Source organism: Myiozetetes cayanensis, unplaced genomic scaffold, assembly GCF_022539395.1.
Source record: "Myiozetetes cayanensis isolate MyiCay16 unplaced genomic scaffold, myiCay2020 scf20-37, whole genome shotgun sequence".
NCBI classification, from domain to species: Eukaryota; Metazoa; Chordata; class Aves; order Passeriformes; family Tyrannidae; genus Myiozetetes; species Myiozetetes cayanensis.
The window spans coordinates 11,108,314-11,218,600 of record NW_026087412.1 but is presented as its reverse complement, the minus strand read 5'-3'; the positions used below and the strand labels follow the sequence as shown (position 1 = coordinate 11,218,600).

The window sequence follows — 110,287 nt, the reverse complement described above, 5'->3', positions numbered from 1 at the left end:
GCAATCAGAAGCACTGCATGGCAGTGATCCTTCCTAGTGTACAAACCACAGACACTGAACACTGTGCCTCACTAGTACATAGCACTGAACTGGGAAACTACTTCTTGGAATATCAGACATAAAAACAAACATGTTACTATGGCCTTTATAAGGTTTCCAACTTTAAACTGGAACAAAGATCAAACTGAGTCATATTTTACTAGTTCTGACAGATGTCATGATGAAAAGATGGCAGCAGGTTAACCAGTCAGACTGGTAAGCCACTCTTTGACAAAAGTGCATGTATATCATGTGTTATCTGTAGTCATTTAAATACATTTGTTTTACCACACGCTGGATGATAATGTTCATAATTCACAATGATGAATTATGATGATAATGACCACATAATTCATAATGATGACATGCTGATAGCTAATTATAGCAAAAAAAAAAAAAAAAGGAAAGAAAATGGAAGTGATATCAAATGAACACATAGGAAAATCTTTATTGTGAAAAAGAGCCTGCGAAACAATCCTCACACACGTGGGCTGGGTTGTTGTTATGACCTGCCTCGAGAGATGGCAACTGCCTGGAGGAAAACCACCAACACTGAGTGTGTAACATCCCTTGAATGCTACAGCTGCAGCTGCCAGGAGCTGAATACAAAGGCAGGTAATTTTCATGGACAGTTTATGGTAAGATGTTTCTTCTTCCCTCACTGCTCATCTTCAGAGTATGCACCACTCTCCTCTTTTCCCAGTTTGTCTATTCTGTTTAGGTCCCAAACTGAACACAGAGATCATGTCTGAGCTTAAACTTTACGTCTTGCAAAGAGCTCTGTGCATTATCAGTTAATTCTTTGTCACAGCTGTGATTAAACTGGTACAAATGTCTTTTGATCCCTTTTGGTAGAAGACTGGCTCATACCAGCAGTGTGAATTGACTGGACAGCTAGATTCTCCCAAAACACTTGTAAATGCAACATCCTGCACAGCAAGGAAAAAAAAAAATCAACAGTTGGATTTTTTTTCCTTGAAAAAAGGATTAGTTAAAAATTCCCACGGTGCTAGAACTATTAGATGAATGAAAACAGAGATGGAAATGAACAGAATATGAAGAGAGATCAGTACAAGGCTCCAATGTCCTGGCATCTAGAGGATTCTGTGCACTCCTCTATCCAGAAGTTTGGAGCAGAAACTGCAGTCACAGTCCATGTAACAAGATGCTATTTCCTGTGTTTGTGATCAATGTGATATATGGGTTAAAATATTTGTGTTTGTTTCATTTTGGGCAATGATCCCATCAGCATATTCACTCCCACACCAGGGAGAGAGAAATGCATTCTCCCAGCTACATTTCTTGATGTACGATTACTTGTTTCAATCTACAAGACATAATTAAAGGCACACTCTCTGTCCTCTTTTCTCTTAAGAAACACTGGATATTAAATCTTACTTAGACATTACTTCAAATCTTCTGAAAACCAACAATGGGCAAGTTAGATGTGGCAAAACAAGGGTGTTTTCACAGGCTGGCAAACCTGCCACTCTTGAAAGCTTACCAGGTTTAAATATTTAATGATCAGACATGGTATTCATCCTCCTAATCAATTCTTTTTTTAGATACAAGTCTGAAGAGTCTCAGAAAGTGCAATCAGGCAGTGCTGGAAACCTGTAGAGGCCTCTCACACCAAGCAGTCAATAGCTACACTTGCTAGGAAATGAATAGGGGAGGCAGAATTCTCTGCCCTGTTCCATTAGAGGCACACTGAAGCCATAAAAAGGGCAGATTGCCTTGAGATAAATTGGCTTTTATAAAGTCTTTTCTTCATATCCTTCATGTTGGTGGAAGTTTTTACTTAGGATTAAATGAAGTGGAAACTTTTACGAAGTTGAAATAAGGAGAATTCATTCTGGGAAGGCAGTGGACAATGTAAGTCCCACACATGCTGAAGAACATCTAAGAGATGTCTGCTCACAGACCTGGCACAAACCATGAAAATAGGCCTGGAATTGGGCTGGGCCAGGCAGTTATATTTGTTTCAGAAACACATGGAATATGTGTGGGCTGATGGAATTTAAAAGTGACAGAAAGTCAGAAAAGAGTGTCTGAAGTCATCTTTTGAAAAGAACTTAGGTACTTTCAGCCAAATGCTCCTCCTTCTCTCACTGAGGTTCCTAGCCCTCCCTCCCTTCAGGAGCCAAATATTTATCCCATTCCTTTCTGCAAAACAATAGCCAGAGGAGGAATAGTGCTTTTCCCCTTATTTAGTAGCTGAAGGGTCAGGACACTCCAGCTGAATGTGGGAACTTCCAGCTAAGGCAGTTCCCAGGGGAGACAAGACTTCAGCATCTCTCAGCTGGTATCTTGGCCCAAATGTAAAAGTCATCTGAGGAGGGTCTTGAGTACTGGACTCTCCTCATCCAGAAGATTGCCCTCATCAGTAGATGACACTGTCATTCCTTCACAACTGGTTTAATAAAATTTGGACTGTTCTTAGCAAAAAGGGTTGCATTGACTAAGAGCTTCAAGGCTGAAGACCACATAGATCCACAAGAGACAGACATTCCAGGGGTGGACTCAAGTCAATTCAGCTGCAAGAAGGGACTACTACCACTTACCCCAGATCTTTGATGAAGTGTTGAGTTTTATGGCATCTTTCTTTGCAGGGAAAAATTTCTAGGCAATTGTTTTGCTCTAACTGAAGCCAGCAATAAAATGTCTGTTGTTTCCCAAGGAGGCCCAAGCAAGGTGAATAATGCATTCAGCACCTAGAGAAAAAAAATGTGTGAGGTTGACAAAATTAATAGATAATGGTTCTCTCTACCCTGGCATTTCTCTTACAACCCCATGGATAGAAGCTTAACTGTGAGAATTCATTAGCACAGCTTTCCTTGGGGCCCAGGGTTTTATTTGGTGCTTAGATGATGATGCATCATGAATACTCATGTCTAAACAGCAGAAATCCAAATTGGTTTGAAAGAGATTTAGTGATAATTCTAGTCTGCAGGAAGAGGGGAATGTTGTATACAAAGATAAAAAACTCTCCTTGCAGAGCAGCAGGATTGATCTGGCTTATTAAACCCACCCAATAAAAAGTGGTGCTGTTGTTTTTTTAAATGCAACTTGTCCTTATGAAAGAAGCTTGTTTATGCTTTCCACAATGTTCACAGGTTCTTTTTATGGCACTTCATATTTCTCTAGTGCACAACTGAATAGAGACTGGGAAAAATTGTAGCTGTGCTTTATTTTGAAGTGCTGCACAATAATGACTATTGTACAGTCCTTTGGGTTAAGTCCAGGAGAGTGACAACTGATGGCATCTTGCCAAGAGGTGAATAGGATGAGCTGATAAAGGCAAACATGTTTAAATATCATTGTACTCAGAGAGTACTTTTTTAGAAAGGAGGTATTAGTGTATTGGGATGGAAAAGGCATGGGGACGTTAGCAGTCATTTTCTTGTGTAACTGCTTAATTCCCCATTTAAACTGCTGCTGCCCCCACCTCGGAGGAAATCCTTCCAAACATGCAAAGGGGGTCCCAGTACAGCAAACCAGGTAAGCCTGTAAGTCAATATTTAGTTGAATGCACAGGTACTGCACTGTGTGGGTACAGATGGGCTCATCCTCCATTTTATATCTACAGAAACATTCACACAAGGTGCAGGAAAACATAAACAATCCTTGATGCAAAGAATTCAGTGTACTTTCTGCAAGTCTGTGTACAAGATAAGACCAAACGCTGACAAAGAACCTGACAATTAGAGAAATGAATAAAAAGTGTTCATGTAATTTTGAATCTTCAGTAGCAGCTCAAATATCAGAAAATATATCAGAAAAAAAAATGTGTGTGTGGAGGGAGCCAAGGACAAGTCAAAATCTCTGTACAAATTTGAAGGATAAAGGGAGTAAATGTTTTATTAAGTAAAAAAGCAAATAAGATTTAAAATTCTCAGGCAGTGCCATGCCCAACAGATGAATGTCTATTGAGGATCCCCATATCGTTCTGGGGGAAGGATCTGTAACAATTCTGAAGGTTCTGCAGCTCCTGCAGGAAATTAATCAGTGACTTGAACTGGTGTCTTCAAACTTACTAAACTTCACTGTGTTAGTGTGACCTTGTTTATGCAGACGCAGCACCAATGATCTACCGGAATATTTTGCAGCAGAGTGGGCTGGTTACGCTTATTCTGGGCTCTGATTAGCCAGGAAGGCCCTGTGATGATGTCAGACACACCACATTTCCCAACAATGACCCTGGTCTCATCACCAAGAGGAAATGCTCTCCAGCCCTTTTGTTTCAAACAGACAAAGCAAACAGGAAACTCTCAGCTGCCTTGCTCCCAGCCTTTCTGCCATCCATTTCACTGCTTCCTGCCTCTGTCTATTTTGGGAGAGAGTTGTTTAAGAAAATTGCTTCTTCAAAAGTTCAGGTTTCACTTATGCAAGCAGCTGGAGCCTCCAGTGCCTCGCTGGGTTCTCCCTCCCCCTGCCCTCATGGTGGGGAAAGGGCAGGAGCAAAAGGAGGGGTAAAACAGGAGTGCTCACGACATCTGCTTCTTTTAGTTTCAGCCTTTCCTTCCTTTTAACTAAGGGCTATTTCTCATAGCATAGAGAGGTTCATGAATATTCTCTCTGCAGTGACAGCCTGGGAGCCTTTGCCAGTGGGCACTGGGCATGCAGGAGCAGGAGTCACACTGTTGTTTTTACCTTTGGCACTGACAATTCCAAGTGTTTGATTCCATAAGTGGTTTGAGGAGAGTTAATCCTTGGCTCTATGTTTTTGGAAAAAAACCCAAACAAACAAACCAACAAACAACAAGGAACCTAATGCAGTCCAACAATTTCTTGTTATTTTCAGAAATTTGGAGGCATTAATGCAACCTTAAAAAATTAAGTCCTGTTCGTATGATAAATGTAAGGATAGAAGGATTTTGTATTTGTACAACACCAGTGTATGAAACAGGGAAAGAATGGGATCATAGCAAAGATCATTGCACAAAGATGGCAGGCTAAAAGTACTTGAGGTTTCTGCCTAAGATGAGCTTCAGGGAGCTGAAAACTGTGGTGCAGAAATGTCAGATCTTGGGAATATTGAAAATTGGTTTATGCCAACACCATGGCAGCTCACAAGGAGAAGGCCAAGATTAGGGTGCTCTGATCACAGAATATTCTATACTTACTCTCCTTCCATCAGCCATATTTCCTCAAGATAAAAAAAAAAAAAAAATCAGTGGAAAGTATAAAAAATTAGCTGATACATTGTTTGAATTAAATTATATTTTTTGAAATTAAATCATTATATTTTTTTAAAAGGAAATCAATTGAGCACTTCCTACTACTTCATCAGGTTGGTTTCCACCCCATCCACCTCTCCTCATTTGCAGCCACATAGTAGCTGCCACTGTGTGTTTAATTCCTTTCTGCCAATCTCTAATTATCTTTTGACTCAGGAAAAGATTTCACACTATGTCTAAGAAAGGCACTCCAGGACGATAATGTTCAAGAAAAATAACCCCAGTACACGCTCAGTTTTGTGTGCATTGATGACAGACAGCTTTGAGGAGTGTTTCACTCCCTTCAGCCTGTGGAAAACAGAGGAAGTACACACGAAGCAGGAGCACTTACCAGCTCTGATTTCTTTCAGAATGACTCTGTATTCGGTTCAGTTACAGATTAAGATGATCCCATGACTGACTCCTGTTTCTGCTGAAGTAAATAGGAATGTTCTCACCGGGAGGATCAGCATCACGCATCACAAGCACCAAGGCAAGAAGAGAGTTCCTGTTCTTTGGGGTTTCTCTAGGTATCAGAGGTTTATCTAGATGACAACAGTAATGCAGTACTGCTCTTTCTTCCTTTTTAAAATTTCCTCCTTTCAAGCACAGTAGCCTTGTGTTTTCCCATTAATCCTCCACCTGCAGCCTCAAATTCCAGACCGACAGGATAGACTTTGCTGTATGAAGGATACTTTTAATAATCATATAAATCTTTGTATGTGGTGCAATGCTTAGCCCAGACACATAATATTTCAGTGGATATGAGAGAAATAAAATCTTTGGGCTGACTCAGAAAGAAGTGTTCGCTGAACTCATTCAGTGAGCAATGAGGTGATTCCCCACTCTGATGTAAAATCTGCTGCAATTCCACCAATGCTATCATTCCACAGCCTCTGGCAATACCACCTCAGTAACAGGCTTAGACAGCTTAATTATTATTAGCTTGTGAATGTCTTAAATGCTGCATCATGGCAAAGCTGCTTTATGCCAAGTACGATGTTCCATTTAGTGCCATCTACATTTTTCAATCCATGTTTTGTTTTGGGCTGATTCATTGTGAAATTGCTTTCAATTTTTCATTTTGGCCATGCAATCAAAAAAGCAGCCCTTCAGCCTTACCACTCTGCTGCCACCAGGTACAGAAATGTTCACTGAAGACTTACAGGCCATTTATTTTTTTGAAGAAATTGGTCAGTCTCAGATCTCATTCTTGTTTGAAGATCTATCAATGTTTAAAAAACAAACAATCAAACAAACAAAACCAAAAAACCAAAGCCCAAACCAGACATTAATTACATTTTCAAGTTCATAATGATTTACCCAGGTGCTTTCATAACAAAAAGAAATGTACTGACAAAACAGACTTGCAAATGAAGACATTTAAACTTGACAGAGTTTAGATACTTTAGCAACACCTGATTTTTAAAACTAGGAAACAACAGAAACATTGCATGGTCATGGGTTGCAGCATTCACTTTCCTAATTTTCCTTAATTTGGTAAAGATATGCAATCTGCATCCCAGCTTTTCAGACCATCATGAGGGAGAAGTCAGAAGGAGTTTTGTTAAGCAGCAGCAGCAGGTTTGAATCGTTCAGCTCACAGCTCATTATCTGAGCAGCAGCCATGCTCAAAACACAAGACGACTCCTTTTCCTCATGTCCCAGACTGATGCAATTTTTTCCATGTTCTCAAGCTACACACATTTCTCTGCTCTCCAAATACTGGGCTGTCCCCTGAGCAGAAAATCTAGGGGTAGCCAGTTGTTTGGCACAGAGAGTAAAATAGTCAGTGTGTTTTCTGTGGAGCAAAAAGACAGAGAGCACAGGAGCAATGTCCCTTGGACAAGGCAGCCTCACAGCCTTGATGTTCCCTCTCTCTCCTTTTCTCTTTCTTATTAACTACATGGCTACATGTAGTTTTGGAGGCTCTCTTTCCATAGAGCCCCCAAAACACTCTTGTATTGGAGCAATCTTTGTATTAATCTTGAGCTTCTCATCTTCCTACGTATCTCTAGTCCATACCAGTGTTCTTCAGTCTGTGGTCTGCAGACATACCATGGACTATTTCTGAATTTGGGATGCTGGAATATGGAATATTTGGCATACTATGGAGTATTTCTTAAGGTAGCACAGAAAAGTAAGATATTATCAGTTAGTGCAAATTCATTGTCCCAGGGAAAAAAGCTCAACAGTTTCTCAGTCACAAGAACCAGGAAGCTGCCAGGCCAGGATGTCTCCTTTTCTGCCAATGCTGACAGTATTGTCAGGACTTTTGCAGTCAGAGTCACCATAACAGGTAAACATTTACTCTGAAACTATCACACACCATTTTCCCACCTTCTAAAAGATTTAAAAATCAGTAGCAGGTGGAGAATTTTATTTAAACAACACGCCTGTCCTTGCGGCTCCATTCTTGACTGAGAAACTGCTTGTATTGGTTTTCCCTCAAGGGCAGTAAACCCTCCACTTACAGTAAACACAATTAAGGATAAACACATTATCCACTGTATATCATCATTAGAAACTGCCTTTTGCTTTTAGCTTTGACTTTGGGTGTAGTCTGTTCCAGACACAAGCCATCCCTCAGTGATTAGGATGCTGCAGCTCCACGCCTTCAAACCCATCTTAACTTTAAGGGTGGACAGGATTAGGTGCTGCAGGCACTAAATCACAGTACAATGAAATTGCTCAAAAAATGCTCCTAAAGATTTTAAGTTCAGTTTCAATTTTTTGTTGGGAAGGCAGTTCTACCCCTGGCTGGCACACCGAGCTGGCTCAGAAGTGGGACAGGATGGTGGTACAGGATTCCCAGCAGTGATGAAACCCATCTTTGCATTTTCCTTCTGCATCAGCCTTTGTTTCATGGTCCTGATGAGTGCCTTTGTCAGGAGTACTCGTTAGAGTCTTAAATCCTGACTGTGCTCTGGAAGTGACTTTTGCTCTCAGAGGATGCCAGCTGGGCAGGGCACTGATAAACTGTCCCTCCAGATCAACGGGGAAGGATAGAATTATTTTACCACACTTTTTGTGTGTTTGAGTATGTGCTGCTTTAGTTCAGCTACTCCCTCTGCAAAAGGCACCTCACAGAGACACACAAGCCATGAACACACCTCCTTCCAACAGACCCCTTACAGTCCCTCCCTTAGGAGAGAATGACAGGGAGGATCCAAATCTGAACTCAAACTCTGCAATTGCTTGGGTCTCCTCCCTCACAGAGCTGTTGAAATACCCAGAAGTATTTCAGAGCAGAGCAGCAACGTGGTGGGCTCAGGCAGAATGTGACTGGTCAGCCCGTACAAAAGCATTGATGAGGCAACTCTGGGTCTTTCTCTGCTGTCAGTCACGTAATTTGTTTTTTGTCAATTCTGCTGATTAATGCATGCTGTTACAACAATCCAGAGACAGATTGCAAGGGCAGATGGGAAAGTGTCACAGCTGACAGACCAAAAAAAAAAAAAAAAAGGAATAAAATAAATTAGTATTTCTGAGCTTCTCAATGCACTGGACTGTCTGACTGCCCCAGGAAACTATTGGCTCTTTTTCCATAAGGAACTAAGAGCAGCACTCAACCAACAGCAGAGAAATACTTCCATTTGCTCTGCAGAAAAGCTCTGCATGTTCACAGCAATGCCACTGGCTGATCTAGTAATCACTCATTTGGCCATTTTCTGAGGAATAAAATGAATTGCATGCCGGGGGACAAGTGGGTCAGGGAAAAACATGAAAGGCTTTATCATCTTTTAATTTCTTTCATAAAGTCTTTGTTACCTTCCTAATTGATAGACGCGCCAAGAAGCAGATGTTAAATTTCTCTGACCAGTAATTTTGCAAGAGTTAATGAGAGACAGAGCAGTGCAAAACATTTCCAGAGGTACATAATCTAACTTGCTCCTGTTTAATTATTATTTTTTGAAAAGAAACATTTCCCCTGCAAGCAGGGCTGCTTGAGAGAAGCACGCTGTGTTCAAATTAATCTGCTCTCTGACCTGTCACTTGCATCAGTTCCTTATGCTCTGAAAGTGAAATCATTTGGTTTGAAGCACCAGTGTGTTTCTTGATCCTTCAGTACATAATCACCAGGCATCTTGTCTGCCCAGATATCTGAGAGGCAAATAAAGCACCTCATGTACCTCATGTACAGCAATGAAATCCTCCTAAAAACAGTGCCTAGCAAAATACAGCTGACTCATGTCAGACCTTCGTGCTGAAGGAGTTCTCTGTATCTTCTTTTTCAGACTAACATACTCCAAACCACTTAAAAAGGCATTACAGAGCTTCAGAGACTTCAAAACTAAGTTAAACTGCAGTACTGAAATACTGAGCTTGAGTTCAAGACACCCTGTGCTGGTACAGAGTCATCATCTTCTCTCCCATAGTGCCCTCTAACAACACTCATGCAAACCAATTATTTGGGTTGTGCTCTGCTGACATTATCTCCATCTGCTGAACTCAACATTTTAAGGACCTTCCACAAAAAAACAACAAACCAAGGAATTAAGGATATGATAACTTTTTCTTTGACTTATTCTTTTGTATTCTCTTTTTCTTTCTACACAAATGCACAGACTCACACAGCCAGCCAGGATGGTTCCTGCACTTATTGGACAAACCAGCCTGGTCAGTTCTTCACTCTATCTAATTTCTGGTCTTTGGGGGGTTGGTTTTCAATTATTTGACTATCACCAAATAAAGGGATGCTTCATTGCTCCCTCAGTAAGCCAGCACAGTTTACCATCCAAGTGAAGGACCAGTATGAGGATGTGTTCTCACAGCCTGACAGGAGAGCATTAAACAAGTTCTACAGTACAGTAAGTACCTTAACATCTTACAGCTGACTGCAGGATAACTCCCTTCTTGATCTCCTGTACTACTTTTGCACACCTTTAACTCTCTACAAGTCCCTCTTGACATAGTTTCAGACACAGGCTGATAAACATTTGAACACTGCTGGACACATTTCAGAGAATTGTTTCAGGGAGAGGACAAACTTCCTCTACAGTGACCTGTCATGTTCCATCAAGAAAAGCACAGCATATAAAGTAGAAAGGGATCATTTCAATTAGTCCAATTTAATTTAGTTCAATTTAATCATTTTAATTGATACCTTAGCTGCTGCTCAAGGCTCAACAATAGGGTCATTCAGATATGAAAGGTCACTGGAAGAAAGTCCAAAAATAACTTTAAAGGTGCCTAAATTATAAGAAACGGGATTACAGAGGACTATAGTTCAGGCCCCGACTTCAGCTACAGAACAGAACCCCCTCATCCTGTCCCCTCACAGATCTTTGAACTCAGTGATGGAAAGGGTTCATGGCTTTTAAACTGTAATCTTCACATAAGAGATGAAATACTGGATTAAAGACCTTGTAAGTGACAATTAATAGGCAATACTGTTTCTCCTTATATTATTGACAGAATGGATAATAAAAGACCTAAGTAGATGGCTCTCTGGTTTTGTGGGATGTTTTATTACCTTTGTTTGGGGTTTTAATTCTGTAATTTTATTAATTATTCCGTAAAATTACTTAGAAGCAAACATTTTGGGATATCAGATATGAATACATTTAAACCTGAGGCTTCTGAAAGTGAGAAGCAGACGTGACAAATCAGTTGTGTCAGTGCCTGAGCCCAGGAGCTCTGGGGCAGTGCAGACTGCAGGTGGCAGCAGCCTGTAACCCAGGCCAAAGTCAATGTGGGGTTTGTTGGGTTTGAACCCATGTCCTACACCCCCAGTGCTTTGGTATCTCTACAATTTCAGCCTGATTTTTTTCCATTTGAAATACAATGTTGGCTCTACTAATTAATGCAACACTAATCTGCATTTTAGTTTTTGACTCTATGACTTTGCTTTCTACATATTATGGTCACAATCCCATTCAGCTGTACTGTCATACTTTGCAAGTAATTGCATAAATTACTCTTTGACCATCACCATCTTCATCAGCACATCAGCCAAACAGAGAAGCTGTTTTGTCCTTCATGCCAAGTACTGGGAATGCTGCTCTGGAAGCTCAGTCAAGGGGAAGGGCTAAAAAAAGACATGATCGACTGTCTTGATCAAAAAGAAATACATGTTCTCTTATACAATGCAATTCTCTACTTACCCAGCAGTTGAAGTAATCTTCCATGAAAATCTCGGCATAAACATTTTGAGAATGCTTAGCATTTCCACAAGTTAGCTGGTTGGGATTTGTATCTTGGATTATGTCAGTAGATCAGCCAAAACCCTACCACAACTAATAGCACCTGTGCTGAGCTCTCTCCATCTTTTTCTCTTACAGATAGGATGCTCTAAAATACCACTTCTTTCAAGTGAAGAAATTGAAGGAAGATCCAGGAGTTCAAGATTTAAAGTTAATTCTAAACACCACCTTCCCCCCCTCCCCCCAAAATCCACTTACTCTCATAAGCTATAAATGCTCAAAATTACCAAAAGGGTGCATTTTCCAAGTGCAGGACCCCATGCTGGGATTAAGGTTAATTACTGTCACTGTAATTAGGGGACTTAAGTGCCTCTGGGAGCCTCCCCCAGGCAGGCACCTCCCTTACCCCTGGAATTCTCCTGGCTGCAGGGATCTGAAGCCCCTCTCATGAGAGGGATCAGGCAGTGGGAGTCTGTATTTGTGCTTTTCCCTTGTGGTACCAGACAGGTGTGCACCGACTGCTCTGTGTGTGATGGGATTCCCTGGGGGGAAGCAACCTCTAAAATATTTTGATTGCACCTGCAACTTGTTCTTGCAAAGCCTGTGCAGAGTCAGCACAGTCTTTGCAAAGAAACAGATATTTTTGGCCTCTTTAAACTATGTTCAATCTCCTTTCCACTTTGTCTACTTCTATAACTACAATAAAATAGCGTTCTGGGGACTCTGAAATACTGAGATACTTATTCTGCCTGCCCCAGAGTGTGTAATTAGACAATAATTCAGGCATCTGGCCACATACTCTTTCTTACATCAGAAACATCCCCAGTTTGCAAGCTAGCTCCAGTGATCAGCTCTTTCCAGCTTCTCAGCCCTCACCACTGAAGCTGATTATTTGTTGTGGATAACGAACTTCCCAAATGACCCTCAGGGCTGACGGTCCACTCCTCTTCCTTCCAAGATCAGTGTGATGATCTATAAGGTGGTATTGTCATGCATCCTGTAGATAGCAATCCTGCTGATTCCCATTGTCTGGAAAAGTCAGAAAGCCCTTTAATTCCAGCAGAAAATGTTACAACTCTTGGACATGCCAAGCCCAGCCCAAGCGTGTAATCACCGGTGTCAGCACCGCAGTCACGTCAGCAGAGCGGGCTTGTCCTCCCCGCGTGAAATCTCACAATTCTCTATTTTTTTCCAGGTCTGTGAGTCCAATCCCTCAAGGTTCTGGCTCTGGCAGTGGCTGAGGTGTGATAATAACCAGCAGATGCAATTTCATTCCTGTAGCAGGGTTTCTCTGGGCAGTGTTTCCCGCTGTGGTCCATCACTGCCAGGCAGGGAGAGCCCAGCGGTGACCTGGCAGCTCCAGCTGACTCCCTGGAGCCCTGCCTGCTCCAAGCCAGACTGGCCCAGGTTGAAAACACAGGTATTTCTGTCGGTAGCAGGGATAGATTTGCAGGAAAGTGGAATCTGTTGTGAATGTTCAGATTTTCTCGGGCAACAGGATAGAGTTTCCCACTGGAAACCATGAACAGCCAAGGCTGTCAGAACTGGCAGAAATTTAACTACATACTTGGAATACAAATATGCATAATTTTTGAAATGTTCTCATTGACTTTTTCCACGTGTTGTTTCTAAAATAGGATTATCAAACGCCAAGTTAGGATTGTGGACCTTTTCCAACATCCAAAATAAAAAAAGAAAACAATAAAATATGTTTAATTCCTTGAAAAAGAAGGCAAACATTCACTCATTTTCCTTCAATTTAATGATTAACTTTGATTTAAACTGTTAAACTTTTTCTGCCTTATATCATCAATGCATGAATACTACAACCATGTTCCTGACATCAGGCTCAGAGCTTTTAGAACTGTGATATTAAAAGGGAAAAAAAAAAAAAGAAAAAAAGAAAGTAAAACCCATGACTTTTTTCTGCTAACAAAACTAAGGAATGGTCCCCACTGTGGCTTGGCTCACAGTCCAGCTATAGCAGGCTGGGGTCTCAGATTAGATCAATTACAGTCATTTTTTTCAGATTCCTGCATGATATGCTGCTACATCTCATTTCAATAAGGAAATTACTAGAGAAAGCCTGTGCATAATTTGTCATATTGAAGGCAATTTTTCATGTGGAAACTGTTGCATAGAAGTGGTTTCTGCTTTGAGCTAAGTGCCACGTGTCACCCAAATATTTACTTTGCACATTAAAGCAACTCATCCCTAGACCTTATCTGAAAAGAATGATGTTTCATGTTTGAGTCACTCTTATCCTCCTTGTGTAATCAGTGTTCTAAGAAATATGTTGCATTCAGATACCAAACAGGAGAGGCGAGTTCCCAGTCAGTAGGAGCTGTGTTCAGCTATACTAAACTGACATTTTAATTGGGAAAATAACTTTTTCTACCTGCACTGTATTTATGATAGATAGTGTTTATGTCAGACAAGAGCAGGGATATTCACAGACACTGACATTTCTTGAATTACAAAACACTTCCAGCTCCAGGTACCACTGACTGAGGACAAATACCTGCTGGGGATTTGTTTAGGGGATAAATAGGGGAATTGTGTGCACAAGGTCTCTGCTTTTTATAACTGGAGAATGGTTCAGATTTTTCTCCAAGCTTTATTAAGTAAGGACCTTCATTCAACGTCAGTTTTCAAGTAGGAGAGAATCTGTATCAAAATATGAGTTATCTGTACTAAGATCTCAATTCAGCTTTATTTTTGTCATGCTTTAACGGAGGTTTCAGTCAGCTGGGCTAGACCTGAACACAAAGCAGCAAGAAAGAGACAATCACACTTCAAAGAACTTATGAACTATTTAAAAAGGAGCAAAGGGAAAAACACATCTAATTTCAGCATGAGCCAGTTGGATGAGGACCCCCCTAAAGTCAGTGGAGAGACACAAAAATCTCCTCTGTGCTCCATTCCACCCTCACATGTGGGTGAACACGGCTGGCCAGGGAGAAGACCTGCCCTGCCCTTGCAGGGGCTCTCTGTGTGCTCTGCCCTGTCCTGGGCCAGGCTCCAAACCCCCAGGATACATGGACACATGGGTCCAGGTAGGGCTCAACATCCAGCAGTGCTCTGGCTCCACCAACTGCTGTGCAGAAATCCCCAGGGAAGAATTTACACAATCACCCTCCTGATCTTAACTCCATGGTTACAACATCCACAGTCAGAACTAGGGCTGTCAACTACACGCAGAAAAAAAACATAAATAAAAATCCTGAATCCAGTTTTCCCATCATATGGGGGACTGTAAGCAAAACTAGGAGAGAAGCCACCAATAATTGTGAAAATCTCCTACATGCAACAAGAGGATATTTTTTGTGATGGTAGGAAAAGCAAGCAGCTTGATCTACTAACACATAATGATTATTGCATCCTTGCTTGCCTCTGATAGCATAGATGATATTCAGGGGATTGATATAATGATTCAAGGGGACTGATAAAATCTTTCTCTTTACTAAGGATCACACTGTTTTTCCTGGGGCAAACACTGTAATTAAGATTGCAAAAGAAAGCCAGTGATACGCAGGTAAACCCGAGTTTAGAATCACTCACTTCCCCCACAGGCTGAGGAGTCACAGTGAGGTTGGCAGGTGACCACAGCAGGGTATGGCAGGAGACAAGAGGATCTTTGCATCCCCTCATCTCACCTGCAATAAGGGCTGAGGATGCCAGAACATGTGCATGCCCAGTGCCACTTGGAGCAGGTGAAACAGAGCTCCTGGAAGGAGCCCTCGGAGCTTCAACAATGTCAGGTTCTTTCATAAGTGTCAACTTGTCAGCACATTAAGTATGTTCAATCTGTTCTAAATATTTAAGCACTTAAGCCACCCTACATCACAGGAAGAATTTCTTCTGCATGACTACTTTTGTATGCACTCATGGTTTCATCACTTCTTTTCCTCTGCTGTTTAAGGAAAAAAAAACAGACTCCCATCCCCAAAGAAATGGGCCCATTCTCCCACAGACTGATTTCCTGCTTAAGGGTTGTGTCTTTGATTGCAATGTCACAGTGACTGAAAAGCAAGGAGTGAAAGATTTCAGGGCTAGTGATGATTACCACCTCTATAACAAAAAACAATACATAATTACTAAATTAACATTTTATATGTCAACATCAAAGAGGGGAACTGTCTGAACTCTGTGCCCTCCTGAACACCTAGCAGATGTTCAGAAAAATAATATTTCAGGAGAAAAATATTCTAACACAAAGAAATATGAATTTGATATACAACCATAGCCATTAAAAAAATCCATATTTAACCTACCTTATCAAGGTTTTCAGTGAAAGAAAGAAAATCCAGCCTGTGCCGACCATCCACGTGGTTCCCCACAGAGCAGGGACGGAGCAGGAAGGGCAGGGAGGCAATCCCACACAGACACCCCTGTGGCACATGCCTTGGGAGCCATTCCTCCTCCCCAGTCTCACACACTATGGGCAGTTCACTTGAAAACTGGGAGAAACTCCTCCTTTTCTTGGTATCCATGGCTTTTCTCCTCACAGACATGCACGTGTCCACAAACCTGCTGCTGAGGGTCAGATCAGGGGGACTGTCTCACAAGCACCATTTAACAGATATTAGCTACCATGTATAAAAGCAAGTGCTAGAAATATAAAAGGACTATCCCTGACTCCACTTTTTTTTTTTTCCCTACAGATATTACTGTTTTGACACTTCTCTCTTTTCTTTCTTCGACAGAGTATTTTCACTAGACATTAAAGCACCTCTTCAAGGGATGGTATGTTACTATATGAACACGCTGTGACTCTCCTGAGAAACTGTTGTCAAAATAATGTCTCTCCACAAAGCATTTCAGCTTCAGTAAAGCAGCATTTTATCATCTCTATTAAAATTATTATGACCAGCCTATTATTTTTCTTTACATGGAGAGAACACAGAGGAGTGAATAACTTGCCCAATATCACACAGGAAACCTGTAAAAGAGCAATGATTTGAAAGGCAGAAATGGGATCAGCCACAGTTATGTCAGCCATCCTTCCATATTTTTAGCTTAGCCTGGAGATGTGACTCTTGTCAGAGGAGTGATGATGCATTTGTGCAGTGTACAAAATGCTGAGCCTCCACTCTTGGCAGTGAGGAAAATCTGAGCAAGTGCTCTGTGCCTGGTCCTTCAGGTCTGGATGAGAGGCAGGTGATGTGCTGTCACCACTAACAGCATCCAACAACACCAAAATTGATGATAAACTCATCCACTAACAACAAAAATCTCTATTTCAGGAGTTTCCAAGTTGTGGTGAAAAAGGGGCACGACAACTTGGAGTACACAACTGTTGCCTCTCTTCTTCCTTTACCCACTGGCAGTTTCTCAGCTGTACAACACTACTTTGCTACTTGTTGTGCAATCCTGACCTCTCAAGGTCAGGGGCTTCCTGCACTGCTGCAGCCCTTTCTTGACTAAGACTTGGTTTGCCCAGGAGCAAACTGCATATTTTGGACTGGTGATGAGTCTCCCAGGCAAACCCAGTGCATCAGGCTCTATCCTTGTTGGAAGCACTGTGGATGGGCTCCTGTTGTAGAGGAAGGTTTTAGTGTGAAACATTTCTGCAGTAGATTCAGATGAAGCAAGAATGATCCTTACTAAGAGGGCCACGTGCCCACCGTTATACTTGGAGATGCTGAATATGTGGCATCTGGGAAAGGTGCTTTTCTCTTTGTGTCTCACCACCCAAACATATTTTAATTGCCAAAAAATTAAATTAATTTCCCCAAACCTGGTTTGCCTGTGATGGTAACCGGTAAGCAATCTCCCTGTATTTATTTCATCCAAAGAAAATTCCCATATTATTTTCACCCTCCATCCTGTTGAAGAGGAGAGTAAGAGTGTCTGGGTGGGTGTCTGGCAGCTGGCCAAGGGCAACCCACCACAGAGGCAAAGCATCTGTTTAACAGAGAGTCCAATTCAGCCACAAACCTAGTTACCAAGAAGATCCCAGCTAAAATATCAATGGTTACCACCCTGCACAGATAATCTTTGCTGATCTAAGCACCCTTAATTCTTCAGAGAGTCCAAGTGATTATTGATCTCAGTAATAAAATAACAGAGCTCCAGATACAGCTGTCCCCATGGCTTTTCATCATTCTCTGTGGTGGTTTGCAGAGAAGCACAATGGGTGAGCACAGACACTTTTCTCTCCACTGCCCTCAAGTTATTCCTGCGCTTCTCTAATTGTCTTCATTGGCTTCCAGGCTGGCACAAAGGAAAATTTCTGGGATATTAGGGAAGAAAAAAAAGAAAAAAAACACCAACAAAAACAACCTCTGGTGCAAGCCTGTTGCACAGCATTCCTTTGGTGGCAGAGCAGGTGTGAGCAGTAGGCTGGGGCTGAGGCAGAACTGGGGTAATTATACAGTGTCTACCAACTGACTCCCATCTGCAGCTGGATACGCCACTGGGGCATGACAGCAGGTCATGTCACTGGTCAGGTGTGTGTTCCTTCCCCAGACACAGCCACGGTGCAAAGACATGGATGAAGGGATCAACTTTTGAAGCTTTTTTCCTCCCCAGATTCCCCAGAGCTACGTAAAGGTAAGAGCTTTCAGATCACCTGGGATCAATACTGCGTTTACTCCTTAGAAAGTAAAGAAAGGGAGGTGGCAAGGACTAGAACAGGCAGGGAGCTCGAGGAGTGTGACAGCTGTGGCTCTCTGTTGTAAATGTTAACTTGTTATGATTAAATTGTCAGGCTCTCAGAATCTGCAAGCCTCTCTCATGTTCCTAAAATCTGGAGGCAAAGATTTTTCTCTAGGGTATTTTATCTTTCTCCTGGAACAGTTCAGAGGTGGAAAAGAGGAAAAGGAGCTTTCTGATAAGGTGGAAACGAGAACAGTAATAAGGATGGAAAGTCACACTAATGTAACTGTTTTCGCTATAGGAAAGGGCTTAGCTCACACATAAAAGCAGGGCGCACACCTGCTCTCTTCAAATGGATGTTTATTCATAATAAATTTGTAAAAGTTGCTAAACCAGCTCCAGATGCTGTATGAGACGTTACTTGAGCTATTCCATGGGTTTTCAATTGAAGGACAAGTTATGGGCATTATTTTTTAAAGAGTATCAATGAAATGCTGGCTACCCATGATTCAACACTGTTGGTACAGGAATGTTAATCTATACAGGAATCAAAAGAAAAGATATCAAACATCAAATTTTAAGGTAATAATGAAGTGCTGGAAACAATTGGGTAAGGCTGCCCTCAATTCTGAAAGCTAAAAGGGAAAAATTGTGTCAATAGAGGAAAAAAGATGAATCTAAACTCATCATTTCCCACCTTCTGTGCTCAAGTTTTAAGGCACAACCAAATGTGGCCATGTCAGTGCAGAATGGACACGGAGCCTCCCTGACAGTGTCTCCATACACAACAAACCTGAGCAAACCCAAGACTAACTAATTTGCTCATCATCACTGTTGCAGAACAGGAAATGAGCCCACCTTTTTTTTCCCTTTAGTGGTTAGTACTCTATTTTTGGAATGGTAATTAGGGAGGGACAAGTTCTAATGCAATCCCAGGGCTCAGCTGTGCTCACCCCTCAGAATAAGTGCCCTTTAAATGCAAGTGAAGTTGGTCATCTGAAGGGAACATTTACCTCAAACAGTAAATTAAGGAACAAGATTTAAGAGATACACCTGGTTTGCATCAAAGGTTAGCACAGAAATCAGTAGTGGAACTTATTCGGTATTTTAATTAATAACCTTGACAGAAATATAGGAGTGAGTGGCTAATAAAATGTATGACTGAAGAAACAAATTATGGAAGTGGAAAATCTATTATTCAGAATGAGAAAAGTTAGAGACCTGCTGGGACAGTATTTGTATGTATTATAAAGTTACAAAGCAGTGCACTTCGAAAAGCATATCAGGAATTTCAGCTCCAAGCTGGGAGTTCATTAGTACAGAATGAGACTGGAGGAGAAAGACCCGCTGCTGGTTAATGACAGCATAAATACAAACCTGTGCAAAAGGAAGCAGTGCTACTGGATTATTCTACAGCCATTTCCACTAAATACAAGATGACACTCATACCACTCCACAGGCTGAGGACAGAGCTCATTGGCCACGCAGAGAAAAGGAGGATGAATTCACTGAACAGAAATGAGGAGGGCTCAAAACCTTGCTTAGCCCTGAGAAGGAAAGGCTGTGAAGGGACAGGAATGCTCTCTGGGTTCTCTCGAGAGGTAAAGGTTGATCTGTAAAAGCTTGATGCTGGCACAATAACACACAGGAATAAACTACCATTAATAATTTTAGACTAGCAGGCTTGTGAGAGTTTACAGTACTTTGAATTGCTTTCAGGTGAGAGCAACAGGAGCAGTAAATGTATTGAATTATAGACTGGAGCTCCCTTCATGAAGGATTAACCCAACATAAACGTCTGATGTGGGACAGGACTGGAAAATCCGGGGAGTCCCTGCCTGTCCAGCAGCCTTGTGAGCCCAGGGAGGCAGGGCCAGGCTGCTGATCTGCGTGAATGGTGGAGAGAAGGTTGTCTCCAAGAAGGAGAAAGCAAAGAGCTCTTTCTTTCTCAGTAGAGCTCAGTTCACTAATATTTCACTCTTCAGCATACCCTTCCTCGTGATTTTGTGAACAATAGCTGAACTCATTTTACTCTAAATTTCCATGTAAGCCATGAGGACTTGGATTATACATAACTATCTCCCTTTCCACACGAAAGCAGGAGCAGTGTCTACACAGTGACTTTATGTGCTCTGCCCTGCTCCCTGGCTCAATGACAAAAGCATTCTGACAACTTCAACACATCAGCAACCACCTTCTTTCACTCACCATTTGCAGCAGTGACCCTAAATATTGGGTAGTGAGCCCCATGCAGTCAACAGACAAGCCAAGGGAACCAGGTGAAGAGTTTGCAACCAGAAATACAGTGTATGTTCAGATGAATCCCACACAGCTACATCCTCTCCACTTGAAGAGGCTGGTAGCCTGATGCAGGTTTAAAAGTAGGAATAACTGTAGAATTGAAAATTAATTCAGGAGTAAAGAATGGGGAATTGGCAGAGCATCCTTCATATATATCCTTGAAAAGGTTGTCTACTTCAGGCACACTGAAACATTTTTAATGTCCAACTTCTAATTTGCTGCCAGCTGTCATCTCTTTTAGCTTTTATTTTAAAAACAAGAATAGACAAATACCTGAATGCTGCTCCCCAGCTATGTTTGTCTGTATTAAAGCTGGAGCTATTCCTTCTTGAACATCTGAAAAGCCTTGGCACATTGTGAATGTTACCTTAAATGACCAACTCAGGACTAAAGGGAAAAGATCTCTCCACTGAGGAATTCAGTGTTTCATTGCTAGCCAAAAACTAGAATTAACTGTTTCAATGAAGTAAAACAGGCATTTGATATTATTAAAGCCACAGACACATTTGCATGCCAGCAATGGCATTTTATGGTCAGTCTTTAAAACATCAGAAACCTAAATTGTCTTATAGACCCAGCTGGAAGGGCTAAATTCCCAGGAAAACATTAAACTAGTGAAGACAGGAGAACAAGAACACATTACAGCAAACTGAAAGCCTTTGGACCAGTATCCTACAAGCCAACAGGTCACTGCTGAAAACTGCTATACCTCCATAAAATGTAAAGATCCCTTACTATAATGTTTTTATGTTAATCTTCTAAAATACAAAACTTTTGAACATATTACCCTATCTTCTTCAAATACCTGAATCACTTAATGTTTCCTCTCATATTCCATGGTCCCCTTTTTCGTGTCTCTGAACCCACTCTTACTGAATGGCAAATCCCACACTGATCTCATCTGGAGCTGGAGTGGAGGTTAAACACTTTTCTTACAAAGTCACTGCTTGCAGTCCTGCCTGAAATCCTGGATGCCATCCTCGATAGCCAGATATGAACCTGAAAGGAGAAGAATTAGTACTACCAAGTGTTTCGATTTTCAGCTGAACCCCCCTTACAAGCAGAAATGGCAGTGCCTGTGCCTCTTTGCAGGCACTTGGAACTAATCCAGTCGGTGGGATCATTCAGCCATCAGGGACACTGAGGAGGTGTCAGTGAGGTGCTGGGGAGTGGGCTCTGCCATGGAATTTCGCAGCTCATCAGCTTTGCTTGCCTGCATGAGACTGCTCTTCACACCAGAACACAAGACTCTGGAGCAAATCCAGAGAAAGATGATGGAAACTGCTTGTCCATTCTTCCCTAGGATTTGTCCTTCCTGTAGCATAAAGGCTTTGTCATTTCCATCTTACTTTCCCTGAATTGGCTCTTTGTGTTTATGCCTCGGGGTGTGATTTGCTTCTTTTTTGTAAAATACTAATTTCCACAGGACTTAAAGTGAGTTTTATTTTCCAGTGCAAACCAGTTATACCCATGTGCAGAAGAGACTAAAACTTCAGAGGAGAGAAGGCAGGCACTGAATTGTTTTGGTGTTCCTGGCACTGCACATTTCTGCCTGCAAATCGAGCAGTTTGCAGTAGTTTGAGTCAATCAGCTTCAGATAAACCAAGGCCCCACTTCAGGAGAACACAAGGTCTGCCCTGCCCTTGCAGAGAGCTCTGTTTGCTCAGTGTGACTGCAGAGAAGACAACTCGTGTCACCTTCCCAGCTATTAAATGTGAGCCTCCTGGGTGTTACTGGTTTCTGTAGGGAAGTTTATAGGGCATTTTCCTCCTCTTCGGGAACTGCTGCCTGGTATTTCTCCCTATGACTTTTTCCTAAGGAGCTACCAACAGGGTTGTCTCCCATATCTTCCTCTCTAGAAGATGACCACACCTGAAAGAGAGAAAAGTCTCTATCTCTGATCTATGGCAACAACACTTACAGGTTTGGAGGTCACAGCCCCAAAAAGCTCTTGGGCATCACAGACATGGCTGCAACCAAGAACTGAGAGTAACCACTTACGTGCAAAATTAAAGGGTCTACTGAGTTGTATAACACACCCTAGAAAATGCTTTTCCTGGACCTCTGGACTTCCAGCAATCAGGCCCAGAGGGTGTCTAACCCCTGGTACTTTTCCCCAAGCACGTTGAAGAGGCTCCTGCAGAAGTTGAGGTCCAGCTGCCCATCCAGCTCTCCCAGCTCATGTGGTCTGGGGCGGGTCCTCTATCCCAACACACAGAGCTACTGGCAGCACAAGAAGCACTTAACAAGACACTGAAAGTGAGCAAATTCGGGGCACCAACTCTATCCACAGTCTATGGCCCAGAGCTTCTGTGCTTGGTGGCTCCAACAGATCGGACACAAACCTGGCACGCAGTGGGACTCCCACACTATTCCCGGCTCTGCTGATTCACTTCTGCATCTCTTGTCCTACACATTTAGCTGGTGATATTATCCTCATACCTCACTGGGTGGAGCCAGGATTAGTCAGTGTTTGCTTGCACTCAGCAGTTAACTTGACACGCTCTCACTGTGTTATTCCCTCCTACTCTGTGCCTCATGCAAGCCCTTCTGCCCGGCCTGGATGGAATTCAAAAGCCCCTTCCTCTTTTTGCTGTTTCACAGTGAGGGAGATGAATTCTGCAGAAGTGGCACCCAAATTGCCACCACCCAGTATTTAGTGTGTGGTGTTTCAGTACCAAGACAGCAATAAGACAAAAACTTGGAGACTCCCTGTAATTTTATCCTCTAATCCTTGTCCCAAGGGAACAGCTCTTGGTCAACACTGGCTAATGCAACATTCTCTATCATCACACTCCTGAATCCACAGTTACTATTGACACACTGTCTTTCTCCTCTGTATGTGATTAAACCCCCTTGGATCTCACAGCTTCATCCTACCCAAGTTCTCTTGACTCAGCTTTTCTTTTTTCTTCTCAGTGGGATCCTCATGAAGCTTCAACAAAGGCCTGTTAATACCTCTCACATTCCCAATCATCTGTTTCAGCTCTTTTATAAGAAACATAGTGAGATGCACCTTTCTCCATCCCTCCTCTCCAATCCATGTATTAGCAATTTTTCCAGCATCTTTGGCCTCAATATGGCAAATGCTGTATTTCTGATTTTTCCTCCACACCATCCTACCTATTCCCTTTCTTATCCATTCTGCTACCATTTTCCATTACCACCTCCCATTCATCCAGATTTGTGAAAATTACAGCACTTCTTCCCTAGTAACATTTTCAAATTCCTCATTTTCTACCTCCCTAAAGGACAGATGTTTTATCTCAGCACTGCTGATCCCTGGTCTTTTGTCCTTCCCATACGTATTTCCCCCCAAACTGCCCCTCCTTGCTGACCTGTGCAAGAGGCTGAAACTTTCTTCTGCAAAGGGCTCTTGCAGTTGATGTTAGAAGGAAATCAGCTGGTTCGGGGGTCAGCTAGGAATAATGAACACCTTTCCACTTACAGAGATACAGTAATACAAACACACATCTGCATCTTCTTCACTGTGAGGAGCAGCTCCTGCTACCACCTGCAGAACACACATCTTGTGGCCTGATCTTGTTCAGAGCCTCAGGCAGCGCAGTCATAGGTAACAATGCCATTTCCCAACAAAAGCCTGGCACCTACCGATGAGACAATAGTTTCACAGAACAAAACTGGGCACGATAACAATGGCGATAAGGTTGCACAATAACCCAAAGAGCAACTGATCTGAATTGCCACTGATTGCACTGACTTAATGACACGTGGAGGTTTTTCACAGGTGCTCCTAAGTGTGCTCTTCCCCTCCTTGATTATTTTGATAATCCACAGGGGGGAAAAAAAAAAAAAGAGGTTAACTTTTCTGCAAAGATAACACTTTCAGTCACAAGTTTACACATTGTGAATAGTGAGTTTTCTGGGGGAACATTTCTGGCTTTCCAGCACAAAGAAATATGTAAAGATGTGGTATTTTCTCCTCTTCTTTTCCATCTTCCTTGTCGTGAAGTGTACAGGAACTGACTGCATGTCAGCCTACAAAAAAGCCAGAATATGAGAACTGCTAATTTGCCTCCAAGTAAAACCTGAGTGTGAGAACTAGGAACTACAGAGGCAGGCGTTGGCAAACACAGGGCACTGAGAGTCACTCACTGTCGATTTTATTTCACGCTACTTTTGGCAGGTGAACTGCAGACATGTCTAGTGAGAAGGGACGTGTGGAAATTCCTATGATTATGTATGAACCTCACCAGGAATTCTACAGGCAAGAACCCTCTGCACCAGAGTTCAGCAGCCAGGAGGGTAAGGAGGCTTCACCAGGGGGTTGGAAAGAGCATCTGATGGGGGTTGTGTGGCAAACTGATGGTTGGTTTCCAGTGCTCACCGGAGTTGGATCATACAGGACCCAGCCGTGCCAGGACACGATGGGTTTAGAAAGCTTCTGTGCCAGAATATAAACCCCAGGGGTGGGGTAGGCAAGCTGGTGGGATCTCCTAATAGAAGCATCATTTAAAATGGCAACAAATATTTTTGTCCATTTAGTTAATAGTTTTTCAAACAACACCTGCCCTACTGGAAAAGGAATTGCAGTTGTGTCTTCTACAATAACTTCACCCTCTGAACCATCTCTGGACGTGGATGGGCTGTGTCTTACGTAAATTGTCACCTAGTTTTCCAGAGGACTGGCCTCTTCCCAAGCACTCCTGCTGACCAGAGCTGCTCCCTCTGGTTGAGTCAGTTCTGCACCAGGCTCTGCAGGGGCGAACAACCCCTCCCCATGACTGAAGTGCTGACAATTGAGCTCAAAGACTGCGAGTGGGTGCCGACAGTTGCTGCTCTGCTGGGTTGTCTTTTCTCTCTGAAACCAGGCAGCGCTTTCACACCTACACAAGTATCTCACAATGCTCCTTTGTCTTCTGCCTCATTGAAAGACACACAGATGTATCACTGACTGTACCTCTGTTACCTTCCTGCTGTTGAGGGAATTGCCATTTACCGGACAGGACTGGAGAAAAAAAAGAGTGGGAGGTCAGGGGGTGACTAATAAGGCTCGATATGTCAGTACTGGGCCTCTAAAGTGGTCTAATTTTCAGAGAATTTTACTCTGACCAGCTCTCTCTGTAAATATTTTTTACTTCAAAGACCTCTCTGGCCTCTTGCTAAACTCAGAAGAGATTAGAAGAAGTTGGGGAGAAAAAGTCTCACTTCATCATTGGAGTCCCTAAATTCAGACCGAGTATCATTCCAGTGTTACCCTGGAACAGATGCAGCCAGAAGCTGTTTGCACTTTCACATATTTCCCTGCTTTTCTTTGCACAGGGGGTTATGAGTATCCTTCTCCCCCACCTTACTCCTACCGAGAAACAACCACCATTGAGCAGCCAGGTAAGTGCCAGGGGACCGTGTTTCTGACAATGCCTGTGGTTCTCCATGCTAACAAAAGGGAAACAGTTCCAGTTTTAAAGTCAACAGGACTTTCAGAATAAATAATTTTAAGTCCAATGTTCCTGCTCTACTCACCTTTATGGAAGTGGAGAAGCTCAAAGGAGGTACTTAGGAAAGGCTTCAAAGAATAGTCAGTAACATCTCACACAGGAGGAAAGAGGACATAATACATTTTGAAAAATCCCTCAGATCAGAAGGCAATTAAACTCAGACATGCTATATCCTATCTATCCAACAGATGATACCTTCCCACTCCTCAAGTTTTGCCTCAGGCTACAGTGTGAAGTTGTACCCTAAACTTGTTTAGGATCATTAAAATGGTACTTTTTGACTGAAAACATTTCTGAAAAAATATCCTCCGTGTACCTACAAGTGCCATGCCCTTCAGGGAGTCTGACAGTCAAGTTCAAACTGAGAAAACACGAGCTGGAGACTTTACCAATTGGGGATGGCACCAGCACCTGACTGATGGCATTTGTATGTTAGAAGCTGCTTTGATGAATTTCTTATAATTACTGAAAGTTGATCTATAAAGTTCCTCTATATCCTTCAAATCTCTTCTTCAGAGAAAACATGCATTTTCATATTATTTTAAGTATCAGAAGATAAACTCTCAGTGTCAGAATACATCTGCCAGTGGGTGAGGGTGGAGACTGCCTGACTGTGGGAATTATCCATAGGCCATTCCCTGGATATGTCTTTATCCAAGTAAATTATGGCTGCTTTTAGAAGCCACACACTGGGGTACAGAGAACAAGCAGTGCAGTGGTTCTTATGAATATACCTGAAATTAACAGTAATGTGGGTGCTGCATTAACCCATGTTAAGAACCCACATTCTCCAACTGAGATTCTGTATCTTGGAAAGTATTTCTTGTGCTTCTAATTTTGCTGCTTCCCATTTCCTCTCGAACTCAAGTTTACTTGGTGTCTCAGCCCCCGATCATCGTAGCAGGGATCTTCTCAAGCAAACCAACATCCACAATATGTCCTTCCTGCCGCCAGCACATCACCACCCAGGTCACCTACAGACTGGGCAAGCTGTCCTACCTCCTGTGCACCAGCCTGTGCATGGTTGGGTAAGCTTTCATGTACATTTTGCAGATTTGGAGTAGCAGAAGGCTAAAAAAAGAGTAATTAAAAATAAAAGTTCTAGCTAGTGCTTATATAGACAGCAAAAGAAAAGCAAAAATTATTACAACGTTGCATACTTCCCTATTGCAATACAGAATCAGGGTCAGAATCAGATTAATGCAAAAGATGTCAGCGGCGAAGAAGATTAATTTTTTTGAAGATACTTTAAACATTAATAGACTTGGAAGAGAAGTGGATTTGTGCAGTGAAAAGACAGACAGAATAAGGCAGAGAAAAAGCACAGCTGTGGCCAGCAGAAGAAAAGCCAGTGAATCATCTCTGTCCATCTCCCCTTTGGCTGTAGGTGCTGTTTTGGATGCTGCTTCGTCCCTTTCTTTGTGAAGCTCTTCAAGGACGCAGACCATTACTGCCCATACTGCCAATTTCACATTTATAGATACAAAAGACTATAGAAAAAAAGTTGATGCAACCAGATGACGTAAAGTGTCCATTTCCTAATGGTATAAGATTCTACTCATAAAACTACTGCTAGAAAATGTACAGGGGAATGCTTAGGTTCTGCAGCTCCCCTGATGGTGAATCCACCTGGTAAACTCCAGTTTACCATCACATGGTTGGACTGACTTTAAAACAAACAGCCTTGAAGACTAATTTACAGTGTCACTTGAACTTATGCTCTATTTGATTTGCTGCCCTGAGCTGTGAAGTTACCAGTTAGTGAGTACTTCAGCACTACTGCTCCTCCTCTCAAATCTCCCACCCAGCTGGACACAGACTCCTCTGGACCTTCCAACCCACCAGTACCCGAGAGGTTTGGACATGCACCTTTTAGAGAAGCACTTACCTTCTGTGCACCTGGAACTGACCGCTCGGGATTTCATTTCTCTCTGCTCTTCTTTGCACGGGACCTACCCCTGCAGGGCTGTGGGTGGTACAGTGTAGCTGATTATTTATTAACAAAATGCTAAATTATGAGACTGTCTTTACTCTGTTATAGATGAGGTAAGAAAATAAACGTGTTATTGTTAACAATGCTGGCAAAACATCTCCTGTCTGCATTGCTTCCATGACCCGCTGCACCCCGAGCGGGGATGCAGGTCACACTGGGACACCCCTTTTACATTAACAAATCGAGATACAAAAGGCAAACACATAAAGAACAAAAATCAGCAAGCACAGCTTGAAAAGAATCACCACGACAACAATACAAGGCCCTCATTCTACCTCTCTGCGTTCCCACTGCAGTGCATCATCTCCCAAACCAGGACTTAATAGGCTTTAGACTTTACAGAGAACTTTTACAGTTCTCATCCAAAGCCACTTATCTTGTGAAATCAAATATCTCCAATTACACACGCAGGAGATGTCCAGACCCTGCTCAACACTGACAGCAGCAGCAGCTGCTGCTACTTATTGCTGGCTGGAAAAACAAACAGAAGAAGAGAAGAAACGCCGTGGTTTGGCTGTTTGGTCAGTTTCAGCCACAAACCAGCAGGTCCCTCAGCAGCTGTTCGGGATCACCGGCCCCTCAGCACGGGGGGCTGAGGCACCCCCGACACCAAGCCCTGGCCAGCAAGGGCAGCGGTCCCAGGTGTGGGTGGGGACAGGGGACACCAGGCAGGGTCAGGGACACTGGACAGGGTCAGGGGATACTGGGAAAGGTCAGGGACTGGGGCAGAGGCAGGGGATACCAGGCAGGGTCAGGGAACACCAGACAGGTGGCAACAGGGAGGGTCAGGGACATCAGGCAGGGACAGGGACAGTGGGGAGGGACAGGAGACACTGGGCAGGAACAGGGGACAGACAGGGACACCAGGAGGAGTCAGGGGCAAGGACAGAGACAGTGGCACTGGGACAGGGGTACCACTGCCTCCTCTCCTCCATCACCTGGCATTACTGCACAGTGAGGGCAGGTCTGAACAGGGCAGGTACCAGGTGTTGGATGCTGTGGGTGTGAAGGTGGCCATAGAAATGAACTCCTGGAATGGCACTGCCTACCAGCCCCGTCATCCTAAACCACCCAGCACCATCTGCATTGCAAACTGCCTGGTCCCACATCTCAGAATGGACAAACTGCCCCTACTGAGCTGGTCCCACATTTTAACTAAACTTGGGGGGTATGTGACTGTTTTTTGCTCCAACAAGTACAGAACTCCAGTCTTAACACTGTGAGACGTGAAAAAACCACACTTGTATCAATGTTAGTAAAAACTGTTAAACAACTACTTTCCCTGTCCTACATGACACCCAGATCCAGCACTCCCCAGCCTCCTCAACCCAGGCAATTCCCAGAGCCCTGGCCTTCATTCCATACCAAGGGTCAGTAGCTCCCCCTCCTCTGGTCACCCAACCTACACTCTGACCTGATGGAAAATACTAGCACAACCATCACCCCCACAGGCAGCCATGCAGATGTCAGCCCAAGAGGTTTTGTACCATTTCACACTTTTTTTTAGATGTTAGGATTCTTCTCCATTTTAAAATCTGGCTGCGAACAGCAAGCTTTGCTGTTAAGTAGTGGTAAATAACACATCAAGTCGGTAACATTTACCAGGAAGGATGCAAAACCCACACCCACATGAATATACAAAGAAATTATATATATATGATTTAAGACGTGTAGGAGATATTTAACAGCAGTTAGGACACTTTACATGACTTTTTACAGGTACAATAGTTTACACAACTATTTAATAAAAAATAAAGGCTTCCAGCCACAGCCTGAAGGTTAGCAAATTTAATTTGCTGCTGTGCTTGGTACACAGCAAACTTCAACATTACCTGGGATAGAATTACGTTGAACACAGATTTGAAGCCAGATTTGGACATATCACATGTGAACACTTCCCCCTTTTCTGACCCTAAAAACCAGGCAGGTTTAAAAGCCAACAGTAAATGACATCTCACTGCTCACACACCAAACATCAACAATCTCTATCTCAAAATCCAAATGTTTTCGTTCCTTTGAGAAGAAACAAGGGTTCAAAACTTGGAAACTGATGTGCAAGCCAGCATGTACCTTCTGGCCAGCTCTTCCTGCAGTCTGTCATTCCTGACACTCAATTAGTCTGAGTTTTGGTATAATTTATCTATCTGATCTAACCAAAAATCACCCTGACTTCCGAGCGACCCATCCACTACCACTCCCAACCCTCTTCCAAAATGAAGGCACGAGACACCAACGCAGTGTTTACCCCGGGCTATTTTATTTACAATATGTACAGGTTCCTACAGAAAACGATTTCTCACAGAGGATATTAAATAGCAAAACCACGGCGTAGCTTAGCTCTGGGCACGGCCGCCCGCAGCCAGCACGGCGCCTCGGGCTGCTCCGAGCTCCGGTGGATGCCGGGCGGGACGCTGGGGCGGGATGCTGGCACGTCAGCTCCGGAGGGGCAGCAGCTGAGGTAGATCCAGTATGCGGGAGGCACTCGCGCTCTGCTCATCGGCCGGGCCCTCCGACGCGTCCTGCGGCAGCACTGACTTGTCCCTTGTCGTACAAAGGGTGCTTGAGCTGGCTGTCACTCTCTAGTCAGCAACTATGTCACTGGTGTGATTTGCTCAGATTTCACAGAATGCTTTGGACTCCTTTAGGATAAAAGGCACTATGTAAATCTACAGGAACAACGCTCGCTATTGGCGCAGGGAGGATTCAGATGGGCCGTTAACATCGCCTTGCTCTGATGCTTTGTACCATGAAATTACATCCTTATTGCTTAACATTTATATTACCATTAGCTTAATTTAATGCATTCACTGTCTATTATCCAAATAGTTCCAAAATCTGAATAAGGAAATGAAAAGCATGGCAATTTTGAAGACTGCGTTTTTGTAAATTTTGTAGAATGAACTAAACAAACATACTGCACCTGAGAAAACCTCCTGTCTTCCTCTTCTCTTCATAGGTGTGTTTCCACATTTGAATAACAACTTTATTTGTGCTCCAAAAACATTTTTTTTCCCATAAAATCCTTCAGTTACTGAAAACTGCATATGGAATGCCTCAAAGTATCGACTTCTTCAAACTAGTGTGGGAATAGCACAAATACTGCAGCACATAAAATCTAGTCCTCTAGAAACCAAAAGGCACCCAAAATCTACTTTGTTAGTGGCATTTTCTTCTGAAATAGGAAGGATTGTGATTTCTTAAGATATTCCCTAAAAGCTGCCAACATCCCATAAATTAATGTGAAAACGTAGTGACATTCGTATACAAGCTCAATTTTATATCAGTCTACCATAACACTAAATTCACAAAATATAATTAGGGCTTACTACTGCTGACCAGAGCCTCTGATTTCACAGAAATAGTCTGAAAACAAATCCTGACATATACTGAAAGCCTGTAGAGACAATCCAAGTACCAGCAAAACCACCACTTGGACGGTGTAATTCTCACCAGCTTGATGGAAATACAAACCAAAGGAAAACTTTCTCCACTTAAGGCATGCCAGTCAAGCACTTCCCTCTATGGCTAACCTACACACTCAGAAACAAAAAAAAGTAAACAACTAGTTTGCTTTGACTGGAAATAAGAAACAGTTAAAAGCACTGCAAGATACAAACTAAAAAGAAAACCAAACGTAGCTAAAACTTGCACTTTCTGTTTTGGTTATGAATACAGGGAACACATTACGGAGGGAACCTATTACTCTATGAAGAGACCTTACCTTTAGAGACTCCAGATTTCACTTTACACCATTTATAATATTAGACTTGAGAATCTGGACCACAGAATTTTGTACAGGCAGGCAGAGTCCAGTCTACCACGAAGACTCTACTACAAGCTTTACAAACGAACTAGTAAAATAATTTTTCCATTTGTCTTATTTGTACATGGCTCCTTCCTGGAAAACCTTTTATTTGTTAAGCTCAAATGTGACTAGTTAGGAGGTAAAAAAACCAAAACCCAAAAAAACCTCCAAAACCCAAAACTATTAGACAGAAAACCCCACAAAGTTTCCCCCAAAACAACCAATGAGGATTATACAATTGTCAACACTTAAGGAAAAAAACCACACCTTTAGCAAAATCTCACGAATGAAAACGTTTCCCAAAACTCTATTTCCAAGGAGAGGAGAAATCTTCTTCAATGTCCATGTCATCACTCATCGAAAAAAATTTTATAGAAAATTTTATTCAACATACAACATTTTCCAGCAAAAAAAGGCAATATACAGGAAGAGGAGTTGTACACTGCGGCTACAGAAACAAAATAAAATACTGGAAAAGAATGTAAAATTAAGTGTGAATTGCTGATTCTATCTTTACTGCACTCAAAACTAGACACGCGGCTGGCATTAGCTCCAAAAGAAAAGGAAGCAGTCTGGGGACTGAAATAAAACTACACACAATGAATATCAACATCAGTGAAATTCACTTGCAGACTCACCCAATAAAATTAACCTCCAAGTGTTAAATTGTACATGTTCATTCATTAAATATACAATTTCTTTTTTCTTTTTTTTCTTCTTTTTTTCTGTTTTTTTTTTTCCTCCTTTTTTATACAAAGTCAACAGCTTACTAAACACTAGTGAGCATGCCCTCTGTGCTAAAAGGCTAGTTCTTGTGTTTTCCCCATCTCTTCCCATGGTAACTAAGTTAATGGTATTTATAATCTTTTTACTTGCTTTTGCCAACTTTTGAGTGTCATTCTATTTGCCAGAAGATGGCATAATAAATTGCAACGGTATTTATCAATGGTTGGAAAATTTCATCAAAAGACCCAAATATCTCTTTTTCAGGACTCAGGGCATCCACTTGGCAAAATGGGATGCAAAGTATTGACTAAATTAAATGAAAACTAGTTTATTAAAAAAGATTCTATGAAGCTGGAGGAGACAAAAATCCCGAATAAGTGCCAACAATGTACACAATGAAGTAGAGATTGCTATTTATTGATGATGTGAGTTTTTTTTTTTTTTTGCATTTACAAATGCACAAAAATGTCATTTAAAGTATAACTGAAGGAAATAAATCTGATGTGAGTCTAAACATAAGACTTACTAGCTGCAGTGATGGTGAACACCACACTGGGAAGGGCAGCCAGTCAGCTTATGCCATCTATAAACGTACTACAGACAAATAATTTTGCCAATGTCAACTGTTCTACTAAACTCTTCCCTCATTATGCTGACAATTGCCTTGCATTACGTTTACCATAAAATAACTCTCATTGGCATCCAAGCTTTTATAAAAACACCTTCATTTTGCTCAAAAAGGGCAGTCAATAGATACAGAGAAGCCAAACTGAACAGCCTCAACAAAATAAAATTAACATCAGCAGCAAATCCTCTTGCTGAAGACTTCAGATATAGTGCACGTGTACCAAAGTTCTACAGTTGTTAAAAAGGTGCACACACACACTTATTTTTGTCCCTTGCCTTGACAATCTGGTTAAGTAAGTCAGTTATGGATTTTAATAGCTTTTTCAAGGTAAGTGTAGCGACTTCTCTTTGGGGCCTTATTGAAATGGTCAAGCCCTAGCCATGGCCTTGGATGAGACATGTTGCCTAGAAAAGAAAAGAGAAAAAAGATATTGAAGTTTTAAGACTAAATTGGAACATTTCTGTTACACAAAATACTTCTGAGTGCCCTGTTCACAGTTTGGTGGGAACCACAGGGGAGGGAAGGAGGCTGCAGAACAGCCCTGCAGCCCACAGCCAACAGGGCACTTTCCTGACCACGCTTTCCTTCCAACAATACATTTTACAGCTGTTTCTGGATCAGGCAGCTGGTTTGTCCCTTCTTCAGTCACTTACAGGAGTTTACAGCAGTGAACTGTGTGCTAAAGCAAGAAAACTACTGTTAAAAACTTATGGCCACAGGCATATCAAGTACCGGCTTTCACCCAAGTGCTGAGCCTGTTCCAAACAGGGAGGTTTCCGTCATCAAAATGTGGCAACCTACAGCATTCACTCTACTGAAAGTTATCTCTGCTGTTTTAAGCTATTCCTCTCACCTGGTTGAAGGGGGAATATCTGTTAAACTCACGTAAAATGCAAATAATGTTTATGAACAAAATACGTAACTGACCCTCCTCTTTATTTTCTGAGAAAAAAATGTAGTCATATTTAGATTACAAAGAAAACATACAGACGGTTTCACTTGTTCAACCCAATATGATTTTTTCTACTGCTAATTTTCATGAAAAGCCACAGTCCACACCCTTCTTGAAAATGGGAGAAATATTTTTCTAAGATGTCCTCAATTCAGAGCATCACATGTTCTTCAGTGAAATGATAAAGGCTGAGACTAAAGAGCCTCCCAGCAAGAAAAGTACACTCTTACATTCAAAGTCATCAACTGCAACCACTAAAGCATAAAACCCTTGACCTTGTTGGTTGCCTGCATCTGTATTTTGGGATAGATTTTCTTCAGTCAAAATTATTTCTGTTTTTTTTGCTTAACATTAATGGTCAGCGTCAAATAAAAAGAGAATTGGCAATCTTATTGTACAATCTTACTGTTCAATCACTTGAATGTTTTTAGAGAAAGAAATGAAGTCCTACATGGTTAGTGCCAGCACAATCATTTCTGTAGTGTACCTTGGCAAAAGCAGAGGGACACCACTGACATCAGCTATGTCAGACTGAGAAATGCCAGAACTTTGGTTCCATCAGTCCAGTTCAGTGTTAGAATTTGGTATTTGTACAAATTAATTCTATCAAAGTGTATTATATCAAAGGGGCAACTTCCTGTGAACTCTAAAAGCTTTCACTCTTACATTCCCTACAATTCCTACAAATGGTTCAAGTTTTCCCTTTTCCCCTTTATGACATGTTCTGTACTTTTGACCTGGTTAGTTTTTCATGTTGTTTTGGCAATACTGGCTCTGCCTTTCTCACAGAGTCTGACAGTTCATTTCAGACTTTATTGCCTTTCCCTCCCAGACCCAAAAGAGATGACCCCCAAGAAACAACCAGGACTCTGCTTGCTCTGGGCACACCAGAGAGAGTTTATGTGTCCATGGAGAAATGTCCATCTCTAAGTTCATCTTGCAGAGACCCTTCACAACTAGTGCAGAGTGAGAGGCCCCTCTCACACTCCTGGGCTCACACAGCTTGTGCAGCTGGAGGCACTCACAGTTTTGGCAAATCCCCTCCCAGCCATAAACCTGGTTGTGCAATATAGACAACAAGAGGACTTTATGCTGGGTTCCTGCAAAGTACTCAATAATACCACAGGTTTAACCCTCTGCAGGTTTTGAAATAAATGGACAGTTACAGGATTTCTTTACAAATGCCACATAAATCCAGAGCACAGCTGGAAAAAATCAGAGGAAGCCTGACCCTACCAAAACCTACCAACAAAAACCAGAGTTCCTAATTGTCAGAAAAACAGAACTGCCAGAGAGCAAGTTGTCCTAAAACTTGTTCCTACTAGACAGAGCAGTTCACAAAGAGGAACACTCAGCTAAGCTAGGACAACCCCCCCAACATGAATTAAAGGCAATGAACAAACTGTTTCTGCATTCTGAGTTAAGGATAATCACATTTTAACAACTGACAGAGCAACTTCAGCAAGTCAAAAGAACAGTGAGGTTGTCTAAAAACTTACCAGGTTGGGACTCAAAATCTTTCAAGTTCACTTCATACTCATCTTCATTGAGATATTGGTGTCGGCCCATCATTACAATGGCAAATTTAAACTATGAAAAGAAAAGGAAAAAAAACAACTGGTAGGACACCACATTAAAATAAAGCTTCAAATCTAAGTTCACAGTATAACCTGCAGCTGGTTGTAAGTCCTATTCTTTAGGGGTTGTAAAAGGCCAACGTACAAGAAAAGAAAAAAGTCTTCACAATGCTGCTCTAAAATACAACATCCAGGACATGGCAGAATTCCCATCCTTGGGACTTTACAAAGTGCAGTGAGGTAAAACCCTGCACACAACCTGACTTTGAGCCAAGTTCTGCTCCGAGCAGGGATGTGAAGTGGGGGTGGCCTCTAGAGGTCCCACACCAGCTACACTTTTCTGGGTCACTTCAGTGTTTTGCAGAGTATTTCTCTTGATGCAGTACAGAAATACCCCTACACACCCTACCTACTTATTCTTAGAAAAAGCATAATTTCAGTCAAGCAACTGTTCTATCAATCAAAACCTACACTTATCCCAAGTCTGTGGTTTGCATACTTATTAAAAGAAACTCATTCAGGGTCTACAGTCAGCAGTTAAAACTCTCCTAACTTGGAATTACCTTTTCAAATTCTTTCTCTTGTATGTCCAGCATTGTCTGAATCCGCTTCATAACCTCTCTGAAGTGTTCACCCTAATAATTACAACAAGAATTTTAATGTCAAAAAAATCCAGGAAAAACAAGGGAAGCTGCTAATATTTCCTGCTTTGAGCTTCATTGAAATATTTTGCCTTAATCTCTCTGCTATTTACAAAATTACACAAATGTCAACATCATTCAGTACAATATGGAACAACAGCAGGCAACTTGCTATAAATTCAGTGACTTCCAAGTTAAAAACATTTAACTTTTTTAACTTTTAACTTAAGTTAAAAGTTAAAAGACTTTAACTTAAGTTAAAAGTCTTAGTGATTCACCATAATGCAAACTGTCCCATAAAGTGACCAGGTACTGCCAGTGATATGTGCAAGTCAGGGTAAAGTTAAGAATCAAAGCTAGAAAATTAGCAGCCAAACAGGAATTTGAGGAAAAACCCTTCACAACATAGTCTTGCTAAGCATATTACTACTTTTTGCAGCATGTTTCTGCTCACTGTCTGTGTAAATTGCCCAAAAAAGTGATGAATCAACTTAAAGATGAATAATATGTATCAACTGTCATACACAAAGAAATGCAGTGCAAATGGTTTCCACCAGAAATCACTACAGAAGTTTTACTCGACAGTGATCAAAAATATGGAAATTAGTAAAATACTATGAGGTAGAGAAATGTGGATGCATTTCTTCTTGCCAAATCTTTAAAGGTAGGTAATTTTCATACAAACTAATATAAATGAACCAGAAAAAGTTTAGAAGCAAATGGTCAACTGCCCCCAGAAATACACTTTGATATTAAAAGGATCAGTGTGACATTCAACTGGAGCAGCACCACAGAAAAACCTGAGAATTTAAATTAAGCTTTCAAAATTAGCTTTCACTCTTGTATTAACTTCCAGCCCTAGAAGATAAAGGACATCAAATTACATAAGTTATGAAATGCAAAGACATCTCAGAAAGAGCTGAAGAAAATAACCTCATTTTCCATAATCACCTGTCTCAGTAAGAAGTCGAATAACCATGGCTTGGCCAGCTTTTACCAACAAGTTTGCACTGCAGTTACTAAAGTGGTATTAGAAACAGGGTTCCATGTTTGTTAGGGGGGTTCTGCAGGGGGCTGGGGAATGGGGCAGTACTGATTTGACAGCATTAGAAGTCCTTGTCTGAGGCAAATACCTACTTTCTGGATATTATACAGGCTCACTGCAGCAACCTGTACATGCAAAAAGGAACTGAGATGGTGAATGATTTAACCATAAAAAGGTAGAGACAGGGCAGAACTTTCTATACAGCTGCTGTATTTTCCTATACACTTGTTACACTAATCCATTTCTTTGACAGTACTTTAACAGAACATCATCAGTACAACTCCACAGGGAGAAAAAGGGAGGCATACAGTACCTGGTGTATCCTCAGCAAGAATGGAATTCCAAATGTCCCAAAAACCTCTTTGTGGAAATGTGCCACTGTGATTAGCATCTCATTTTCTTTATCTATATCTACCTGGTCCAGAGGAATTTCCTAGATCCAGACACAGAATTAGGACTGCAATCAGCTAAACTTCCCCCAAAAGTACCTTATTAAGTAACTAAAAGCACTACTGATGTCTTGTTACTGATGTAAAACAATTCTATTTAAAAACAATTAAAGGAACCACGTTGTTTGACAGTCTTTTTACAAGAGTCTTCATTACAGTTTACATTGGAAACTTTTTTTTTAAATTTTTGATTTGTGAGGCAGGTTAATAGATCTGAATGATGAAAAAAAATCACACTAAGTAACAAAATTTGCCTCAAGAAGCTCAAACTTCACAGAAAAGGAAACAAAGTCTTCTAGAATATTAAAGTCTAGAGTATGGAAGTGGGTTCTAAGCATAAACATTTATATCATGAGCCCTTAAACAAACCTTGGAATTATTGCCAAGATACTAAATGTCCTATGGACAGGCCCTTGCCAGGCCCTCATGTATTGTTATAATAAGCATGTATAAAAAAATAAAGACTGAAATAATTATAGGGAAGCAGATGGAACAAACAAGGATCCGTTTAGAAGGACTGCCTTTAAAAATACATATATATTATCAAGTAATCTAACTTGCTGCAGGCCTCACACTATGTGAAAATCAAATCCAGAAAAAGAGAATTACCACTTGAGAGAGTTTCCTCTCTCAAAGTCAAGTTTCAAAGTTTCTTTAAGAGAATTTTTTTACCTCTATTCGAAACGTTCGACTTGTGGCAGGTGACAAACACTCTAACAGCTCATCTTCCTGATGGACACCAATTATTTTGTAACTTACAATTTCTAGCAGCCTTAAAAATAAACAAACAGGAAAAGCATTTTTAAAAAAATAAATTAAAAAACCGCAAAACAATGCAATATTTCTTCCTCAAACCTTGAGAATGATTAGTGCAGTCAGGATGTAAAGTGATGCTACTTCTTTCTTTGTAAAACTTTAAATTCAGTCTTTAGTAAAAATTAAGCAGTGAAGCTACAAGAGGCTAAATTATTTCTGGCTCATGGCCAAAAAGCCAGTACATGCCATTACAAAACAAAGCTTTTTAATATAGATTGTTTTAAAAATTCTCTTTACACGACCTCACTTTTAACTCCTGTAACTCCCAAGAAATGAATGGTATGAAATGCTTGAATTGGAAACAATTATTAAATTGTGAGCTAACAAATGCAGTTGATGAAACTTATGCATCTCAAGAACATAACTCTATGAAATACAAAATAAATAATTGTGTATACAATTTATATTCATAGTTAATAAGAACACTTTTTAACAGTGGGAATCTGGAAGCTTTTTATTTTTAACACAGCATCAGACTTAATTTGTTAAGAATGGTTTTTCCAGTATTTTAAATTCTATGGATACTTTTCTGCATAAAATCCCTCATGACCACATAGAAGAAATCAAAATCCTCCAGCTTTACCTTAATTTCCCTGAACCTTTTTCAGAGAGTTCTACAACTTTTTTACATTCTTCTAACAGGTCCCGCACACACCCATGCTTATCTGGATATACTGTTATTTCCTGGGGAATTTGAAACACAAAAATCATTAGAAAATCTGAAAAATGTAAAAAACACACATTAAAGCACAGAACACACTGGATTTTTCACTTCATCTAAAATTCATCTTTAAAAAGACAACAATTACTAAAAATAACACCTATGTTATCTTCAAAAATTTTTGTTAACAGACACAATTTTTTCCTCTTTGTGGTTTTTGTCCTGTTGTTTCGTTAGGGTCTTTTTACATAAGGTACAAATTTGTTCTAAATTATTCCAGGACCGTATGTGACCCATAACCACAGCCATACCAGTTTTGACACAGAAACAACAGCAAATGCCTCACTCACCTCTTCCCTAAATTGGCTATTTAGCCATATGCATTTAAAACTTCTTCTGTTTTCAAAATCAGTTATTTTCATTTTGAGCTAAAGAAAGAAAAGAAAAACACTTTAGACATACTTTGAATAGGGCAGAATGATTTTTTTTTCAACTCACACCAATAAAAATAAAAGACTCTTACCTGTTGATAATAGAGTTTTTTCGGTTGCCTAGGCTTGAAGAACTGCAGAAGATCCCTTAAAGTACCTTCATAATTATGTCTAAGAGGATTACCAGGGCCATCCCTATAACTATAGAAGGAAAGAGGAAAAACATGAGTATGTTTTCCCAATCCATCTCTCCAAAATCCATCACTGCTCAGGAAATCGAAGCACCAAGAACACTTTTATTACCGGTTTCCAGTTTCCCGTAATTGCCACCACAGCCAAAGCAGCACAACATACAGAGCTTTAGTGATTTTTACACACAGCTGAGCTGTGGGAACAGAAAAACCATTCACTGTGTGTGTTAACTCTCTTGGATGTTTACAAGCTCACCCTCAGTGCTGCAGGGTGGCAGACCTGCATTCCTCCGGAATTACTGGTATAGCAGCACATGCTTTAGATTGGGGAAGGTTAATTTGCAGAGCCACACGACACAGCAAATTCCACAGTGACCACAGCACTGTAAACTACAAAAAGCTACTAAAATTCCAAGTCTCCTTGATGAGACACCCTCAGGTAGCTAAAGAGATGTAACTACACTTACATGAATACAAAAATATGTAAGCTTTGTGGGTGCATTATTCCTGCAGCACATACAGATAGCTACTAATACAGTTTTCTGCTAGTTTTACACAGATTCAAATCTAGTGCCTAAGAACACCATTTTAACCAGAAATATCCCTCTGAGCATGTGTGAACTTGCTAAATTGTTGTCATCTTCATAAAACCTCATTTGCGGACTTTGAGGAAAGAGAGGGAAACCAGTCCTGCATTTCAACTTGTAAAATCAGCAAAACTACTGCTTTTATGTGTACTTGTTTCTGCTCTCCTCCATTCTAGAAGTCTGCATTCACTGAAACAGCACTTGCATTAGCTCAGTAATTTATCCCAGAGCATAAGGCTTTGAATTAATGATTTTTTTTCAATGACACTTACTGGAACTCTTCTAAAACATGCAAATCTTTGAGGCTCTAGAGCCAGACACTTCAATATTCAAACTGCCTCTGTAACCTGCTGTGCATTCCAGAACGCTGACATCTTACTGGCAAAGAATTAGTTAACAACCTGGAAAAGCCTACAAAGTAACTGCTACCTACCTGTATTTGGGCTAAATCTTTTAAGGAATAGTTTAGACACAGAACACTAAGGAATTCATCTTACCCTTGGGACTTGAAAAACTGTAATAGCATTGGATCCGTGTTAAGTCTTTGCGCGACTGTCTTTGCAACCTGAAAATAAATTTGGGGTAAGTTCTGAATTATTTCAGACAGTTATGAGATTGCTCTACAATCATACACTCAATTCATTCCATGACAAGACCATTATGCTACTGACATTCTGAGGGAAACCCACTGTCTATCCCCCCAAGGCTAAATAAACTAGCACTGTCAGCTTCTGAACAGCTGACACAGAATAAAGGTATACTATGAAAAAAATGAGGCAACTGTTTTATTACAATAAATCACTGTCACCCAAAGGCCACAAAATCCACAACAATAGCTCTATTTCTCTTTCGCTTGTTTGGTTGAATTTGTTGTTGGTTGCTTTTTGCTGTTGGTTTGTTTTGGTTTTCATTTTTTTTAATTATAGTATTATTAGGGGAATAAGTAAGACTTGCTCTTTGAAGATTCCCACTCCTTTAATTCACTCTAAGTAAGTTAGGTTGCTTGGAGGGAATAAAGTAATAACACCACATTATTCCTGTATTTCACACCACTGCCTCACAGAAGGCATAGGCATTCTCTGTCCATTTTTGCCTTACCAAAAAACCCCAAACTATTAAAGACCTTACACTTCAGGTGGAAAGAAAATAAGAGAGGACAACTGGCTGAAAAGCAGATGATGAGAACAGGATAGCAAAAGTCATCTCTGACTTTCCCTGTGTATGCAGGTGCTCAAAGTGACAGAAAATAAACTGTCTGGTTTTAAGTGATAATTCTGACACTGACAAAATCAGCTGAAGGAGAACTGTAGGGAGCCAAATCTACTCAGGCTCTTAATATATCAGACCAACTTTATTTCTTTTTTTTTTTAAGCTTCAATGTCCAGTTTTCCTCATCTAAACACCCCATGTCACTCTTTATGAATACAACAAGTTTGATCTGTTAGTGCCACTGAGCATTAAACTGCATTGTGTGAAGAAAGCAATAGTTTGGTCTACAAAATGAATATTGTTGGTGATACTACAAGCACAACATAGGTATCACTAGATTCCCAAAGTATTTTCCTTCTAACAGCTAAATTTTACATGTCACTTCGAAAGCAAATGCATAAATTCATTAGAATATCATTTCCCCAACAGAGCAGAATGCCCTACCAAGAAAGAATCCTATTATCAAGTAACTTATTATTAACAAAACCAGGGAGTTTAGAGCATTTTCTTCTCACAAACCTTAATGGCTTCCTTAAATTTTTCGTTACCACAAGGCAAATGGTGTACAAGAGAAGATCTACTCTTTTCTAAAGGTAATATAATACCTTTAGAATATATAGGTATATATATATAGATGTATATATATATATATAGATATAGAATATAAAGGTAATATAATACCTTTATAATGCACTTGTGAAGGATTGCAAAAGTTACTTTCAGAACAAGGAAACGAAAGCAGAGAAACGGGCACGTGCCTGAAAGTAATTCATCCTATTGGATAAAGTAACAACAAAGCCTGGGTCGTTGGGGATGGTTTTATCACAGAAAATGACATCCACACGATGGTAGAGGTCTCGGAAGTATTCCTTAGCTGTTGGTAGTTCGCTGTTATCATTTTCTGGGTCATCCCTACAAGAGCAAACAGATGATAACACCATTACATATCACACTGTTACACACACAAACAGTTTGGGCTTTTAAAAACATGTCCTACAGTAAGTCAGCAACAGCTGAGAGGTACAGAACTAAAGTTTAGAGACCTTTTTAGAGAGCCAGCACTCATACACAGTAGGACTAATGCAATCAGTAGTGACCCAGAGCCCTGTGCAGTGTAAGGCCCATCGCCCTCACGTGCTGCGCTCGCTCTTGGCAGTCTGGCCGTCCCCTGGATCCTGTGGTTCCACAGCACCATTCCAGCAGGAGCCATCCCTCCCTCCCACCCTGGCACATCACTGTGTGTCTGTACTGATGCTGCACAGCTTTCCACATACCCCTGTATCAACTGCTTTGCACAGAGGCCAGAGGTACAGCAGCATTCCCTGGCCCATAGAAGCAGAGCAGTGGGCACAGAGGCTGGTTTGGGTCACTCCTGACTGGTACCCCAACTTCTCAGCAGAGAAATAGCACCAGGGTACAAGCTGTGCACTTACCCAGGAGTCAGCAGCCAGCCAAGGGTGCATAACACCAACTGGGTCAACTGGGAATGCGAGTTCCAAGGCATGACATGAGAAATACATTCATCTCACATAATCTGGGATAAGAGTGCTGAAGACAGACTAGCTGGCTTCCACCCACTGTCAGCCCATGGAGAGAAACACAGCAACACAGTTGGGTGTGACCATCAGCAGTGAGAGCATAGAAATGCTGATTTATAGCCCTGACAAGATTATGAAAGATCCCTTTAATGGGTACAAGATGCAGGAGTTCCCCTTTTGCCTCGGAAAAGACTCCAGCTGAAACATCAGTACACCTACAAGTTGCACATGCTCAGGCAAACTGGGAGCGTCTCATCACCGCAGACCAGGACACCAGTAAGGAACTAACTGTGAGTGTCAGTAAAAGGGAAGAAGGGAAGGCAGTTTAGTTCAGTCCTAGGCTGAAAGGAGCTCCAAACCAAGAGCCTTGTACAGTGGCCCCAGCACTGAGCCGAGGTCTGAAATGCTGGAAGGTTCTTCGGGGTCTGAGTTGCACTGCCTCCACTAAAAAGCTGCACAAATCAAATGCATTCCTGAACCATTCTCTGTAATATTAGGACCTATTTCAGGATCTTAGTTTCCTAAACTAGCATGAAACCTTCTTTTTCTTAAATAATATGGTATGTGATAATTAAAGTACTACCAATGTTTTCATTTCCCCTTTGAATAAACAAATGAGAACTGCTGAGAACACATCTACTGCTGCTCTTCTTAAAAATGCTTAGTTAAAGGAAATTCTGCTTCCAAAGTGAACCAGATGATTTAAATGCACTGATAAGCTGGCTCCTTAAAATACATACTTCTGAAACACTATGATGTCGCCATCCATGAGTTCATCCAGAGCTTTATCAAGAGATACATCATAGTCTTGAATCCTTTCTGTTAAATTGGGTTTAACTTCCTGCAATAAAAAACAAAAATTACTGATCACAGAATAAACAAAAGACAAAAATAAAGGTCACATCTAAAATCTTCATGTAAGGTAACCTGTATCTCCTTTTAACTAAAAAAAATGTGTGTATACATATATATATATATATAGAGACATACACACACACACACAAATTAACTGCAATCTGAGCTAGGGTCCAGATAGACCTAATTGCTGTTGACAAAACTGGCTTCTCATTTTTACCTTTGGAATCTCACTCAAGTTATCTTAATTTTCAAAACTATTTTATCATTACCTTGATAATGGTTTTTTTTAATTAATTTGTCCAAAATTAATTTCCTGTTGAGTCAGATTCCAGGAAGGTTGGAGAGCAGTGATTATGCTCACTTACTTTAACAGTGCAGGACTTACGTACACCAATTCATTTTTCTTTAAAATAAGTATTAAAAAAAAAAACAAAACTCCAAAAAAGCCATAATGAAAACGCAAGTATTATAAAATATCTATATGCATATTACATATTTATACTTGTAGGGTGGGATAAAAGCACCTGTCTAAGCAAACTGGAATCAAACTGTAACCCTGCCCTGCCCAGAGCAGGAGCAGCTGACAGTTTTGTTCTTTAGGATGGCAATGTGTGTGCTGCCCTGGAACCACCAGAGAGAGCAGCAGGACTGCTAACAAACTTCCCAATAAAAACCCAGTTCCTTGTTCTTTCTCTAGCCATGACTTTCCCTTGGCAAGATCTGGATCTTCAGCACTCAATAAATACAGCAGTTCTGAAGATTTACTATCTGTGTATTTGGGCAGGAACGTGCTAGCAGAGTAAGGACTTTGTTTGATGAGTTCTGACTTATGAAGGAAGGAGAAGATGCAGTGTTTTTTCTCAGTTTCCCTGTCTAAGGGGGGCACTGAAAATACAATGGTCAACAACATCAGCAACATTAGCTCCTCTTACATGGCAACAGAGAATCAGCACAACTAAGCTACTCATGTAGGTCTTCATGGAGAGGTTTTTTTGGTTTTTAAAGTCTCACACTTCCAGATGTTTAATATTAAATCTGTTTTGAAGTTAACTATCTGCTACTCTTTTGCAGCACGACAGACCCCAAAGCTACAGGTCACAGGGCTGATGGTTTATAAATCATCATGAGCAACTTTTTTAATGAACAAAGCTGCTTATTTTTTTAGTTGTAGCATGTAAAAGACACAGAAGTTAGAAAAAGTCTGTCAATGCAAACCTCATAGAGGATAAGGTTAGTTTCTTGTGGAAATCCTGCTCTCTCACACATAACTGGAAGCAAGTCACCTGTTGGAAAAAAAAGGAAGGAATGTTAAACATGTTGCAGTAACTGCTAATGAGACCAACCACAGAAAGGAGAGAACCTATTTTTCTACCCTGGAGAGATAAGTTTTACAATGCCTAAGAAACAGCCTTCCAGGTTAAAACCTCCCTTGTTGACATCCAACCCAGAAACATATTTTAAGGTTTCCTTCCACTTCATTTGAACAACAATATATGTGAAAGACCATTGGAAATTCAAGACATGAAATAACACCCCTCCTTCCCCAGAGAAAAAATTTAATATCTTTAAAAATAAATAAATTATGGTAGCTAAAATAAAAAATTAGAAAAGACGTACAAGTCAGCAAAATGAAAAACTGAAGTATTTTTACTCAACAGACATTTGCTGAATTCCTTAAGTGGACCCATATGAAAATCCAAGGCTGACACCCAATCCGGTCTGAGCAGCTGCTCAGGCTGCCATAGTGAAAGATTGCTGAGGAATTATTTTAAAAGCTATTTCAGGAGTATATTTCACAAAAATCCTTGAAATAGGAGGGAAACCCAAACTGGAGAGTAATATCAAATCTCAAAGTGATTTACAACAAGTCTGAAACAGCTGTTTATATTCAGCAACATCTGGTGAGGACAGCAAACCTGTAACCAACAATTACCTGACCACCAACAGTGACATGCTCAGTCCTGCAGAAAGTGTCACTGACACAGCACAGGGAAGAAAACTGTCAGGTTCTGGGTTAAATAAGAATCTGTTTCTGTGGTGTCCCTTTAGTTTCAATGATAGAAACATTATTAAAAGAAAAAAAAAATGCAACCTACTGTCTTTAAAAACTTTCGGTTATACCAAAGAAATTGAATTTCAGAACTTACGTATTTTACAGGATATAGGGGTGTAGATATGTCCACAATAATTCAAACTCCGAGTCTTCGGATCGTACATCTTCAGAAACAACATTACATCATCTACAAAGTAAGAAACAAGACTTAATTTTAAGTAAGGGTTAGGGCAGGAAGGGGGGAAGAAGATCACCTAGATTATTTTCTTTACACACTAATAAGTAGGTGCCTTTGATTTAATTACTTGATGCCCTTAAAATATACATAGAGAGAAATTTATTTAGTGAGTCTAAAAACATGCAAAGCATGTCTTACACTTCGAGAGAAATGAAGGAAAAACTGCATGAGAAAAACTAATTTCAGCACTGTAGTAGTTTGATGGTTACATCAATGACATCCTTGAAGAAAGGAGTGTACAATGTGTTTGGAGATATACCCAAAACAGAAGTATTTTGTATTTAGGGAAGGTTTAGCCCATCTGCTTACGATCTTTATCAAACTTGGGTAATGTTGCTCCAGTAGCAGCCATCTCCGGATCTACTGTTTCCAAAAATATTGTCCATGGATTCTCATTGTCACTGAGCTCAATCATCTATGTAGAAAGATGTGAAATAAGAATAAAAAAGGTCTCTGGAGAACATAATACAAACTCATATCTGCATTTTAATCAGATACAACAACTTCATGACATTCTATGAGTGGGGAGACTTTTGGGGTCTTTAAAGTTGTGTTAAAGGCACTTTATGAAGTTTATTAAGAGAAACCAATACAGATATAAACCCACCAAATGTTAAACAAAGCATTAATGATTGGTTTTATTTAAAATAAACCCACCTCTTTCTCATTTAAAAATGTACCTACAACTACCTTGATTATGGCAAGAACATTATTTCACGTTAGAAGTAACACAACAGTGACAGGACAGAAACCAATCACTGTTTTCTGTGGTATTTAGACACAGCGTTCCACATTTTAAGCAACACATTTCATTAAATCCAGACTTTTTGCTCAAATAATAAGAGGACTCAAAAAGATATTTCTGTTTCAAATCTAACACAAAAAATCATGATCATACCTTTTTTTTTCATGGAGGAAAAATCATGCACCACATTCCTGCTTCCTATCCAAATTAATCCACTAAATCTCAAATCTGTTTAAGTATCAAACTTCACCAAATACAATGAAATTATTTTAAGTTAACACCCTGAAAAAACTGGTCCCAAACTTAGATATTTTTAATAAGAACTAAAGATTATGAATGATGGACAGAAAAATAATGTCCTCTTATCAGTGACTATTTACCGTTTTATTGCCATCTGCTTCATTATCCAACATTGCAGGTCTTTTTGTTCCATTACTTCTTGCTTGCATTGGCCATAATCTGATTTGATCTTGGGGAAATCCCTAAAATAAACAAAAAACGTGTCAGGAAACTAAAACAAAACAAGGGGAAAAGGCTAAGATACTTCTATTAAACCCAAACAGATCTGTGTTAAAAGGTCTAAATTATGACTGCTGGAGAAGGTAAAGGCTATGAAGCAACCATAATAAGTTCATAAAATAAGTACATACAGGTATTCAGCTAAAGAAAACTTACCATCGTTTGAGAGAGGTTTTGGACAAATTCTGTGAGCGTGGAGTTTTTTAATACTTTAAAAACAGTGTATTTCACTTTTTCTTCATCATACATATCATTGCCTTGGTGACCACAGAACTGATCCTCTGCCACTATCTGAAAAATGACATTTAAAGGTTACTACTCATATTAGCTCAGCTGCACCACGTAATACCTCCTCATGATGCTTTACTACACAACCTCACTGGCTCCCTGGGTGGTGGCACAGTGCTAACACTATCTGTGTTTGCATGAAGACAATTTGCAAGCACACAGATTACAATTAAATTAAAAAATTGTGATTGATAGTCACATCAGTGCAAGTAATTAAAATATACTAATTCTTACAAATCCTGGACAATTAAAAACCAGTTGTGCTTAGATCCCAGTCTTGGAAACATGTGCTCTAACAATCTTGGCACTTAGAGAGGGGAAAAAAAAAAGCTACATAATTCTTTTATGGTGTAAGGCAAGAGGGCTGCCTAAACCTTCTCCTGTATTTCCCAGAGCCACCCCTGCACTCTTTGTTAACAGAAACACAAACGCTGCCAGTCTCCCCACTGGAAACAGCTCCAGTGCAAATGCACTGCAGAACGAGCCAAACTTCACCAGTGACTCTACTCATGAACACCAGAAAGAAGATGCAAAGAAACACGGAGGCAAATGGAAAATGGGTTCTATTTTCCTGTGCCAGATGGGCTCTGGAAAGAGCCATAAACAGGGTTCCTTAAGGCAATTCATAACGATCTAGTCCATCTGGCTTTTCCAAAAAGATAATTGCAAATATAAGCACTCTCTCCTTCTGCTTCTACTTGATGAGCTCAGTTTGGCAGAAGTCCAGGCTTGCAGCCTATGGCTAGATACATTCTAATTTTAGAAAATAATTCCTGAAGGAGATAAAAGTGCAGTGGCAGGGCAGCCATTTGAAATAACCTGGTCCTTTTCCTTTCACCTGAACTTACTATTTTTACTCATAAGCACATATATCCTACAGAAAACAGAAATGTCTATATTAGACAGTATTGTGTGATTCATTAGGATTCTCTGCATATGTAAATATACTTACAAGCACTAAAATAATAATTTCACTTCAAACACTACTTCAGAGCACGAATTAAAAAAAAAAAAAAAAGTTAAAAGAAAAGGAAAGAAAAATCAATGTTTGTCTCAGGTGGCTCAACATTCTGAATTTTCATGGTAAGGTAGTTGCAACTTAATCTGTTTCAAAAGCTGACCTGCACTTGCATATAGAGGTGAGCTTCCTGTCTCTCCTTCCTCTTCTGAGCTTCTATCCTTTTCTCTTCTTGTAGCCTTTCTACAAGTTGTTGAGGAATATCATGGTCGGTGACAGGTTGCAAAACTTCACCTACAAAGCAGATTTTATTATGTCATTTCAAGATTTACATCAAACAGTGCTTTTTTCCATACACATTTGACTTGCCTCTGACTTGAAGTCAAAACCAGCTTTCTTCATCTTATAATTAAAAACATGGTTTGATATCATCATACTTTGGCAAAAGCAGCTTTTTCTATCCCAAGCCAAAACACACTACTTCCATGAAATATGTATCATAGACTTCTGAATTAAACATTCAGAATTAAAAAAATATTTACTACTGCTCCATTTTTTAGCATCCATATATCTACATATTTATAATCAATTTGATTTAGATTCCATTACTGAAGTTAGTTCAGCAAGTTTTCCATCCTATAAAACAACCAAGGTCTGAAGCACTTTGCAGACACCCAGTCCTGCCCGACTGTGCTAAAAGGCACCCCTAGATTAGCACACACTTTCCGAACACGAGAGAAAGGCTGGTTGATCCCATGGGATTTTTCAGAAGTAAATTATAGCCCTAAACCCCTGTTTTTAAAAGCCCCTTGGGGTACACACAGACAGAGGACACCTACTGAGTTTGGACTCCCTGATGTAGACCAGCATGTAGGCGTTGGTGCAGTGCCGCACTGACAGGTCATCGTCGTGACCCCCGTAGTTGTGTTCGATCGCTTCCTCCTTTGTGCATCTCGATACAACATCATCGTCAAATTTACACCACTAGAGAGAAAATTTTATATAAATATGATTTTACACATAAAATCGTGTTCTTGAATGATAAATTATTCCTATTTCTGGCACGGCTTCCAGCTCTCTGAAGTAACTGAAATTACTCTTCAAGCAGCGTGACTTGTAAAAAAAGATCTAGTTCAGTGTAATTTGTGCTACCTGCTACTTGTGCTCAGCAAAAGGAATTCCAAAAATACCAAACCTTTGCTGAAGTATTTGAACATTTTACACTGAATATCAGAAGCTTCTCTTCAAACCGTTATTCAAATATCAAGTATTTCTGCAAGAAGCAGAAAACTGAGCTTATTTGTTGTAGAATAAAATAAAAAGCAGAGATGCACAAGACATCTGGTAATTATTTGTATATTTAGACCAATTTACATAGAATTTTAAATTCAAACAATAAAGTCAATTAAGAACAAATGACAAATAGCAACAAATTAACAGTAAAATCTGACTTCTGCTTTTACTGTAAATAGTCATGTACACACAAAACCAGCCAACTCAAGGGAAGAGGCACTTGACCTATAAATGTCTGATCCAATCAAGTCACCTAAACCTGTAACAGTGGGACATGCAAACATGCTTGAACTTCTGAGTCACAGAAACATTTGAAATGTTCGTATTTGCTTCAGCAAAGTCAGTCTAAAAAAAAATTGCTGCATAAAATCAGTTTGAAGTAGAACTTTAACACATCCACACATTGATAAAGGGATTCCCTTAGTCAGAAGCCTTTTGCTGTAAGTCAAGTGCATCAGACTTTTCTTTTGGGGTGCAAAAATTCCAGAAATTTGCCCATTAAGAAAACTCCATGTACACCTTTGCAACACACACACACACACACGCTTGTGTTTAAGGTGCTTTCCAATACTCACTTTGCCATCGCCCTTTGGATTTAAGTAAACAACGTAATGTCCACCATGGTTATCTCCACTGTGGACCAGGACTGCGTGGAGAATGTAATTCGCAGGGTCTTTAGGATCTGTTTTTTGCAAAAATTCATCTAGTGGTAACTGTTCAGGAAATTCAAACCTAGTTTTGAAAAGAATTAAGGTAATTGTATTTGTAGTTAAGACAGACACACAATATTAAGCACTACTATGGAGCACTGTATGTACTCCTAAAGCAAGTAGCAAAAATTGAACACGTTACTGTCACAATGCTATTTTTCTCCAGGACATACTGCACACAGTGGCAGAATTTATACTGTTTTAATGTGGAATAAAAATAATCTTTGCAAGCACCTCTGGAAAAGTATGCCCTCGGTAACAAGGGTAAGAGCACTTTAACTGAAATAAGGCTGGTTTGGATTCACTGTGTCAAGATAAAAGCTTTAAAATATGTTATTTTCTGACAAATCCAGCTTTCCTAGCACAGCTACCACTGCACTGAAATATTATTTTGAAATGCCTCACCTTGGTGAGGCTGAAATCACTGCAATACAGATTTAGTTTACAACCAGCAGTGAATGTCCTTTAGAAATTATCAGCCTCTACTTACAGTGAGGGGGCAAATGGTTCTTCCTCCATCTATGGAAACAGATGGAGGGGAAGCAGATAACTCCTTATTCATCTTACTTACTCTTGTGGTAGCCTATCCACACACAAACAGGATTTTGGCAAATTATTTCTGGTAAAATACATTCACAGGTCCACATTCTAAAATCAAAAAAATGACCATCCAACCCAAAAAACCCACAAACTAAACCAACCAAGCAACTCACCTATCATTTATCTTGATGTTTTGGTCAGTCTGAGGATCATACATAAACCTCATGAGCTGTAGGTGTAATACTGGTGGCAATGTTAGGAACTTCACACCTTTCTCTGCCTCCTAGACATTTTAAAGGAAACAGAGGGTTGAAATTGGAAGATTTTAACAACTCAAAATATTTGTTTGCTGCAGACACTCTTCCTAAGGACTTTCATGGGTTTGATGAACCAAAGAATGGTTCAAAACTTGGGTGCAAGTAAACTACCCCAATGGTGCACCAACCTTCTCATGAGCTACTACAGTAACACAAGAACTCAGTTAATTTAAATTTAGGCCATTCATACAAGCACAGGTGGACACCTCACAGCATTAAGAGCAAGTCACTTGTATAAATAAAATTTAAAAGAGAATATGGAGGCAAACACTCATTTTTGATCAATTAAGAATTTCATGTTCATTGTATTCCTGGCAACAAGTATTGGCTACTGTGCTGTACCTTCCCAAGAACAGCAAAAGAATATATAAAACATTACTGACAAAATCTGGGGTATCAAAGCTGCAGAAATAAGCTTTAGTAAAACAACATTAATTATAAAGAAACTTCAGCTTCCTCCAGTGGGTGCAGCAAAGTGCAACTGAAAAGCACACACATAAATGTTTAAAATTCCAGGGTTCATTTGGTGTTCTTGTTGATGATACAAACATCAACTCTCTACAGTTACTCCTGGAGCTATGATGCTTTTTAACTTGGACACATGGAAGAACAGGCTACTCAGAGGAAGAACTTTTCGGTCTTGAGATTGGTAGAAAAGTGAAACATTTCAGCTGAAAGACTTGGACCTATAAAACTCACTGCTATAAAATCTGTGATTGCTATAAAATCTGTACTCTGTTTTCAGAAACATAACAACAACCGATAATAGCTATGCAAAGCTTGTCTAAGAAGAAACATCACCAGACTCAGTTGATACAATCTAGAATGGGTTTTGCAACATTGTTTTGCTAGTTATTTTCCTTTGTTATTTTATCAAGGATAAAGAAATAATATTTAAAAGCAGATTAAAAAATACCTGCAAGCCATGTTCTCCTGCATCATATTTGTTGTCACCATCCAACTGTTCCACTGCAACGTAGTCAATGAAGGACTCAAAAACTAAATGAGAAAAGATTGGGGAGTTGTACAGAAGGAGGAGTAAAAAAGTAAGTTTACTCCAGCCTGCAATGTATTATCAAAAAACACATTAGGACGTGAGAGTTTGTGTTTGAGTATTTCTGTCTTTACTTTTAAAAGTTTTTATATTGCTTAAGAGTGTCCAGAAATGCACCAAATTGTAGGAGCATACGTAAGGGTATCAATAGATTTCAAAATCAGAGTTACAACTGTCTTCCAAAACTCCTCACTCTGCAGCTGTTGAGCAGCACGATGACTCTGTCTGCTGGACTCTTACACATCCCTTTTCATGCCTTGTACTCCAAGCACTCAGTAAAGAGATGATAAGGGACCACTGTTATGCTGTTCTGATGAGTTCATTCCTTTTATTTGCTTATTACTATGGTCAGGTCTAAATAGGAATCTATTTCCTTCGAGTTCATCTTTATATATAAATTATTTTTAATAATTTATATGTTGTCACCATGGCAGAGTATGCAGTTTTATGACATCAGGAAAACTCCTGAAGTTCATGGACTTTTTTGAAAAAATACCAGTGACAGAATTAGGGAGGAAGGAGCAGGGATAAGGGGGGGAAAAAAAAAGCTAAGGCAGGTAAAAACATTTTCTGCAGAAAATATTTTCAATTAGGTGTCTTAAAGCAAAGATTTTCAAATTGCTGTGCACCAACAAAACCATCTGAAATCATAAGGCACTGAAGTCCAACACGTTGAATTATTTAATAAGTGCATATCACAGTATGTCACTTACTATTTTTCTTTCCCTTTATACTTAGCTGGATGTCATAATAATCTTCTATTCGTTCAGATCGATAGTCTACGTGCTTGCATTGGATATAAGACTGTAAACAAAACAAAAAGCCAAAGAATTTCAATGCATACAAGTAACAGAGTAAATGTAATTATCTTTTTAAGAAGTATTAAATACATACCACCATCTTCCCTCTGAACAATTTAGGAATAGTGCCTTCTACACACGTGCCTTTCATTTTATTTTCCACATTATCCAGCAGCTGAAAGAAAAATTAGTTTTTACATAAGGTGATCTTGCAGTTTTTTAATTTATTTATCACATACAGATGACTACTTCACTAATTACACTCTACATCACTTAGACAAAAATGAAATGTTAGTCTGTTTGTACTGGCATCTCCTTTCTAGTCCTTTAAATCCTCCTTTTCCCCCTAAAACCTGCACTGAGGACTACCCCAGCTACATTCCTTTGAGTCTGGAAAACCCCACAGATGTAACAATGTATTTGTAGCTTCAAAACTGCACTTCTCTCCACGGCTATAAAAGCACCACTAACACGTTTCAGTTACTTTCAAGCTTCCCTATTCTTTAAAAATTCCTCACCTGGAAAAGCCCATAAGCAATCCCAATTCTTATAAAGAAATAAACCAAGGCAAAAACTCTGCCTTTGAAACCTAATTTAAATTAATCAAAGGCCACTATTACTCAGATTGTTAGTAAATTTTATTATATATACACAGCATCAAGAAACAACATTATGCATCACAGATCAGCAAGAAATAGTACAAACGTACCACTCGACATAATTCCTGGACATCATGTTGCATGAAGCTGTCTAAAGTTTCCCACCTTTGTAAGGCAAATAAATACAACATTACTAATTGTGAAGAAAACTTACAGCTCAAAAGACATTTTTGTGATTTCTCAGCAGATCAAGAATGTAACGCACAGCAAGATGTAAGGACTGAGGTTCAGTACTGGTTGAAGCACAGGATCTTTAGTTCTGTGGGATTCCCTCAGCAGGAGGAAGGGGCAGTGAACTTGTGAGATGTTTTGGCAGCCGTTCTGTGCCCACCTGCCTTCTCCTCTGGGGGACTGGGGACAGGGAGGGCAGGCAGAGCCAGCTGGAGAGGCAGGAGAATTCACCCAGTCTACAACCTAGCCTCAGTTCATGCCAAAAAAACTCTTGAAGAAAAAACCTGGGAGCAATTCAATGCTGTCAGAATAGCTCCCACAGTGTGTTTCTAGCTGCCTCTTCTGAGGGTCCTTCAGGTGCAGTCAAGGAGTGCTCAGGGATTATTTCAGCACATGAAAGGAAGCAAATGGATTTATAGGAAAGACTGGCTCCTTTGTGCTCATCTAAACAGTTAATCCTCGGCACACAGTAACTCCAAGGAGGCCTTCAGCCTTCTGAACTGCCCATGTGCAAACACACTGGTGTGACAGCAGGGGTGAGAGCAGCAGTCTGTAAATGCCTCACAGCCAAGGTGCACAGTGCAGCCAAGGGGCTCAGCACTACTGCCTTCAACGAAACGAGAAACGTGAAATGTTTCTGGTTCCAGCATGGAATACTTTCTCCTGTGAGCTCTTCAACTCAAGAATGGTTTTAGAATTTTAAGTCTCTGACAACTCTTCTTGCAGCAGTCCCCACTCCCAACCACATGAAATAAGCCCTGCTGACCATAGGCTCCAGCTTCAGCCTGATGTTCCACCCCAGCCCTGGAAGTCACCAGCACAGAGGTGATCAGGAGCACTACTGACTTTATCTTCCCTCCCACTCTCCTCTCTGTGACTCACCCCCACTGTCACACGGCAGCACACTCATCTCAACATTGTGCCAACAACTGTGTGGGGGTCCACACTTTAAAAGGTTAATGAAGTGACCTGTTAGATAATTAAAAATGGAAAATAATGTCCTGACTCCCTAGGCTTGAAACACCACCCAGCTTAAAGAACAAAACCAAGAAATGGTTACATACTAAAATTAGGATTAAAAGGGCTCTGTCAGACATGCCATCAGTTTCTACTTAAAGAAGCCAATATTAGTTAGAAACTCACAACACCCACTAAAAAATAATACTCTAAACAGCACTTAGGTAGGGCTCACAAGGTCAGACACTCCCTGATTCCACGGCGAGGGAAGGGGGAAACCCAGATCTTGAAACACATTCAAAAATTCCTTCCCAAAAATGAAAGCAGGCATGAACACATTTTTAAATTCTTGTTCTCAGATACAAAGTCAAGCATCTGAAACACCCTCGGGAAAGGTCTCTTCATGCTACTAAAGATGACACAGCTGGGATCTTAATTCAAGATGAAATATTTACACTTTCACCAAGTCCTTCCCATGTAACAGGACAGCAGGAGCACTGATAAACTAAATATACAGTGTGCTAGTAGGAAGAGTGTATGGTCAGAAAAACATACAACACTGAGGTTCCTGATTTCATTTTAAACTTCCCCAAAAAGGTGCAAAGTAGAGGTTGCAAAGACACAGGTTTTATTAGGACAGAGCACCACTACAAGGGTTAAGCAGCAGATGCAGGATGAACACCAGGGCAGCCGTGTGAAAAAGTTGATACAAACTTCCTCATGCGTTTTTAAATAAAAAAGTGCTTGTCAATATTACTACAGAACTAGTCTACACATACAGTGAAACAAAGTAATGCACAATACAGTATTTTAGAACAGATTTTAATAAAATCCTACTCCACACTTACAGGACTTGCAAGGAGAAGGCTTGTAAAGGTTATGCTAATCATAATCTTTCTGTCCTAACCTGTGCTCAGCTAAAACATCACGCTCGTAAAACACACAAAAACCCACTCTCAGTTTAGCTCTAATGTATAATTCTATGTCTAAATACTCCAGATTTACCATTACACCCTCTAAAACCATCTCACAAGAAAACAACCAGACCAATATTAGGCAGTCAACTGGATACTGGGCAAAAAAGAGATTAAGAAGCAAGCTTTTCTGTGGATGTTCTCTGGGGGAAAAGAGGGTGCTAGAACGAGGAAATGCACAGAATTACTCTGTGTGTGCTCCAACACCTTTACTTCATGCAGCTGATACTCCTGTTAAGCTTTAAATCACCAAGCAGAACACTGCATTAAACAGTTCTAAATCATTCTACAGCAGCCCCCAATGCAGAACTCACATGGAAATGAAAATTACTGCTATTCCCTACATTTAAAACAGAATTAATTTTTTAAAGACATTAAGAATACATCAACTGCAATATTTCAACAACTGTTTTGTTCTCTATTTCATTTAAGCCAAATGCATCACACAATTTTCAGGTAACAGGTAAATGATAACCCTGCTACTAACAGCTGTGTTTGTGTACCATTCCCCTTTCCAAAAAATCTGATTTTTGGATCAGCTGTCTTTAGTACAGACTATAAATAAAAACCTACCCAAGTGAACTACTAAAAGTTAACAATTATCACTGTTATATTAAGACTTCTCTGCACATCTCTAAAAATAACCTCATTTAAGTAGAACCTTTTTTAAAGAATAGCTTTATAAAGCCTGTAAAAACCCAATAAATAGTCAAAAATTTCTGAAACTTACCCAAATGATTTTGTTAACTTTTTAGTTCCGACTGGTTTGTCACTATGTTGCAGCTCATAAAACACTCTTTGCAATGCTAAAGGAACACTTTTGGATGAATCATCTCCTTCTGTGGGCATCATGTACACAGCCTGAAAAAGCATTTAGTTCAATTAGTATCTAAGGAAAAGTTTATTGCTCATATTGTTGAATGCATTCTTTCCTCTTCAGTGACTTCCTTCACAGAGCTCAATTTAATCATCACTTCAAAACAGTCTGAAAAAAATCTTGTGCTGTAATGTAAAAACGTTAATTGTCTGGAATGACTCTTTTTGAAGCACAGTGGTTAGAAAGATGTGAACAACAGATTCCATTCATGCTTATTTTATCTAAATAGTTCCCTTATTCCACCCTACAACAGTAAATGCACTAAAGCATTTAACACCTTTAAACAAGTTATCACGCCTGGTTTATCTATGCAATCGTCACAGATATGATGGTCAACACTACGGGCTTTTGAAAATAACTTGTTTTGTGAAAAAGCAACCACATGAAACCATAAAGGACAACAAGTGAATGAAAACAGAAATGGTCAACATGGGGAAAGATGTCAGAGGAAGCTTTGAGATTCCCTGACACATTCATTCACTCCTACTTAACGTCATCACTGTCCAGCAAATAAACAGCTTAACAATTCAATTCACTGATTATACTGATCTGGGAAGGATTGAGAACAAAGAAATTACACAAATAGACCAAACAAGGATTAAGAAAGTTCAACAGGAACTGAAAGGAGATTTACTTTTTTGAAAGTGTGCTTCAATATATGTAGAGAAAAGGAAAAGAAAACCAAATGTATTTACAGGGAGATGTTCATTTAAGAAGCATAGACATAAAAAGAAAACAGACAACCCTGGAAGAAGATTAGGTAACAACAAATGAAACTAAAAAGACTCCATAGCATATGAGAAAATAACCTGTTAAAAGATAGAAAAACTGCCCCCTGAATTTTTGCCTGTGAAACAACAGGGAATGATCCATTTCTGTGAGTGAAGTGCTGAACTGGATCTCAGCTCTCCCTGTGTTTGTGCCTTAGCCTGGATTCCAGAGAGGTGCAGCACCTCCAACTTATCCTGCTTTTATGAATTGTAGAAAACTGAATCTTCAATTTTATCATCAGCACCCAGTTTTAAATATTAAAACTCAATAATTCTTTAACTTTTCTAATGAGTTAAGCACTGTTTTAAGCGTTTATAGTGATCCAGTCACTATAAAGTGGAGAAGTTCTGAACTTTGCTCCTGCCCATAGAGGTGCCAAGTTCAAAGCTGGGTCGAGTTGCTCAGCATCAGATCCAGCTGAATTTTGAGCATCTCCCACAACCTCTCCACACAACCTACTGGAAAGCTGGACCATGCTGATTATGAAACTTTCTTTCCTAAGGTTAGAAAGAGGTTAAAAAAGTAAATAATTTTTAATTGCTATATTTTTATCATCCAAATGCAGAGTTGCAGTTAAACATGGTGATCTGGGCAAACTCCAAGTCAAATACGAATAGCTAGAATTACACCTTCGATTTTACAAGCAAAACTAATTTCTTGCTTTGAAATATGAACATAAAAACAAGTCAGCATCTCACAGAGTTAACCCAAAACCCCTCCCTGCCCCCAGTTTATAAACCCTTTTATGAGTGGGTGTCACTGGTTAAAGGTAGAAACAGAAGTTTGAATGGCCATCTTAAGTCTTCCAAATCTCTATAATCAACCACTATTAACTTCTTTAACATCTTATAAATGCTTTTTAAAAACTAAATATATATTACATGCTATGTTTAAACAAATAGAAACAAGGTACAAAAATCAAGTAATGACAAAATACAAATACAGTCAGGGCTGACACATTTTAAATAAATAAATATTAAAATGCTAAACCTACAGTAGGTTAAAAGTCAAACCTGTGTTTGACTCTTCCATCAAAAAATGCATTAATTGGAGTTCAGAATAACTTGACAATGAACCAAATCCTTTACAATTAGTTCTTGTTTGTTTTCCTCATATACCACCTGGACAATTCATTCCTTTCCTCTACCTCTCAAGTAATATTAAAATAGTCATTCACAATTTACTTATAATTCCTACATTCCAGATGCCATTGAATAAAAACATTGGGTTTATTTCTTCTGAAATTCTACATATGTTAATCCAAATGAGACATTTAACTCAGCCTGTCTTGGTTCTCCATCCTGTTTGTGCATACAGGTGGTATTGAAGTTTATTTCTCTAAGCTTAGAGTGTTTCTCAACACTAAAACAAACCCCTTTTCAAATATGATCCTCTACAAACCCTTATTTTTATGCCTTACTACAAACCCTTATTTTTATGTCTTACCCTCTCAAATTCTGAAAGCTTGATCTCAAGATCAAGGAGTGAGGCATTCTGATCCACTTGAAAAAGCAGCCTCTTATTTAAGACCTGAGAAGTTCCCTCAGGAAATGAACACAAAAGAGGAACAGGGACATGTATAGGCAGGGGTTATAAGCAACAGACAGATATGAGAAAAATTTTAGATATTTACATAGTGAAAGGATGCTACAGATAACCTTGAACACATTGCTTGAAGCCAAGAATTACTTGAAGAAGGGAAGAAAATACTGTGTATGAAATTCCAAGGTTAAGTGAAATATACTGGATACCTCGAGGAGAGCCAGAGCAGGGAGAAATGCACTGGACCAAGATTTATTATTTTTATGTAGCTATATGAACATCCTGCAATGTTCTCATGAATTGTGGGGAATTTTTCAAGGGAACCAGCAAAAAGTTTCAAGATGGACTGGATGCCCCAAGTACTGACAGGCTGGAGGCACCAATGACAGTTCTGGGACAACTCCTGTAACACAGTCCAAGATCAAACCTGGACTTATCTGGGAAGTTACTACTGCTCCTTGCCTGCCTGGACTACAACTAAGCATATATTTATCTGTCACAGACAAAGATATGCTCAGAAGAGAGAGTTCCTTGGCTTTATTCTCTACCTCTGAAGCTGCCTGGTAGCTTAAAAGGGAGTTCTCACTCCAAATACCCAAGAACGTCCCATCTGCTGTCTGGAGGCAGAGCAAAGAAGAAAGGACCTCTCCATCAATCCTCCCCCAGCTTCCCCAGGGTCTGCCTTTCCACAGGTACCTGTTTGCCTTTGCTATTGTTCTTTGCTTGTCCAGCTCTGCTCCTGACAGCAGCTTCTCTGGGAACAAAGCTCTAAATAACAGCAATAGAAATCTTTATTTCTTCCGAGTAAGAAGGATTCACAGAAATAATGGATATGGTGAGAAGCAAACCGAGGATGCTACGTGTTTTATTTTACTCAGTTTTTAAGAGGAATGAGTTTGCTCAAAGTGAAAACAGAAGTGTTGTGAAAAGTACTTTTTTCAGACAGGACAACTACTGATTCTTCCTGATCTGTACCAACTGATGTTCAGGACCATTTCCATAAAGGAAGCTGCAGCAACCAGCCAGTAAATCAAGCTTGCCACTATCCAGATATTAACAGTTCCCAAAAACTGCTATTTATTTTGGGCTTGGGGGGAAGCACAGGGGAACGCTTGAAAAGGTTAGTTCAGTTGAAACAAAGCTGTATCCCAAAAAGCATTTCTTCTTTACAGAACAAGATCACTTCATGTGATACATATTGATTTACTGACTACAAGACAGCTCTGAAACAAACTGCTCAATTGGATTAGATGGAGTCATTACAAAAATACTTTTTTCTCTGAACAGCAAAGTGAAATTGTCCAAAAACATAAAATGCACAAACATTATGAGTTATGAGCTGAGCAAAAAAAAACAGGCATTACAATGAATGAAACGCTGAATGAGTGAATTGTACCTCCTGCAAAAAAGAAACAGGTGCATCGTGTAAAACAAGTCACGTATTTCTTTCTTGTCCATGGCACTGGTAAGATCTCAGTTACAGTCTATTGGAGTTTGATGTGCTATTTCAGAGTAAACAGCACATTGCAAAAGAGAGAGGCCAACTGGGACACTTATAGGCCACAGTGATATAAGTAATAAGATGGTAGGAAACCGAAGACAATGGAAAATAAGTACATTAAAAAGGGAAAAGAAAGTTTAATAGAAAGGTAACAACTAGTCTACACAAGAGAAAGCCTAAGTAGAACAGTTCATTTTCACTAAAAGACGTACAGCAAATGCAGAAATAGGCAGAAGATGAATTAGAATCAATAGGACACTCCAGTAAACTAAATAGTGCTGAGTTACTTTTTTTACCAAGTTTATCCCCTCTTCCAGATAACCATTTCCAATATCAAGTCATGGCTTATGTTTTTAACCCCTTTAAGGGTACTGCACTGTTTTAAAATGGCACATTATCTAGCATATTTTATCCTGGCTTTGGATATTTATTACAACAATATTTAAAGAAGTTCTTTCCAGCAAAGAAATTATATCTACAGTAAATAAAAAATTTCAACAAAGCAAACATAAAATTAAGTTGTTTGAACTACTGAAACTATAACTCTTTCAAAAAAGGCAGATTACTTCCAACTTTCATCTGCAAGATGCAGTCATCCCTTTTGCCTCCCCCCAGCAATTCCTAGAAATATTAGCATACAACACAGCCAAAGAAACACCCCTTGAGCTCAGGTCTTCAGTAGAAGACAAAAGTTTATGTTCCATAAACTCCTCAGCCTCCAGCAAGATGTGCATCAGCATGTAAGTCCAACTCTTCTAAGAGGATAAAGGAGTCAAAAGGAACACACTGCTCTGTTCTAAAGCATTTATAACATTGGCTATTTCAATTAGCAACCTCATGTTCTTTCACAGGTTACTCACCTTTCGTAGCTGATTTGTGAAAAATAAAGTCTGTAACAAACTGTTCATGTAACAAGTTGCTCCCTGGTTCTTTAAGCCAACATATCCTGTGTGCTTCTTTGAATCCCACCTAGGAAACAGTGGTTAAAAACAAGATAGCTCTGTATTAACTATAATAAAGGGCATTTGTTCTAAGGTAGTGCTGCTGGCAGATCTCAGCTACTCTTCACTGTTACTGAAGGTTCAAATAAACTACACTTCACTCCTGCCTGCCAGTAACAACAGTCTTTGCAATTAAATGCTTTGTGATTGTTTTCTTTTTAAATACGTCCTATATGGAAGAAAAATTATGTACTATGCAAGTGCACTGGACCCCAGGGTTGTACTTTTAAGGGCAAGTCTCCATTTCAGTACAAGCACTTTGATTACAAGTGCCATGAAGTAAAACAACTCACATGGAGAAATGTTACAGCAACTGTAAACCAAGGCAGGTTAGACAGCAAAGCCACTTCACTGCATCTGACACCCCATCAGCTCCAAGATCACAAATGCTGAGGCCAGAACTGCAGAGGTGTTAAACCAGAAATCAACTCACACAGAAGCTGAGGTTCCACAACATTATGCTGCCTCACACAAACAAATTTAAGCTATACTAAAATCTCCATGTGACTATATTGCCATGTGAGAATTCACCAATTAGAAGTGAAGTGAGAATGACTGATCAAAGCCTGAAAGTGGCAGTAACACAAAATACTTGAACAATCTCAAGTAAAGCAAAAATATTAGAATTAAGAATTTCACTTCATTTGTTTTTAATCAGATACTTACGCCACTCCATGTGGAGCATCTGCTTGAACATAGACTTCAAAAGTAACTTTGTCCTCTTCTATAAAGCCTTTTTCAGGATCAGTAACTTCCTGTAAAACAGAAATGACACAGGAACATGAAAGTGCAGCTTGCAACATGACTGGAGAGAAGCATCCAATTAGACATCACTTTCTAATTTCCAAGACTGAGCTATCAGTAATAATAAATTAAAGAAGAAAAACTGAAGGACACCAAAGCAGCTGATTTTCAGCTTAATATATTTTAATCCTTTTTTAATGTCTCAATAAAGGAAACTTGTCCCTGCCTTTTAAGATTTTGCAATGGTTTTTCCATTTTTGATGGTATAAGAGTTGGTAATCAAATGTTCTGCTTCTTCTGGATAATATTCCAGAACCTTTGCAAATGCTATAAAAGCTGTCACAATTCAAGATAAACCTTAGTAGTATTACTAGGGCCTTAAATATCCATACACATATAGAGAGAACACATGGAAATGCAAACAAATTTATGTTGCTTCAGAATGCCACTATCATACCGTGGAAACAAAACACAGGCACTCAGATATGCAGAAAATAATGAGGGAGTATTTAAATTACAACATAAGCAAAAGCACTCTACAAAAATTTAGTACAGGGATTTTTAAGAAATTGAAAAGCAATCCACAGCAATGATAGAAAAAATATCAGCTTGGGAAAAACACCCTTTTTTAATTGGCATCTCAGTATGCAGGAGTACAAGTACAAAACTGCTCCTATCTAGCAATAGATTAATACATGTCCAATTACTTACACTCCAGGCCATGAAGTTGGAAAAGCCCCAGTCATTCTCCTTATGAAAGAACAAGTGACTAATACGACGACTGAATGATTTTTCATCATCCTTGTAGTTTATTATCTTGAGAACTGCTTGTGCATGACAGGACCATGACCTATAAATACAGAAGAAACACTTGAAACCCATTCAAACCCGAGTTTATTATAGTCATTAGCATAATTTTTTTGTTAGGCATTTTTGGTACATTACTTTCACACGTGGTAATTTTTTTTTCCTTTTTAGATGCTAAGACTTGGTTAATTGCTATTGAGGGCATGAACCTCTGGGGCTTTCTGAAGCCACATTATGAATGTGAACTCGGAATGGAAATTTTTCTTAGGGCAACAGTGTTGTTAATAAACTACTGTCAGGCAATTGCAGGTAAGAGGGGTTTAAGAGCTGACTGCTCTCAGAGGTGAGCTACTTCTGATCTGCTTTAATGCAGATGGATGAGCCAACTCAAAGTGCTCCTGGTGTCTACAGAGTGTGGTATCTCAGCCTCTGGTTAAGGAAAGGAGGAGATGGTTCCACCCTCCTTCCCACAAGATCAACTCCCCAACACCAACTGTCTCGGCAGCACTTCTTTATGAGCATTCCTGTTCAAAATCACCCTACTTGTGCAAGACAATCAGTCTGAATGCCAGCTCAGACAAAGTCTTGCCACTGCCTCATGCAGTGGCATTACTGCTTGTTTAGCTCCACCAGCTGCACCTTGGTTGGTACTTTTAGAGATCACATTATCCTTTTTCTGTGACTATTTGCAAATGAATCACTTCTTCTGCGACTTGTTAATACACTTCCAACTTTTTTCTTTATGTCCTGCACTGAGCACTCACCTTCTAAATGACAAAACTGATGAAAAAGAGCAACTTGTTATTCAGAATGAACAAGTAGCTTTGTGAGACTTGGTGTGAGAATGGAAAAGGATGCCTGTGGGGTCTGCACTCTGGCAGGATAAGCTGCAGGAGTGCCCCAGAAATTTGTAGTTATCTTTTAAAATTTTTGTATTACTTAGAAAGGTGTTCAAAGATAACCAATTTTGATTTGCATGCAGGACTCCAAGAACATATATGTGTTCATCTCTCCTGATGAGGGATGAACTCCACTATCATCCCCTGCTGTGCCTCCAGTGGTAGCAGTTACCTGCTCACATGCTTCACAGGGTAGGATTTATAGCTTGGCAAGGTTAGAGGACCTCCAGTACCACTTCCATTTGAAATAAACTCAGAACATTTCCCATGCCAACAAAACTGTCAGTCAAGGACTTCCCCCCCAGCAGTCAAACAGAAATGTATCTAGATTCTACCACAAACTTCTAGTTACACAAGGTATTTTCAGCTCATCCTAAAAAGGGGATTACTCTTAGGCTTTGAGATTTAGAAAGGTGAGGAGGAAAGGGGATCACACCCTTGCAGGACTTCTTTCCTCTTGCAGAAAGCTAGGTGAAGTATCTTTTGTGAATGTTTGTATGTCATGCAATAGATTAACCAGTGTCAAGTGAGGACTTGTACAGTAATGAAAAGGGTCTTACGTGGAATCGGATTCAGCGTTGCATTGAAGGAAGAATCCTACACTTTTTTGGTGTGGTCTGTCCGGGTAGAGTCGTGGCATGACCATGATTTTCCATGGCAAATTCCGTACAAAGCAGGGAGGACTGAGAACTGACTCGCTCAATCTGTTGAAGCGTTCGACTGTAAACTGAAATGTTGCCTCTGATCGCCAACTTGTATCTGTAACACATACACAGAATTATTTGAAAAAAATTATGCTGTCACTCAGAAATGCCTTTTTCAAAAATCATGCCATGTGAGCATGTTTCACATAGTGGGATATTGGAAGCAACAAAAACATCCCCATCCTCGAGAGACGCTGAACTACTTTATTAGTTAAGTTTCAATTTTTTCATTTTGAAAAACACTGCAACACCATTCAGGCAAACAGAGCACTGGAAGACACATTCCTTTTGTACACTCTTCCCTTATATACTTCTTCAGCACTAGAATTTGTTACCAATCGAATTTCTTCTAAAGCAGCGGGTGCAGCAACACAGAGACATCAAACGCTTTACAACTAAATCACAGCCCACTCTTAACTCTTCTTGAGTAGCATCTCCACAGCACAGTTTAAGTCAGCTCCCTGCATGAACCCACATGCACAAAGGATTTTCACAATCTGTTGAAATGCCCTGTTGATATCAAGTCATCATTTAGTTGGTTTTTGCTTGCAATGGTGTATTTTCAAAACAGATGAACCCCATAGGTTGGCTGTTGGATTTTTTTTTCAAATCTCATACCAGTTTGCTGAAGAACAGCTCAAGAGTAGGGTCCTGTATTCTCTGTGGTGTTCAAAGCCTTAGAGATTTTTAGTGGTCTAAAACAAAGTAAAATGAGACACTTTTTTTTTTAAAGAGCTTATTTTGACACACACAATTAAGTTCTCCTTCTTCCCACATAACCAGTTCTTCATATACCACAATCTGTCATGCTTCTGTTGTACCCAGCTATAACAGGGTGCTGGGGACTGTGACAGCTTCGGCAAGGTGCAAGGTTGGGCTCTCTTTATTGTGATTGCCTCATATTGCACACAGGGAGGGAGTAACTGCAGCTTATCCCAACACTTCTGCAGGGCAGGGATGCACAAGGCACTCCTTTTCCACGGCTCCAGCCTGACACTGGTGTAACACGGTTTGGTTTGTTACTGGGTGCGAGGAGGCTCCAGTAGCACAGAGGGCAGCAGGCAGCACCCGGTCACTGCTGCTCTCACATCACCCATGGGGGTGCAGAACTGATGTGTCACATGTGCAGTGACACCTGAAATCAAAAAGCACTGAGGTACAACGACACCAGCCAGAAATCTGATCACGAAATTGTGACAAGGCACACACTACACAACAAATGTGTCCTTTCTGTGCACGGGCAGCAGTGGTTCACTCAGCACCAGAGACAGTGTTGAGCCACTTTTAAATAGATGAGTCCTGGTTGACACCCTACTTAAAAAATTAAACACTCTTGATTACAACATGGAAAAGAGTAAAGATTATACATTTCAATGCAGAAAATTAACAAGTTTTATCCACAACTACCAGGGAGCTTTGACAGATTTCATTCTTCTCTCTTGCTAAACAGTTTTCAAGCAGTTGTCCTACTTCTGAACAGCCACCCCGTTGATCTAACTTGTGTATGGTCTGACAGCCCTAAGCACTCCCAACTGTCTCTTGACAGTACTACAGCCCAAACCAGCTTCCTCTCCCCTCCACACCTGCAACGACCTTGTTACCCTGCACTGTCAACTTCCTCAGTGACACAAGAGCTCAAAGGATTCCCTTTTTTTCCCTTCATGTAAATGTCGTTAACTGTTAAGTCTATCACTTACTTAAAAACTGTTCTCTGCCCATTTTCACTGCTCACTGCCTGCTGACAGAGTAGAGAGCTGGCTGTCTATAACCAAAAGCCAGACAAGCTGCAGCCAGAGGAGCTGTACACTCTCAAACTTGATTTGTAGGCAAGATAAAACAAATCTGTAACACGCTTAACAATTTAAAAATCAATCTTCCATCACATGTGTCTCAAATCAGCTCAAGTCCTCCTCCCTACTCACAGTCAGATCAGTGCTTCTGGGCTCAGCCTAAGCCTCCACGTCGAGCCAAGTTTGGTTTCTGCCTCCTTTGATGCAGCTTTCAGAGCACTTCAGCACAAGGATGCAGCAGTGTTGCTACAGTGTCAGCTAAAAAACACAGCCCACGCAGCATCTGCAGATGCTTCAGAGAAAGTTTGCCTGTATTTCTTGATTTCTTTTCAGGAAAGCCTGTGCATGAGAGCTCACCAGGGAAGAATACACTTCTCTGTAAAATATTTGAGCCAGTCACTAGTAACTACTCCACAAAAACACAGGTCAACCCTAAAATAGAAGTTTCTTTAAAAACTAACAACCTTCTTTTCCTTCCCAAAAGCCCATTTTTTTAGCAAGTATAATTGATTAAAATATGAATTGTATAAAAAAAATGCAGTTTACACAGCAAATGGGACGATTATTCTGAGCACATCAATAAATAAAACCCTTTTTCACCATCACAAACATGTCCACCAGTTTCCAGTATAAGACTGCAACTGGCAGCAGGATAATTTAGTAGTGACTGGCAAGTAAGAGTTTTAAAAATCCCTGAACTACAAATATGACACACGATGCTGAACACAAGGTAAACAGAACAGACCCAGCTGACAATGCTTGGAGAAGTTACGTGCAACAGATTGTATTTGCTACATGGAAAAGATTTTTTCACTGATGAGATGAATGCCACAATCAGCACCTTGATACAACAAAGACCCTGCAAATCAGAGATCCAATACTGAATATGATCCATTTTAAGACTGAAACACCTATTTAAATGTTTATACTTTTGAGAAAAGCAGATCTTGTTATTCTATTAGTAAATTTTGCTACCTTTAAAGTGCACTGAGGTTATTAAAATATTCTGAACCTGAATTATTAATGAGGAAACTGGCTGAATATTCTATGAATATTTTAATAATGATCCAAATACAGGATGCAATACCAGCATATGGCTAAGACTGATGCTTCTGAAAGCCTCCTAGCCTCTGCAATTCTTCACAGAAATGAGACTCAGGGAGGTAATTGCAAAGCTCTGAGTTTATGTTTAGCTTGGGACCTTCTCTTTGAACTTTAACTTCTAAGAGAATTTATTCTGTGTGCTGTTTCGAATACCAATGCACTTGCAAACAAAATTCGATCAGAACCTTGTTTTTATTATTTTTTGCATTAGTTGCAGGAGCTGCTATGCCAGCCCACAAAGCCTGGTTCATTAAGTCCTTCCCTGTACAAAGCACACCACATTCCTTCAGCTGGTTCTTTTTAATTGCTAAGACATCACACAGAGCAACAACAGGTACACAGTACTTGAGAGAACACAGCCTTATCTCAAAGTCCTGCTGGTGGTCCATGCTGCCCCCATTCCCTGTGCCTCACAGTGCCTGTGGCTGCTTCCCAAGCAAAGGGGATGAGAGCTGCACTTTTTTTTTCCCCCAGTCTTATCAGTCATTTCTTTATGTGCTAAGCTGGAAGAATAAAATCACCTCAAAAGTTTCTTGAACTCAGAAAATCATCAGAAAGCTGGTTTCTATGATCCAGCTGGAAGCATCAACCTTTCATCTTCCTGCTCACCTCTTTCGCAGGAACCATTAAACTCACTAATTTCACTCAAGAGCTATCAAAATTCTCTTCATGCATTCTGTATCAGCTCAGATTGATGTCCCTTGCTAGGAATAACAGCAAAGGAAAACTGCATATTTATCAGAGAAGCCCCTGTCTTTCATTTTTCTTATCTTTTGAATCTCTGAGCTGTCCATTACACACACATACATGCTGCAAACCAGGTTAGCAAGAGCCCAAACAGCAAGAGAACAACTGCACTGCTGTGTAAATAATGCAACAGCAAGCAACTAATCTGATTTACAGGACTTGGAAAAGCGGCATCATCCACTTACGTGATGCAAGTCTTCAGGAATGATTTTGCAACTCTAACATTTTGCAACAGCACTACTTTCTATCTGTGTCAAGGCACAGCTAAAGCAGCACCAAGATGTAGCCAGACACTCCTTATTCAAATATGATGATGAGGAACTCTTAAGAGCATTGCCTAATGACCACACTGTAACCCTGAGCAGTGTCCCACAGCAGAGTGGGCCAAAGCTCCTCACCAGCCTCAAAGTCCACCAAGGTACGAGCAGCTTTCAGAAGCCTTTTGTCAAATACCTTCAGATACTTCTCCCTTCCTTCATATCCAGTTCTGAGAGGAGTCAGTTGGCAACTGACAGAAACTGCTTGACAGTAGTTTTTTGGTTAAAAAGTCCATGCTATTCTGAATGAAGAGCTGTGTGTCTGATTACCTGTCAGCCTTGATATAGCCTGGGTTTCATCAGCTATTTGTGCAGCCTAAGTCCCCTTTGCCTAATTTGAACAAGTATACACAGACCAACTAGTGGACACATTTTTTTACTAATTGACCAGTGTGTTATGTACTGGCTGTATCAAGAGCAAACACTATCAGGCTTTCTATCTATAAACACCACTACTAAGAACATAAACTAAACAGAGCTGCTCTTGCCAGTCAGTGTCACCTCACGTGATCTTCTCTATTCACCCTCCAAATACCATGGCCTGACAAAGACATTTAACATCTTTTATAAAAGCTTTTGATAAGAACAGAATTCCCTGTTTCACTCTCAGCTAGTTACTCTGAGCAATAAATCAAAGCCCTCTGAATGAGATTAGGTAATCACACAAATAAAATTCATAGGTTAAAAGCAGACCTCATTTTCATTTATTGTGAGACTCTGATTATAGGAAACTTTATCTTTGCCAATGATAAAGAGGTGATTCAACCATGAGATGCTTTTGTCCCGAATTTAAACCCCATTCTCTTCATGGAACATTACTATTTTCTATCAGTATTCTATGTTTCTTCAATACAAGAAAGTAAGCACTTTTTTGACCTTCAACCTCCAACACTGATTTTTCTCAAAAAATCACTCAACATTTTTGCACAAATCTAACTGTTTATGCCTAGTCCTGAATGTATCTCACAAGACATCATGGAACATGAAATTAGAGTGGGACAAATTCCACTCATTTGCTGTCTCCTTCTCAATTTTATTTAGTTCTTCAAAATGAGCAGCCCCCACCCCTATCCTCTCCTAAGAAAAGAAGCATCATTGCACATTTTCCTCAATAAACATAACAGACTTCAGTGAATTGTAATTTTTTTTATGTTTCTTTAAATAAACCCAGACACATCTACTCATAATTCTTTGATCTTCCATAACAGAAAAAAATGGACATCTTTTTTGCATTTAATGGACCAAAAAAAAACTCCCAAAACACACACCTCCCCTTTTATTAACAGGACATCAACACTTATTTCTTCCTTTACATCTGCAAGTAAAAGGGCATCAGAATTGAGGGGAGAAGATGTTCATCAACGGAATACTGACACTGACACCATACAGAGACAAAAGCAGAGCACAGCTGCCACCTGACAAGAGAGCAGGACAGACAAGGATTCCAAACATCCTGAAGGAATTGTGTAACCGACAAAATCACAATTCAGCAAAGCCCCAAATGCAGCACATTTAAAGGGATGGATCACAAAACATAACAATGGACAGGAGCACTTTCAGCAAATTTAAAATGAGTACCTAAAAAGAGTATGAGAAAAAAAATCCCAAGCCCTCAGAAGTCTAATCCTATTGTACAGTGTGTTAAAAGGATGCCTGCACAGAAAACCAGCAGCCACAACTACAGAGGGTTTTATTTTTTTAATGAGCTGCAGTTCAGAGGACACAGCTAAGATATGGACCGTTTTCTCCTCAAAATTATAACAATAAAGAAGCCAAACAAACCATGTTTTTATAAAGTATTTACTTACCATCTTCCATGTCTTCTTCAGTGTTGTTATGTCCATCAGCCATCGCTACATTCCCATTAATGACAGGATTTTGAGTAATTCTTGGAGGATCATCTGTATCTCCAGCTAAGACAAAAAAAGTATGCAAAAATTAACCAGCTGATTAATAATCAGAAATTAACATTTTTGTCTCAGGTAGCACTTACAAGACACACCCATGGTGCACACTTGCACAGAACAGTATCTACCTTAATTATAGCACAGCAATTGTACTGTTATGTGTCTAACTAAAATTCTTCAGATAGATGAATATTTATGGGTGAAGAAGAAAGTCCACATCAATGTGGATTATAAATATCATAAACTGATTTATAAGTTTCCAAACAGCCTCACAGTCAGCATCCCATAATCAAGTCTCATTAACTAAAAACTTTTTAAATCCCTTTTTCTGGCATTCTGCATTTTTACAAAGACACAAGTTTCTAACAGCAGACTTTCCAAACTAACAATTTACTTTAAGACTTCTTCATTGTTACTATTTTTTTAAGAAAAAAACTAAACCTTTAATAAAATGCAATGGTAAGATTTATATCTTGGGGAAAATTGGGATAAAACCCTTTTAAGATTAAAACATTTTAGATACAACATTTTCCTGTTTTTAGCGATCATTGCTATTAAGTTTTGCTACAAAGACCATTTAAAACATATGTAAATGCCACTAAACCAAGAGATATGAGACAACTTGATGAACTATACGCCACTATTTTGAAGATGCATTGCTTTGATGAACAAGCATCTTCCTGATTCATCCAACAACCCAACAATGCCTCCTTTCATCACCTGTGCACCAAAAGCCCATGGATAGTTTCAGCATGATTACAGGGAAGTGTAAAATCTATAACCCCTTGCAACCACCACAAGGACAGAGCACCACTCAAAAGACACTCTAATTTTAAGGGTCTGATGGGTTTCTCCTTGCTGTGCTAGTCCTGCTATTAACTTGTATATTCTGCTACCCCTTAAAAGCCCCAGTGCCACTGATTGCTGTAACCAAGAACAGTTTTATACCCCAAACTACACACAAGTTATTGACTCTGTGTGTGCCAGGGACGCAGGTAACGCTTCCCAAGGGGCACAGCACGATCCCAGCCCCGGAGCACCAGCCCGGTTGTGCCCTCTCCCGTCAGCACCCTGGACAGAGCCGCTCCTGTCGCCGGCCCCGCCGAGCTCCCACCCAGCTCCCACCGAGCTCCCTGCTCCTCCAGGGCTCGCAGGGACGCCCAGAGACTCGGGTGCCTGGGATGGGGATGCCCAGGGACTGACGCCTGGCTGTTTGCAAGAACTGCCCAGAAGCATGGAGCCAACAAGCCTGGACGCTTGTCTTCGACTGGACTGCAACGGAGTTTCTCCTGTACAGAAGGGACAAACATCAGCGACAACAGGAATTGCTGTGGGATCACCTTTAAAAGCCAGGGAGTTCATGCCAAGGGTTGGATAAGCCATGGGAGAAGTGCAGTAGGATCAGTCACCAGTTGCTTCACAGTCTTCCCTCTCCTTACAGCTTTTGGAGCCTCATTCCAGTTCACAGCACACAAGAAGATACTTTCACACCCAGCACTCCTATTCTGATTGTTTACTCCTGTAGTAAATCCGCAGAACTAGTAACCTCTGCCCTCACCTCATCAAAAACAGATCAGGTTAGAGACTTACTCCTGGATTAGAGCTCTGCAGATCACGAACTCCCTGCTCCAACACGGCTTTCGGGGCTTACCGGGGTGCAGCACATCTCACCCAGGCACGAGCCAAAGGGATGTTTGGAAGTGTCCAAGCTGCAGCACCCAGGATAACACGTGCACCACCCTTCTTATTTTTCAGAATTACGACCAAAGCAAATCCAAGAACTACTTAATAGTTTTGATTTGGTTAGAAAAAGGTTTACAGGAGGAGTGCCTGCTGTGTGATAGGGCTGCAGGAGTCCCCACCAGCAGCGACTGGCACTGACAACACTGCAGCACAGGAGGACAGTAAGGTAAAATTGAGATTAACTACAACAAAATTATGGGGTTAACAGGTTTGAACTGCTGCAACTCAAGAGCAGGGAAAGTGACAAAAAGAAGAGTAAGAAGGAAAAGGTCCCCCACTAAGTAACAACTAGGATTTTTTAAATTATTTTTCTTTTTGAAGATTTCATCAGTGCAACTTAGTATCTAGACACAAACTGAAGCAAAGACCTGAAGAATAGTTCAGTTCTTCATTAAAAGCTCGTTCAAAGTTTTCTTTTAATGGGGGATTTAAATGTTGATACCACGTTTTGTGGGGAAAGAACTGCTCTTAACTAAAAAATAGAGTTTTCTATGAGATACTGCACTACATTCTCCAAAAGTATGAATGGTTTGCAGAGGGGAGAGAAAATGCAGAAGAGATCATAGCAAAAGCAATCAACTTGAACAGAGGCAGCTTCTGAGAGATGCTGTTTAGTGATAAGACAAATGAACCATGATGAATGCCTCTGCTGCTTTTTCTGACATATATTGACACACAGTTTGTGATACAGCTTTCAGAGATGGAACCCAGATAACACCAGTCAATGCTTTTGGCTTCTGTGAACAAAGGAAGTTTTTTAACTGCTAATAAAATTCAACTACTACAGCAAATCCTTTACACAAACAAAACACAGTCCCTTTTCAACAGATGTACTAGCAAGCAGTATGACAAAATATATTTTCTACTACAGCATTTAAACCCAGTAAATTATGTTTTCCTCTGCTGCCCTTAAGAGCTCATACGCAAGAATTGTAAAATCATACTAAGATTTAATTAAGAAACATGTTTTCCTTTGCCTCAAGCAGAGGTAATGCCAAAGAAGTATTCAAATTTTACACTACAGGATTAAGAAAGAGAAAAAATACCTGTCCACACTGGCCAGGAAAACCTTCCTACCAAACCTACTACTTAATACACTGCTGTCTTTAATGCAGCTTAAACCACAGTGTGTCAACATCACCCCAGTCATGTCATCTGCCCATTCCCAGACCAGAGTACCCAGTTTTAATCATATCCCTGGAAAAAATTAGAGGTACAGCCTATTAACCAACTGAAAGTTAACATAAACCACACCAATTAAAGAAGTATCACAACAAAGCATGAAGTGACCTTATGAAAAGGGAATGTTTTTAACTCTTTAAATACAGTACTGCAAAATATGAAATAAAGTTTTCAATAGCAAAATTTAAGACACTGTCAGACTGTTCAGGGAAAAGCATTCAAGTTCTTTTCTACCTCCTTAAAAATGCAACACATAAACCATTGTAGATATTCTTTCACTACAAAAAGGAATGTAAGGCAACATGAAAAATAGTGATGGCAATTTCTTCAGAAACATTTAACATCATATTTGATTTTCCCTCTGCCCACGCCACTGCATGATAAACAAACACACATCTTCAAGAGTTTAAAGGGGGTCTCTGAGTTTGGAGGTTAAGACAACTTCCAAGAAGAGACATTTCAGACACCAGTGAGTTTATGCAAAAAAAGAGCTTGCACTTATTTACTAAAAGATCATGACTGCTGAAATGAAATCAAGCCTAAACACTGAGGTATGGAACCAAAATGGAACTGGAGCACCCCAACACTGACTGGGAGGCTGGTAAGAAGTGTCAGTCACCTTCCACAGAGAAATGACTGGCACACAGAAGTGACTCTGCAGGTGCACACTCCTCACCACTCATTAACTAAGCCTGTCACTGAAGTGTTGAGATGAAAGCCTGAAAGCAAAACGGTTCTTGCAATTGCTGCAGGGGAGAAAGGAAAAAAAAATACTAAATTCTCTGAAACTACAATTTGCCATGCAATGACAGACCTGACAGAAACTATTTTAAAAAAAATAAAATCTTCTTGTTATGGACTATGACCTCAACACTATCATATTCAAATAGTTGCACTGTTAGGCAATCAGAAGAAAAATAGTACCAATTATTTAAAAAGACTGTATTCAAAAAAGCCTGTTCAGATGGATTCAGCCTGTTTAGAAAGCTGAACTCAGTGTCACTGTAAGATATCTTGCTCTGTTGTTCTACCGTTCACAATAACTCAAATCTACAAGGAAGGAACCTCAAAATTTGCTATAATTTTTTTCCTGTTAATGAAAAAGCAGAAAATATTTTGTCAAGCTCGTGTGGCTTTCAGCACAACTTAAATCCTATTCTATGACAGGAGCACTGCAGGCTGTGATATCTCTCTCTCTGAGGTGCAGGACACAGTTGCTCAGCAGTAAACACGTGCTCGCAGTCACATGTGGACAAAAGCTACAGAATGACTCCACAGCAATTTAATTACGGCACAAACTATCACTATTTTAACAACGATGACAAGGAACTCCTAACTTCACCAGCTTTCAGTCATGAGTCATATCACACCAAGTAGTCAAAGTCTGAAAGATTATCTGTGGTGTGTGTCATTAGCTTTTGGAGTTGGCAGCCACAGAGGAGAAACTGAAGCAGCCTCAGAGCAGGTTATGAAACATTTGTTTCCTTTTGAGGTTGAAGAGACCACAGAGGAGGAGTAATAGTGATACTAAAAACTTGGTTACAGTTATCACACACATCCGCCTCACAGTGGAAATCACCAGCGCTGAGGGCTTTTACGGTCCCTACGGTTTGCACAGACCTCCAGAAGTGCCCCAAAATCCCAAAAAGGAGGGGGGAGCTGCACCAAGGGCAGTAGCAGCAGCCCCAAGAGAAGTCATTCACTGCTGGCAGCAGCTTGAAAAATACAAACCAAACTTCATATCCAGGGTTCTGCTTTAGTGGGGGAAAGCTGGAAACACACGACTTTCTCCTCTGCTTGACTAAATGGATGTCCCAGAATCAAAGCCTTCATAGAAGTTTTAAAAGGTCTTTTAATACTTTAAAAAATATACATAAAAAGAACAGAATGTACAGATATGGTAAATGGGGGCTGTGTGTGTGTGAATTCCAGTGGATGAGTGAACTTGCAGTAAACATTAAGAAAGGGGACTTACTGAGCAAAAATATAGGGTGGCAGGAGATAAGAATAAAGTACGAGAATGCAAAACTCACTGAAAAAATGAGAAAAATCCATCTGTAGCAGTCAAATTACACCAGCATCAAAGGATATGCATGTACTGTATGCTGAACACACAGTCCAGGTCCAGCTTTGCACCTCAGTGTCAGAACTCCAACCTGTAACACCCCCTGGGGCAGCCCAGCAGAGCCACTGCTCTCAGCACTTCCCCCCAAACATCTCTTCAATTGTGGAATAAACTATAACACCTTCAAAAGTTTTTTAAAAAGTATTTTTCAATGCATCAGTAGTTAAAATAAGTCAAATAAGCCTCTAAAAGTGTACTTCAGTGCATAACTCAGAATTCCAGTCTGAAAGTACATGAGTACCAAAAAAAAAAAAAAAATTAAAAAGTCACCATAGTTAGAAATCATAATGAATAAACATTCTGTGACTTCAAGTACTATAATGAATATCATCTCTTTTACCACCAAATAGACTTTTGCTGTTGTAACTATTAGGCAGCATATCCAAATACATAACTGAGAAATTCCCAAAGGAAGCAGTAAATGCTGTGCTCTCTGGAGCAGTCACCCAACCATGGTGGTGCAGATAAGACACTGATTGGACTCATTCAGGAAAACCTTAAAGCAGGAATATTCTTGAAAGGAAACAGGAAAGTTAGAATAATATGAAGAACAAATATTTGTCTTCAGCTGGAAAAACCGATGGCAACAGGTTAATTCATAACTGTGTAGCATGGACTCCCCAGACCATGCCTGGAAGCACTGCAGGCACTTGAGTGAACCAGTTGGACTGTTTTTTATGTGGCTATAACAGCTCTCAGGAAAACTTGTGGGTTCCAGCAACTTGTTTCTCCTAAAGTCTGGAAACCACTGCTTCGGAAAGCCAGATGAACAGGCAGTACTCCCAGGAGGCAGGGTTTTAAAAAAAAAATCCAAACAAACAAAAAAGCAGACACTCAAACCAAAAAAATGAAACCAAAACAGCCACACACATAAAGTTAGCCAAACAACCTCCCAACTCCATGATCTGAGTGAAATCAAATTACAGTAGTCAATCTCTGAACTATTAGAAGTGTTCAAAGGAAAAACGTCCCCACACTTGCTCCGAAAGAACTAAGCATTTCCAAAGTAAGAGAAACTATTTGGCCTCTAATCCTTACCTGAAGTTAAAATACAAACACCACTTAGTGCACAAAGGGACTGAAGAGAAAAGGAATTAAATAAGAAGTGTTCTACACAGTTTCATTTTCCCCAAACAGTCCTAAGTTGCTGTAATGAAAAATCTGAAGAGGTATCAAGCAATTTCTGTAGCATGGCTGCCTTTCAAATGGTATCCAAACCCAAAGCAATTCACCTAAAACATTTTAAACTAGTAAAAGAGAATGAGATTAATTTAGTCAATAGGATGGGAAGAAGGGAAAGGGAAGTACATAAACTGATCCTATGGACTGATGTCGAGGTGTAGAAAAATGCTATCAAAGGTGTGTAAACATCATGTTATTTGTCTTTACAATTAAAAGTTAATTCTCCCATTAGCAAAACTCTGGGTAATTTGCTTTGGTTTCATTTATTAGTTTTCTTTCTTCATGGTTCATTATATGATCTGGTGCCAAAAGGGTTATCTAGATATTTAAGACCCTCAACAAGAAAGTTATGAAGGACAATGACCAAATCTTAAAGGGAAAAGGTTTCTAGAGAAGTATCAGGAGCCAAGAGCCAAGTTTACAGACTAAGGGAGAAAGGTGTTATGAGCAAAGGAACTGAGTAGATTTCCAGCTAGGCAGACAAGGTTTACAGATCTTCAATGCTTTCAAAATTTGCCTTAGCAAATTTAGAAAGAAAGGAGAAAAGACATTTATTTACTGAAGAGCAAGTGGCCAACATTAGATCTTAAAAAAACCAGAAACAGTATTATACAGAAATCTCTTACTTGTCATCTGAAACGAGTAATTACTGCATTATTGACTGGGAATTGCAAATCCCCCACAGGAGGAGATGATGCTACACGAGACAGCAAATGAAGAACTGGAATAGGACAACTTCCTGGAAGCAGACTCATCGTCCCTGCCATGCCTACAAAATATGTAGCAATGACTAGACAGACAGTAACAGTGCACTTATCACACTGATCAATCACGGTATTGCTGCTGCCTGGTATTCCCAACACTGTGTCTGCCTGGCCAAAGAGGGCATTTTGGCAAAGCACAAGATGGCCACACTGGTTTTTAATTGTGCCAACATATCTAATGAATGGGGAAAAAAATGTATTAATAGATTACAAGACTGTTCTGTTCTTAGATAAAACAAAGCAGTTGTAATCCTGAACACTGAACAACGTGCATGAATGATACCAGTGTGTAAAGTAAATAATATTGGAAACTTCATCCCACTGAGACAGTTATTTCCCTGTGAAAATAAAAGGGAAGTAAGACGTAACTCTGTGGATGGAAAAACAGCTGGGAAAAAAAGCCTACCCAGAACCTGCTCCATAAACCAGGCAGTTTGCTACAGCTACTCATTTATCTGGTTATCTTTGAAGAGAGGAACAATCTGGTACCACTTTACAAAACAAAACTTTAAGTCTTAAAAATGTGATTACCTTCTTATAGACACATATAAAGCATTTCCAGTATTACCAATACAATTACTCAGTGGACTTAAAGCTGCCATTTAAGAAGTCACCCCCAAAAATTTACTAAACCAACAGTGACTAAATTACTGCCTGCTTTCAGCAGTTTAACCCATTGCTTTATGAATAATTCAGTGTTAGATGAAAGAATGCATGAACCAGAGTTCAGTTTGGACACCAACAACACACCTGTAATTATCCACCAAATTTACAACTTGATGCTGCTGCTGAAGGACTTCGTATAGACAGCCTTTCCATTTTAAGGAATCTTTCACGTGCTTTTTAAGCTCTAGGTGTTTAATAACTGGGGTAGACAGCTGCAGTAGCATGAGTTTTTCTTCAGCACAGTGAAATTATTTATCACAAAGATACCAACCTGCCTGTCTCACTAACCCATTATACAGTGTCACAACCTCTTGGCAGTCACTAGGACAAGAGAAGGTCTGCTGGAAAATCTTTCCCAGTTCCTTCTCTTAATATCAAGAGCTTTGTTAGCTAAGGTTATGTTTCTAGAAAACTATCAGATCAGGAAGAAAAGCAGGAAGACTGCTTCTGGCTACCCTGTAATACTCAAAAAACAGTAACTAGAACAGTTGACAAGACAAATTATTTTCTCCCACAATAAGGAAAGGCTGAAACATCAGAAGTGTCATGACCTATTATGGCAACAGCTCCTGGGCTTGCACTACCTTCTCCTTGCTGTATGTAGAGCAGCAAGGTTACAGAAGCAACTCCCCTAACTCGTCATGTCTTGTCTCTGCACATTCCAGGGATGGCAGTGTGATTACATCTCTGCTGAGGACTGGGCACTCGGTCCCAGCCTACTGAACACACCCTAAACTATGAGTTTTTCCAGTATCACACCCCTCTTTATTTTTTACTGCTCTACTGAGTAATGGATTTCTCTACTGCAACAACAAAGGCTGAGCTCTGCAGCATCACTACAGAGGCTGAAAAGCTACTCACAGGAAGATGAAGTTCTGACAGAGGGAAGAAAAGGATGTAGCCTCAGTTGGAGCCAGGGCAGTCCAAGGGCCATAAAGCACTGATGTTTGTGCATGACACTAATGCTCAGCACTGTGGACATGTTCTTGGTGTTTCAAGAAAGACAATTAAAGAGTAATTAAAATGAGTTTATTTGGATAATAATATGAGCACATCACGGAACTGGTGATTCTGCTCTCATTACACCTCCCTCTTTCCTTGTGAAAGTCTAGAAAGCACACACCTTCACCGCCTGGACCAGCACGATTTTTATTACTCAGGTACAGAAGTGAGTGCTGAAAGTTTATGTATCATTTTGGATAAGTGTAGTCCACTAGTTTCAGAAAGTTTAATTGTACACATGTGGGGTACACATATTAAAGCAAACACCATACATGAACACTTGCTATATGCTTAAGCAGCAGAAAGGTTCTGCACATTTAACAGTGGCATGAAACGTTGCCTTACATGGGTATGATCACACACACCACTTGCCCAAACTGGCTCTGGAGCAACACGGCTCCTGCGCAGTCACTTTGGTACAAAGTCAAAATATCACTCGTCATTATTTCAGATTCTTCAATTCTGTTTGAGACCAGATTCATCCTCACAGCAAATGCTCATTGCACTGCTCACGCCTGGACTCAGCCTTGAAGCACGCTGAGCTTTGCAGCAGCATGGAAAGGTAGCATGAATATATTAAAGCTTTTTTCCTAATACTGATGTGATTTTTAAACTGCTGAAACGCTGTTATCTGTCCATGTTGGAGACTGAACGTAAAAATAATTTCCCAGCAAAGAATAACACTGGATGATAACATGGATTTGCACTAGAATTAATTTTACGAGCACTAGGAGGGAAAAAAAAAAACAAACCGCCTATTTTAGCCCCAGCCTTTAATTTACCTTTAAACAGGAAAGATCCCTCCAAGTCAGAGAAACTTTTGTGCAATGTGCACAGAAACCTCACATCTAGGGATCCACACCTTCAGCACATCTTCCTTTATCATTGGAGATTTGCTAAGACTGATTTTGTTTTACCTCTTCTTCCTCATGCTTCCTGCTGTGCAGAAAAATGGGTAGATATGTAAAGCAGGTTCACAGGAATTTAACTCTGGTTACAGGTGGCTAGAAGTTCTGAGAGCAGGCTTTGGTGAGAAGAGGGAAAGGCAAATATTTCAGACTCAGGAAAATAACATTAAAAACTGTATACAACTGTGTAAAAGAAAGCAAGCACAATTAACAGTATTTCCTTCTCATTCGACAACACAAACAAACTTAAATTCAGGCTTCTTTGCTTCATAGTAAAAGAGTCTGAATCAAATACGCTCACAAGAAATTACTCCTTTTAGGGTAACTATGGAACCTGTTTCATGGGTGGTTGTTATAGCAAGCAGCATGAAATCACAGACCAAACCATCTGCAAACTTGAACTTGCAGTCCTATGGTGAATCTAGAAAACGGCAAAAAGTGTGTCCTCGAGTTCACCGAGTGGTGATCTGTCCCACGCCACTGGATGTACACACTGCCCAACTGGGATGCACAACTGGGAGATTCGAGGACTTCCTAAGCACAGTATCTGAGTACATTGGTTCTGAAGTGGTGCTTCTACAATGAAGAACCACTACAGGCTCTAATTAGCACAGTGCACCAAGTACCAGAGCAACCTGAACTCTAATGTGGAAGCAGAAAGATATTGTTTGTAGAGAAGAACTGTGAATTAAGCCTGTCTTGTGTGCTGGTTTGGCTTCTTCATGTAATGCATTAACAGGCTGAGGACAGAGCAAACAGACGAGATGCACACCAGAGAAAAGGTGATTCGAGGGAGATATGTGATTTTCTACTACTTAAAATGCCCAAGGGGTTCTATATTTAATTACCAGAATGCAAATTTAAAGAAACAACTCTGCTTTCCAGTCTTTTAGCACATCTTTCCTCAGTTATCCAGGACACTAGGGCCAGACAGACCCTTCCCTACCTGGTCATTACTGTTACAGCAGCCATTTGATACCTTTCATGATCTTTATTTTCTTTGTTGTAACTTCTTTACTTCTCCTATACCTTTTTAAGATGGAGGAGGGAAACCAGGCTGCACTCAGTGTTCAAGATGCAGAAGCACAGTGAACTTACACAAAGCATATATTATTCCCAGTTCACTTCCAAAGGCAAAGCAGTGAATGGAAGAAGACTCTACGAGGAGCAGTGAAAAGGCACAGAGGCAGCGTGGCCAGGCTCAGATACCCTCGGGGTGTGCACAGCAGGGAAGGGAACTCACCATCCCTCCCCTGCACTCATGTTTAACATCAGCATCTGCTGCTGACAGACCTCAAGACACCAGGTTAAACAATTTTGGCTCAATCCAGGGTGGCTAATCGTACGCAAATATGCAGGGTTTCCATAAAAACCTTTTGAACATTCATACTGGGAAAACCTGTTACGAGCCCTCAGTTAGGGGAACAAACCACCACCATAGTATTTTTTCCTGAAAAGACAGTTTTGCACCATCTATAAAACCGTAGGAAAAACGCTTCGGCAATAGGCGTTTTTATCACTTTTCACTCCAAATAAAAGCAGGCCCGTGTCACGCTTCTCCTCCGCTCCAAGGAAAACAAGGCCAGCCGCGGAGGAGCGGCCGGGGCGGGGAGCAGGAGCGGCCCTGCAGCCGCGGGTGAGGCGGCGGCGCTTTGAGCGCTCCGTGCCCGTTTGAGGAGCCGCTCTCGGAACCGCTCCGAGGAAGCAGCGGCGCGGCCGCGGCAGGGAAGGGCAGAGCTGAACCAATTAGCGTGGGCTGCCCCTGCCGATAAATCCTAACCTCATGTCAGGGTCGCTTTTACAAGTCTAGATTAACCGTGGGGAAAACGACAACAACAATTAAACCATTCAAGGTTTGAGGTTTGGGTTGGGGTTGTGTGTTTGTTTTTTGTTTGGGTTTTTTTTTCCTGTTGTTAAGTCCTTTATGTGAACTGATACACAGGCACACGTGCACGGCCTGGGAACACAGGGACATTTACGGTTTCCTGCCGGTGACACAAGGAGCACTGCCGACAAAAGCATTGTTTTCGACTGAAATTCGGTTTTTATTTTGTTTAGTAACAGATACGGTAAACCATGATTTTAAGAGAGTCCTACTATTAAAAAAAAAAAATCTACACATCGGGTAAATTTTACCATTTGTTTTCCCTGTAATTAATGAGAAGTAATCGCTCTTATCTAGAATCAACAACTGCAAAAAGAGCAAAACAAAAAACGTTCCTTTTTCAAATGGGATGCTTTAAGATGATCTAGAAAAGAAGCTGCTTTCTTGTTCTCCAAGACTAGGATATCAGTCTTCTATTCATCACCAGTTTCCCAAATTCCTGAAAGACATGGTTCACAGGAGCTTCTGAGGTGGTTACTTAATAAGCTCAATTTTCCAGCCTCATCTGTTAGCAATTCCTATGTTCTACAAAAACTTCACTGACCAAGGAGGACAAGCAAGGAATGACAGGGGATTTGGTGATGCCCCCACCCTGAACAGGCAAAAGGCTCAGGAATGGTGGCTGAGGGAGCAGGGGCTGTGGGGTAATTTACCCCATCCCGCTTCCCTACATCAGTGTCCCCATTTTGACTGGAGTCTCCATGAAGATTTTGGGGTCTGGACACTCCCAAGAAACCACAGCCATGGAATTTCTGGCCAGCCTTAATTTACTAAAGCATCTGCAAGGTGGCTACTCTGCCTTCTCCTACTTTGTAGCATGAACACCAGCAATCATTAGAATAATTTTAAAAGCCTTGTGACAGTCTTAACAAGGGAACCATTAAATCCCCAAGCAGTTTAGGCTTTCATCAGCACTCACTTTTAAATAAGATTTAACCTTTATTGTCCCTTTCTCTTCTGACAGCAACCTTCCTACTCCCAAGTGTTAATGCAGGGAAATAATTATTTAGGCTCTGAGAAAGATGATTATTGTTGTAAAATGTTCTGAAGATCAAGTTCCCTTTACTGCTTTGAAGATGAAAAGTTACTGTACCAAAAACATCCAAACGTTAGCAGACACCAAAATTAGCACTAAACTGTGTTAATTATTTAATACTGTCTACATAGTGAACAACTTTCTTCAAACAACACAGTTGAAAAACTGTTTTGTATAGAATCTTGGGTGTTAACCTCCACTATTTACCAAGGAATTCTTAAAAGAACTCAGAATAGGAATTTAATAATCCTCAGTTAAGCACTCCATTGGCAATTTTATCACTTTTTCTTTGTCAGCGATTTTAAGTCACTTTTTTTTTTTTTAACTGAAAACAAAAGAAAACTTTTAAGTGACTAAGAAAGCTTCTCTCCTGTTTAACTATTCAGTGTTAAACAGCCGACCAGCTGTTCTGGTGCCAAACAGTCCCCATATTAGCTAAGCAATCACAATCAGAAATGAGGTTATATTTTGCATTCTAGAGAAAACAATTCTAGAGAAAAAGGGCCAACCATACATACACTTTGAGGTTAATTTGCTTTTCCAAATCTTAACACAAATGCACTGAAATCCATGAGGCAAAAAAAAAAAAAAAAAAAAAGATGCTGTGTACTCATGTAACAGCTCCAACACCAAGCGACTTAAGAATAAAAAAGAACCTACAGATTAAAACTGGAACACCTGTAAAGTAGCAATCTTTTAAAACTACTCTACATCACAGACAGAGCTTCTTGAACCCTGTAAATCATACAGTAACATCTGCACTGCAAACTTCAAAACTACAGTTTATGCAAACAACGACTTCAGAAACAGAAATGTGAAATGAAACCTGGCACCTCTGTAATTTAGATTTCATCTTACAGTGCAACCAACTGGCCAGGGTGGAGGGATGATGATGCTTCTGATGGAGTTTATCATTACTTATATGCTGAGGTTCTTGGACATCTCAGTGCTCTCAATAATGTCCTGATGTGTCCTGATGTGTCACCACCCCAAATACACCACACCCAAATTAGTTTTCCCCTGAAAAGGGAGACAAATCAAATTGTTGAAAACTCTTTTTCTATGGAAAACCAGTAACTTCACCTGTGGCAGCAGTTATAATTAGCTCATTTTTGACAAAAAATATATTCTGAAGAGGAAATTGTACTCCACTGCTCACATGCTTGTTGCATATTTACTTTCTTACTACATATTACATTTTATTTTTTGTTTCATGAGCCAAATCCTCAGACAGTATTTCAATAGTTTTCTGGTCAGCTATTCTTAGAGCAGAAGGCAACAAAACAGACTTGAAAACACATTTTAGAACAGCTGACTGTTGCGTGTCACCCACTGAATTACATCTTTCTTATGCTTTGCAGAACACCCTAATTCCAGAAATACACTCCCACTTTCAATACTCTTTTTTCTTCTGGCAGATCTTCCCAACTACTTCTATTTTTGCTCCACTGCTAGCACCACTCATCTGAAGCAAATTTTGAGGACTTCCAAAATTAATTGCTGCCTTCCTGCCCTGCCCCTGGCTAGCAGCTGGGACAAAGACCACTACCAAACAGAGCTGTATCTCAAATTCCTTATCCTATTGACCATGAAAGCTTCTTCCTTTGTCTCAGGAAAACTGAAAGTCCTTTAAGTTTTCTCTGCACCCCGTTGTTTTTCTCTCTAATAATGCAGCATGTGTGGTCTGTGTCATCTACAGCCACCACTACTCTGTCACCTACAGTCACTACAAACTCACACACAGCTGGCATGGAAACCCTCACTACTCACACTTCTTTTGCTCTAGCTACTCCACTTACATTTCCTGCTGTAACTTTTATCCCACAAACGCTCTCACAGTTTTGAGTATATCCCTGGAGAACACAAAAGCAGATTTTTTTTGTCAGTCCTCCCCACTGCTGGATCCTCATCTCATTTCCTCTCTTTCCTGGACTATTTTTCCAGGACTTTAAAACTGCTGTTTCCATTGAAGGGGTGTGTGCATGGGACAGGGCATGGCAGTGGATCAAGGGAGGAGAAGAAAATAAATCCAAACATAAAGGTACACCACAAACTGTCTACTATGTGATTCCAGGCTGTGGTGGTTCCTCAGCTCCAGACCTCTTTCACCAAAAAAATTCAATTAAGAAGCCATAAGGATTTTTCTCCTTCCAGAAGGAGAGAGGACACAATTGAAGAGATCTTGCTTAAGAAATAGCAGCACATACTGAAAAAAGTATCTGCAAGTAGTGTGCATTATTTGCAGGTCTTTCATTTATAAGTCACTAATTTTTTAGTACATTAAACTCACAGAATTGAAGCTGAGATCTCCAATTTAAATACCATTACAGTCAGGTCTGACCCAAACCTGAAACAAGATCCAGATGTTACTGGTCAAAGTCAGAAAAAGACCAGGATTTAAGAATTACTAGAAACAGTAATAATTTAACTGCAACTGTTATCCTTTCTGGAATGGAAAACATTTTTTTCTGAAAGAAAGGAAGAGACATGCTGTGCCTTTGCAATAAAGAAGAAGGGATATAAAAGACAATTAAAAACTCCAAAGTCAAAATAGACAGGGACTAAAAAGAGAACTATTTTAATAGTTATTTTGCTGGAAGTCATCAGGGAGGAGAAGCTGCACTCAGAGCAGCAAAGGGACCAAAAAACCCTTTGAACCAATATTCAGTTATTTCACCTACAAAATCCAGGTAGCTACAAGTGGCAATGTGCTCAGTTTATCTGGCTGGTAACACAACACTGGCATACTTCTAACAGCTAAGCTACACAGAAGGAAATTTATCTCTGCACATGTAACAGGAGAGTCTTTACCTGTTTAAGCTTCTTCACAAACCCCAGACACAACACATTTTCTAGATTTTTACACAGTAAATTGCCTTTTCCCCCCATTACATCCTTTGACCATAAAAACGTTAAAATAAACATACATGTTTTGATTTGGTCTAATTCATATGGCCAAGCTCAGGTATTATAATGTCCCTGTGGATGTTTTATTATGGATGCATTTTCAGCACACTTTCAGATCAAAGAAACCCCACAAGACCAAAAAGAGGGAAACACAGACAAGGAATAAGGTGAGCACACATCTGTCTCACTTTGGCTTGGGTAAACAAGACACTTCACTAAATATTCAGATGATAACCTGTGGGGATTATTATTATTAGCTAGAGATCTCTGCAATTTTACCCAAGAACTTCTATCAAGCTATAGGATCTCCCCACATTGCCCTTCTCAAGGCAAGGCCCTGGAATTTAAGCCACTTGCAGCTGTGTGGCAAGAGAGGGAATGCACCTCAAGGAGCAGGCTGCACACACAGGAGAAATACCACATCCACTGCTGCTGGGGGGCACAGTGCAGGACAAAAAGGTGCTCCTTCATTACATAAAACACTGTAAATGCCACCCTCTCTTCTCTGAAAATTAAAATATTTACTTCAAAGTGTTGACACAGAATAAATGACCCCAGAACAAAGAGAAATATCTTTCAATATAACTTACAGGCACCTGGGTTTAGGTTTTACTGTTGCTTCCACCATCATACCTGCCTAACAATGCAGTGTTCACAGCCAAATTTGTATTTAAAGTTGGGGGGAAGGGTATTTTCATTATTTTCTGCAAATCCTATTAGCAACCAACTCCATGAATTTCACAAGCAAACAGAAAGGCTATAAATGTAAGAATTTCAATGCCAACAGTGCTTATTCCCTCACTTAGTACAATGCAGCACTCTTGAAGTCCGAGCACGCTCCCAATCCCAGCAACCTTCCTTCTCTGAACTCACCCTGCTGAGCTGCACAGGGAACATCCACCTGAATGCTGAGCTCCAGCTACTGTGGAAAAGGGAAGGTTATTCCACATGCACCAGTAAATGCACCCCCCATGCATTTGCACACATGCAAACTGTAACTCAAGACACAGAATCCTGGCACCCCTCTGCAGCTGGGGTTAAGGACCTGCCCTGAGTGACAAACCCCTGCTCCATGACAGCACTGCCTGCATTGCATTAACTGCCTGTTACCACTACTGTTCCAGGGGCACTTTTACACCTTATTTTCCATTGAGTTTGTTAATGTACAAACACAGAATTTTTTTAGAGAAAGGCATTTTGAATACAAAAAAGCCTGCTGGACATGCAGAGTTTCCATGTTATTTTTGTTATCAGTTTTAACAAGTATGCAAATGGACTGGCTCAAAGAAGATCCAGCTTTCACACTTTCGGTTCTATAAGTGAGGGTTAAATCAGAAACAGTAATATTAGTATTATTTATAGAATGTAGTATTATTTTAGTATTACTCATGCTATTACTGTAAGTCAATTTACATAAATACTTCATCTAGGATCAAAGAAATGATCCTACACTTTATTTCATATACTAGTGCACTTGGTTTGGCCAGATCTCAGACCAAGATCAGCAGCTCAAGCACCAGCAACACAGTTTCTCAACATCCAACAATCAGAATCCGTGTTTACACAGGTTCACAACCCTCGTGATGCTTTATCTTCAGGTGGAAACAGCAGACAGAAAGCATGAGTTCTAGGTCATTAAGGATTTTCAAGGCTAGACTGCAATTGAGTTCTGATCAGGAGCACAGAGAGGATCAGTGAAGAGCACAGCAGGTACAGGGTGTCCACAGATGGCAGGTACACCACGTAACAGCAGAGCTATTCCTGCAGTGCTGGGTCCTGCTTTCTGCACTGCTGCTTTTTAAACTTTTTATAATGGTAAATGTGCATTTCACTATAGTTCCGACAACTTAACTCCAATCCTTATATTTGGTTATCATTACTTGAAAGAAACATCTGAAAGAACTGATAAAGCTCTGTGGAAAGGAGAAAGTATTTCTCACCAATACAAGTGGCATATCGACAGCAATTTGTATTTTCTACTAAATCGAACAACACAGAAAGTGGCTAAACAATCTAAATCAAATTATTCAGCTATATCCAGGTGTTGAACTACCATTAAAAAAGAGCATCTTAAAATAGCTTTTGCTGCTGAAGAAGATCACAGAGACTGTCCAAATTCTCTGCAGATCAAGGAGGCAGCTGCACACATTCAACCACGACACATGACTTACAGAGGAACAGTAGGGTGAGCAAAGCATTCCAGCTCCCAGAAGATCCAAGCCCCCTAAACACAAGCAAGTATACAGCTATCTTTTGAATCTGACGCTGAACTTCTGAAGTTAGCATATACCACCAGCAACTCCATGCTAATCCATTTGAGGGCTGGCACCACTCCCTGCCTGGTAGGCAGTCAACGCACCATCTTCTCAGGGGCAGTACAGGAAAAGGAGCAGATATCCCTCCAGCCTCTCCCTCTGCTCAGGTCCAAAGAGCATCTTGACTAGGCTACAACCAAGAACAAGGCACTCTTCCCAACTGCCCACTTCTCCAGGTGCTCTTCTGAACTGGACCAGTAGGTAGAGCACAGTGATTCTTCTGGAAGCAGTGACCTATTTTTAAAGTTTCTTCTCCCAGGACACCCCTTCCTCTACTTTGGTTTCCCCATCCGGGAAGCACACCAAGCAGCCTTCTGCCATCCCAACAAGTCACCTAGCTGGGACATCTCTCCCAAGGAAAGAGTGCTGCCAGGAACAGGACAGTGTCCAGATTAACTGACCTAGCACACCACATGGCTATGAGGGTGCAACACATCCCCACTAGAGAAGTAAATTACCAAATTAGTAACCCCTTCCCAAATTTCTGAGCATGATGTAGAAATCAAAATTGCACACTACCAACAACGAGTTTACAACACCAAGAGTTTAACTAGCTTTTCACAGTATGCAACTGCCCATATTTAGGGCAGAAATGAACTATAATTGCTCAACAACTGCACTCACTTAAAAAAAATTTCTTACTTCAGAAAACACAAGTTTCTATTTACAAAGCTGCATCCTGCCAAAAATTTTAAATACTTTTATTATACACCTGTGCTTTGATTTAATAAAGCATGCATCTGAGGTGGTTAACGTGCATTTCAAGGTATATTAAAAATGAGAGATCAAAAATTAGCATTAGCCCAGTTAATCTCTGCCAATATTTTGCTCCAGTTACACTAACTAGACCCTGACTAGCATTAAGCCTGTCAAGACTAAGCCAGTTTTACATTCTCAGGTCAAACCTGTGAATGTGATGCTAATAGCAATACTTTAAGCTGAATTCAATGCGATCAAAATTTCACACATCATTTTCTGTAAACTTTCCAGATCAGGAAGCAAGTCAACTCTGAAACTGCTTTTAACAGATCTTGCTAAAAGCCTGTATGATCCAACCACGTTCCAGAAACCAGTGTCTCCTGTTTAGATTAGAACCATTGCAGTGGTCAGAGAACTTGGCTGATCCAACAACCACAGCCACCACCAACTCCAGGTCTGAACGTGACCTGGAAATTTTTATCCCTGTGCTGAAAATATCACAAGAAAAGCTAGTTTGGAGGCTAAAACCCCCACAAATACATCTAGATTATGATTTGAGCTAACTGTTTGACATTTTAATATGTACTAGAGTCAGAAAATAGTAACCCACTTAGTACAGGCGAGAAAGCTGAAGATCCTTCAGATGTATCTCCAAGCTGGAAAATGCAAGGGACTACATTAAGCTACAAGGAGTACCCTTGTCAGGGAAAGAAAAAAAGGCAACAGAAGTGAAAACATCCAGAAGCAGACCTGTAATGGGAACAATTTCATCCCCAGAAGTGGTTTGCATCTGAGCAACATTCAATTTTTATAATGGTAAAACCATGTGTCTGCACTAAGAGCTCTGGAAGCTTGGATTTTATATCCCTGGAACTTTGTCATAGCCCTGCAATGCAGTTCTTGGGAGAGACAGGTCCAGGTGTCAAATTAAGGATCTTGGGATTGTTTAAAAGAGAAAAAAAAAGTCATTGAAGTCATTAAGGGTTTAAAAGTTTTCTCTTCCTCCTGCCTCCTCAGTCATGTTGACCCACTTGTTTGTGGGGCCAAAAAACAAAGCAGACCAGTGAACTGACCTAGGTTAAAAATAAACCCAAAATAAGGAAGTTATGTTAAATTCAGATCTCTTCATTCATCTCCTTTTGAGCAAGGAGGCAAAAGGGAAGCACAGAGCTCAAAAAAAAAAAAAACACTCTAATAGACACCTCTTCTCTGTAGCAGTGCTAAAGTCCACTAGACATAACTCTTTCCCTGGCTCCCAGCAGCATATAAAAGTTATCTGATACAATGAAGTCCGGTGTCCAGACCAAAATCCAGGACCTTCCCTGCAGCTGATGCTCATTTTGGGTTAGACTCCTCTGTCTTGCAGGCACTACTCTGTGCTGGACTGCTGCACAGCCACCTGAGACTGTACCAGCCAGGAGAGACTCCTTGGATGTGGGAGATGTTTGACACTGCTGGCTCCAGGGGGATCCAGCACACACCCCTTCTAAGTGGGCTTCTGCTACACTGAATTAAGCAAAAGCTAAATAACAATAAATAATAATCTTGAACAAAATGGGCCCTGAAGATGTGCTAGAATTCAGTGCTACCAGTATAACTTTACCAGCAAAAGTGTGTTACAGACTGGGACACAAGGCATTGGGAAGGCTCCTGTGGCTCATGTTCAGACCTTGACTAAGCTGTACTTCAGCAATCACACGCTATTCTTGGATCTGACTTCAGTTTTGTTCTTCAAAGGTGCCATAAAGTATCTAAATTTTGATTCATCTTCATTATTAGCTGCAATATGGATTTACACAAACACTTCTGGGGCAGGCATGATTTGAAAGACGATAAACACAGTGACAGAACCACTTGAGGCAGGGGCTCTCACTGCATCCATATTAACACCTCTCAGTTCATCACACTGCAAGATGTTGAAAAGTCTTACAGAATTAGCTGGAATGTTTCCTTAATCCAGCAAGAGAGGTCACTGACCAGCAAAGCTGTTATCCCAAGTTTAAGAGTCTGAAGACAGATGTTGAGGTTCCACACACCTTTCTTCAGTGGCAATGCCAACACAGGCAGTCCCACCTCAGCACCCCGATTTTCCCCAGAGCCAGCTCAGCTCCTGCTCAGCTGCAGGGCCTGGAGAGCCCACTCGTTTCATTCCTTATCTCCAGCAAAGCAGAGAGCACAGAATGCAGTCATGGCTGAATTCGGCTGCTTATCAATGGGCTACTGACATGGCCAAAACCAGATATGTTTTTGTGCAACTTTCTAATTGTTTTCCCAACAATCTGTGCTATTATCAAGATCAAGAGAGGGTTTCCCCCCAGCAGAGCTCCACTGGTAAGCAAAGGAGCTGCAGAGCTTTCCCTCCTTCAGAGGGAACCCCAAGAATCCTTTCCAGTAAGGACTATATCTCTCTCACACCAACCCTCTCCTACTTCGGATGATACACTTCATGGCACAGATTTTAGGTCAAAACATGAGCCTGATGAACAAAATAAGTTAAAAAAACAGGACAAGTCTGTTGAGGACAAGAAAATAGTTTAAAATCCATATGAAATTGAAGAAACACATTTGAAGAAACAAACAGTTATTATAAAATCCTGTGGTTAAACTTTTAGAATTAATTACTTCTAAAGAAATTATTAGTAAGTTTTGATTTCTGGCAGACTTTATTTGATTTTTGTTTGAGTGTCATTGTTTATTTTTAGTTCCCACTTTCAGAGAGAGGGAAACAACAAAAAAAAAAAAGGAAAAACCCAGCACTTCCAGCACTTAAGCTTATGGTTAGTTACCTTTGTGGCATGACAGAAATACTGCAAAGTGTTATACTAGTTTTTTAGGGGACTGTTTTTTGGTTCAGCATGTAAGTCCAAGAAGTATCTGAAACAGTCAAAATGAAACAAAGGAGATAAAAGCCACACAGGAAGGATGAGAAGAGGGAAAGAAAAGCAGAAGAAAATTGTGAAACACCACTACTGTAATTGCTACTGGCAGGTGGCTTGTGACCCACTGTTGAATGCATATAATTTACAGACACATTTGAGTTATCTCTGTGTTCAAACTTCTAATAATAATATTTACTGTTCTCCAGAATTAGGTTCACCCCTCAACATTATTAAGCAACTAACACTTAACCAGGTGAAAAATTCTTTAGGAAAGGTCAGTTCCTTGCTACTCCCAAGGAAAAAGAAAATCTAACTATCTTTAGCTTGATTTAATGAACAATAAAAGAAGGTTCACACAGCCTCTGCTTAAGCAGATTTCTTGTTAAAACAAGTACATCTTACATTGCCTTAGGACTTGAAGCCTCTATACCCACACAGCAGCACCCGAGTGTCCAGTCAGCTCTAACTCTCTAAGAGGAACAAATTAACTCATTATCTAAATGGGAGAATTAAGATTTGCTGCAAAGGCAAACTTGTGTCCAAAAATTGTTACCTGATTATGGTTGCCAGGGACATGTGCTGATATGTAACTGGGATGTATTTCATGACTACAGAACAGCAAAGAGCTGGCTGCATCAAGAGAAGTGGCTTTGCAAGCAGGAAGGGAGAATGCAAGTTCTGCCCCACCTCCAAATGAAGGGATCTCAATTCTTGGAAAAAAATGAAGGTGACGCAGAGACCACCATGCTCCAGTACCAGCGTTCAGAACTCCACCCTGACTGCCTAAAACAATGTGTCTTTAGATGGGGAGAAGAAAAATAACCCAAAAAATAAACTGTTCTCTCCCCAAACATTTCTTATCTCTTCATTCTTGTCCAGTAATCAGGGACTATCAAGACAAAAAAATGCAACAGGTTACTGTCCAAAAACTGCACAGGGCTAAATAAGCACAGTCATGCAGGGGCTGGGGCAGCCTGGCAGGACCAGATCCATAACAGTCCCTGTCACAGCTGATGGACTAAATGGTGATGCATGGAAATACCAATCCCAGATGCGGGGTTGCCTTTAGGATCATAATACCTGCAAACCAGAACGTTTGTATCACTACTATGTATCACCACTTAGACATAAATTGTATCACTACTATGTCTACTATCTATATACATATATAGATACAAACTCACTTATTATCTTACAAACTACAGATGTAAAGTTTGTATATTTTAATTCACCAATTAGCTATTTTATGAAACAAACACTACGAATGCTTGATCTACTCATCAGAAAGAATATTAACCCACTAAGTTGTATTTAGAATTTAAAACCTTCATCAAGTTGTAATGGGCACCCTCATAGTTTTATCCAAATGTCCATCAACGTTCTGTTGAACAATATCAGGGATATTCGAAAACAACATGCTGAAACATATGGGAAGGAAAATCTCTGTTGTGGAAACACACAACCATTCCTTTTTTCAAGCACAGCTCAACAGAAATTCATCCAATTGTTGTTATTAGTATAACATCACATTCAGAGCCCTAAACCAAAACTGTCCTTAGATCTTTGCAAAAAACACACACGCACAGCTGGAGATGCTGCATTTTAGAAAAACATCCTTACAGTTGCACCTTGTGAAATCACCAGATGATCAAGCTTAGAACTTGGTCAACACCAGTGATACTCCTACACATCCTTTGCTATTTACACTGGGAAAAGGGAAATTGTGAAAAATGACCTTAAGAATTTTCACAGATTTCAGCATTTAAAGCAAGTTCTACTGGAGTGCATTCAACCCCTTCACACACAAAATATAAAGCTCCAAGTTCTCTTTTCCAGCACTTTTATGTTTCATATCAAAGAGATGTGACTGTATTAAAAAAAAAACTCATCACCTCTCCCAGGCTGCAAAACACTGCAGTACTGCTAAAAAAATATCTATTTTGCACTTTCTTCTCATATGACACCATCTTCCTCCGGCTTGCAAAATGCTTTGGAGTGCAAGGCTTTGGTTGTGGAAAACACCTGGAAGACTGTCTGTCTCCACACACCAACACATATGCAGGGATAAGCTGAGCTACCAGCGTTTTCCCTTCCCCACTTTAAATAGGATGCTCCTGGCACACCTTCCCTGAGCAGCATCATTCTGGAGCTCCCTTTACAGCTGCAGTCAAGGAGAACTCCAGGTTTTCAGGCACTGAACATCCTGTTCCAAGATGTTTGATGCTACAAAGCATGATGGTTTTGTTTAAATCTTCACTATGAAGTGGGTCTGGAGTGACTTATTTTGGTAATGCTTAAAACAGTTGCCAAATAGCAACTAAAAACACTAAGTGAGCTACACTGTACTGATTGCAGCAGGGAATTTTAGTTTTCTTGTAATTTATCATTTAATCTCCACATTTTTAAGGTATTTTGCTTAACAAGTATGCACATGCTGTTGTGCTGGACAATCAAGCTGTGTTATTCTAGATGCCTATTAAGTCCAACATAAACCAGTTTTTGAATGTATTTTTAAATTCTGAACAGAATCTCCAAGATTCCTAGACACTGTAGTAAAAAACAACAGTCTTCCCCAAACTGGAAATAGTCAGCACAGTATTTTCTAAATCCATCTACTAATTTCCAAAAGCTTGATTATTTCTTGTTGACAAAAGCTCAGCCTTCTAGGCAATCTGGGCAAATCAAAGTCAGAATTAGACACTATTTCCAAGCTGACCATTCTTCATTTTGCTGGCAAGACATTCAAACGCCATTCAATGTTTCTAAACTTACAGAGCTTGTTTTACTACAATCAGCAAGCCAAGCTGAAAAATAAATGGATTAGCAGAAATATTAAAATGTGTTAAGTCTAAGTCTGCAATAATACACACAGATACATTATGCCACAGCACCGATTAGGTGCACTTTCACTCTTTTTATTAATGTATGAAATTAAAATGATAAAATCACTGCAGTAAAAAACATTAAGTGACCAATGAAAAAAGTTTCAGAAAACAACACTGTGTAATAACTTGACAAGGAAGACAGCCAGTCTCCAGCCCCCTTTCTACTTGTCAAAACACTTTTAATAACAGTTAATCCCACTGCTGGCAATGTCAAACTAGCACATAGTAGATTTTGACTATATTAATATATATATTAATGTATGTATATTAACATATGTATTTGAGGGGAAAAAGCACACTTGCTAGGACTTCTATTGCCTTGTATTGCAAGCCACCAATTTTACTCTGTCACAACAAACGTCCTACAGCCCCAAGATACAAAGTCAAATTAAAACAAGTGATCTGAGACACCTCAAAGCACAAACTAACACAAACAATGCCCTATTTTAAATTTATTATCATTCAAGAAGTGATGGATGCTTTGCAAGCTTTAAACCAGTTCATTTTCACCCTTACCCCAAATATCGAATGATGTCATGCAAGATGTACTGGCTAAACTGGTTTAACTGCTACAGGCTGGATGCACTGTTTAGATTTGCTTATAATAAATAGCAAATACATTGCTTATAATAGCAGTTAGCTTTACACAACTATCTTTATCTGCTTTTTTTAAAAGAGATTTTGGGTTTCTATTACTTCTACAAACAAAACTTGACAACTTGCTATTTTACTTCCTATAGCTACCTTAGGAACATCAGGGAGTAGATTTCACCACTCAGGCAATACCTTGGAACAACTGGAGTGTAGTGAAGTCTGAGATATACAGTTAACTCTGAGGAGCAACCTGTGCTTCCCTCGGAAGTTTACACACATTTCTCACTATTTCACTATTTCCACCCCTCCTTCACAGAAAGTTTAATAAAGCTGACGACCTAAGGAGCACCCAGTTCATGAAGAACGCACAGAAGAAAACCTAAACACAGAGTTTTTATTACTCTTCAGAAGTCACCAGTGCCACTTCCCTGGTTGGCATGAAGTGGTTATTTGGCAATGATCCAATGCACATCTTTTTCCAAGGCTGAGCATGCTGCTTCCAGGGCCACTAAACATGATCGTTACCAGGAGTAAGAGGCCAGGCCTGGTTCTTCGCTCTAGGTGTAGCCTCAAAATTAACCTAATTTTGCTTGTTGTCTACTGCATCAGCATTTTTATCTTCCCTCACTTGACCATCACCTATTTCATGGAAAAATGTCAAGGCTGGAAAGGGGAAGGGGCAGAAAGAACATATAAACCAATAGAGTACCCACAGCTGTATAATGAATTTTGTCTGAATATTCTCCTCTCAGACAGCCCCAGTCTATCACCACCTGACTAGGAGGAACATAGAAGACAGCAGAGGAGCTCAGTGAAAAAAAAAGGATACAGGCCTTCAGGAGAAAGGCATGGAAGCAAGGAAAAAAAATATATGAACATTGTGTTATGTATGCAAATGACATTAAATTGCCAGGAATTGAGAATACTAATGAGGACAAAATATGAGAGGGAAGCAAGCAGTCAGAAGATAGGCAAAAAAATAATTTCAGTACTCGAGACCAGTATCACACAGTGGGTCAGAAATCTAGCAAATTCTGCCAGTAATAAGCAACACAGGAATGAACAGCAAGGAATACAAACTTTCAGCTGCATGGAAACTGCAAAAAAGTGTGATTTTAAACTCTTCACATACATACAGACAGGTTAGGTTTCTTCTTGGGTTTTTTTTTGTAAATATCTGGCATCATTTCACCTGAAATTCAAATCTCAACTTCAAATTGCCCAAACGGAGGAAAAACTTATAAGAGGGCATTGCCTGAGAGGCTGCAGAGATGACACAAGGAGAGAGCACAAGTGTGTGACCTGAACCACCAGTCACTCCATGTTCCTGCACTGTGACACTGCCTTGCTAAGCCTGTGCTGGCTACTTCAGGAAAGAAACTTCCCTAATGGGAAACACACGTACATATGTAACTATGGGCAGAGGCTGAACCTACAGAAAAACAGATTCAAATTATAAACAGGGGAAACTTACAGTTATTAAGCTGCAAATGAGACTTTCCATGAAAGAACTTTTTGAAGTATGTAACTGTACATTTGTATTGTGAAAAGATGTTACAGAGGAAGCATATATAAAGTATCAGGCTTGGATTCAATTACACTTTATAGAGTAACTCACTAGCAACACAGGAGCCCTAATTCTTTGCATGATAAAGCAAACTACACACCCTACTTACAGTAAAGAAAAACTATCATTTATTTCTTCCCCTGAATTTATTTAGCATAAAAATAAACTCTTCAGAATTTCTACAGGATAATTTACTAATCACCACCCCAAACTGTTAATTTATCTAACACCCAGGCACCAACGGCTCATCTGCACACTCCCACTCTGTTTCGGCCCAAAGGCAGCCTCGGCAGCCAGAATCACATGCTTTTATGCAGCAATGAATAAATGAGGGGTGCAACCAAAATCCATGACTAGAGACAGAATTTGGCCAGGTAACTGTGAGCATCTGTGCCACCACAAAAAGCCCTTCCTGCGCCAACACCAACCCTTCACCACATTCATTCCACACTAAGCAGGGCTGAAGGGTGAACCCAATTAAAAACCTGAACTACATTTTAAATACCACCACCCGCTTTTTTGTTTGTAACAGTCACAGGGAGGTGCACTAACCAACCTGGTGTGGCACAGAGGTGAAAACCAGCAGCAGCAAACACTGTTTTTCTGAGTGTCTGTCCTCTTGGCTCGGGAAGGGTTTGCCTTCAGCTGTGGGGACACAACCCCTACAGTGCTCAGAAACCTAAAGTTTCTCTGTCCACATGTCACTACTGCCGAGGCTCAGCAAGGCTAGAGCTGATTACTAACACCTACAGGTAACGACTAAATACCCAGAGAGGTGACTGGGATCACCACAGCATTCTAAGAGGCACTGCAAGCAGGTGAGGCTGCATCACACCTGGTCCCACTGAGCAGGTACCTGCCCCTCACCACGGCTGTCATTGCTTCTTTCTTTCATGATTTTCTTTCTAAAGGGAATGTTTTCATCCCTCACAAAGTCTGACAGCCCTCTCTAGTACTACTTTCAATTACACAGTGTCCATAAGGTCATCAAGGAAGAGTAAATTAGTCATAAGGGAAAGGGGAGGGGAAAAAACAGGGGCATGAGAGTACATGCTCAAAATACTGTATCTGCTTCAATCCTGAAGAGTTTAACGCCACACTTCGATTACTATGTCTGAAATTGTTACTTCACTCATCAAAACTTGTTCATCTAGTGCAGCTGTACACAGACTAAGCAAACCTACACATAATTCAAAATCAAGATGTGCAATTTTCCACTGCACATTCTTCACATTCCTCCTAAATCTAAGTGATCACTCACTGAAGAATGGCATCCAACACTGCTCTATGCATGTTAAAATTACGCTAACTACATGTTATTGTCTTTTCCTCTCTGCTTAAAAACACCCCTAAAGAAAGCACAAACACCCATATATTAAGATGATGAACATTGTTCTACGCATTAATATATATGAATATATACCCATTATGCCAACTTTTAATAAAAGTTAGCAACAATCTGATCTCTGCTGTCTTGTGAACTTACCATATTTCTCAAGAAAAATCAAGTATTAGAATCAATCTCCAAAGGCTAAACTTTTTTGATTTTGTTTTTACATAAATGGACAGTTCTGTAAAGTCTCACAAATTAGCAAGTTTGTCATCTCACCTGGAATCAGCTGTGTGTGGCTTAATAGATTTCAAACAGATTTCTGAGACAATGATTTATTCTTAGTGTCCCTATGTTAGTATGTGCAGAGACTCTTTCCTCACCCCTCCAAACAGAGTTGGCCACCAGTGTGATTTTCACAATCATGACAGGGACTTCTGCTTGTATTTTGGACTCCTGTATCCCCACTAGCAGAGGGGATGCGATCCAGAGAAGTTCAGGACACCTTTAAACTGCATAAATATGTTCAGCATGTCACAGTGAAACCAGCATGGTGGAGCACCTAGCCCATAAAATTCAAAAATTAAACCAGTAAATACAGTCAATATTCTAAAGGACTTGAAAAGGACATTGAGAAAATGCAGATTGCTAAAGGCTATCAAACAATCTGCTGGAAACTATAACCCACAAGATGTTTATATTTGTATGCATATAAATATGAGGTATATTTTAAATCACCTCCTTTTACATATTGGCTCCACTGTACATAAACACCAGTCTGGAGACTTTCCTAAAACAAAACTAAAAACAGTCACTCAGGTAGTAAATAAGTTTTAGCTATTACTGTATGCAGTAGAGACTCGTGTTTAAGAAAACAAGGCTTTATGTAATGACCTTCTAATCTTGAAATGTAATCTCACAGTCACTGTGACAAACTTCCACTAAAGCACCTTCGCTCCTCCTGATTTCAATGGCTATTATTTAGCAGAAAGGTACATTTGCTAAGACGATTGCCACGTTTTCACGCAAAATATCTTTGTTGGCGAATATTTATGTCGCTGTTGATTAAAGCGGCCGTATGAGAATTGGCATCTTCGCAGTCAGGCATCCTAAACGTTATTTAGGCAGTTGGGGATTTTGACCTCCAAGTCAATCGGTACGAGCAGCTCACACTGTGCCTGTCCTTCCTTCGGGAACGAAACCCCGCCGTACACTTGCCCAAAAGAATAATTTTACAGCGTTGGATTGGGACGGAGGATGTTGCTCAGAGGAGGGGGAGGGTGTGTAAAAACAACAACACAACGCATTAAAAAAAAAAAAAAAAAAAAAGAAAAAAGGGGGGGAAAAAAAAAGGCACCACTGGAGACTACACCGGACGGGGGTAGGGAACATGCAAACGTAGTGCCTCCTTTATGGAGCCAGCGCAACTGCATGACGGTGCAGGATGCGGGCCGCGGGCTGTGCAGGCGCTACACATGGCCAGCGCTGCCCGCCGACCCGCGCAGGCCCGGCCGGCAGCGGGTTCTGTAAATAACCCTCGGAGGGTTAATTAAAAATGGCGAGCAGCGTGGCTGCCTGCATACAATGAGCGGCCGGGCAGGGCAGGGCTGCAGCCCCCCGCCCGCCCCGGGCGAAACCCTCCCCCGGAACCGCCGCAACCACTTTGCCCGGACCCCCGGCTCGCCCCCCACGCCCCGCGGGAGGCTCCGGGGGTCCCGGGGCTCCTTTTGTAGCGGCGCTTCCCTCCCCCCTCCCGCGGAGCGAATTCCTGCGGAGCCCCCCCGGGCCGCCTCCCCCAGCCCCGCACCGCAACTTTGGCTGGGCCCCGCGGGGCAGCGCTGCCCGGCACCCCCGGAGCCGGGCCCGGCGGGAGCGGCCCGGCCACAGCGTGTTTACCACGGAGGGCGGCCCGGGACCCCCGAGGGGACGCGGCGGCGGCGGGGGAGCCCCCGGGAGCGGGGGCAGAGAGGGCGAGGGGGGGAAACTCTCGGCGGAGTTGAGGGCGCGGGCTTTACCTTCCATCTCCATGTCCTCGGGCTCGCTCAGCTGCTGCTCCCCGGGCTTCTGGTGCTGCTGCTGCTGCTGATGGTGGTTCATGTCGGGCTGGGGCTGGGGCTCGTTGGCGGCGGCGGGCTGGGCCTTTCCCGCGGGGGGCTGCGGGCCTGTGTCGGGAGGGGAAGGGGCGGAGGAGCGGCGGGGCCTCGGCAGTGGCCGGGACTGGGCGCCCGGCTCGGGGGGCTGCGGCGGGGCTCCGGCGAGCAGGGAGCGGGGCGCCGGCGGAGGCAGCGAGACGCGCACGTATTTGCTCGCTATTCGCCCAATCTCGGCGGCGGCACCCGGTCGGGGGAAAGGGGCTGGGAGGAGGGACCGGCCGGGGGCGGCGGCAGCGGCGGCTTCCCCGGGGGCCGGAGGGGAGGGGACCGGGAGGGGGGGACGGGAGACCCGGAGTCAGGGCCCGGAGGCGCCCGGCGCTTCCCCTTCCCCCGGCGAGGTGTCCGCGGCGCTGCGAAGTCCGGGAGGCGCCGCGGGGCCCTGCCGTGCCCTCCCGCCCCCGGCGCCCCGGCACCGCCGCTGGCCGACGCCCGGCTCGCCGCTCCCGGCCCGCGGGCCGCCCCCGTCGCCCGAGCCCCGGCGCGCTACTGCCGCTCCGCCGCCGCCAGCGCTCGGTGCCTCAAAATGGCGGCTGCGGTAACGCCGTGAAATGTCACATCCGCATGAGGGGGAACAGCCCCGCAGCCGGGGAGGGAGGGAGGGAGGGAGCGAGGGAGGGGAACAGCGCCGCGGCCGCCGCCGCCACAGGAGGCCGGAGGGGCGGGGACAGGGACAGGGGGCCGGGCCAGCGTTGCCGCCGCGGCCTCCCCGCAGGGCCGGAGCCACCTGCGCGGGGAGCGCTCCTCGCTCGGCCGGGCCCTCGCGGCGGGGACCCCGCGGTCGCCCCGGCCCCTCCGCCCGGCGGGGGCCGCGCTCGCCGTGAGGGAGCGGAGGGAGCCCCGCACCGACAGCAGCTGGGCCCCCTGGGCTGGTTCCCCGCTTGCGGGTGTGGGGCTGCCTCGCTTGTAGGGCAGGGACAGGCGAGGGAAGGACGCGTTTGTACGGCGTGCGGAAAAGGAGAGAAATCTGCTGTAAACAAGGGTGCTCCTCGCCTGGCTGCCACTGTTCTTCATGAGGCTTGCCTGGTGAATGCAGTCCCTTCCCAGGGAAGGGACCTGTTTTCCCAGAGTGGACAGGGAAGGCAGGGGTGCAGATGAATAAATCTGACCCCCTCTGTGTCCAGTCTGGGGTCAGAGCAATGAAGGGTTAAGGATGAAAACGTAGTTGGAAGGCTGTGGGGAGTTCTCTTAAACAGTCTGGTGTTTACTTCAGGATCCTGGGAAGCAGGCAGCAGGATAAGTCTCCGAAGGGAAGGATTCAGAACACGCAAAATTGGGCCTCCTGAAGGGACTGAAAATGTATCCAGGCACACAGTGCTGGTCTGACTGCAAGTGGATAAATGAATGAAAAATTTATTTGTTTTCCTGGTTTATAAAATCAGCAAATCAAAACCAATCTGGGGGATGAATCCAACCCACCTGGAGCTGGGCTCCAGCTGCTTCTCAGCAGCACAGGAGTCTGCAGAGGGGGGCAGGAGAAGAAAATAATTTCCGAGCGTGAAGCCCTGCCTTAAGAAGCAAATTCCAGGGCTAGAAAGAAGAAAAATAAGGGAAGGTCAGGTTTTAAAAACAGCTAATTTGATAGATTGCCTGCCTAAAAGTACATTCTAACTTTCCCTGTTGTTCCTCTGAATTTTCAGAACCTGTTTAAAGAAAAATTATTTACAAGTCTGGAAAATATTTGTTGCTATTGACCCAAGCAAAAACATGACAAATCTGTCAAACCTGGGTTTACAATATCTCAGCAAAAGAGTGGGATTAGGACAGAGGTTCAGACAGAGATTGATGCCCATGTCTTTAGTTTCTTAATGTCCTAACCTTTGAGTTCCCCACTGCCAGTCTTTCCCTATAATTGCCTCCCAGAACAATTGCTGTTTCCTAATGACTTCCATTCCAAACTCCTAAATCATGCACAGGTTTAAACTCATCCCTCCATCCTCCCTCCACAAGTGATCCCCAATACAGGATGAACCAGTATGTCACAACAAGAAGGTGGCTACGGGTTATTACCTGACTCCTCAGCCATGGACACTGGGCTTGTGGGCAAGGAACAACTGAGGAAGATGGTTGCACTACTGCAAAGAACGAGTCCCTGAAATTAACCATAAGCTGATGTTATCATAAGCCTTACAAACATTCTTTTACGTACAAAAAACTTCTCTGAGCTTCAGTCCACTTTAAGGTAGCTAATTTTCCAAAGCTGTTGAACTCCCCTACTGTTTTAGGGGAGCAGAAATCATGCAAAATGCACCTGTACAAATCCTTTGCTGTGGAAAAGGTGGTATGGAAGAGAGAGGCAGGGATTTTCCTGTTGTTAGCTGCACATGGGAACGATGTATCATCAGTTTCTGAAGGCAGCATATCACAAGCCAGCACTTGATTGCATATTCCTAATGTAAGTTGGCTTTATCATTTCAGAGTCCAGCTACAAGAGGGTCTAAAGTACCTTAAAAACCTTTGAAAAGATGTGTGAAAATGCACCATTTATATTGTGCAGGAAACTCTAGTGGGAATTGAGTCAAGTATTTATATTTAAGAGGGAATAAATTTTAAGTATATGTATATAATAATCTCAAATGCATTTCTGAAATAATTAAGTATCAGGCATTTTATACCATCAGCCGTTGATTGCAGCACTGTGATTTGATTGTTTCTAGGCAGGAAATAGAAATCCTAATAATTGCTGAGCCTAAGGTGAAGTCCAGATCTCAACATATGCTAACACTTTATTCCAACTACATGAGGAATACTTCTGCTGAGTACTCCTGGCCCATTGCCACTCCCTCATGAAACTTTCTGCCGTTCAACTTCCTCCAGTACAGGACACAAAGGCTCTCTCCTTTGTAATAAAGGATGGTCACCTTTGTATAATGACCTGGCCATATCATTGCTGCTGGCATTTCACCCAGCTTCTACTCCAGCACTGATACCAAATCATTTACTTATCCAGCTGATCCATAAATGCCTTCTATTTTCTTAAGAATCTGGTTCTGTACTGCACACCATGTCCTTGACAGCCACAACCCCCTGTGACTCCTGTCTACTGTAGTTCTGGTGTCAAACTCCTTGTGCAGAACAGTTGGGCAAATCCCTGGCAAGGGTTACTGATATTTTAAAAAAAAATTGAAGTAAAGCTCACGAGAAGGAACATGATGAATGCAGTCTATGTATCCATTCCTTTCATTCTTGTCCTTCCTCTTATTTCTTACACCCACTTACTGAATCTTGTCTAAATTTAGGTTGCTACCCTGTCAACTAACCCAGTCCCTCTTGGCCCTTGTGCCCCCACAGAGCACGGGGGAATCTGGTGAAGCTGCAAAGGATTTCATCCTCCAGGTCCTGGGTGGAAGAGCAGGCACAGGAGATCCCTTACTGTGTGCTCGGGGTCAGTAGGGCTGTGGGATTGGGTGCAGCCTCCCCGCATTCCCTCTACATTAGTCATCCTAAGAGGTGCTATCATCTTTAAAATGCCATTGAAGAAATGGGCTTTATTTATTTTGTGAGGCTGACCTGCTCCTCAGCCTCCCTGAAATGTAAAAATAAATCCAACTCAGGCTGTTTATTTTTAAAACGCTCGCAAGCCAGTGTTTGTGTGCCAGGCTGAGCCATCAGGGATCAGTGATCCCCGTGTCTCCCTGCATCTCTGCCCTCTAGGTAAGAGATCCTGACCGTGGCAGAGCTGGGGAGGTCCCTCCTGCCCTGCAGCTGCTCCACACAGGGATACCCCCATTTTCAGCAGGGCCTGATGGCCACTGCTTGGAAAACTGTTGGAGGGAGCCACAGAAAACTGGGCTGAAGGAAAGGAGGAGGGTGCTTAGCCCATCCTCTGCCCCGTGGCAGAATGAGCTAGACCAGGCGTGTTTCTGCCAGCCTGCTTATCTCCTCCCTGCTCCTCAGCTGCTTCAGGAAATCTTCCTTGGCTCCACTTGCTGCCCAGGCTTCAGCCTCAGAGATGTTCTCTCCTGGCCACTTTGTTCCAGCACCACGGATGGTGCTCCGTCGTGTGTGCAGGTGGCCGTGTCTATAATTAAGAAAATGTATAGCCATTTAATGACAGAAGGTCAATTGCACCGGCACACACCCTTAATACAGAGGCACTAAACCAGCAGAACTGGGGTTGCTGCTTGTGCAGCTTACTCTGCTATGTTTGTGGATGAATATATATTAATGCAGACGTGCCTCTGTGCCAGCAACGTGCTTCCTCAAGACACTGAGGATTTCCCTTTAATCAAACAAACATTATCTTTTAAGGAGAGATATAAACCCTTATTCCATAATAATAAAAGGTGGTAAATCCATTACAACTGAATACATGCCATGGTTCAAAGATTTACATGATTTAAGGTGTATTTTGGAGCAGTTTTTCAAAGCCACATCTTTCATATGACTTCCACAGAGAGCTGAGTCATAGCTATTTAAAAAAAAAGGATTGATGAACTTTAATTTTCACAATAAGACCAAGACTATTTTGCTGAAAACTTGCATGTTTACCCCTAAACTAGTAGGTGGTGATTCAGTCTCTGTTTACCATACTTGAAAAGTCCAATGATTTCTTTTTCTCATTGAATTTTGTTGAATACTATGAAGTCAAGTGTCACAGTGACAGACAGCCAAAGTAAAATGGGAATGGAAGGTACCTTACTGGTCCATCTTTTTCTGTAGAACTATAATTAATCGACTCAGGGTAGCAGTAAAAGTGGTGTTTCACTCTGAGTAGAAGGCAGAAGGTGAAGCTGAAAAGCATCAATGCAGTGACAGTCCTTTTAAAAAATGTGTTATTAGTGGAAGATTGGGATTTCCAATAGGAGCACTGATCCTTCCCATGCAGCACGTGCTGTTCTGCTGAAGTGCTTTGGCCTGCAGAGGTTCTCAATGTGCTGGTAATGTGGTGTTGGAGTAAGTTGTACATCTCCTCTGCTGTGAGGGAGGGGAGGTATGTAAGATCCTCATCTTTACAAACATGCAGCAAGAGCTGAAGAGCCTTGTGGTGCAGCACAAATGAGTTATGTGTGGTCTTTTTTAGAAAAAATAATTGTATATTCTGTCTATGGCTGTATCACACACCCAAACAAAGGTGGCACAGAGTAGTGGGACGAAAATGATGAGAACTCCTCAGGCTTGGCATAGCAACTGATCTCTCTGCTGCAAACTTCCTATTGTTTAAGTCTCATGACTTTTGACATCAGAAGCAAAGATCACCTGTAATGTCATTTGGCCACTTTTCTATCCAACTGAGGAGGATACCAAAGAATTTCTGTGTCCTTTGACCAGAGAGTTTTGGAAGACAAGAAGAAAAGCAGCTTTCCAATTAAGGTACCAGGCTAAGACTCAGGAGAAGGGACTTCAATTCCTGGCTTTGTCACATCTGCATCCCACCTGTGACACCTCCTCTGCAAAGCACCAGATGGCTGACACAGAAGACCACAGCACACATTTCAGTTGGTCTTGCTAACTAGAGGCATTAGTTGTGTGTCCACAAATGTATTTCTCTGTGTTTTCTGATCACAGGAAAGGGGCACAGAGACAGGCAGGTACTGTCTGATAAACAAAATGCTTCCTGCTGTTGACTCAGTCTGCCAGGTGTTAGTGCCGCTAGGCAAACAAACTATTAACCAAACTATTATGTTCAAATGAAAATAAATATGAAACAGAACACGAAAAAGTACGAGTACTTCAAAATTTGAGCCACTTCTCCTCCCTGAGATCACCTCTCTTTCCCTGATTGCACATCAAATGCCCCACCTGGGTGCTGTTTTGTGTACCATGAAGATGATGGCAGCCCAGGCATCAGCCTGAGACTTACCCTGCCACCCATCTCCAGCTATTTCCTTATCTCCTTCCTCTGCCTTCTTTCTCAGAAGAAAAACCTGCTTCCACAAATCCCTTCTTTCAGGAGTCAACGTGAACGATGACCTCCTCTCTGACAGTGGCTCTTCCTCACCCTGGTCTTCACCTTATCCTGACAGTTTAACAAACTGTGAAAGCAGGACAGGGGCAGCATAAGCACAGCTGATGCCATGGCTACATTCAGTCTGTATCTGTCATATTAGAATAATTTGTTGTATATTAAGGGATAGATTTGATCTCTTTTCTAATGTGTTATTTACAGTCTAACAGAGTCCAGTACAAATGTAGGAACCGATCCTGCAATTTGATCAGCCCTGGCAAACCCAATGAAGTCAGTGGAGCCTGCATGGATGGATCAGATTCCAGTATTAAAGATTATTGTTGTAAACTGGTTCACATGCAAACCTGACAAAATCTGTAGTCACAAAATTACTAAATAAACAAGGCAACTGACATCTGCAGTTGGCATTTTTATTTCGTATGGCTGAATTAATACACTTTTGCTAAGTGTCAGAGAAAAGAACCCAGGGAGGGAATAAAGTAAAATAACAGATAGAAACTTTTAAAAGATAGGCTTGGGAAGATACACATTTTGCTTTGAAGTGAATAAAACTAGGTCCTAGAAGACAGAACTCTCTTTCTATCACTTTTAAATGAGAGCCCTGTGATCCTGCAGGATGCTCTGGGCAGGCAGATCCAAGAACCAATGCAATGTTATTCAGTGTCTTGAGTTTTGACTGCAGGTCAGAAATTCCCAGTAAAATGAATAAAACTATTTTCCCCCCCTTTTAATGAAAATTATGAAGCTTCATTGTTCCTACAAGAAACTCCTAAAGTGAAAGCCCTTTGGCTTTGGATAAAGATGTGGCTGCTGAATTTAGCCCAAAGTCAGTTCTCTCCTAAGTATTATTACGAATTAGAGTTCAGTAGAAGGAAGAAGTATTTTGATTAGAACCTCCTGCCCTCTGATTGTTCAGATATCATCCCTATTGTCATTGTCATCCTCCTGGTTTTTCCTTACTGTCTGCCAGCCAGCAAAGCCAGTGAGGTCAAGGTGTAAGTCAGCCAAAAACCCAGGACAGAATAAAAAAGGCCTCTTTGGCCTTTTGTCATAGAAGCCTTATGAAACAAATAAGATTTTTTTTTTCTTCCTCTTTAGGACACCTTTCAGAGGCATATCTGAACAAGGCTGATTGCCACAGACCTTTGAGCAGAAACTGGGAATTAATTGCTATAAAACTGCTCCTGATGTGGGGTCTGAGGAGGAGGAGGAGTTTCTCACCAGAGCAATGCCAGGATTGTTCAGCATGTTGCAGAGAGGAGGAAGATACCAATTAGAGTAATGAAGAGAGCAGGGCTTGGAGCACAGAGATAAACATCTGGAAGGCTGGGCAATTGCATTGGAAGACTGAAAAGTAAGAAGGATTAATTGATGTGGGATTCTGAAATAGAAGTGAAACTGGTAAAGTTGTTTGCCCATGGAATCACATAATTGCACTTCTTCCTATTAACAGCAGCAGTTTACTTTCAGAGGAGTTTAGGAAGCTGGACTTTTAAAGAACATAGAAGGAGAACTGACAGTGGAATGTGGGAGGCAAGATGAGAGTGTGAATTAACATTTCCACAGTGGTGAAGTCAAAGCCAAATGTGGCATCTGACCACCTTTTTTTGTCTTCAATATTTAGCGATGAATATTAATTGTATTTAATACAAACTGTTTTGCTATTTGAATAGGAAACTTACTTAAACATTCAGCTGGTGCTGACACCACAGCTTAGAGCAGGCTGCTTCAGCAGGCCCTGCTTTTTGGGCAACCCTTCTTATGGCCACTCTGGTGGGAATTAAGTGGTCTTTCACTCAGGCTACGTTTTGGCTGAGCTCGGCTTTGAGCAATAAGAAACCATTTAATTCTATTGAGAAAATTGGGCAGATGGGAAGGTATTTTGGGCAATTTTAGATATACTATGTTTGAGACACTTTCTGATGAATGGTGCAGTCAGTAGTATTAGGGCATGGGGAGGAAAGAGAATTGGCAGTTTAATTTTTTAGATTTGGTATGCACAGAAAACTCTGAAATTGATATTTTTTTCAAGATAGCCTGTGCTCAGAATTCACTTCTTAGTCTGGCCTTAGGATAAGATAACTTTTTGGGTTGATCCTGCAGTTGCTGCATTAAATAAAAAGGATTCCTATGATCCCTACACTCTTTCCACCAAGTATATCTGTATGTGTATGTGTATGTGTATGTGTATGTGTATGTATATGTATATGTATATGTATATGTATATTTATTGTCCCACCTAATTTCTTCCTGACTGTACTGGCAAAGGAATTCCTCATGGAATCATCACTGCTTTGCCAGTGTTGAAGGCTGTTCCCTGGAGTGTTATGAGGCATGTAGGAACCTGCTTGGACACTTGATTTCCCTGGCTTCTCTGGAGGTTACCTCAGTGTTTTGGCAGACTGCTGCCACTGCTGCTCATTAGATTTCTTGCCTCAGTGCTCAAGGTGCATTGATACTTTCAAGAAGTTTATCTTTAATAGCTTAACCCTGAGAATCTTCTACAAAAACACTAATTTGGTGCTTCTGCATGCTCAGTGGAGTGGCTTTTTCCTATTCTGATCCATAGGACCAAGAAACTTGCACCATCAAACTGGAGGTTTCTGCCAAGGGTTAACTCATGGACTCATCTGAATTATTTGGTCACAGCAGGGGAGAGAGATTTTTCTTTATTAGTAGGATTTTATGCTTCTGAGTAGCTTCAAGGAAATCAGTCCCAGAGGTCCTCACAGCAGAAGCTGAAGGAGCAAAAGCCATCTTTCAATACAGCCCAAGCCCCAGGAGGCTGGAATATTTAAAGTTCTTGTCAGGAGCTTTTTATCAAAGGCAAATCTTTTTGTCTCTGCCCTCCAATTAGAATGAGGAGAAGATTTTTGACTGATGATCAGCTGGGTTTCAAGTCTGGAAAGACCTATAGCTGTGAGTTAAGAAGAACTGACACTTTCATTTGATGATCCTTTGGTGATTTAGCCCATCAGAACACAAAGTTAAGGCACTGACCTTCCCTAATACATGCAGGAAGCAGTATCTCTAAGTAGTCAAGCTCCTTGATGTAAAAATGCCAACAAGTTTTACCTGAACTGAATTACTCCAAGGTAGACTCTTAGGACTCTGTTGGGAGTTCACATGGCAATGGGTATTTTTGAAACCTCCCACAAAAAGCTCTGTTCTAAGGTCTGCCATTGCTGACTTCCCTGGATCCACTCATTGGTTTCTTATAGACTTTCTTGCTGACATCCAGTGAGGTTCATGCATCAGTCACCTCTTTATCTTCTTTTAGATTTTACATGGTAGAGTGCTGCAGAGATCTCATCTGAGAATCACTTCAAAGAGGAGACTTGAGCTACTTTACCATTTCCACCCTGCATCTTATACTGAAGCTCTGTTCTAAGTTCTGATGGAAACCATCTGTAGAGCTGTAAAGGCTACTGCAGGCTATGTGGATTTTTCCCATGTATCTACAAAACCATTATGATTTAGATTTGGTCATTACAAGAAATCCTGTTTCAGTCATCCTGTGCTGTGGAAATTGTTTCCCGTGTTATATGAAATCAAGCTGTTCAACCCAGTAGAAACTTCATCTGTTGCAGGTAACATTACTTAGCTTTGAGTTTCTTTTGCTACAGTCTCACATGCATCTTTCAGAGAAAGCAATGCCATGATTGAGATTGCCCTGAGTTGCTGTGCCTTTTGTTTCAAATG

General features: G+C 40.9%; 2 protein-coding genes across 2 annotated transcripts; one reads left to right on the top strand and one right to left on the bottom strand.

Annotated features, from left to right (window-relative positions):
- The first annotated feature begins 24,465 nt into the window (after positions 1 to 24,465).
- On the top strand, positions 24,466 to 27,260 carry LITAFD (LITAF domain containing). Its single transcript, XM_050317851.1, has 4 exons — positions 24,466 to 24,571; positions 25,589 to 25,654; positions 26,633 to 26,792; positions 27,152 to 27,260. The coding sequence occupies exons 1-4, from the start codon at positions 24,466 to 24,468 to the stop codon at positions 27,258 to 27,260; spliced, it is 441 nt and encodes a 146-aa protein (XP_050173808.1).
- Positions 27,261 to 31,925: 4,665 nt separating this feature from the next.
- Positions 31,926 to 101,019, bottom strand: USP7 (ubiquitin specific peptidase 7). Its single transcript, XM_050317118.1, has 31 exons — positions 100,543 to 101,019; positions 70,760 to 70,864; positions 64,850 to 65,048; positions 63,295 to 63,433; positions 62,506 to 62,594; positions 61,699 to 61,807; positions 56,878 to 57,008; positions 54,096 to 54,150; positions 53,481 to 53,561; positions 53,300 to 53,390; positions 52,449 to 52,531; positions 51,389 to 51,498; positions 50,541 to 50,697; positions 49,512 to 49,656; positions 48,836 to 48,966; positions 47,583 to 47,717; positions 47,288 to 47,389; positions 46,472 to 46,577; positions 46,019 to 46,111; positions 45,087 to 45,154; positions 43,754 to 43,854; positions 42,234 to 42,387; positions 40,764 to 40,831; positions 39,581 to 39,689; positions 39,408 to 39,485; positions 38,980 to 39,080; positions 38,253 to 38,352; positions 37,445 to 37,564; positions 36,009 to 36,080; positions 35,368 to 35,458; positions 31,926 to 33,320 (listed from the first exon to the last, which is right to left on the bottom strand). The coding sequence occupies exons 1-31, from the start codon at positions 100,622 to 100,624 to the stop codon at positions 33,214 to 33,216; spliced, it is 3,312 nt and encodes a 1,103-aa protein (XP_050173075.1). The 5' UTR covers positions 100,625 to 101,019; the 3' UTR covers positions 31,926 to 33,213.
- Positions 101,020 to 110,287: the final 9,268 nt, after the last annotated feature.

Coding starts and splice junctions, on each gene's coding strand:
- USP7 (XM_050317118.1), bottom strand. CDS start 100,624: ATGAACCACCATCAGCAGCAGCAGCAGCACCAGAAGCCCGGGGAGCAG. Junction 70,865..100,542: donor CGAGGACATGGAGATGGAAG/GTAAAGCCCGCG, acceptor TTTTTGTCTTAG/CTGGAGATACAGATGATCCT. Junction 33,321..35,367: donor AGATTTTGAGTCCCAACCTG/GTAAGTTTTTAG, acceptor TTTCTTTTCTAG/GCAACATGTCTCATCCAAGG.
- LITAFD (XM_050317851.1), top strand. CDS start 24,466: ATGTCTAGTGAGAAGGGACGTGTGGAAATTCCTATGATTATGTATGAA. Junction 24,572..25,588: donor AGAGTTCAGCAGCCAGGAGG/GTAAGGAGGCTT, acceptor TTCTTTGCACAG/GGGGTTATGAGTATCCTTCT. Junction 26,793..27,151: donor ACCAGCCTGTGCATGGTTGG/GTAAGCTTTCAT, acceptor CTTTGGCTGTAG/GTGCTGTTTTGGATGCTGCT.